The 121,896-nt window shown below is 38.5% G+C and overlaps 7 protein-coding genes and 1 long non-coding RNA gene across 12 annotated transcripts; 4 read left to right on the forward strand and 4 right to left on the reverse strand.

Moving 5' to 3' along the window:
• Window positions 1–28,710: 28,710 nt before the first annotated feature.
• On the reverse strand, window positions 28,711–58,012 carry nf2a (NF2, moesin-ezrin-radixin like (MERLIN) tumor suppressor a). Of its 3 annotated transcripts, XM_085476176.1 has the most exons (17): window positions 57,457–58,012; window positions 57,286–57,380; window positions 56,077–56,202; window positions 55,838–55,960; window positions 52,862–52,945; window positions 44,079–44,147; window positions 43,561–43,643; window positions 42,015–42,090; window positions 41,308–41,442; window positions 40,887–40,961; window positions 40,626–40,739; window positions 40,168–40,290; window positions 39,695–39,912; window positions 38,039–38,144; window positions 36,556–36,674; window positions 33,413–33,572; window positions 29,822–29,940 (listed from the first exon to the last, which is right to left on the reverse strand). In XM_085476176.1, the coding sequence occupies exons 2-17, from the start codon at window positions 57,373–57,375 to the stop codon at window positions 29,890–29,892; spliced, it is 1,752 nt and encodes a 583-aa protein (XP_085332302.1). In that variant the 5' UTR covers window positions 57,376–57,380; window positions 57,457–58,012; the 3' UTR covers window positions 29,822–29,889. The 3 variants fall into 3 exon arrangements, with proteins under 3 accessions (XP_085332303.1, XP_085332302.1, XP_085332301.1); XM_085476175.1 differs by having other exon boundaries at window positions 57,286–58,012; XM_085476177.1 differs by lacking the exon at window positions 33,413–33,572 and having other exon boundaries at window positions 28,711–29,940; window positions 57,286–58,012.
• A 1,102-nt stretch (window positions 58,013–59,114) lies between these two features.
• Window positions 59,115–67,651, forward strand: fbxo21 (F-box protein 21). Of its 2 annotated transcripts, none has more exons than XM_085476178.1 (12): window positions 59,115–59,427; window positions 60,005–60,140; window positions 60,503–60,612; window positions 61,227–61,348; window positions 61,980–62,126; window positions 62,404–62,540; window positions 62,649–62,785; window positions 63,432–63,611; window positions 63,899–64,031; window positions 64,299–64,489; window positions 64,626–64,783; window positions 66,026–67,651. In XM_085476178.1, the coding sequence occupies exons 1-12, from the start codon at window positions 59,204–59,206 to the stop codon at window positions 66,265–66,267; spliced, it is 1,917 nt and encodes a 638-aa protein (XP_085332304.1). In that variant the 5' UTR covers window positions 59,115–59,203; the 3' UTR covers window positions 66,268–67,651. The 2 variants fall into 2 exon arrangements, with proteins under 2 accessions (XP_085332304.1, XP_085332306.1); XM_085476180.1 differs by having other exon boundaries at window positions 60,518–60,612.
• A 76-nt stretch (window positions 67,652–67,727) lies between these two features.
• Window positions 67,728–75,300, forward strand: tesca (tescalcin a). 2 transcript variants are annotated; one of them, XM_085476181.1, is made up of 8 exons: window positions 67,728–67,984; window positions 69,348–69,417; window positions 70,026–70,106; window positions 70,719–70,858; window positions 72,774–72,835; window positions 74,189–74,296; window positions 74,380–74,427; window positions 74,528–75,300. In XM_085476181.1, exons 1-8 carry the CDS (start codon window positions 67,924–67,926, stop codon window positions 74,618–74,620), a joined length of 663 nt encoding a protein of 220 aa, XP_085332307.1. In that variant the 5' UTR covers window positions 67,728–67,923; the 3' UTR covers window positions 74,621–75,300. The 2 variants fall into 2 exon arrangements, with proteins under 2 accessions (XP_085332307.1, XP_085332308.1); XM_085476182.1 differs by lacking the exon at window positions 67,728–67,984 and adding an exon at window positions 68,046–68,207.
• A 65-nt stretch (window positions 75,301–75,365) lies between these two features.
• On the reverse strand, window positions 75,366–98,001 carry fbxw8 (F-box and WD repeat domain containing 8). The gene is made up of 11 exons (XM_085476183.1): window positions 97,051–98,001; window positions 96,859–96,963; window positions 95,812–95,976; window positions 95,071–95,159; window positions 89,715–89,872; window positions 89,248–89,444; window positions 88,628–88,846; window positions 82,044–82,171; window positions 77,392–77,565; window positions 76,819–76,935; window positions 75,366–75,806 (listed from the first exon to the last, which is right to left on the reverse strand). The coding sequence occupies exons 1-11, from the start codon at window positions 97,498–97,500 to the stop codon at window positions 75,641–75,643; spliced, it is 1,968 nt and encodes a 655-aa protein (XP_085332309.1). The 5' UTR covers window positions 97,501–98,001; the 3' UTR covers window positions 75,366–75,640.
• Window positions 98,002–98,006: 5 nt separating this feature from the next.
• On the forward strand, window positions 98,007–99,823 carry LOC146697448 (uncharacterized). Its single transcript, XR_014923402.1, has 2 exons — window positions 98,007–98,435; window positions 98,941–99,823. It is a non-coding gene; the product is annotated as an uncharacterized LOC146697448 (long non-coding RNA).
• Window positions 99,824–99,868: 45 nt separating this feature from the next.
• Window positions 99,869–110,810, reverse strand: rnft2 (ring finger protein, transmembrane 2). Its single transcript, XM_085476184.1, has 10 exons — window positions 110,675–110,810; window positions 110,521–110,598; window positions 109,165–109,676; window positions 109,003–109,079; window positions 108,243–108,343; window positions 107,765–107,918; window positions 103,155–103,304; window positions 101,763–101,828; window positions 101,556–101,657; window positions 99,869–100,832 (listed from the first exon to the last, which is right to left on the reverse strand). Exons 2-10 carry the CDS (start codon window positions 110,565–110,567, stop codon window positions 100,698–100,700), a joined length of 1,344 nt encoding a protein of 447 aa, XP_085332310.1. The 5' UTR covers window positions 110,568–110,598; window positions 110,675–110,810; the 3' UTR covers window positions 99,869–100,697.
• Window positions 110,811–110,828: 18 nt separating this feature from the next.
• On the forward strand, window positions 110,829–118,194 carry spring1 (SREBF pathway regulator in golgi 1). Its single transcript, XM_085476185.1, has 5 exons — window positions 110,829–111,456; window positions 115,112–115,268; window positions 115,366–115,517; window positions 117,099–117,212; window positions 117,668–118,194. Exons 1-5 carry the CDS (start codon window positions 111,361–111,363, stop codon window positions 117,749–117,751), a joined length of 603 nt encoding a protein of 200 aa, XP_085332311.1. The 5' UTR covers window positions 110,829–111,360; the 3' UTR covers window positions 117,752–118,194.
• Window positions 118,195–118,387: 193 nt separating this feature from the next.
• LOC146697451 (uncharacterized) lies at window positions 118,388–121,126 on the reverse strand. Its single transcript, XM_085474207.1, has 3 exons — window positions 120,907–121,126; window positions 120,664–120,818; window positions 118,388–119,921 (listed from the first exon to the last, which is right to left on the reverse strand). Exons 1-3 carry the CDS (start codon window positions 120,938–120,940, stop codon window positions 119,457–119,459), a joined length of 654 nt encoding a protein of 217 aa, XP_085330333.1. The 5' UTR covers window positions 120,941–121,126; the 3' UTR covers window positions 118,388–119,456.
• Window positions 121,127–121,896: the final 770 nt, after the last annotated feature.

Raw genomic sequence — 121,896 nt, forward strand, 5'->3', positions numbered from 1 at the left:
AATATAACATCACAGACTGGTATCATGGGATAAATGAAACCCTTGTGAGGAAGTAAGGAAGACAGAGAGGGATGTATTTGACATAGTAGCTTTAGTCTAGCCATGGGAGTGATTATGTTGACATATGGGAAGATTTAGGTCCACTTCCTGATACCAGAGGAAGCGTCTTTTGGTGTTGAAAATGTGGAAAACAAGTCAAGATTTAATTTCAAGAAAGAATAATTTAAAGGAAAGAAGATGAAATATTGCTAAAGTTTTGACATCCATCTTGGAAGCAGAAGAGGCAAATGCTGTCGTCCTTTCTTCAGAAAGAAAACAATGACTGTGACTTAGTTTCAGAAACAGACATTTCCTTGTATTTGCACTACTAAAGTCTGAAATGTAATGTTGGACATACTGCAGAAGGAGCTTTGTCTATTCATATATTAACAGATAATCAGATAATCAATGCACAAGTCTGGTTAATTTTTAACTGTTGCCTGTGAAGTTTTTAGTTGAAAGCTAAGTAAATGATGTGTTTTTGATTATGCATATGCTGAAATTCTTGGCTTCAAAACGTAATTCTTATATTCTTATACTCTTATTTTAAAACTTATTACTTATTGTCCAAGATGTTGTCCAAGATAAGGACAATACTGGACAATACCTGCCACCCATCCACAATGTGCTGGCCAGTCACAGTTCAGTGAGAGATTGAGGTTACCCAAATGCACCACTGAACAACATAGGAAATCATTCCCTGTACAACTCCTCCATCTAATGCACCATGCACAGTGTAATAGTTACACCCTTTTACACATTCTCTACAGTGAAAATAACAAAATAACAACGTTTTACAGTTTACATTTTAGAGTAAAATGTCAACCATATATATCTCTGTAATATTCTGGATATTTATAATTGAGCTATATATTAGAGCTTTTTCGTATATTTTGTAACTTTGTAAAATGTTGTATTATTAAATGTAGTTCAGTCTATTACTGTTCGTATTGTCTTAGAGCAACTTGAACCACATAATTTCCTTAGGATTCTGATTCTGATTTCTTAGTAGATAAATTTCATTCTAACAATGATCACAGTCATCTATTCATAAATTCCGAGCATCTTGAATCTATTTTTCACAAAGACAAAAGCTTTTGAAAAGCTTGCAGAGTAGAAATTAAACAATACTTTTGGGACAAAAAGTAACCATTAGGAGGCCAAACTACACAAAGAAACATTTATGGTTAATTAATTTAATGTAATACATCTTAAAGCATATTATATTATCCTGTAATATTTTCATGTATAATATGCTATTATATATCATGTACTGATCCTATATTTGCAGAAAAAAAAAAACACAATTTGTGCAAATCACACATTTAATTTCACACAGTGTGTAGCTGATATTACCCTTAGTGTCATAACTGTCGTGCTGTGAGGACTGATAGCTAAAGGTTATTTTAGACAGAGTTGAAGATTGAACAGAAGAATGTCGGTGTTCAGCTGTCAGTTGTTCTCCTTCTGATTTAAATTTGCAAAAGATTACTGGAAATCTCTCCTTTACAACGATTGTGTCTTATACTATTTAAAGCCAACTGGAACAAACCGCTACTATATCGATGACTGAATAGCATAAATCCTTATTAGTAAAACCTGCAATAGCTTTGGCCTTTTAAAGCCATCTTTTTTTTCTTTTTTTTTGCCTGTCCTGTTTGGCTCTTTTGCTATCAGAATTATTGTCTAAAGGCGAAGAAAGATGCCCAATGGATTTACTTTACCAAATGGACCATCCCAGCCTTGCCGTAATGATCTATTTGATTCACCTTTTGTTGTTTATTTTATTTTATTTTCACTTGCTAAATACGGGACCGACTTGACTGGGGAAAAGAAAGGGGAGAAAGAAAGAGGGAAAGAAAAACAGTGGAGAAGAGGGACGGGGATAAAGGGCAAAAAACAAAAACCAACAAAATAGGCAGACAAATATACATATATCGATCACCTGGATCACCTGTTGAGAAAGAAAAAAGAGAAAACAAGCAGAAGAAAACGAGAGCAATACAATAAACAACATCACGATGATCTATGGGAATATAACAGTAAATACTAAATATTAAACATTATTGTGCAGCACGTAAGATCAACAGCACACAGTGTGCTTTGAGGTAGGAGCCAAAAAGGGTGTAGTTTGTGTGTGTGAGCACCCGTGTGTACACCTGTGAGCATGAGTGCGCTTGTATTTAAAAGGTTCCTTCATGATCTGCTAGAGGGTGTGGGGAGCCACAGCCCCGTCCTCCAGGGCATGAAGCAGGTATGGAGTAGATCAAAACTCCAGACATCCAGAGGCCCTCAGAACACAAGAGACCAACAGAGGGGCAGCCGCGCCACTGTCCCAGAAAGAGCTGAGGAGAGTCCCAGATGAGGGGTCACTCAGCAGCCGCGGAGCAGAAGCCAGGGGGGGTTGCAGTGACATGCCAGTGAGCTCCACCGGCAGCCAGCTGCGTCAGAGTGACGGAGCCCCAGGCCGAGAGGCTGAGGGCACCCCACCTCCGAAGTGGCCCGAGCGAGCCCCGGACTCCAGGCCCCGACAAGCAGCCACCAAGGAGTGAGCCGGTGTGTACCTGGACGCCCATCCCCGGACACAAAGAACCACCAATGCACCGATGTCTGAGGGCGTCTGCCACTGGCAGGGGAAGTGGTGGTAGGGGGAGATAGGCCTCCATACCTTGGAGGACCTGAGATGTCCCTAGAGAGGTGGCGTCTGATAGCCAACCTGACATATAGACACAGACATACAGGCACACACAGATACAAACATCTATTCCCACCCTCATGCTCTCATATGCAATTAAATTTTAAAGCCATCTTTAAACCCCGAGAAATTCGGAACTTGAAATTTTGTGCTCTTTATTTTCTATTAATTGTGAGTTTAACTGCTTCTGAAGTCAGTGTAGCAGTGAAGCTGATTTTTATCTGCTTGAAGAGTACAGGGAAAACCAGAAGTCTAAACAAGATAAGAAAAGAGACACTGATGTGCATCTTAGACTGTGAGGATGTTATCACATCTGACAGCTGGACAACTGACCCACCACACCAATCTGTCAGCGGGATATTACACTTTAGGGGAGCAGTCGCAAATTATCTCTGGCATGAGAGTGATACATATTATGTGCTTTCCCAATATTGTCGGATCAAGTTAAAATGTTTTTTCCTGGTGTGTACAGCACCAACCAGCATTCACCAGCTGGATCACAACAACTTCAGCTAGGCAAATGAAAAAGACACCTCTTCCAAACTCATTATAATGGAACAGCTGTTCCAGTGGGGACTTTCCAAAATCAACAGTCACTTCCTGGACAGCTTGTGACAGCCACTGCTCGGTCTTGTAAGAGAGCTGAAGACACTCTGGCACTGCCTTTTCTCATTCTTAACACATCTCAATTTGGCATGCTACTGTGGTATCCTACTCTCATACCAGCATGTGTAGAAAGTTGGCAGTTCTTACTAATGTTTTATGGCAGTGACGACGGGAGGAAAAACAGCAAATTTGAACTGATGAGGTTCTCGTTTTGTGGTGCTGGAAACTAGAGCGCAGTTAGTTTCTTTCTCCCTGGGGCCACCTGTGCTGCAATTAATGCACATGACCACCTATCCAGCAAATGGGACATGTATTCTACTGAGAGTTTGCAGCCTCATGTTTATTCAGGCGCCTTGCTGTTGCATATCATGAATCAAACCATTACTTGACAACTAAATCTCATTAGGGGGATATTTGTTTGTTTGTGTGTATGTGTGTTTGTGTGCATGAGAGAATGACTGACTGAGAAAAAGATAAAAGGACAGAGTAAGGACAGTCTGGCAGACTGGAGAGGGATAAGTAACAGTGGGATGGAGAACGTGGCTTGCTGACAGATGTTCACCATCGCAGTTGTCCAGGTCAGCTAGCACAGCCTAATGGGTGATGTCCAGGTGTTGTGATCGGTTCTCAGTGGACACACATGTGGGAAAGTAGGCGCACAGATGTCCAGCTCCAGTTTGTGTTGATTTACACCCAGATTGAATATAAGAAAAGAGGACAGTGTATTATGACAGAGTCATGCTTGTGTGTGCCAATGAGCTCTAGTTTGGACATACATTTGTTACATACAGTATGTATTTGTCCAGGTTCTGTATACATCTGTAACATGTGTGGCTGGGTAGTGGAAACTATTTAATGATCCAACACTTCAAACAGGTTACTAGAAATCTGCCAATATTCAATAGAGCTTCACAACCAGGGAACCAGGGATGATTTGTGGCAGCAAGATTGTAATGTATGAATGTAGCCATCAGTCCAGCAGAGATTTACCCACACAATGCATTTAATTAAATGAAGTCCTGCTCAGTTTGCTCCAGGTGTGGACAACTTTAATTTCTGAGAGAAATATACGGAAAAACCACACTGCAAAAATAATACACAGAGACATTAGCGTGCACTGCTTAGGTAGATAGTAAACTCAGAAACAATTGACTCTTTTTTTTTTTCTGTATTCATTTTCAATTGCTACCTAATCAGTGCTTGCTGGGTAGTTGCATTAATTCACTAAAACAATGCATTATAAAAGGCGCCACCAAAGGGAATAGAAAATGGAATATTTTTCTGTCCAAACTTTATAACATTTCAATCACAAACTCCTTGCACCTGCAGTATGAATAAACTTGTAGCTTATTATTCAGCGAAGATTAAACTTTTTAATTATTTCTATCCTCGGAAAACAGCAGTCCGTGTATAAGTGGTATGTATCAGTCATATGATTGGAATTTTCTTTCGCCCAAGAACGAACTCATAAATAAAAAAAAAGTGTGTGTGTGTGTGTGTGGGGGGGGGAGTGTATCTTTATATTCATATTTCTTCTTTCTCGTTTACTTTAGTTCCCCTTTTGCATCTAGTCAATTTCTATTCTGAGTCTCAATGTGCATATGTGTGCGTGAGGGTGTGATGTTTAGTTTTAATTCCCTTGTCTTGTCAGTCATATTCTATTCAGCTGTGATCCCCCAGGTGTGTCCACTCTGCCCTAATGCCCTTCTGTGTATATATCGTCCACATGTCCCTCTGTTCTTTGTTATGTCCTCCCTCATTGTGGTTGTAGCTTCTGTCCATCAGTCTTCCTGTCAGTCAGTCAGTGCCCTGTTATAGTTTTGCTTGTGTTTTCATCACCTCTAACTAGCAATAAAGCTGTGATTTTGAGTTTAGTTCCCTCATTCCCCATTTCACATGACAGTATGCTGATCAGATATTTTTTTTATTTTAAAAGGCATACAATGTATACGGCAGTCGTTCACTCATAAAGTAGGAAACAATGTTTTTTGCTTATATTTGTGTTCTAGCTAATTAGGAGGTAGAAGCACTTCTAATAAGAAGGACCTCTTCTAGTTTAACTTATATACAGTACTCAAGCGACCTGTCTAATTACCTCTAATATCATCTCAACAGGTGTCCCTTAATCCCCCCCACTCTGTGGTCTTGTCACTAATTGTTGCTTCCTTTTCAATCTAAACAGCCTAATATGTCATTATGCAAATATGCACTTATGAATGTGTTTGCCCTGCAACGTTGTCAGGAGTTCCTGAATTCCAGCAGTCAAGAAGGAAATGCCAGCAAATTTATCAATGTGCAGAAATAGAATTCAGTTTCAGAGAGAGGAAAGCGGTGCTTTCAGTGCTGTCACACTTCTGCCTTATTTACAGGAAACTAAATCTCTCTCTGGCTGCAGTTTAATGAGGCGATGGAAATATTTTTTTTTCAAATAGTGAAATAATTTTTGTATTTCTGAATGGATATACTGATAGGTCTGTGCTTCATAGTTAATTTCACTTTTTTAGGTTGCATAATTAAGTAAGGCAATCTGTTGTCTGTGATGAAAAGTGTCATAAAATGAGCTAATTACATTTTGCATTGATTTTTTTTATTATTATTATTTGTATATTTTTAGATAAATATACATAACCTCTATTAAAAGTGACTGAGTTACACAGGCAATATTAATTTAAATACCTTGCAAACTTTAATTACTTTTATAATTAATGTTCTAAGGGCCTTGATAGTATAAAATTCTTTACCTGAGAACAAAAATGTTATTTTGTATCTGAGGCAGGTATATGTCAGGACAGCTCTTTGAATTATGCATGTAGCCTCCCACAGTTTATTTAGCAGCTCCACCTCAGCCATCTAGACAGCTTCACTCCCTGAGTTGTTTTTGCTTGTTATTCAAAGCTGTCTCTGATTGTCGGCATAGTTAAAATTGTCATATAGGGCCCTATTTTAAGTTTGCAATTGCTTAGGTATGTGGTGCACCAAATAGTGCTGTTCATACACTAAAGGTGCAACTTCCCCAGAGTGCTTCTCAAAAACACTCAGGGGACATGTATTCAAAAAATGCTGATGTTTCTCAAACTTTAAACTAGCTATGTCACTGTTGTTAGTGAATATATCTTAATATGCAATCTATAAGATAGCTACTGTGAAAATATATTAAGTGCTGATGCTTGTATGGAAATCTTAAGCCTCCAAGCCTCAACATTTCATCTGCTAAGACCCTTAGCTACCTACTGTAATGTCTCCTTGTGACAAGTGTGGAGCAGGGAAATTATTTTACTGCTATTGTTAAATTATCATCATTATTACCATTGCATTAATAATATAATCTGGAGTTTATATTGCGTTTAGAGGTTTAAACAGTGTGTCTTTCAGAAAGGCTAAAAGTAACAGGACAGGAAACAGGCTTGGAGAGTTTTGCAGAAGTGAAAGTTATTTTGAGCAGCAGGCTAAGACGAGGCTTTAACAATGTAACAGATAGCTTTAAGAAGGCCTTAAGATGTTATGCATACAGTTATTATGTTGACCTTGTATTTCAGGTGCAGTTATGACTATTTTATACACAATGCATATCTGTGCTTATTAAAGAGTTGGAGCTCGGTCAATTAATTGGGGGTTGGAAGCTTTGTTCAGCGCGATGTCCGGACAATCTATTGTGCAAGTGACTTGGAGCCATAGAAGGAATTGCAATACATGCTTACAAAACACTTATATCAGGTCATTTCATATTAAGGTTTTAGTAGAAGTTCTTGGTTAAAACATTTATTTAGTAGAAGACATACATATAGTCTCAGTGAGCCTCTGGTCTGGTGAAAGGTCAGAAGTGCAACAGGTGAATTGAGAAAGAGCATGTGAGGTCGTGACACACACACATGAGTTAGATTTATTTAGAGGAGAGATTAGTCATGTCTCGGTAAAAGAGGAACCGTCCTTGTTGTCTCGGCAAGAAAGAGGAACAATTCACTTTAAGACAAGAACGGAAAGTACCAGCCATGAAAATAGAAGATGATCTTCTGGGTTAAAAGTCATTGTGGTGTTGATCTGATCTATGTATAAAATGTATCTGTGACGCATGAAGGGGCGTCAGTAAATCAAACCCTGATGCTATAAAATATCTGTTCATGTTTTGATTAAGTCGAGGACTACTGGCTGTCTGCGTACAGAGTGTCTTCCCACACGTGTGTTCATTAAAATCATTGTTGGACCAAGAGCTTCTGGACCATGGGTGGTTTGTACTCTCCCTCCTCAATTTTGAACCTTAACACAAGTAACTATAAGTAGCTTTAAAAGTAGTTGAACAAACTAATACAATATTGAATATAAGGATTGTTTTTAATAACTGTGTGAAAATCCTTTACAATCAATAACTGGAGTCTAGAAGCTATAGACATCACTAAATGTTGTTTCTTCCATCGCTGCTTATTTTGTGGGTCTTTTTACCTTCAATTGGCTTTTACTAACCAAAAAGCATGCTGAGAAACTCCTGGGTTGCTTTTCAGTTTGCTTTAAAGGGTAATTATCCATGTTCATTGTGTGAATACTTCATTTGGCTGAACAAGAGTTGAGAGTGTAGCCATATACAACTCAGAATACATCCTGTGATTTTTGCCTAGAGTTATATGGGGGGCATGCCATCAAAACAAGCAAATTTAAAAATTAACATAAAATGTACCAAAGTAAAGCAATCTCTCTCCTTTCACCTCAGGCAGCACTGTCAAAAAGTGCCATCTTGTGGCCACAACTGGCTATTGTTGCTAAAGGTTTGGCTTGTTTTGTATTCTTAGGCAACTATAGCTCTCTCCATTTTATATTCACTCATCTCCCATTAATAATAGCTTGAGCTGGGCAGGCTGGAAGGCTACCAGCTTTTTTCTGGTGGTTCGTGCATACGCATAAACTTCTAGTCTTTCACAGTAAACTGACAGGAGACCAGCATGTGAGGCAAGCTGCTGCGTCCTCTGCTTTCACTGATTTGAGATCAGTTACAATCTGCACTTTGTATGGAAGCATAGCTAGCCTTAGCAAGTAAATAAGCTTCATTGATTTATCATCATATCAGATGAGCTAGTTTCCTTATGCTAACCACCTTGGCCAACATGTGTGATGTAGAGAAGACAGTATATAAAAGCTGTTAATAACTCCTCCAGTACATCAGAGGGGGAAAGCTTTGATGATGATAGAGAAGAGACAGCAGCTCTATGTCTAATAAAACAGGCAAGTTAACCAGATGCAGACTCAACCTGTACTTTGACATTAGGATCTATGATAAATTATTTGGTTGACTGAATGTAATAAATTTAACCAGATGTTTTGCTAACATTCCACCTTAATCTGTCATTAATAATGTTTAATATTAATAATTAACATGCTGCTCAAGCCTTTTAATTCAACTAAAGTTTTCTTTGTTATTAATCTATTTGAACATACTTTTTTATTCTTACTTTTTACTCAAGCAATACAGTTTTGTGTGTAGTAAATGGTTTCATAGTGTTTTATTGTTTCCTTTCCTAAAAGAATAGTTTGAACATCTTGCTGTAAAAGTCACCATACACCCCTAATTCAGATCATCAATAAGCCCTAGTGACCCAGTTCCATGTTGCGGTATGCTTTGGATCACAAACTGTTTCTATTCTTCTCTGTGCTTTTCTTTTTCCATCATTAAATACAAAACTTGGCTTTGACTGTCCAAAGAACTTTTTTCAGAATCGTGCAGGCCTGTCAGTGTAATGACTGCCCTCCCTCTTACGGTTCCATCTTTTTGGCGTTCTTTTCCCCACAGTGCATTGCAGTAGTTAAGAAATATGGAAAAATGCCTGTAAATAACTAATATGAAAAATTCCTTCACATTTATGCACATTGTACTGTATTTTTATGGATTTTTTTTTTTACGGTATAATTTGTCATACTTGCATGTTTTAAAACATCGAAGAACCAATAATAACCAAAATACGAAATGCATTTTTTTAAATAATAATTTCATTTATTAAGGGTGAATAAAAACTTTTCAAAGTTACCTGGTCCTATGTGGAAATGTAATCAGTCTTGTTTAATCAGGAATTAACTGTGATTCAGTTTGACTGGCCAAATTACTGCTAGACATGTTGAATTAATAGTACAGAAAGAAATATGGAAAAATGTTTTATTGTCCCAAATCCCATAGAACAGTTTAAAATTTTTAAAAGCACCACAGTTTTTACATATCTCTGTATGAATGATATGCATGAAGTTCTTTTCTACTGCTATAAAAAAAAACATAATTGCGACTGTATGAAAGAAATTACAATAGCTATATGTTAGTTAATTTATGTAGCCCACTTAACAGTGCTTATGCTCATTTTCTTAGATATAGTTGTATACCAGCTTAACATAAGCTGATAACAAGTGATTTAGACTACACAGCAGACACTTCAAATGACAACATTTATATATTAAAGTGGGACACAAAAGCAAATAAGTCTAATTTGCAAAAAAATCTCCCCTGTTAGCAGTTTAGTTTTTCTCTGGATTATTTCTCCTTAATAAAGTGGGTCAGAAATTGTTAAAAAAAAAAAAATCTTTATTTGACTAAACTAAAATTATTTTAGTGAGAAAACACCAAACCCAACTGTGACATTTAGAATACAGACTGAATATACTGTATTTTCTATACTGTTCCAACCTTTGGCTGCTGCAAATATTGGAAAATTGTCTTCGAAAGCAAGTGTTTGAGTTGACGTTACTGAGTGACTCCCAACAGTGCATGCCAGTGAATGTTTCACTGTCGACTGATTAGATAAAACCCTATCTCTGCTGGCCAAACAGCAAAAGTAATGCACTATCAGTAGTAGATAATAGGATATTGATTGATTAAATTGCTGTCAGCACAATTTCTCTCTCTCTCTCTCACTGTCTTGCAAATATAAATACACAATTTGAGAAGCATGTTATCTGCTTCATCTGCTTCAGGGTGCTTTCCCTCCCTGAGTAGCTTAGGAATGTGTAAGTGTTTATGTATGCGTGTATGTGTGTGTAAGTGTCCTTTATGTCTGAGGATTTGGATGGAAAATCCCCATATCTGACAGCAGAGTCCATTAAGATTCTGCACAACACGCCTGTTGAGGTTTCACTCAAGGGTGGAGGGGGTATTCTCTAGCTTACTCGGTCTCTCTCTCATTCTCTCTATTCTCCACCTTGCAGCTCTCTCTTCTCCCTGCTCCCTTATATTAGATACACACACACACACACACACACACACACACACACACACACACACACACACACACACACACAGCTACAGTCTGCTACACCTTCCCTACCCAAATGCCTTCTCTCTCTTTCTCTCTCTCTTTTTTATTCTCTCTCTGCAACACACTTGTTTCCAACCTGTCATTTGAGCTGCAATGGTACTGCAGCACAGTCAACTAAGGAAATGTCTTCACATGCATACCCCTACCCAGCAAAAAGAAGAAAGAGAAAAACCTCTGGCATGGCGGCACTGGCAACAGAGAATAAAAGAGATGGCAGCAACATGGAAAAGTGAGGAATGCATTGGAGAGAATGGACACAGAATGGATGCTGGGAATTTATATTTTACCCTCATGCGTTGTTATTTATAGTCAAAAATACAAATCACGTTCCACTTGCATGCCTCGATTGCCACTTTGGCCTAAAAGCTCTGTCATTTTTAACTCTGACCTTGGCTCACAGAGATCTTTGAATGTACAACTAAAAAGATAACAGCTGGCATCAGGATTACTATGAAGTGACTTGCAATTGAGAAAAAACTTTAACTCTGTGTGTCAGAGTTCAAAGAACTGTGAAGCAACATCATTCATGAAAATTATCTTGAAAAGGAGAAATAGTAGGACATAAATGTATGTGACTTCCAAAAAAAAACTTGTGCACTTGACCTGTTTAGTAACATCAAGGTATTATTTGTAGCTCACTTGTATTACCTATATTTGATATTTTAACTTGCACTCTGCATGCTGTCTTTTATGTGGATTAGGGCCAGGGCACTACAATTGGTGTGCCTGAAAATGTCTTTGTTACTTGATGAGTGATGAGTGCTGTCATCACATAATCACAGAACAACAAAGGCAGCAAAAAAATCAAAAAGACCTCTTTTTATTTGGCTCCTCAGTCACCTTCAGCAACAGATTCTACTCATCTTTGTGTGCAAGATATGCCTAATGAACAAATCTACATTTCACATAGACTTACCTATCACAGAGTTGTGCTGGTACAGCATTACACAAAAATGTATTGATGTTCACTATCTCTTGGTATGTCTCTCTGTGTTAGCCCTGCAATGGATTGGTAAGGCTTTATGCCTCATATGACAGCTGGTATATCCTCCAGCTAAGCTGGACAGGCAGTTGACAGAATTGATGAATGACATCGATTTAACTCAATTGAAGTTGAAAATGCCATTCTGATATGGAACAATTATTTATATCATTGTACTGATTTTAACATATCTCCAGGATGTTCAGTGTGACCTGGATTCTTGCCTCTATGTTCATACCACTAGATGTCATGAAAAAGTTCAGTATAGGTCTGCTTTTTTTTGACAACCTCTCATACACATCTCACACATATTTGTGAGAAAAGCAAATTCATGATCGCAAGATGTTACCTCCCAGGGTTCTGGCGCGTCACCATTCTCAGGGACACATTCCTTTTATATATTTTCATCTGAGGCCTATCCCCTTGTTGCCTGATGTTTTAGGAAGGGAAATATTTATTGCATTAAAAAGGCAGATAAAACACTCCAGGGTGCCCCTAATTGGTAGTGGATAATCGTTTAAGATAATTTTGTCACTGTATGCTCAGCCTTTGTTGGGCCCAGGAGTCCAAGATTTCCACACGGATATAAATAAGGTCTAGCAGTTTGGATTAATAAACAGGAAGCAGCTAATGTAGTGCCAGAGAAAAAATACATTTGGGATTAAAAACTAACTATAAAAATGTAAGAATTCTTCTTCTGTGGACACTTTGCTAACCAGCCTAACCATAAATATAATTGCCTCCAAAATCATTCAAGTACATTTTCTATTTTAATAAGGCCATTAACAAGGCAATATTATAGACAGTGCATTTGACAACATGACTCATAAGATGTGTCACAGTAGAGAAAACAGTGGTTTGAGACTATTGCATGACCGGAAATTATTGCATGCTTTCATTGTGTGCTATGAATTTGTGATCTTGCTGCTTCCAAAAATAAGAAACAGGTCTGTGACCACTCGCAGTCACCTGGTTATCAAAGTCTTGGCTCCATTAGCAGACTGACTCTGTCTTATTGCACCAAGTTTGCAATTACATGCAATCTGTTTGCAACAATACAGTGATTGTCTTTGATAAATCAGTGACAACTGTAAATCTAATGCCATCTAAATACATGTAAAAACCACGTTAAACATGAATTCACATTCATTGGTTACATTCAATTAAAGCCACAACCGCATCGATTTTAAATAGAAATTCCTTCACAAATAGTGACAGAATATAACCAGAATACAACCAGTTCTTAGCCAGCTAAATCAGCTCCCCTGTTGGTAAGAGATGTACCACAGATGAGTTCTATTAATGCAGCCTCTCTGCATTTACAAATTAGATGTCAACCTTTATCTGTCTTAGAGTGACTGCAGTCGGTCTGAGTTGGGCCACAATTGTATGGAGACAGGTTGCATCGTAATAGGTAACCTGTGCAATCACCTTGCGATAGGAAAAGGTCGCCCAACTTTTGTGGTCAAACTGCAGTCGGTCAGTGAATACAAAAAAACAAGGTGGCTGCAGTCATATTTTGTTCGCTAGTGGGACTGAACATTAGGTGCCATTAACCATTAGATATATTTTATTGACTTCACCTGTGTTTTGAATGTTGTGGCTCATTATCTTTTATTGAAAAATTATGCTTTTTTGTTAGAATAAATGTTGAGTGCTAACATTTCCTAGTAAGAACAGCCTGTTTTTACAACATATAAAAGAATGCAGCAATTTAGAACCATTTCCCACTACTGATCCATCTATCAGTGGTGCATTACAGTTTTTTCTGATTGCTTAAGCACATTTTTTGTAACTATTGGCTAATTTTGCAAAACTCTTCACACAAATAAGAAAACCTGTCACCCAATCATCAAAACATTGTAGTTCTCTTGCAAAAGCAAACACAGCTAGATTAACTCTTCACACCTTCGTAAAAATGGTGTTTCCGTATCAAACAGTACACACAAGCCATCATCTACTAAGCACACAATGCGCCAACTGCACACTGATGGTATGAATACAAAACACATCTGGCTTTTGCTTTCTCTGTGCACAAGGTAGGCTATGTCAGTTTGAGCTCATACTTCTGTCATAGATCCATAAGCATAGAGGGATCCAAACTTCAAGTACTGGTGTTTATTCAAACACATCAAAACAAACACAAGTGTTTATTTCCAAGTATAGGATTATTTGCAATCGCCATAATGACTATATGGGTTACTTGGTCTGCAGTGAACATGCTTCCTCTGCCCCCAGCATCTGGTCATCTAGCAATTCTGTAAAGTAACAATTTCAGTATTTTTACATCAATGGTATTGATGTGTTTCTCATTGGCATATGGCAGTGCTACAAATCTTTGTGCGAAGTGACTGTACTAACCGATTCTCATTTCAAGATGTCCTTATGGTGCTTGCTACAGTGTAGCGGCTCGAGTTAGGCTGGACCCGTTGGCCAGCTACCCTCAGGGTCATTCCACGGTTGATTACATGGTCCACTATTGTAGCTCTGATGTCATCAGCAATTCTATTTCTTACTCTTCCTACCCTTCCTCTCCCCCCTCCTCATCTTCCTCTCCCCCCTCCTCGTCTTCCTCTTGCTCCTCCTTGTCCTTGTCGTCCTCTTCATCCTACTTCTTCACCTCCACGTCCTCTTCCTCGGCCTCCTCTACTTCTCACTCTTTCTACTCCCTCCATTGTACTCCACACACACAGCTTACCTGTATTATAGTGCTTAGGCTGATTGCAAAGTGAACTAATTATCTAAAAAAGTTTTCACATGTGAAAGTGTGCCAGACAGTTGGCAAATTAGTGTTAATGATAGCCATACATGTGTATACTTTTGCTAGGAGTGTGTTGGAAATTTGGTAATTGAGTGTTGTGCAGTGAATTGTGCCTACAGTTTTGCAAAGTGTGTTACAAAATTGCAAACTGAGTGCAAAGCAGTTTTTGTGCTTTTAGTTTTGCAAACTCAGTGAGTGGTTTTGCTATAAGTCTGAATAGTTTTAGAGATTGTGCTACAGGAATCACAGTTAGGGTTTAAGCATTCAGAAAAAACTGTAAAGGGGTAATCAGGAGGTAACTCTTTAGACAGATGTCATCCCTTTAAGTCACCTTGAACACAAAACAAATTACAAAAGAACAAGTCACATTTTTAAATCAGGGACAAGGCTGTAAACAAACATGTTGTTCTAACCGGACGCATACAGTACATCACCACACAAACCAAGAAGAGAGCTTCTGCACTCATTCTGGCTCCTGTTAGCAGGCAGTGGAAAGATAAAGATGCCTCAAGGCCATATCTATCTCTCTGATATCTGCACTTCAGGATCTTCTAATGGCATCGCTATGCTTTCCGTGCATAACTTTAAGTGCAAAAATATCCTCAATATGTTTGCTTTTTAAGGATCTGAATGTTTTTGGCAGTCTGCACTTCACTGAGATGAAAGCTTCAAGACACGTTGTGAAACATATTATGCCAGCAGATGGTAACAGAAACAATTCCTGGGACTATTTTGTCAGCATAAAGAGTATACCAAAACTCACATGAATCTCAGAGACTACTTAGCTGTTCTGAAAAACCCTTATCAGCTAATTACGTTTTAAAAATCATAGAAATCAACCATAAATGTCCACATTCACCCAAATATGTTTCACATCACAATGATATTTCACAGCAGTCGTCAAGTGAGTGATAGTGTTGCATGAAAACTACGACAACATAACTTCATTATGATTGTGATGAATTAATTAGCTTTACTCCTCAACATGAGCCAACAGCTGGAGTGTGAAATAGACACAAACACATCTTAATCCTTATTTAACTTAAGCAGCGTTTCCTTTCTTTCTTTCTTTCTTTCTTTCTTTCTTTCTTTCTTTCTTTCTTCCAAGTGCTTTCCACATCTTTCCCCCCAAAACACACACACGGTATCTATTGTTTTTGAAATTAGACACATGGCATTTCACGTGCAATGATTGCTTGGTGTGAGGGGAAGAAAAAAAAGTATAGAAGGACACAAAAGGACACTTTGGGCCTGGAGTGCTTTCTGGAAATGTCTTTGAAGTCAGATATCTTTGTTAGAGAGAAGTGAAAGCTGCAAAAAAAAAAAGGTGGGACTTACAGAACTTATATAAGTCTCCCAGATGGTACTGACTGCATTTGATCGATGACAGTGAGGCTATTCTGGAAAGAAATTTGTGATAGGAGTTTCATCACAAATATTGCTTTGTTGTCACACTAAAAAGAATATTTATTACTAGCTCAAGATTGTGTGTATGTTTTAATATTTTTATATCTGGAAATCTCGTCACAAGGACATCTGCATATGTATTTTCACGAATCCACAAATACATGCAGATGCATACACAGTGTCAACCTGAGGATTTTTGATGCAAAGCCTAACTTAAAACAAAAAAAAGAGAGTGAAAGAAAATAAAAAGAACAGCTTCACACATTTTCTGTTAAAGCAATGTTCACCCAACCATAGAAGCCGGACAGCAGGAGCTCCTTGTAACACCCCTTCGGCTTTGTCTTTTTCACCCCGCATTCTCATTCATCTCACCTTGTTTATTTTTCCACTAGTTCTGAGGGTAATGGAAACAGGCAGGAGAGCCAATTGTAGACGATCCCAATGAAATTACCCCTGGAGAACAAGGCACGCATCAGTTCCCAAGCCGACTAGGTCTCGGTATTGATAGCCCCAAGATGAAACTGCTTCCCAATTAAACTCACTCATGTGTTTAAAAAAACAACAAAACGTGAACTAATACCGTCCCTTTTTTGACAGACCCACACGGGCCACAGGGAGGTAAATCGCAATTTCACCCAGTGCACTTTTTTCTTTCTCTTTTCTTGTCTAGTTTTACTCAGAGGCTTGCGGTGAATAATTGACTTTTGGCATCGGTTAACAAACAGTAAGCCTGACTGCAAGAAGCAAGTTTCACAGGACAGAAACAAAGATGCCCTGAACAAAATTTGTAATGTGTATTAATGATGTAATTAAAGCCGCAATGACTGACGAAAAAATTGCCTCTTTGTAAAAGCCGTTTTCACTGCATTAAATATGCGTAACTCTTCCCCTGCTAAAACGCATTCCAACTTTCTCACACACATTTTTCAACATGTCTCAAAGTGACTAAAAATGAAAACACATATTTCTTTTTGTTGGAATAATTTGATAGTGACACAGCTTCCAAACATAAGTTATTATAATCAGCTGTCATCTCAGACCCAACCCTTGTGAGAAATTACTCAAATTAGTTTAACTTTGTTTATACAGCAGTGATGAATTCACAGAGTTCAACGAAATATGAAATAAATACTGTGTCATCTACAAATATTTGTGTAAGGAATGATTACATTGATTTTTTTTTTCTGAAGACATTGAAGAACTTGTTACTAAAATCTATGACTATAATGTCATAGAGAGGCCATCCAATACATAACAAAAACGCATTTTTAATCAATGTAAAGAAGCCTCTGGTAGTAGAAGTTTGAAATAACCTGTATAATAACAGACTGTCAGTGCAGTTTTCTTTCTTTTAAATTAAATATACTGTAAACATAATTAACCCATTTACCATCTGCAGAAAATGTGTCACTCAGAAATCTGTCCATGTATGTAGTCATGTCAAAAAGAAAATCTTCACAGAACTCTATGTAGTCCTGCTAAAAACTACATACACTCATAAGAATTCATGGGGTAGGCAGCATGTGTGACCATCTCTATTAAAGCAGACATTTTAGCAAAATGTTAACACAGCATTACAATCTTCTGAGGAATAGAGGTCCCAGAAAATCCATCCTAGTGTCTGACCAAGCAATGTTCAGAAAAACTGCAAAACTCTACAAAACTCTACAGGTTGCAGTTAGCATGTTAACTGTTCACATCATGATGGCATATTAAAAAAAGACTGACCGATTGCTTGTCTGGAAGTGATGCCAAGCATCTCTAACAGAATGACTTAGGTTTGCAAAGTGGCATCTGAAACCATAAAACCTCTGGAACAATGTACTTGGACAGATGAGCGAAACGTGCATATGTCTGCCCATAACGCACAGATCCATGCATATCAGAAATCATACCTCATAACAACGGCCCAGCATGGAAGTGAAGGAGTTATGATTTTGGTGTTGTATTGCAGCCAATAATGAGCCAACCATGAACTTCTCTGTAGTCAAAGAGTCAAATATGAAGCCATGTGTCTGACAGCTAAAGCTGAAATTTGGTCATGCAACAGGACAATGATCCCCAGCAATAAACCTACAACAGAATGGCTGAAAGAAAAAAAATCAAGGCAATCAATGGCCAGACCTCAACCTGATTAAAATGCTTTGACAAGAACTTAAGAGAATTATGCATAAAAAAAATTACAATTACAATGAATGTAAAGGAAAAACTACACAATAATGTGGGGGACTGATAAAGTCATACAGAAAACAATTGTTTCATCTTATTGCTGATAAAAGCTACTTAATCATGGAGTGTATTTAGTTCTCCAACAGGATTCCCAGACATTCATGACAAACCAATAGGTAAGCAGAAACCTGAAAAGGTGCCCCTGGCATCAAATGGCTGGACTATGGAGAGCACCTGCTTCAGTGCTCAGTGGGCATGAAATTGAACAGAATAGTAGTGACACAGGGTATCATCATGCATCCGTTTATTTTGCCAGAGTGTTTTTTGCGTGCTTCCATGATTTTGTAACTGTGAGCAATGTTCCCCTGTGACAATGTGCCAGGGCACTGGTGTTTTGTTTTTTGTTTCTGTGAATTTTCCGCTTTTGACCAGCTTGTTGATGAATACAAATAATCCAGGACTTGGCAATGGAAGCTTCAGGAATTTAAAAATACAAAGTTCTGTGAGTTGTATTGTGAGTAATATTGGGTTGTACCGAGTGACCCACTGCCAGGTTCACAACGCTCTAGGAGGTTTAATGCAATTAAAAGTTTCACTGTTTTGAGACATAATTCATTTCCCAACAATAGTCTTTCAACATTCTAATGCAAAAATTAGAGAAAATCTATAGTATAGTTAGAAAATATATGAGCTACTGGGTGATACAATTTCAGCAAATCCTTAACTTCATGCTTCGTTTTACATTTCAAATATCAGTGGCTTATCCAATTTCTGTGGTCTTTTATGTCTATCCAGAATTAATAGCCCAGAGGACCCCTCTATAAATGAGCGACCTTATTAATAAAACAACAGTGCTGCTCCAGTACTCAGGAACTGAGATGGCACTCAAATCTCACTCTTAAGAAACCTTGGAAGACTGTAAATATGAGCCAAGGGGGGTTAACCATTTTCCTAACATGCTTTCATCACCTTTATTAAAGCTGCATTTGGCTTTTTTCCCTTTTTTGGAAGCTGTACTGGAATATTGCCACGCCAATAATAACAGTATTCCACTGAAATTATAACCCATTTTCTAAAACCCTAATCCCTCAAAGAAATTGTCCAAACCTAGCTCAGTAACTAGCCACTGTAGCAAAGCACAGCAGGTTTCTGGGGTTTTCTTTAATGTATTTGGGGAATTTTACACTTTCAGAACTTCTATTTTACCCAAACTGTAAAAAATTTAACCCGTACTCAAAACAGCCTTTTTCTTTATTACACTAAAAGCAAAAATATAGTTTTGAATTGAATATATATAACAACCTTCTTAAATTGCCATATTCATTTTTTTTTTTATTGGTCATGTTCTTTAATTTTATATCATTAATTGCACTCCTTTGTAACAGTTATTTAAATTATTCCACGTTCTGCAATACTTTCATACTGGTAGACCAAGCTGCCAGTACCTTAATGTACATTAATTAGCCAATTTATTAGGTCAGCCTAATGACCTTCTTGTTAACACAGATATCTCATCAGCCAGTAACATGACAGGAACTCAATGCATTTAGCCATGCAGACATGACAAAGATGGCCTGCTGAAGTTCAAACTGACACTGAGCATCAGAATGGGTGGAAAGTGGGATTTAAGTGACTTTGAACATGGCATGGTTGCTGGCGCCAGACAAGCTGATCTGACTATTTCAGGGAATCCTGATCTACTGGGATTTTCGCAAACTACCACCTGTACTGTTTATAGAGAATGATCTAAGAAACAGACAATATACAGTGAGCAGCAGTTCTCTGAATGAAAATGCTTTATTGATGTCAGAAATAAAAGGAGAATAGACTGACTCCTTCAAGCTGACAGTAAGGCAACATTAACTCAAATTACCACTTGTTATAACCAAGATATACAGAAGAACATCTTTGAATGCAGAAATACACATCCTATCAGCTCAGAACAGGAAACTAAGGCTACACTTTGCATAGGTTCACAGAGAAGACTAGGAAAATGTTGTCTGTTCTGTTGAGTCTGTGTTTTTGTTGTAATATTCAGATGGTAGGGTCAGAATTTAGCAGTGTGAGGGATATTTTCTTGGCATACTTTGGACCCAATACTACCAGTTGAGCATTGCTGCTGAGCATGAGGGTCTCTTTATGACCAGATCATCTCAGACCCTTGAGTGTGACAGTGGGCTCTCATTGTGCTCAAGTGGTTTACACAACCAGTAGATCTCAGTTCAATAGAAACCCTTTGGGATATGGTGGAACACGAGATTTGCATCATGGATATGCAGCTGACAGATCTCCAACAACTGTGTGATGCTGTCATATCAATATGGAACAAAATATCTGAGGAATATTTCCAGCACCTTGAAGCGATACCATGAAGAATTACAGACGTTCTGACGGCAGAAAGGTGTCCAACCCAGGACTGGCGAGGTGTATATTCTCTATAACACTTTTGCAGTTGAGACTGCAAAAGTGTTTACCGGTCAATTCTGGCTATGGTTTTATATAGAAACCACACAGACTGAGTAATGAGGTGTCATCTATGCAAATCAGTGATGTCTGTAGAAAGCAAAGAAGTGACAAGCCTGAAAATGTTACACTCTCTGACAAGTAGGTCACGAAACCACAACCTATAACGTGGTGGAGGGGGGGCATGATTCACATCACAGACAAAGGGAAGAGAAAAGCTGAAAAAAGGGACATATTGACAGTAGCTGCTGAGTCAAGTAATGGCTACGAGGGGACAGTCTAATTATAACACTGTAGACAGGCTCATGCTACTTCACAATGCATGTTTTTGTTGTGGCGAAGTGAGTCATATGACAATTTTTAGTGGCATTTTTTCTTTGAGGTCTTTGTCTAATTTGCTGTTTTGGTGGCCGCAGAGAATTGGGCAGCAATGTGGAGAAAAAGAACAGCAGAAAAGAAGAAAACTCACAGGAATATGGAGATGACAAGTCTGAAGGACGAGAAAGATTTCATGCACAAGTATAGATTTTAGACAGAAAGGGAAATGCATAAAGCAGAATTGAAATGTGATGTTTGACTGCCAGCCTAAAAACAAGGGCTCAGTAGGAGCACTTCCAGAGCTGACAGTGTTTTGAGTTATGTTTCTTTTGTTGTTAAGAAACAGAGAAATATGAACATCAAGAGAGAAGAACCCTGTGCCAAGTGTGTGAACGTCTTACACTCAACGAGGGATATTGGGATGTCTGCCACAAGGGTGTTAGAAGGCTAGCAGCTTGGAGAGACAGAGTGAGGCACATGAATGAGCAATGCAACTCGCATAACTCCAGTGCAACACAGCCTTCTGCGCTGCATTCTGCCCCAATCCCTGCTCGTTACATAACACCATATTACATCCAAATTCCCCAGAGTACAAATGAACCAAAATTGGCATACTTGGATTCAATAACACTTTCTTATTTTTCCATTTTGATTTCATACCAAAATAGAAATCAGTCCTGAAAGGATTGGGCTGGCATTTTTATTTATTTATTTTATTTCAAAGACTCCATGGTAAAAGACAAAATGTTAGCTTGTTTCTCCTCTATGCTGCTTGTACCCCAAAAGCCACAAATTCCTTCTGAAACGCATCATTTAAACATGTCAAATAAAAATTTAATAAATACAATATACTTTAGACTTTTATAATACACTCTCTTTGTAAGGCATTGTATATATAAATATAACAGGATTCCCATCCATGTTGTCAACCTATTATTAGATGGCCGACCGAACACAGCAGCCCCGGCTGTAGGTTTAATCAAATTCAGCTTTTTAATGTGTGACTTCTAAAGTAGAACTTGCCCTACATTCTAAGAAACATCCACTACACCATGTCTGAATGCAAGATTTATATTGCTGTCCTTTAAAGACTGGTGGGAAAAATCAAGGTATAGCAACATAACAGCTGGTACAGTCACTTGTGTAGAAACTCAATTCCAGAAATGTTAGGACTAAATGAACTAAATTATTGCAAATCTCATAAATCAATACTTTATTCAAAGCAAGACATAGAAAACAGAAACTGAGAAAATGTGGTATTTTATGAAAAATATGAGCTTATTTGGAATTTGATGGCAGCAACATGTCTAAAGCAAGTTGGGACAGGGCCATGTTTAGCATCAACTCTTCTGTTAAAAAGAGTCCATAAAAATCTGGAAATGAGTTTATGTACTTTTGGGAGAGAATAATTGTCCATTGTTCTTGTCTGGTGTAGGATTGTAGCTATTCAGCAATTAAGGGCCATCTTTATTTTATTTTTTATATCATCATGTGCCAAATATTTTCAGCTAGTGAAAGATTTGGGCTGCAGGCAGGCCAGTTCAGCACCCGGACTCCTTACCCTGACAAGTCAAGTTGCTATAATAGATTCAGTATGATGTTTATCATTTTCTTCTCCTGAAAAATACAAAATGTAAAGGAGCATATGTTGCTCTAAATCTGTACAGTATATATCTTCTAGCACTGATGGAGTCTTTCCAGATGTGCCATCTTTCAATTGCATAGAAACTAACAAACAAACATACCATCAGAAGTGAAGACTTTTGAGGTAAATAGTGATAATAAGCCAGATGTTTGCTCCCCTCTTTGTCTGGAGGTTGTACTGTCTATGTTATCCAAATAATAATTTAAATGTTTAAGATTGACTGAGGAACAGTTTTATACGCTTCAGTCTATTTTAAATGATCGTTGGTCCAGAGAAGGCAGCAGTGTTTTTATATCATGTTCAATCTGGTTTCTTATTTGCATGATTTGGTTTAATGTGCATTCGTAGATGGCAAGGTGAACTGTCTTTCTGGTGTGTTCCTGAGCCCATGCAGTGATTTCAATCATGCCTGTTTTAATGCAGTTCTGCTTGAGGGCCCAAAATTAATGATCCTGTATTGATTTTAGGTCGTATCCCTCGCACACAGAGATTTCTCCAGATTCCTAGTCTTTTGATGGTTTTATGTACTGTGAGTGATGATATATTCAAAATCTTCCCAATTTTGCATTTAGGAAAAATTTTCTGACACTGTTACACAATTAGCTGTTTACTATGAACGCTTTAAACTGAGGTATACATGAACAATTTACAGTCTTTTAAGCATATTTAGGTTGTGTTGGGAAAAAAGGAAATTTGTCAAGTCCTCTATTTAGCTGCTGTGCAACCTTTCAAATGCAGAGCACAACATTAGTTGTCTGTCAGCCAAACAACAAAACACAACAATAGAGCATCCCTCCTGGTCAAATCTAGCACCAACAAAAGAGGCGACAATTGGCGACCGTGAGTCTGCCTAACTGTAAAAGGTGCCTCACTGCAACTTAATCATGACACTTTTTTTGGCACAAAAAGTAGCTGCATTCACACACACACACGTGTGTGTGTGTGCGCATTGACCTTTTCATTTCAAATATCCTAAACTGCACTTTCATTTGTAGAGCGAGTACAATGGATACCTGCAAACAAATGCATCTGAAAATCTACCATTTCAGACTCCTAAGATCCATTTGCTTTTACTCCAAGAATTTAGATTTAGGTGTTTATAATTTTTGAACAATTCTTAACAGATTTTCATTTGTGACTATCTGCTTATATTTTATGTGAATAGCCATGCTTCCAGTAACAAACTAATATTTTTTTACTAGGTTTTAGCTAACTTTATGAAATACCACGAGATTTTTAAAAATTTTTAAAAACAAGGGGGAAAAAAGTTACTAGAAAGAAATTGAATTAAAAATGTTGTTACTGTAGGAAAGCTCCTGAAATAGCTTACGTCTGAGGGTCAGACTGTTACTGATGAGATACAAGGTGAGGTGACACGCTTTGAAAAACCAAGTACACAGTGAAATCAAAAAAAGGCCTTAAGCAGGAAAACAAAAACCTGTTCTCCCAGAGCACAACTAATGCATGCTCTGCAACACCATAGCAACCAGGTAGAAGTGGGTCAGACAAACAGGTCAAGATAGATGAACAAGTGACATGTGGTTTCTCTTTTACAACCTAATTAATACCTCCAATACTTGTCTGGACGCCCACCCCACCTCTTTTGGCTAGTTTGTGGGTTTAAAATCAGACTGACAAACCAAACAAGCCACTAGTGGCTAATCTGAGCAGTAGATGAAAGGCGAAAGAAGAAACAAATTGCGAGATGTACTGAACAGCATCTTGGGGTATGTACACAAATGATTCGTTTTTGGAACTGGTGAAAGAAATAATACAATTTGTGTTCTATTTAGCCTCTAATATTTACAAATTCTTTATTTCTTATAAATAATATGCATCCATAGTTGGTCGGCCCTCCCTGAGTCTGGTTCTGCTGGAGGTTTCTTCCAGTTAAAAGGGAGTTCTTCCTTCCCACTGTCATCACAGGGGCGTCATCTGATTGTTGGGGTTTTCTCTGTATTATTGTAGGGTCTTGGCCTTACAATATAAAATGCCTTGAGACTGGTGTTGTTGTGATTTGGCACTAAAAGAAAAATAAATTGACTTGACTTGTTATAGACTCATTAATAGTCTTGCTGCTTAGATATTCTTTACAGGCAGACACTCTTTTACTTTATGCTCGAGTGCAGAGGGAAGTGTTGAGCATGGACTGATTATGATGTCCACTGACACTCACAGAAGCACTGGAGCGGACATGGAAAGCAGATTTATTTAAAAAAAAAAAAAGATAACTGATAAAGCAAGAAAAGAGAGTGGATACCTCTTAGTTTGATTTATCTATATCATGATGAGAGAGACAAGCAAATATTCATAGTATAGATTAGAATGGGCAGAGACAACTAAAACAGAGTTTATCATTATCTTTCAGTCAGAAGGAAATTTATTCGTAGCTTTTCATCAAGTAGTCTAGAAATGTAAAAACAGGTAGACAGCAGCACTTCATGAGTCTAACAAGTTGATATGTTGAAAAGGGAGAATTTATTTATTTATTTCTTCAGCCTAAAATACCAAACTCATTTCCATTCCTGCTAACTGCAGGAAACATAATGAACCCAATCATGGCGATTTTCCACAGGTATTTCACTGACATCTGCATCCTGGAATGAAAGAAGATACTAATTTGGCTGGAAGGACCGAGAAGAATTTTTTGATTCTATGGGTGTGTGTGAGTAAGTGTGTGTTTGTCAGAGTGTGGGTGCATGGCTGTGAGAAATACACAAACTCCAGCAAGTGATGAAGCAAGGCGAAGCTTCCAAGTCTTTTATATCCTATACAACCCTCGCTGCTACCATACAGAGTGCCCAGGGACTGGAAAAATTTAATCACGCTAAACATATGTGTAAGGCGAGGTGATGCACTATCAACTGAATACATGCATGAGGAAAATCTGAAAAGAATAATGTCAAGAAGATTCATACTCAACATCTAGTAAATAAGACAGGACCAGTCAGGCTGCTGCACATCACCCCCACATGCTGAGGCACAGTGAGGAAGCATTTCATACAGAAAAACTCAATGGAACGTCCTCAATTTGGCAAAAGACGCTGAAAAATAAATGTTTTACTCAAATATGTCAATATATACTGCAGATGTACAGTATATGTGTGGATATTTAAATTATGTTTCAAAGTGTGGTTATTCCGTTCATAAATCACAACTCTAATGCACTGACATGACTTCTAAAACCCACTTAGAAAAAAAGCCTTATTGAGATTCCTGTGTAGGCAAAGTTTACACCCACATCAGACCGAGATTATTTTTTTTTAAAATCTCTACACTATTCACAAAACATTTATTTGTTTTTATTGTAATATTAAGAGTATTTTCTTAACTGTGATGGAGTCACTTACAATTCGTTTATTGACACACCAGAGCCGAAAACCAGTACTATCAGGCATTTTCATATGCTTGGAGCACACAAGCATAACTTGGCACCAAATTCAGTCATCCAAGCTAAATAACAGAAATATGATATTTTTAGACCTACAAAACCCTTCCTTTGGCTTATTACCACACAACCAACTGGAAGGCTTTGATTTGCAGAGCTTGAACATTAAAATATAGTCATGGAATTCCGCATTTTCTAAATAGTTAGAGATGACTCACCAAAACAAAGTTTCTCAGACATATCTGAGACAGGCATGATAACAGTCAATTTCACATCTAACAGCCAAAGGGCCCCTTTTGCATAGGTCTTGCATGGTCTGCTTGTGTGCACTCTCTCAAGGAACTTTAGCTTCCTCCCAAAGACAAGCATGGGTTAGATTAACTGGCAATTCTAAATTAGCCATAAGTATAAATGTGAGCAAGATTGGTTGTTTATGTCTTTGTATTAGCTCTGCGACGGACTGGGCACCAACACCAGGAATGCTTGCTGCCTCTGTCTTAACATCATAACATTTCTCAGTTTAAACACCTTCTGTCCTGTTTTCGGTCACTTCTGTGGTGAGAATATGCAGCTAAAAGTACTCGATTAGGTCTGGATCATCTACACAATTAAAATTGGCAGAAACCGGCTCTGATGCCAACTTATGAAGTTGATAAATGAGTGTTTTTATGGCGAGGACTGGTATGCTTAGACAGTTGTCTAAGCTTACCAAGACAGCTAACATAAAAGCTCAAGTAAAAAAATCGCTCAGGAAGAAATAGATTTGTCACCTGATTTAAATATACTGCTGGATTTGTCCATAACAATATAAAGGGAAAAGACTAAAGGATTTCATAGCTGGCATATATTAGGACAGGTATGGGTGGGAAGAGATTAGCAAATGGGAGTAGATTTGAGGAAGCAGTTGATAAGCCCACAGGATGTAGCAAGCCCCACCATAGCTGGTGCAGATAAAACACACAATGGATGGTTTAGTTTGTGGAGCTCAAAATGTCACTGGAGGACACGGCAGATGAGACGTGAAAGAAAATGTTTCAGGTTGGGATAAGCTGGTCACTGAAAGTTTGCTAAAATGTTGATGGTAGTAATAACCTAACAATTCCTGAAACTGTTAAATATGAGGATTAATAATATATTAATATGAGATTTTTACAAGTATCTTTGGCAATAACATAAACTGGAACTAAAACTGAGGAATCCATAAACACATTTTCTGGACAATGAGCCTCTTGTTGTTCTCTTGCTTGTTTCCATGATAAAGAGCCACTGATCAGCAGGATTATTTCACACATCAATATTCTAGAGGCGTTTTCTGCTTTTGTGCATTTCCTATTTTAGTACGGATCCTATGCACAGTTTTATAAATGAAACCATATTCTCTATTTTTCTGATGCCTATGCATTTGAATTAGGAAGCTACATAACAACAGTACCTATTTGGTTTTTTACCTAAGCTACATGCAACATCATTTAGTAAAATAAAATAAATGAAAGGCATTTTTGATTACTTAATTTGTACATGCTTGAAAAAAGGGTTGAGCTATATGTATTAAACATCTTAAGAGTTCTTGTGAGTTTTCTACTAAATCTTTTGTGTTTGGTACATGAAAATAATCAGTGCATCTACCCGCAAAGTAATTTAACGGTTCAATTCAAAATTTAATTAGGCACTGGCAGTTAACGTTTATTACATGGCTATATCCTTACATTTACATCGTAAATTGTAAAAGTATAATAAAGATATTTTAATGGTTATAGTAGCAGCCAGTAAAACTGCTACTGCATCATACATTTGATCCATGAATTGGTTCCCTAAATGCAGGCTATCCCTGGATTATGTGAGAAGGGTTTTCCCTTTCTATTGTTTGTGCTTGTGCTAAATTCAAGCACTTGGCAGATTCAGTGCAGTGCTCGTCAGCTTCCCCAGCCCTGTGGTAAACTGCAAACCTTTTCCAATATGCTGCAAGTTGTGTATTTGTGTACTCACATCGCTGTGTGCAGGTGTGACATTAACTGTGATCCTCTGAGAATGGATAAATGACAAAAGATGTGATCCTCCCCATCCCCACCCCTTTTCACTCTCCCTCAGAGACATGTTGAGGGGGAGGCAGCAATGAAGAAGAATCTGTGTATCTGTCAGTTTGTCTGATAGCCCTGCACACTCTCCACCCTTGTCCCTCTGCAGGGGCTAAGCTCCTGAAGACACTGCTTAAAGTGTCACAACACTTACAAACCAAAGGTAGCCATACTTCAGTTGCAGACCAGAGGAGGCATGGTTATGGAGAAGCCCCTTGAACTCAGTGAAAGTCATTCTGACTGAGAGACACAAAGCCACAAGCAGAAACATACATTTAAGGGTTAATGCGGTGACACACAACACACAGAGGCATGAAAATGACTGCAGGGGCCATGCATCACATGGCGCTCTCCCACACACCCATAGGCATACAAACACACATACGCAAGCACCTTGTCACTCAAGGAAGCAAAGTATGTGATCTGGCACAGGATGGAGGGCGCTTACATAACACTTGATTTTTTAAAGGTGTAATTGAATGTCTTTTTGGGTTAAGTGAAAATCATCTGGGTGCACCAGCCATATCAAAGCTGACATTCATCAAAGTCTGCCATAATAAGAAAAAGTCGTTTGATGTGAAAAGAAATTCACAACACACACAAAAATCATACCTGATATACTTTTATTTGATATGCAAAACTTACAAATCTCATGTTTTTATGAAAATGTATGGATACGTAAAATAGATACTGTAACTTCACCCACAGTTTCATTAAATACTGCTTATTATCCTTGCTAAATGCAGTCAGAAGGTAGGTGTATATATATATGTATGTATGTATGTATATATATATATATATATATATATCACATTATAATTCTCCAGAATAAATTGCTTTCAGTGGGAAAGAACACATTAATTCAAAAAGACACATTAATTCAAAATAGATGCTAATTTATGTTTTTAAAAAAGTGGTTGTGGTCACAAAAAAGTAAAAACAAAAAAAACAAAAAACAGAAAATACAATAAAAAAGCTGAGATGGATCTCAGATGTGACAAAAGCTCACATCTAAGGTATTACACTTCCTTGATCCAGTTTAAATTCCAAGAACCACCTAGTAAAAATGACCATTTCCTCATTTTCAAGAGTATAACACAGTGCACCCGGTGCATTATGTAAGGACACAATAACTATATGCGCAAGGCAGCTAGAGATATGTAGCGTGACATCTCTATGTATACAATACATATATGTAGGTATTAAGGCCTCATGATTAACACATGGACATGCTTTCTGAGACAAACACTGCTCACACAACACAGCTAAGGCAAATTCCTGGTTATAAAGATACATTTTAGTGTTGAGAAAAAGAAACCACAAACAATAAAATTAAAATGGCTCCCTAAATGACCAGTATTTAATGGTCAAACATTCAATTTCAACGGCGGAATCCATTGGGATTATCAGTAAAGTTGACTATAACAAATGGTCAGTGTTGAAGCAGCGGGAAGTTTAAGATCAGTTGTTGTTTACAACACTAAATATTAAACATTTGCTTCAAAGTGGGATCGATATGTAATCATCACCTCTCTTGCTCAGATCTGTTCACGTTAATTTCTTCTTGAATTGTGAAACAGCTCTGCAATCGGACAATACAGAGCTGGGCAAGATATAATAACCAATTTAAGCACCACAAATAGAACCACATCAGACTCAGAGTCGAAAAGGAACAGTGCAGTTTCACTCCCTTTTTCACTGTCAATGCTTATTCTCTGACAATAACAAATCCCACACACAAGTTCACTTCAAAACATTCCTGGAGCTTGTGCTGTATGAAACACACTCTCACTGTAAACAAGCACTCATTTTAAGAATGAATTTAAGATTTAGTGCAGGAACAGGCATGCATTCTTGTTTGTGCATACGCAAGGCACGAAGATTTGGTGCAGATTAAGGCAGTGGGCATTTTTTTGTTTTGTCTTTTTGTCCACAGTGTTTTTTAGGAGGAAGAAAACCATAAAGCCTTGCAGGGTGATCTGTCTTTTCAACTGACCAGGAGTGCATATAGAAGAGGTTCTTGGCAGTTGTTCATCCTCATCTCTGCAGCTCTGTTGTTTAAAGTTCCTCAAAGAAGGCAACCCTGGACTTGGTGCTCTGTAGTGTAAGCTGTGTAAGAATCAATAACAAAGGTGTGGTGAGGTTTTATATGAGGGGTAAAAATAAACACAAGAGGAGGAGTATTCTGGCAAGCAATCAAAATAAGTAAAAAGACAGAAATCTTTATTGGAGATTCTGATCATGAAAGTCATCGCCTGGCCTTTCCCTTAGCCTTTTTGCCTGATCTAATCCTTCTGTCTATTCCCAATACACACAGTGTGTGCAAGACCCTGACTTTCAACCAAGACACCATAAAAAGAGTGCAGCGTGCAGATGGTCAGCATGCTTATACATACTGACACAATAAGAAATGTGATTTGACAAAAAATTGGTTAGCAGGTAGCTGTAATTCTGAATGTACACACATGCATGTGTAATCCAATTATTTCTCTGATGAAGCACTTTTAATTAGACACTAGAAAAGCCAAACACATAATCTGACTTGTTTCCCTTGACTAATCAAAAGACTAAATGATCACAAGAAGAGGATAATTGGAGATTCTTTGGCGTGTTTACTGCAAATATACCCCGAAGGTTATTCTGATTGTAATGAATCTCTGATGGTGTAAAGGCATGCAATGTTGTTGATACACCCTACATAGATTATAATATCCAGAAACTGAAAGAAAATCTGCCTCTATTAAGGTTTACAACTCAATCAGGGTACAACACAACTTTGCAGGTTTTCCAGCTCTCTGCTACAGACAATCAAACAGATGAGGAGAGAAGTGGGAGATCAATGCCAGTCAGAGAAAAAACTGTTAATTGTCTTTCTCTCCAGGTTTAAATGAGCTGGTGATGGATTAATTCGGGTCACTGGCTGTGCTTTAACCATTCAGGTGAAGCTAACCGTTGACTTATCTAATACTGCATAAGACCGCACCAAGGCAAATTGGCTGGGCAAACTAGTTTCTCTTTTTAACATCTGCAGGGCAAAGGGAATTAAACCGACTGCCAAAGTCAATATTACACGGGGGATGAAGGAGGACAGTTCAGGAAATCCAGTTTTTTCTGGGGAATGTGCTGATTGAGGGACTTAAGCAAATCCAAACAGATAATGTGTGGGAAGGGATGGATTAGCAGTGTTATGTTTACTGATCACCTTCTAGTGTCCCTGCTGACAGAAAGCCTGAGCTATATTTGTGTGTGTTAAAGTCTGACCGCATGCTTATCTGTATCTAACTCTCGAGCATTTTTCTCCACACTGGTCACAAACTCCACTTTAGAAAGAGCAAAAACCCTTTCCTCGATGTTCCAGGTATTAGTGCTATGAAAGACACAGCAGCAAGATATTTCCAGAAAAGAAATGCTTTTGTACAATAGCTAACCTCCTTTGTCTGCCACTTCATACGGTCTGAATGGACTGCCACATATAGCATAAAAAAAGCACTGCCTCTCTTAAACTTCACACAGAATCTCTAAAGCTCTTGTATTGAGACTTATTTACAGAGAATGAGCTCTCTGTAAGCCCTGGTGCTAACAAAACAGAAACTGTGGCCTGGATGAAGTGCAAAGGCACTGTGCCGTGTCAAAGGAACGTTCATTAATCATCCAAAGGGGGAGAGTGAGTCTGGGAGGAGAAAACTTTGCCCGGGGTTGCAGCTGGTCCTGATGCTTTGGGCTCAGTGATCTGTGCTTCGTTCCACATTCCCTCTGCTCTTCTTTTCCCACCGTCTCCTCCTCACCCCAACCACCCCCTGGTCACTAACTTCACAGTGCATTCTTGGAACTTATCCATGACTCAGCCTCCTTCAAACTCCTCTTCCTTTTTAGTGCGCCCCCCGCCTTCCCTAAACTTCTCACCTCTTTTAGCAAAGCCGACTTAGCTTCCTCACTCTTGATTTCTTTTCCCTTCCCCCTGCAATGCCACGAGGCCTGGCCCCTTCCCTCACTAACAAGATAAATGCCAATGCCTCTGGTTCAATTAAAGCAACACTTTTAACTCAGCTCCTTTTCCACTTGCATGTCAGAGGTGCCCCCATCAATCCAAATGACTAATCACCAAGCAAAAATCAATTAGTGCTCCCCCTAACAAGCGTATTTTACACTCAGAGACAAAACGAAGGAGGGTGGGCTCTTTTGTTACACAATGTGCTGTGAACAACCCAAATTTTTATTTGATACTTTTATTTAAATTAGAGAGATACTGGAGTGGTAGGATAAAGGAGAACAAGTCTAATCTGCCAGTTCATCAGAGGACAGCGGAAATATAATCTTTTTATAACAATGCTGCTGACTTTGACCAATCAATTATGAAATATCCCACAGGCCAAGAGCCTGTCACATCTACTGTTTTTATATCATTACTAAACCAGAGACTGGGTGAGATGAAATCGCTAATACTAATGGAGTTGCTATAAGATGAATGCAAACGCACAGATTTTCACAAAGACTGTACCTAAAAGATGGACACAAGTAGGCTACTGTGGCGTCACCTGTTGTTCCAACGTGAAGCCTTGAGCTGACCTCTTTATCTGGTGCATTTTTTGTCTTTGGAACCAGATGTGTCACAGCAACAGGTATATATGATTTGGAAATACATCGCACTGCATGCTCATGGCTGCCTGTCAATCACAAACATAACCCCTGTAGCTTACCCTGCTTTAACCTTCTTTTTGACTCAAATGAGCACCATAATTTACAAAATGGCTCAATAAGACTTGAGTGACTGAGACCATAAATTCATGAATACTTGTTTTTGCACATATAGTCGTTGCCCTGCTACTAGAAACAACAGCTTTATTTTTTTAGACCTGGTTGCTAAGTCCATCTTTTATATACAGTTGTTGTCGCTACAATAGGAGGGGGCCATCCAGGAAGTATTCAGAGTTTATTTAAACTTCATAATACTGTAAATGTGGCTCATGTAAGCTCATTGGATAGCAGTTGAATGGCTTAAATAACTGTAAATGTAGTGATGTGTTTCTCACTTCATTAGATGTTTTAGTGCTCATTTATATTCATTAACCATGAGAAAAATATCCAATGCATTTGCTTCACTTCCAGAACCACTTTATGCTTCAAGATTTGCTGTTTTTAATTAAAATAATGATCACATGTACCTGGCATCAGTAGCAGTTTGCCTCCCCCTAAAACTAAAGTCAGATTAGCTTGAAATAGTAGTAGCTGCTGAGACAGCTTTACTCACACTTTCTTATCTCTTCTCCTCTGCAACTGCACTGCTAGTGCCCATGCACCCACTGACATCTTGAAATTTTACTTTCAAAATTCAGAAAGATGGTTTTTTTTGTCAGATGTGTGGGTGTTTATTTATGTAGTGTAATATCTGATTATTCGTTTTTCCAATATATAACCTCGAGGTAAACAGCAGAGGTAATCAGATTTCTGTTTTGGATCTGAAGGCCTATTGAAAACTATTTCTGTGTGAACACAAATATGGACAGACAAGCCAAGGTTACTGGGAAACATCTTATTTTTTAAGGACTGTGTATGTTTATGTGGCAGCTGAGCTGGGAGTTACCTTTTTAAAGTTACTGTGCTTGCTGGTCCCCTGTTCTGTGTTCTGATTGTGAATGATGTCTAGAGAAGTCTCCCTCTCTTTCAGCTTCAGACTTTCAATTTCCGTCTTCAGCTCATTCAGCTGTTCCTGCAGGTGCTTGCTCTTCTCCATGTACTCAACCCTATGCATGAACAAATTGCCAGTTGAGAAACAGCCATTATTTCCATGGTCATTAAAAATAAACACAGTGACAATAAGGTTAAATTAAGTCCAGAATTACACCATATGATTTCATATCAAATAGGCCAAAGGACACATTAAAAGTTTGGCTTTAAAAGCGGTATAACACTATAATATGACATCGTACAAAAAGACAGAATATGTGGATTCAAGTTTTGATATAAATTCTGTTTAACTAAAGATAAAGACAGAATGTCCTTTTCCATTTGAAAATGTACTGCCAGCAGTCTGTAGGAAGTAGCTAAAGCCTGCCACAGTGACATCTCGCGGTAATTAGCATATCCATGACATCACTGTGTCAGCTGTCCTTCTGTCCTTGCATATAATACCCAAGAAGGCTGTTTTCATCACATAATTTTCAGTTTCTGGTATCAGACAATAGAATGAGCATGAAACAGTGACTGTTGACCAAGTTGATGTTTTGATAAAATCCTTATTTTCCCACTGTGATGTAATCTGACAACATCGCTACGTAGATAAGCTAAAGGCAATAGCTAACCTTTGATTTCAGCTATATTCGCATTTAAAAATTATTATATCTTCAAAGATCTAGTACGTTTGCATGTGCAGCTCATTCTGCTGCCAAGTGATGAGCTGAATGTGCTGCTGGGAGAAAAAAGTGTGTAACTTTTTGGGCATTAAAAAATGGGCGCTTTGAAAAAAATCACTAAAAGAAGCTTAAAAAAGGTTATCTTATCTTATCTTATCTTATCTTATCTTATCTTATCTTATGTGCAAGTTCAATAAGGAAGATCTGTATTCCCACATTTGCCTGCATTCTTGGGAGTCTGTGCTGCTAGTCTATCCTGTCCATGACTTCCTCTTTCCCACACTTTCAAACTGAATTTTGTCATCATCGCTCATTTCTATCACCAATTTTTATTCTTCTTTCTTCCTGTCAGCCAATCAGCTTGTGTTCTGTGTGCTTTAAACCTCACTGCTCCTCTGTCATTCTAACTCTCCGACTCTCTTTCCTGCAACCCACGTCCTTCCCATCTCGGCTTCCACCTGCTTCATCTCTGCCACCATAAACATGTGGACTCCGGGGGGTCCTGTCCTACTTCCTACCATTGCCACACTCTGCTCTGCTATGTAGCTTCATTGAAGTCTAATAGTCAAATAGAAACTCAAACTCTCTTCTTCAATAAATCATGTTCAGTCATTTTAAATGATCTCTTCTTATTGTAATAAAGTTGGCAACAATGTGGAGAAATTTTAATCAAGTGGAGCTGGGTATGCGTGTGAATGCAGAGGGGGAAAATGAGCTGGAAAAATGTAATAAATAATTTTTATCACTTGCTACTTTAGCACACTATAGTAATGGTGAAACTGCTGAAAACACACACATCAGGCACAACAAACCAGACTTACTAGCAGTGTGTACCATTGTTAAAATGCTACTGTCTGTACTTACTAAAGAACTGAGATGTGTGGAAAGGAGAATTTTTGTGCATATGTATTTACATGAGTTTACTTTTCAGAATGCAACATTTGTGGAGCAACTTATTTAAATGAATTATGCATTACATGAATAAGATTTGCAACACATTGTTTCCTAGAAATTGTACATTTCTGTATTTCTGTTCCAATCAATAACACTGGTATTTTAATGAAACAGAGCAGAACTGAACTGAACTTAACATGTAATGTCAGAGGGAGGGAGGAGAACCCCCCGATACAAAAAGTATACATGCATGCGTGTTTACATTCTTCAGTGTTTTAGCTTTTAGACACATTTCTACACAGACATTGGAACACAAAAAAATCTCTGCATGGGTTTTGCAAAGTGGTTCACACACATCCTGACTTCATGTACATTCTCATTTTTTTCTCTTCTTCCTTCATTTTCTTTCTTTCTTTCTTTTTTTTTTTTACTTCTATCAGGGCAATTTAATACCATATTGAAATGTCTATCAAAACGCAGATATTAATGGGACCTGAGTTAGTGTGTAAGATTAAATTACTACGTACCCAGAGACCCACTATTCCTGCAGAAAAAATAAGAGCAGCACATGCATTTCTGCATGAGGCACATTAAAAGTATCTCCATTAATAAATCGATGACCTGTCATTTGACTGTAACAAATTTTTTGTGCTCTACACATCGTACAGGTCAGCTATTACACATAGGTTTCAGGTTTGTACAGTGGACAAGTTCATCATAATGCAGTTCTCTTCTGGATAAATCAGTTGCCTCTCACTGACCTGAATTGCTATTTTAGAGAGAAACACATTCGTAAAAACCTGAATTTACACTGTAATAATTTTTTTAGTACATTACTCTCACCCTGTTGTTCAAATATTTCACTTTTACATGTATACAAGTGTTTGTTTTTTTAATTATTATTTTAGCTACCAGAAATACTTAAATGAAAAACAACAAAAATCAATCAGCTATTTTACAGCATGTGTCTCTCAACTCCGCTGCAGTTTTCTGGTTTTGTGAAAAATTACCAGCTAGCTGCTGCCCTGCAATCCTACTCTTTGAAAAAAAAACAAACAACTAATTACCCAATTAGATGACAACTAAGACCCAGGTAATTTACCCAACCGTACAGTCAGGGTCACACTTGTCAAAATGTACTTTTTCCTGTCTGCAAACAGTGACCTACAAGAACTACTGAAATAAAATGGCCAAATACGGGCAGCAGAACAACTTCAGTTAATGCTGAGGGGTCAAATATTCACCAGAGCCCTGAATTAAAATGTGCATATTTAAAATGATGGTGCTCCTGGACCAATTTAAATCTTTCTCAAGCATATTCTGAGGTTATTCAAAAGCACTTAAAATATGTATTTCTTTTCAACTGATTAATTCCTTCCAATGACAACTGCAAATAGGTGGAGCCACACAACCAGAAAGTGAGAAGGTGCAGTTTTAAGTCAAAATAATAAGTAGGATCAGCACAGAATTGGCTACTTACTTCTCCTTCTCGATCTCCATGGATAGACGTTTCATGTCAGTATCTTTAAAGTCAAAACTGAGGTTTTCTCTACTGAAGCTGACATCTTGAGGCATGCTGTCAGGTGCCAGTCCTGGGGACTAGGATTGGAAAAAAAAAACAATGAGGTAGAGGTTTATGAAGTGACAGTAATCTTAAATTACAAATAGGGGAAAAAAGGCATTACTTTCAGACATAAAAATGATAGAAAGAGAAACAAAAGCGAGCAAGACAGAATAAAAATATGTGGTTTTTGCAGAGTGTATGAGCAACAATGTGTGAAAATATGACACAAGGACACAATAGTAACAGACAAAGTGAAGAAGGGCACATGAGCTGATAAAAATGTGCTTTTAGGGTTTGATTAAATTTTTTGAAATGCATATGTCACAACCTAATACACCAAAATGTAAATTGTGTAATGTGTAAGTGCACTAGTATGTCTTTATATATTTCTTTAGGATCCTCATTCATATTATATCAATCACCAGTATCTGTGTGTGTGTGTGTGTGTGTGTGTGTGTGTGTGTGTGTGTGTGTGTGTGTGTGTGTGTGTGTGCGCGCGCACAGGCTAATGAATGTGGAATGTGTGGGTTTTTAACATGCTGAAAGCCCTTGTGTAGGCTGCCTGATGTGGTGCCTGGTCTTTTGCAAGTATCTCCTGTTCTGTTTGGCTTTGTATGAAAACAATTGCATGTGTCAGTGTGTGAACATGTGTGTTTTAAGGAGTCCAGATAAAACTGGTAACCCTATATGCTCATGTCATATTTAAGACCCACAACACACAATTTTCCAGATGGGGATACATTATCATTCTGTGAAACTACACTGCATGTGCACCTGCACCACCATTTGTTGATGGTTTTCCACAGAAGATATTTTCTCTCTGTGTCACTTGTTATTTTTTATGGATAATCTTTTAGGAAATTATACATAAAGTATATCAAAGAACTATGGAGGAAACATAATCTTTAGAAATATAAATTACAAAAAAGTATATTACATTTAGAGTGATCTTTATAAACACAGAGATGCAATGAATGGTGTATTGGTTATTTTTAAGCAGACATTCCTTTAAATTCTCAATAATGTATGATTATGCTGCTTTTTTTGGTTTTGCATGCATGTAGGAAAAGTGTGTTGGGGTTTGTGACATCATTTTGTGCTTTAGGATGTCATGAAGGGCATATCTTTTATCTTTTCTGATCCTCTGTACACAGATCAAAAGGTAAAATGGTATAACTGATTCGGTAATATGAGAAAATATATGGTCATTTTACTTGATTATTGGCTTACTGATGTATTTCTGAAAACAGATTGTGAATAGTTTCAGCCTCCCTGTTTGATCGTGAACACTCATATCTGACCTTTTCAGATACTATGTACTGCATGAATTACGTTATCTACCTATGCGTTTGAAGAATATGTGAAGATCAAGCCTGTGTGTGTGCCTTGGGTCAGTTACCACATAGACAGCCTTGCTGGTAATCTCCAGCAGCTTGTTTTTTGCTCTGCGCTCAGAATCCCTGGCTTCCAGCAGGTCCTGTTTCAGCTGCTCAGCCTCCTTGGCCCTGAGGTATAAACAGACAGAGAGATTGATACTTTATTCTTTCGTTCACCTCCCAGTCCTTCCAAGGAAACAGAATTATCTAAACCAAATCCAAAAATTATCTTACATAATTGGTACATTGGTACTCAGTGAACCTGGAATGTCACTTTGTTATTACGTAGATGATTGATGTATGACCCCAGAAGACAATCATTCCCGACTCCATTATTTCACCATCGAGTATCCGCACAAAGATATAAAAGTGTTACATGCGAGAGATTACATTTCTTTTGATTGTGTTCCTGAACATTCAGCAGTTGTGGGGGAGCTACGTGCCTCGAGGGTTTGAGTGGACAGAGTCATTTACATGTTGAGTACCACAGGTTTAAATTTTCTCTGTTGCAGAAAAGTGCTCATCCAAAAATTCCAGTTACTGAGAAGTGGTTAATGGTATCCATTTGAAATGATTGCCTAATAAACTGTGAAGTAGAGGCTGTAAAGTGATATTCTTAGTATGTATATTGTTTTTGTATGGAAATGAATTGATCGGCATCTATTAAGTTTTATAAAACCACTCAGTCAAGTCCCACTCTCTTTATATCCATCTGACTGCTACCGAAATAAGAAAAGTCAAGAGCGCACGGTGTACTTGATTGATTTTATCTACTTCGGGAAGTTTAAAAAAGAAAATGTCAAAATTGCTTTGCAAGGAAGAGATAAACCCAGATCAAAAAATACACTTTTAGTATTGTAGAACTTACAAGTACTACGGTGTTATAAAAGAGACTCTTTGACAGGGACTACCACCATCACTTGGTATTGCTACTATCCGTTAACTAGCACAAATATTAGTGCTTCTAGTTCAGATGACGTGCCTCAGACCAAAGTAGTGCAACAGAGTGACTCAAGCTGCAGTGCAGAAAAAAATGCCTTTGAAATTAAAATTTTAAACAAGTTTTAAGTTCTTATTTTTTGATGTGCTCCTGGGCCACTCAGGACTTCATTGTTATTCCAACTAGAAATTTTAAAAAAGGATTTATGACTGTGAATGCAAATTAGTGTAGCCATGATCTTGATCATTTCTTTCCACAAACAGACAGGTATATGAAGACCTAACAAAGCACTCAAAACCGCCCTTTTGGTTGTTTCTGCGACACAACAGGTGCCTCAAGGAACACTGTTTACTGTTTACTATAATGACATATACACCATATGCACGTGCACACACACACACACACACACAACCACACACACACACACACACACACACACACACACACACAACCACAGACAAACAGGCTTGCAAAGTGACAACAATACAATCCTTGCTGTTGCAGCTGGCAATAAGGAAAAACATCTCTTGGGAGGTTAGTGAGATGTGGGAATAAGTTATTTATATCTGAAAATTATGTACTGTGTGCAAATGTCTGATGTGGATACAAAGAGAGAGGATTTGAGTGAAATGCTGCTTATTGAGCCAAAGCCACAAAGCTAAACAAATACACTGTATAGTCTCCACAGCAGGACACACTCTACATTTATCCACCCAGTCCTCCTTCTTCTTCTCCCCACCTCCTTTCGGACTCCTCGGCCATCTTGAGGGCTACCATCTTTGCCTCCAGCATCTTCTGTTCCATGAGTCGCCGCTCTTCCTGGCCACGGATGGCAGTCACTTTGATACGCTGCATCTCTGTCTCAGCCTCGGCGGCTTTCTGGGCCAGCAGCTTGGCCTCCTCCTCTGCGATCTGGGCCTTTTCAGCCAGCAGGTCCGCCGTCTGCTCCGAACGCAGCTGGAGAGAAGAAGGAAGCGCAGGACGAAAGGGCAAACACACACAGAGGACAAGATAAGTTAAAAACAGAGAGAAGATATGTCCAAGAAAAAACTGTAACGGGAGGTACATGCATGTACACTCGGAGGAAATTACCTGTAGATATTGTTGATGTTGAGAGAAAATTATTTTGTTTTAAATCTGGCATATACTGCATGTGTCACAGCCATCAACACAATGGTAAACTCCAGAACGATCGAACCAACTCAATCTTACCAGTGCCTCATTGGCCATGTGAGCTTCATCCTGCAGCTGAATTAGTCTCCTTTTCAATTCGTCCCTGGCTCTCTCCGCCTCCTCCCGCAGCTGTTTCTCCCTTTGCAGACGTTGTCTTTCTACCTGAATTATACATATATATATATTTAGCAGTGTGGTAAAACATAAGATTACATGGTGGGGGACAAATGGAAACGGGTAAGAAGACAGATTAAAAAAAAGATCTGTTAACATAAAGGTGGAAAGGTAACTGAAGTGGAAAAGATGATGCACAAAAAGACAATGTGACAAAGCTTTACTGAAAACACCAAAGCAGCAAAAACTATGTGATGACATGGTGTGACCACGCCATTTTTATTAGAGAGAAATCAGGTTCAAATTTGTGTTTGTATTTGACTAGAAATTTGGAAACAAGTTCAACCCATTCTTCTGTTTCTGTGCTTTTCTATTACCGGTACCTGTTTTCTTGCCCTCTCTTCTCTGGCCTGAGCCTTCATCTGCTGTACTTCAAGCGAGTCCACCCGCCGCCGGCGCATAAACAGGTCGTGGTTCCCAATGCATAGCTGGAGGATCTACATAACAGAAATGGTTTACAAAACTCTAATTTCCCACTAACTACTAGTATTTGTCTTTATGTTTTTCAGCCTACTCAAGTGTTTTGATGAAAAGCAGTACTTACTAATCATGGTCAAAACAACTTGAATCTCAGCTCAACTCACCAGCTTGTTGACTCTTAGCCGTGAAGAGTTGAACTTGAAAACGTTGGCTTTCTTATCCAGAGGTTTGATTGTAAACTAAACATTGAAGAAACAAGAAGATGTATTATCAAACATCAATAATAATTATGTATCGTCAAATGACAAAATAAAAAAAACACACCTGTTCTGTAAGACAGTTTCTTTGGAATCCATAGAAACACAACAGGGAATTGTTTTTTTTCTCCTATTTTAACTGATGTTTTTTATTGTAATGTATTATCAATTATAAACTTAGATAACGTAAGCTTAACATAATTCATTAAAAGATTGAAAACCGACACTGAACAGTGGTAGCTCTCACTCCTATACTCCCATGACTTCAATTACCTTCTCTTTTGTCCAAATAATATATATCAAGACGTTAAACTGCAGATTTCCCCACCTCTTTGTCGCTGTATGAGATATTGCGAATCTCATTCCAAGGAAAGGAGCACTTGGGTGTCAGCTTGTTGTCTGGCTCGTATATGTGCAGCCCCAGGGCATCTACTCCCAGGAGAAGATCTGTTCCCTTTTTATTCTGAAGCATATCAGCAGAATAAACAAAGCTTTTTTATTACCCAGCTGTTCAGGGCCACTGGCAAGCAGCTGTGAAACCACCCTTCCGGCCACCATTTATTTGTACCTGCATTAAACAGTAGTGGCTTTGTGATGCTCCTGCTTGCCAAAACCTTTTGCTAGATTTGTGATAAACAATGCCAATTGCTAGGTGTATATATGCAGTCTGTGTTTGTTAATCTGAAAAGGAATGCTTGAAAACTATTTACTTAAGTCGGGTTTTACTTTTTGTTGATACTTCAAAATGTCTTGGCTTTTAGTGAACACACTGATAAAGGCCATAGCCACCACCAGTGGATTACTTTGTGTTACAGGGTTGTTTTTGTGATGACTCACCTAGAAAATACAGAGCTAAATAGCACTATATTTAACCTAAAATATACCTATTTCTTAAAATATAACTAATAGAATCAAAAGGCAATCAGTTAAGTCAGGCTATTCTTTAATTAATAGCAACATGGTGAAACTGACACACCTCCAAATCCCTTATATCACCTGCTTTTGCGATGATGGAGCGAAGCAGCATTGACTCACCCTGATTAAAAAGTAATTCACGCCATACATGTCCAGGTCCTGAGCTATTTTTAAATACTCCATCTCAGCTTCATCCCTAGTTCAAAGACAGAAAGAGAGAAAACGATTGAGAGGGATCCAGAGGAAAGAGAAGAGAAAGACAGAGGGTGGGAGGAGAGGAGGTGCAGAAGTAGAGCGAAACAGGAGATCAGACCTTGTTTCTTCTGCTTTCGTGTGTGGCATCTGTCGTGTTTGTGTGATCTATAAAAACTCTGCCACGCAGCTCTTGCGAGGGTGAAAACATAACCACAGTGCTGACACAAAACACAACTATAATTCCCTAACAGGCTTAAGAGGTCATGCTTGATGGCAAACGAGACTTATTCCGATGCCTCCAAGACTCTAAATACTGCAGGAGAGAAAACAAATGCACAAAACTCTTCTCCCTTTCTTTCTACAGTGCTGTTAGCAAGTCAGGGTCAACTTAGCAAAAAAAAAAAAAAAAAAAGAACATTAGCATACTTTGATGGCTGAGCAAAAATTAGGACAGACTTAGCCCTAAACTTTTAATAGTGTGCTGCATGATATGGGTGGTTGGGAAATTGATGATTTAAGCTTCATCAAAGTTTTAACAGGAAAGAGAGAATTATGCCAAGTAAACAAATTTTAACTAGGTTGGACACTGAGGATCTGAAAAAATAATATGGGAGAGCTTGATTTATGGAAAAACATGTAGAAGCACATAACATGTCAATTGCTTTGATGTGTTTATGCACTAACTTCACGGCTGTACTGAGTTTTTAAAGAAATAGAAATACATGCCAAATCAACCAAAGCAATTGCTTTAGTGGGAGTTCCGGCTATAGCAAGGGTCTCCAGGACGACATCGTGCTGGGTGAGGACCACCAGCTTCCCTCCCACTGATTGGGTTGAGAGGGTTATTGATCAGTACCAGTGACTCAGTTATTACTTTTCCAAGTGCTGAGGTTTATGGCTTTTAGAAATCACTGTCCAGCATTGAACTCACCACCCACAGAGTTGTAAGACACTCCACATCCCTCACACTTGCTCCCTAATCATTTTCAGCTTAGCTCAGTTTAGCGGTGGAGCAAAGTGCAATGGCACAAAAATAGATTTTCATTCTCCTGTCATTTTAGGTTCACTACAGCAATTAGGGCAATGCAATACCTATATACAGTGCAGTATTTACTATTAAAATAGCTGCATTCATTTTGCTTCCTATGAATGTAGAGGGTGTTTAGCTACACTTAAATGATGTAAATTCATAAGTTAATGGACTTTTTAATATTAATATTAATAATAATTTTAATTTAATGGAATTTTTTAATAGTCCATCTAGTAATGCTGCTGAAATACAAAAAAACCTCAGTTCAGAGACAACTGCTATGAAATCCTTTTTGCATTTCAATGTAAGCCAAGTCCAGTTTTACATAAAACATTTCTTGCAGTATCAAGTTTTAGGCACATCCCGTGTGAACTCAAAACTTAAATAGTGCTGATGACTGTGGAACTTCACAGCAGTCCAGTTCAGTGCGGCAGCTTTTACCTAGTCCTACCCCTGTGCTCCGCATAACATGCTGTGATCCTTTCCTCCCACATTTCTGGAGTCATCTGGTACAAGTTAATCACCTGAAATGGAGAGGAACAGATTTAAATACAGAGGATATAACACATATTAAAATGGCCACGTGACCCGACCTCGGATAACCAGAAGAAGGTGGATGGATGGAAAATGCTAATAATGCAATAATATAACAAATATGTCAATCGAGAGTAAACTATCACACCAGATACTTCAGTTCACTTATCTGTAAATTGGCCTTCATTTTGAGATCAACTACTCACCTGTAAAGCCTTAAATTACTGTAATTGTTGTAATCCTATTGATTTAACAACATCTATTCATAGAAACATACATTGCTACATCAAGTGTCTCCAGGACCACATTTTGCCATGATCGCACACGCACACCGCCTCACGAGGTGAAAACAATATCAGCTATGCTTTTGTGAACGGTTACAATATCAGCCTCTCTGTCACAGCCGGTAAATGGCCATCACTCACCCTCTTTGGCAGCAGTTCCTCCTCAGCCAAGAAGCCAGGCTTGTGAACAGCAGGGTCATAATCTCCGTACTGTAAAATAGAGCAAAAGTGCCCCAATTGTTAAAATCACTATCCACCTTTCATTCAATAACAGCCAAGACAATATCTCTCCTGGGAGCTGATCATAAGTTAGAACTAGAGCACCTTTAAGAAAATGGTTTCCTGGACAATGAATGTCATTCATATGCACTGCACATATCAGAGCCCAGCTATTGGGAGATAGTGTAAATGATGTTATTAGAAATATCTCTTGGACAACTGAGATCACTTATCAGCATAGATCTAGGGTGCAAATTATATTATGCATGTTTAAATAGAGATATAAATGGATTAGGCATCTCCAACTGAGGAGTTGTGGGAATTTGCTCTGGGCTACAGTAAAACAGGTAGAAGGATGTGAATTATACATGCGGCTATAGTCTGAAAAGTGGAGATTTTTTAAAGTAGGCTAATATGAACACTGACTTTCTTTTCTGCACAGCTGTACATTGCTATATGCACTATGCACTTTGTGGTTGATGTAAGATGAGTCTGGTAATGAGGATAACAATTTTTAATCCTATAGTTTATATTTTTGGGAATTACACCAAGCAACAAATAGACTTTACTGTCCCAAAATGTTGATTCTGTTCATCTGGACGTAGCGTTTTCAATGGGAAACATTTTGTCGCTCATCCAAGTGACTTCACGAATCAACTTTCTGAGATTTCCTTACCTGGATGATTGAGCACGCATCGAGACAGTTCTTTATTGTGTGACTACCAGTCACTCAGTTTTTAATATGAAAATATAACTCCATTTAAAAGTTGCCCTTCAACAGTTTTCTGAATCTGTAATCCATCATGCTAACTCACTGATGAGCTGCATCTTTTGTGGTAGACCGTTATAGAAAATTACTTTTAAGGGCATCTTAAAGTGCATAAACTGAAGAGAGAAACCATCAAAGTCACCTATGCAGTTCCTGAACCTTGGTGAACAGTACACTGAAGACGTTCTGGGAAAAAGAAAACAAAAACACCCTCGCGGCTCTGCAGAAATCAAAAATTGAATTTGTCCCGTTTCTTCTAATTTTCCACAATTGATGTATGTTTACATTTCGACTGTTATCATTGTAAATATAAGTCAGAAAGGTGTTTTTTATTTATGACATTGTCTTGGGGTTTTCCACTTGAGACTGACTGTGAAACTCCAAGCCTTTGAAACCCTGTTCAACCAAATATCCAGTGACAAGTGCACACCCGCTCTAGCTTGATTATAATTGTTTGCTGCATGGCTTTGTGTACGTTGACGCTGATGAAGGCAAAGTGTAAAAACATTTCCATCACACAATTAAAGGTTTTAAATTAATCAGTGTGTTCCAGTCCCCTGTTTTCTTCTCTGGAAGTTTTCCGTTTCTTGGGTTGAGTAGTGTCTGATCAACTGAAAGATGACTGAACAACTCTGTTTTTAAGTATTGTGTCTGTATATCTCTTCACATAGATTTCAACCATTACAACTAGTGAACCTTTTTGTTATACCTTGGTGAAAAACAGGTGCTGTACAAAACGAATTAATTTCCTTACTCTGATTCTGGAATCTTATTCTATATAAAGTTAAGGCTGCTAAAAACTGTTTACTGCTATTACTGGTATTGTATTGAAAATGTAACTGAGTCACCTTTAGTTAATAAGTAAAGCAGAAAAATACACACAACAAAGAAACTGGGAAATGAAGAACCAAAACCATGTACTTTGATGTTGCATTCAATAGAAAATACATCCATAAACAATGACATGAGCTTTGAAATGCAATTTTCAACGCAATGATCTTTTGCACTTTAAGTGTCTATCTTCTGACCATGTGTCTGTCTATAACAAAGTAAAATTAACAAATACTTTGTTTGGTTGTGATTAAAGCTTTAATATTGGTATTTTTATATTATTTTTGTGCACAATAGCGTGAAAACAGTATTTAACAGACCTAAATGTAATATGCCTGCAAATCCTGAACATCACTGCAGTGACTAACAGACTGGTGAAGCCAATGGCCATTTAATTAGATCCCTTTATTTCAGTTTCCCATCTTCCCACTTCTGCTCCCGAGGTTCAACACCTGCTTGTTTGTAATTGCTTCATAATTGATGATATATAGACTTATTAAGGTTTTGTGGCTCCACTGGGCTTCAGCTCAGTGACAGACACGGTGATATTTTGCCAGTGACAATGCTCTCAGATACGTTCTGATTACTTACCTTTCAATTATTTCAAAACAACTCCAAACTACCCGTGGTAATCGACTGTCCAAGATAGCTTTTTGTCAATATCTTTAACTGATGACCGCCAACAGCAGCTCCGCAGTCTGCAACGGCCAATTAATGGACATTATATTCAATAAACCCCAAATACAACAGAAGAAGGGAATTTATCACACTATTCCATGTAAAGAAAACCAATAAAAAATGAAAAATACAGATTTTCTCACACCAGCAAAGGAAATGTTCTATGGATTCAACAATTCTCAGACATTTCTGTGCTAAATGGCAATTTTAAGATGCTTGCACAAAGAGATGGAGAAAATCTTAAACATTGCATTTACTTTAATTACCATGTAACAGTAAGTAGGCCTCAGTATTTAGCTCAAATTACTCATTTACCTAAGTCCAGGCAGTCATTATGATCACATCTTTTTGCCACCCAGCAATTATCTTGGCAACAAAATAAGATTACATATCGACCACGCAAGTGCAATATTTCATGACATCAACACGCTTGTGTCAGACCGCTTCAAACTGCTCTCATATTAGTAAATTAGCTTGATGTTTCCTGGTATAACTGTTTACACTCACTGAGTAAAACCCTACCAAACACATGGAGCACAGTCAGGTAGAGAAGAAGAGTGTTACTCAAATTAGAGACAACTTGTTACATTACTACAAGTGCAATAAAAGCTTTACAAAATGGGTTTATCTGGCTGAAACAACAAGGGCTGAATCTCACTCTGTCTGGCAAAAGCAAGAAGCCAACAGGGAAAGGCTTTGTTCATTTAAGTCATCATATTTAAACATGCTTCAGCCTAACCCATGTGCACTACAGTTGGAATAATATAAGTAACAACAATGACAAATAAATAAAAAATACTTTCTGGTTTTATAGCTAAGCTTTTCCAGTTACTTGTTGCTACAGTGAACGACTGCAAAAGGGGATTAACCTGATGTGTTTCACCAGCTTGTTGTCTATATCATTTTTTCCACAGTTCCCTGCCTCAGTGTCACAAATGTTAATGCTAGATGACCTGACTGTGGCAGGATTACCCATTATAACACTTTGGACAGGTAGAATTTTAATACTCTCAAGGCAAAGCTGACAACTTCCAATGAATACTGAATAACCAGAATTAAACTGAAAAAAGCGACATATTTGAAATCATTGTATCTGTCCCATAAAACCCAGACTGGGATACAACTACAAAGTAAGTAGATTATGGCTCAGGATTTTCAAAAAATATATATTAGTACATGTTTTGTGAAAGCCACCTGTAAAACAGAGCTATTCCCACCTGTGTCTTTCATGCCTTTTAGCTTCTCATATCCCTCCCCACTCAGCACGACACGTATTACAAATGGCCGAGTGATTCAGTCTCATTCCCTACATACCCTCTGTGCCAAAATGACTGCCTGCACATTTTTCCAGGGTGGCTTCTTGTTGAAATTCCATGTCAACACTCCCTTCTAGCACTGCACTTGCTTAGGATATAAAAAAGGACACAGTAAAACTTCTGCAGACCTACAAAGGCTGAAAAAGTATGGACACTGCTGGCTTTACTGAAAGTTTTGGAAAGGCATCGCATCAGATACAGAACCAAAACATAGAGGGTATTTACATGAACGCAACCACATAGAAAATGAAATTTTCCAGTAATCTCCCAATAAAAGGTTCAGGTTCAGGTTACTTTATTTGTACCCGTAGGTAGGTCTGGTTTGCAGTTGTAAATCATCGATCCTCACATGCACACTCTCAATACAGACACAACAGACAACAGATAAGCGTAGTACAAAATACTAAAAACTAATAATAGTTTTGAGCATCATGTAATCCACAAAGTAACAAAGCTATAATTTATTCATCTGTGTGATGGCTGCTGAACAAAGCTGTTCTTAAACCTTGTTGTTCAACATTTTGGGACCAGAAACCTTCATCCAGAAGGAAGAAACTGAAACTGACTTTGCAAAGGGTGCAAAGTCACCATGAAAACTCAAACCAGGCAACCGCTGTTAAATATGAATACTTTTAATATCTGTGGAAAGATTTAATACATAAGCTAGGATTGTTCCCTTCACCAGATATCATTTCTTAAAGTCATTTTTGAATAATTGCCCACTGTTTCTGACAACAGCTTTGGATATGTGGTCTCACGTTATCTTTAAGTATGTTCTGATTTGATGCAGAATTCAAAGCTGAATCAATGACTGCAAGCTGCCCAATTCCTGAGGCAGTGACTCAACCCCAAACCATTTTCATCATAAAAGGCTTTTTTCCTGGCATGCCTCCCATGCAGGTCAAATTTCTGCAATCTCTTTCTGGCTGTATACACATGCACTTTCAAACCAGCCAGCAGCTGTGAGAATTACCTGCAGATATTGAGGACATTTTGGTGATCTTACAGACATTAAACAGGTACTTTTGGGCTGAATACATTGGGGCAACCAATTCAAGACAAGTCTTTTAGATGACTTTCATTCCAGACTCACAAGATTCCACAATCATAGAGTTCTTTAGATGCTGGCATGAAAACATACCACACTTCAACAACAAAAAGTTGTCACTGGCATCTAGTTTGAACCCTCTAAGTTAATTTTAATGGATCCAAAAAATGTAGAGGTGTACTTACTTTTTTGTGCAACTTATCTGTTTTCTCTTCCCTAATGAAATTCTGAAAATGACCAAAAAATCTCCAGGGCTATTTTCATCAGTTATTATCTAAAAAATAATTATCATGGTCTTGGTCCATGGTTTATCATCAGATGGTCAAAAAAATCCCCACCAAGGTCATGTCTTCAATTTAAAGACTTCTGATTTTTCCCACAATCGTAGACTTGAATCTTTCACTTAGATGTAAAATATGTGGAATATTTTTCCCTTCCAGCTCATTTTTCCATTACTCAGGCCCCTGTCGTTCCCTGATAAGATGTTTAGAAAATGGATACAATAAAGAACATATAGAACACACAAAGTCCAACGTGTACAACTGTGTACAATTGGAACCAACAGTAGATATCCCCAAAGTTCAAAGAGGAATGTTGTCTTTATCATTAAAAAAAAGTTTAATAGAGACTAATTTATGCTTATTTTCTTATGGAATTTCAAGAATATAGTTTTGTTAGCTGCAAAAAAAAAGCTAAAGGTTTATATATTTATAAGATTTAACATTTACTCTCAGTTAACAAAGCGAGCTTTCCTTTGATATCAAGTTCACCGTTTAATGACGATACTCCGTCAACAAATTATATTATGGATCAACCTCTTGAATGCATATTGCATTTCTCTATTTCTCTACTTTCTGATATTTCAGAACAAGTTTTTTGAAATGTTATATTATTTCTTTTGAAATATCATTCACTGAGTTGAAAACATCAGACACTGACATAAAAGACTGAAAACCCTGACAGGTTAATATGTGCAGCTTAAGAGATGATCAAAGTTTAACTTCTATAAAAAAGAATAATTTCCATGGAGTGTACTGAATTTTTCACAACTGTAAAATCCACACACACACACATAAGCACAGGGCAGCAGGTATAGATCTCAAATCCAGTAACTAATAATTATTTTATACATTTTCACATTTTTCTGATCTGTATGCGAGTGTAAGGTGGAAACTTCTATAAACCATTATATGTATTCTACATCTAAGTGCAAGTCATGACTGTGAAACAATCTGAAGTCTCTTACATAAGACTTCACCTTGGCCTTGATTAAATTGCAGTGGGCATTTTATTGACCATCGGCAAGACCATGATGAATGTTACTGTCAGATTAATCACTGATGAAAATAGTGCTGGTTATTTATGCCTTTGAGTATTTTATTTTTTTATATTCTTTGAATTCACTGTATGAAAATTACTCTGTGCCCATGCACAGGTTTTCACCTGTGCATGGGCACAGAGTTGCAAAAGAATCAAGAGTCTCTGTCTACACACAGAGTTGCAAAAGAATCAAGAGTCTCTGTCTACACACAAATTTCGCCACCCTCTATTTTCTGCTCTATTTGCGCATTCTTTACAACTCATGCATGGTAATGTTAGCTTTTCTAGCTTCCCACTGCGTTCACTGTGAGTTATACAGCACTTTCTACTAACCTTTAAAACTGATTACACAGAAGAATTCTCTGTGACCTGAACAGAGCTATGATCCACATTATAAAGAAATTCTCTTTTAAACATTAAAGCGGTCTTGAATAAGCCTTTACTCGCCTCCTATTTCTGTCTTCAGAGTGGCATAATCATGATTAAAGATGTGGCAGAGCACCAAAGTAGATCCCACTGTGTGATATACTCTACTTCACTGTCTGCACAGTGGTTATGGACAAAAAAAGCTCATGATGAGAGAAGGAGAAGGGAAACGTCTGCCAAAACCCTCTCAGCAGCTGCACTACTAAACAAGTACCTGCCTCTTCTACAATCCCATTTTATTCGAACTGACACTAATCAAAGTGGACTGCTGATTAAATAAAAAACAGATTGTGGACCAGTATGTTATGTTGTTGCTGATACCGGGGAGCACAGGGATTGTGCTGATTTGCTGACTTTTCTTGATCCACACAGTTTCTTTTAACCTAGCCCTGTCAAATTGGCATGGAAAGGCAAGTCTCTGAGGCCTCTTGGGCAAATCTTTGAGGTAGCAAGCAAAAGCTGCACCTCAGTTTCCCGATCATTTTCTTGCGGGTTTAAGAGAGATGGGATCCTTCAACCAAGACGACTAAGATCGCTTGACATTTATTAAGTGTGCTCTTTTGTGTGGAATGATTTCCATAGCCTACAGGTAACATATGTGATCCTTTACCAATAGATCAAAGACATATAAAAACAGAGCACATTTCATACAGGGCAATGCACTTTATAGAGATAATATGCCTACTTTCATGTAAAGTACTGAAAAAATAAACAGTGAAAAGATATTGACTAGCATACACATATCACCAGCTAACAGACATCAAAGTAATTTTAATAATCTTAAGTAAAAACCAACAAAATTAAACCCTAAACCTAACCCTTGGCAAAAGCCACTCTGGAAAGGTCAGTTTGAGCTGGCATGAATAATCCACCAGTGCAATTAGTTGCATTTTCTTCCATTTTGGGAATCTTCAATGATTCACATTGATTACATTCTCATTTCTCAGGCTTTGATTTGTTTAAATCAACATTTACGCAAGTCTAGCAATCTGAATGACTGTTCAGCCAATTCCATAACCGGCTCCTAGACAAATGGCTCTACTACAAGCTTCTTCCATATTAGTTAACAACATTTGTATTTTTATGTATATTATTAGTTAGAACTAGAGTGTACAATAATTATTGAGGATCTAAAACTTATCTGGCCTATAAATTTGCTATTTCCCGAAATATATCCATTTCAGCATTTATAACGACCGATAAATGAACTACTGAATTTGAGTAAGAGACAGAAGAAACACCTTTCAACCATGTCATGACTAAGTGTTACATAGTTTGTCCACCAGAGGTCAGTCTGCAACTTCCTTGTTGGCAAGTTGTTTGGAATGTCATAAACACAACAACTAACCACGTAATCCATCAGTCACCCTATCGATCTCATGCATCATCATAGTCTTGCCTTTGAAGAAGACCTCAATATACCCAACCTCCTTCACTTAGACAGCAGCAATCTGGATCAATTAAGGGTGATTTATGACTTCTCTGTCGGGAAACCATTTGCTGCCAACTGCAGGATTTTTCCACAACAGTATTGCATCCTTCAAGGTGTTAACCCCTATTACTACAAAGTTCCTTGTTCTTGTTACAGCTTGTACACCTTACTTAAAAGAGCAAAATGCTAAAGCCATGAAACTGAACAATGGACTATTCTTTCACACCTGTTTAGTAACGAATGTCATGCTACTGTTTAATGAAAATGGATTGTGCCATTTTATTTAGCTGAGATTTCCTGCTGCCTCCACACCTGCTGGGTGGCTGCAACACCCAGCTGGTGCTTTAGGAGTGTAGCTAATTCTATGTTTTAGAACACTTATTTTAAAAAAAATAAGCTTGTAGCTAGGTTCTTGGTTTGTATACTTCAGCTGAGGTTGTGTAGTACCTCATGAAAAAGGCAGCGCTCTAATATCCTACCACTATCCTAAAGACAGTGATCTCTCAAGGAGACTTTTTTACCAAGTTCCTTCCTGTTCATAAAATTCCACCTCTTAGTTTTGTAAAAACAGCCAAAAAACACTGGAACTATCAAGGGAAAATGAAATATGCTCTTCTGGTCCTTATCAAGAACTGAACAGCAGCAATCTGGATCCACATTGGATGATTTATGGCTTCTCTAGGCGAAGCCAAATATGAGAAGATTATAGAAGTCAAACCCACAGTTCATAAGAGTAAACAGTACATGCAGTACTAAATTCAGGTACTGAACAGAGAAAATGCCATTTCTTCTGAAATCCCATAAAATAAATCCATGCTGTTTACAAGTTCATTTTAGAAAGTTTTTAGTAAGCTGCATCCACAAAGTCCCAAAATGAGTACCTACCTCAGCGTGGACAGCATAGGAGGCCAACAGCACAGACGCCTCAGGGGGACAATGAATCTCTTCGTCAAGGATCTTCTTTTTCACCTGAGGAGTACCGAAATATAACCAGCTTTACTTTTTTCCTCTGAAAGCCATAGAAAGCTCTTGAGATCTTGGTACATACAAAAGAGGGCCTGACCCTGGCTATGTCAGGCTTTTTAATCAGACAGTTTCCATTTTTAACTTCACAAAAAAGTTTCCATTCATTGGTACTAAACCTGGAACCACAGACTCTAACTTTATAAATATGAAGCTGTCATAAATGAAGGTGTGAGCTTGTAAGACATTTTCTGTTTAGAGTAGATTTTTCCATTTGATAAGGTCTCAGAGACCCGACAGCTCAAAGCCTCAGAGAACAGTCTCTATTCATCTCTTCCTGAGAACCATCTTTCTTACCTAATTTTGTGAAGAGAGGCATGGACCTTGCTTAAATAACACTTGAAATGTGTAGAACGAATGAGTATAAATATACCCTGACAGAAATAGCTTTCACAATTGGGTAGCAGTACATCATGTCAACACATGCGACCATCTTTGCTCTCCTTGATCTTCTGAGTCTCTTCCTGCATGATTCAACCTGATTTCACGAGATTCCCACAATCATACTTAGCAATTTCTTGTGACTCATCTGTTTTATTTGAATTATGACAAAATGTCAATTTTATGTGTCTTTGAGCATATTACCATTATAAAGGCAGTGCTTCAAAGCAGATTATGTGTTTGCTTGATCAAAGATGGTTAAAAACAACAGTGCCAAGGGATGTGTTTATTTCCTTACATAAATGCAGTCTTCAAACCAGGTAACTTAACTTTCAACTATCACTGCTACAGTGTTTGGTATTTGATCACTTTCGAGAGAGGTCTGGAAACAGGATGAAGTGTGCCAAATAAATACAGTATTGTAAGACTTAAACATCATAGTCACATAGGGACCTATTAGACAGAGCCAGGAACTATGTACATAAAACAACACCATTTCATATGATCATTAAGATGCCCTAGGAATACCAGCTTAGATACCAGAAGAGCCTAATGACAAGTCCTAAAAAAGCACCAAATGATAACTAAAGGAGAACCACCCGTTTTTATAATATGTGTTATTTCTGCATCTCCAGGATTAACTGTTCTGTCTATGAATTCACTCTTTTCAGTGTCAAGAGTGGTAAACAGTTTGTAGCTTACAGAAAGACCGGTGCATGTTTAGTGTTGACTTAACTGTCAAGGATCACAATATTAATATGACTTTTTTTAATGGGCATGAATCCCCTATAACAAGGTCCCTCCTGATAAGAGTTCTGCTTCTCATTAGGTGTCACTACCTGAATAGCATCACCTATCAAACTAACTGAGTTTCATGCTTGCATAACTGCATACTGAGCACAAAATCTAATGGTAAGGCTAGATGGTGCAAACATACTTCAGCTGTACTTATATAAGACAATTTTATGCTTTTAACCTCATTAATTTGCAAAGCCAGTCATGCTGTCTTCTCTTGTTTTTGAACTAACAAAGGTGTGGAGCCAGAGGTGACAGCCCCTAATCATGGCATGCACTCAGAGGTTGACGCTGGAATCTGGTTTACAAATGAGACAAAGTTGTTGCTAAGATTACAGGCTGAGGTGACAAAGATGTGCATGTGTCTGTTTGTGCGAGTGGTCTAAAGTATGTGATAAGTGTCTATGTGTGTTGTGTGTGTGTTTCTATACGGGTGGGTGACCATTTCTGATAAGGACTAATCCACCTGACATGCCTGTGACACTAAACAGAGAGCACCTCTTGACATTATAGGAATTAATGAGAGCAAAGTAATAGGAAGACAAGCAACGCAATTCACTACACATTTGTATTTATTTCCCCTTGTAGCTCTGCACTTCTTGTGCACTGCTCTTATTTCTTTGCTCTTGTCTTTTTTTAAGCAAGGTCTTCCCTTTGGAATAAATAAATTACTCCAACTACCTTTATACGGATTAAGGACACAGAGAGACACTTTATATGCCTTAAGTAGATAAGTGCTCTACCCAAACACTGGAATGCACTGCAGTTGAAAGTCACGTTAAACTAGCACATTTGGCTAGATATGATGGGAGTGTTAGGGGAGATAAACATTCCATAGAGGATATGTTATTAATTGGGGCAATAACTGAGCCTTTAAAATCTAACTATTAATTGATAAACGTGGCCGGTGGCACTGGACGACAAGCGCACAGTTACAAATCCTATCTTGTGCGAGGGGAATGGTGTGTCAGGCTCTGCGGGAAATCCTAGAAGAGTATTAAAAGGATAGAAAGGATAGTGGTAATATGTTGTGCATTGATTCCAAGTGGCCGCACACAATCAGACCTAGAGAACAGAAAAAGTATATTACAGAGCCTTCTGCTCAAGAACCTAGGGGGAAAAATATAGATTCAGAGGCCCTGTTGCCACTGGATTAGAAGAGTAAGAAAGTCACAGAAAAAGCACATTAGCCAAATGCATGTTGTGCAAATGTGCAATGGATAATCTCCGTGTTGCAAAGTATTTTCAAAGCTTTAGGTGCAGGTTTGTTGGGGGGGGTTGTTTGTTTGTTTTTTTTCAGAAAGTTCCTCCTCTGATGTTGTGTTGTTTTAAAGGCTCAAACATGCCCACACCTGCACTGGAAAATGTAGAGAGAGAAAAAACGCTCTTCCCTATTACCCAAGTAATAATCCAAAATCCACGGTTCTTCCAAGACAAGCATGTTGTGTAGCTAATATCCTGCAGTAATTTTGACTTATAGAGCTGCTGAGATAACATAATGTCAGAGACAAGCAAAAGCTCCATAGCAAACCCAGAGGCCGAAGAAAAATCTCGTAAAATCAAATATTTCAGTGTGCACTACATATGTCCTGACTTACATTGACAATGAGAGAATAAATGTCTAAATGTACAAAATGATGCACATAAACAGCGTATAGTTACTTGTAGAAAGAAGAGATGTTGTGTGATATCTTGCACTAGCTCCTCCTCTGCATTTTCAGGGTAAAACTTGGCCAGGAAGTGAAAGGTGATGGGTTCTTCTTTTGGCACCTCCTGATCTAGAACCTGCAACAACAAATAAACAACTTTTTTTTTTTTTTATTGTCATGACTCCTATATCTATATTAACAGCATTTACATAGCACATAGTTTTTTTTAAACAATTTAAGTGCAGCAGTCACCTTTTTGTCCATTTTAAGCCATGCAACTGTGTCCTTGATGTTATACCGGAGACCAAAGAACCATGTCTCTCTCAGTCCAAGAGTTCGGCACACCAAGTCAAAAAGATCTTTTCCTTTCCACTTGACCTGTAACACAGAAAAAAATAGGAGGGAATTTTGCATTCATAATATCCTGCATCTTTGTTATCTAGTCATACTGGCATTTCTATTACAACACTGGGTTCCAAGCAGAGAATCATACATGTTCTCCTCATCCTGCTGAGAGCTAAGAGGTAGGCATATCAGGGACACATATCCAATTTAGATTGGCTTTCATCTCTAGCCTCTGAGTTAACTTGGGTTGCAAGCTACTGTCAAGTGCTTCCAAGGCTGGCATGAAAAAATGCCCTAAGAACCGCAAAAGAATAGGATAAAAAACTCTCCATGCACAAGGAATGGCAACCTTGACCATGCAATACTTCTATGCAAGGCTGAAAGAACACTGTCTATATGACCAATACTTATTATGTGGTTCTTCTTCAACCCATAATTGATACAATCGTCATCCTAGCACAGAAAATAGAAACCTGTAACTCGGATGACGCTGTTATGTGTAATTACTATCTCTAAAGTTTAGTGGGGTTCCTCCCTTGTAAAAATTAAAAAAGGCATGGTGTCTGCAAGTCATTTTGAAGCCTTTCAATTCTCACATATCCCCAAGTCATTTGATAAACCCAAAACACCACACAAAGGCCAAAATTACATTTTAAAAAGCAGCATAAATCTCTGTTAGCAGATAAACTTCAGCAAACCTTATAATGCACTGACTTTTGCCACCAACTATTTCCCTGATCACATTGGTGCAGAAGACACAGATAAATATATAACAGATAATCATCTGTTATATGTTATATGTTTATATATAATATTATACATAAACTGTAGTTGATATCACCATAATATCAGCTACAGCTGTTCAGTTCATGGGTCACAGTTGACTGCTGCCATCTAGTGTCGAAAAGTGCTAATTGTTTATCTTAAAAAGGAATGGACACCTGTACCCATTCAGTTACTCTATCCATTAGATTCTTATCAAGCAGTTGTAAATACATTACAATGCATAGCAATTAGTAACTAGTCGTTATTAGCAGTACCTGGCGTTGTGGCCACGGTCACTACAAATGTCGAAAAGTCTCGGCTCAAGCGGAATGGATTTAAGATTAGTCTCACCTCGCAGCTGAACTCCAGGTCCGACTCCATTGTGGAGATCCTGACGTTGAAGGTCTTCGCTTGTTTTCTCATCAGCGAGTTAAATCCCATTTTTGCTGCAAAGGCACTTGCCATGGCGAACAGTTCAAAAAAACTAACAATTCAATTGTTCAAAGTCGCTTCTACACTTACCTACAAACTGAGTGCACGGTCAAGCCATTTTGATTAACTTTTTTAACTCTCTGATGGAAACAGAAGACGAGTCATCCGGCATAGTTGAAAGATGAACACAGCTGTGCATGTGACTTTCCAGACTTAGTATTTATCGTTCATCTATCGCTGGATGCTCAAACGAGAGTTACATGAGTTTTTAAGACTCTGACTGGCATGTTATTGCTCTATTGTTGTCCCGCAATTACGTATTTATGTTATTTTTCCCTTTAACTGCCAAAAAGAAAATTATCAATATATTCATCCCAAGCAGATAAATACAGCGTAGGCTTGTTAGGCTTGCTATTAGTTAGCTAACTAAGATTACATATAATATGAACCCTTAAGTGGCGACAACTTTAAATAAATCCGTAAGAAATACGATAATGTTCACATTTATGCGTCTCACCCAAATCATTCCGTCTGGAGACGTCAAAACACTTAACTTGTTACACATGAACTACGCTAAAAAGGAAGCGAAACACCAGCTAACCGCTGCTAACCACTTTTTAGCCATCTCATCCAATGATGCATTCGGGTACCGCCCAAAATGTTGTAATGACAAAGTAGTACATAATAATGGCATTGACATAAAATGCCATTTTATTTTATGGCAGGGCAGAATGCTATTTATGGCTAGGCCATTATAAATGAATACTTGCATGCACTTCGCTTTCTTACTCTAAGACAAGCTCAAGGGGTTCACTTTGTGGTGACTAAATCCACAACTATTCTGGTGATCAATAAAAATGTTGTTGTATTTTTCAGACAAAAATGGCAGACCTAATTGTGTTGTGTCTCAGTTATGAGAAGCAACTGCTTTAGTCTGTGAAATGGGAACATAATCTGAATATATTTGATTTTAAAGTGCTGGGCAGTAAAATTAATTAAGTAATTAACATTTAAATTAAAGGAAAACAATATCAGCTCATCTTGGGCATTTGAGCAGTGGATTCTTGAAGAACAAATACATCTGTTCTAAATACAGGATCTCGTTCCTGGAAATCAACACCAGTAACCCACCAGTACCACGTGCAATAACTATCTACCATAACACTCACAGAATATTATTATTAGTAGTAGTAGTTGTAGTAGTAGTGGAAGAGAGCGTGGAGATGTGAGAAGATGGTACTACAAGATGATAGTAAGACCTGTTATGATGGATGGTTTGGAGACAGTGGACCTACAAATAGCCAGGAGGCAGAGTTAGAGGAGGCAGAGTTGACAATGGGAAGATTTGCAATGGGAATGATCATGGGCTGCCTTAGAAATGACTACACCAAATGGTGTAGTCAATACACTAAGGGTGAGTTTCGAGAGTTTAGAGATGCTTGGTTGGCGGTGGCTTGGACTTTTGCAGAGGAGGGACAATGGATGTTATTATTATAATTATTAATATCTTAAATAATTTCTCAAAGGGTAAAATGCTGTAGAATATATAAGTGAGACCTGTTAATTACATCTGACACTACTTGCCTATTAAACAAGACTTGTACTTTTTTTTTTAAAGTTTCCTTTTATGTTTTTAACTTGCCTGTAGTTTGTTTTGCAAAAAATAAAAATAAAACATAAATAAATAAATAAAATATATGCAGAATTTCCGATGGTCATGAAGGCAGCACCGCTTTTTATTTCCTCTTGAGTGAACGTGGCTCCACCCTCGGCCCGGCCCCCTGCGCCATAAAGGGGCGGCGAAAAGGCAATGAGGTAATCGGGGTAAACAGTAAAGATGGCGACGCCTGTGGATGGAGAGGGACAGCCAAGTCTAAATGGGACTATTCCCGACCCCCAAACAAAAAAACTGACAGACCTGCCGACCGAGTTGCTCGAACACATCCTGTGCTTCCCTGTCCTCAAACATGTCGACATTTGTAACGTCTCCTGTTGCTGCAAGCGGCTACACGACGTTTGTCATGGAAGGGGGAAGGTCTGGGGACACCAGTATAAACTCAGGTGCTGTTTTTTTGTGGTACTCTATGCTGGCTTCTGGTGACTTTTTGTGCTGTCTATAGAAATGAATCTGACTCTTTTGTTATTTATGCGTAGTTTAGAGCTATTAATCTCCAAATGTCTGCTCTGAGGTGGGTTCGTTTACTGCGAACTCACAGGCAGCTGTCAGCCGTTGACATTGTGCTGATGCACCAAATTCATCATCACGCCATGCCGGTGGCTTACCTCCTGCAACAACAATGAGGCTTATAATTGTTTACAGCTTTTGCAAGTAGCGATTTATTCTCCATTACACCAAATGAATTCATTCACAATGAATTTGTATGACCTTGAATGTTAGCCTCTGATCTGCAGAAGAGTGAAGCTCTTGGCAAAAGCTAGTTACTGTAAGCCCTCCTCCTGAGTGCCTTGGCTGACAGCTTTGCTCTTTTTTTTAAGCAGAGCAAAAGACACCTCTTCAGCAAAATGATAAACAGTTCTAGAGACTAACATCTAATGCTTGAGGCACCAGGCAGTTAAATAATTCAGAATTTTTATCTGTTTTCCTGTAATAAAATAATTACACTGCCTTTATTAACAGATGGCCAAGACTGCAGAGGTTTTATCGTCAGAATGAGTCTTGTGACTGGCTCAGAGAATACAAAACACGCCATAGAGTTGGGATACAAATACGAAGGACTGTGGAATCGATCTCAAAGAGATTCTTCACAGAAGTTGTGAGTAATCATTTTTATCAGTGTTGGGGTTTTTTTTCATTATCTGTTTTAGTGTTATGTGTGACTTCAATACCTTGTGATAGACTGGCAACACATGGATCAGTAGCAGTTATACATATTTCACTTAAGATGCAACATTTGATCTTACCAACTTAAATGCATGTTTGTGAGAGATTACGTGGGATGCGTCTGAATTTTTTTTATATTTCTTAACACATGCAAACTGTACAGGTTACAAGTCTAGTATTTAGCATGGAAAACACAGATATAATGGTCTTTGTTTGGTTTTTCATGCGCACATATTTATGCAAGAAAACCTGAGCTTTCAGTGTTCCAAACTAATCTTGAGGTCTGTAACGCAGCCTTGCGTTGGTCAGGTGCTGGGAGACAGCTTTGCAGAAATTGAGTCACTTGGAATGCCTGAGCACTTCTGTGAAGATGAGCTGCTCTTCATACTCAACTCTGACAAGAGGTGAGAGCAGCATTGTGTTTATACTATAATCTCAGTACTTGAAATTCTTGCTCTGTAGCTGCACACCCACTGACCTCTGTATTAGGTACACATGTTCAGTTGCTCATTAACACAAGTGTCTAACAAGCCAATTACAGAAAATCAATGTATTTAGGCTTGTAATGATGACCTAATGCAGTTCATCAACATCACAATGGGGAAGAACAGTAATTTAAGGGATTTTGAATGCAGCATGGTTGTTAGTGCCATACAGGCTGGTGTTAGTTAGCAGTTTCAGAAAATGCTGAACACCCAACATCTCAACACGAAACTGGGATCCATCCTGTCTTGTATCAGCAGGTAAGGCTGGTGGTTGTAGTGTATTAGTGTGGCTGATATTTTCTTGCACACTTTTATCCCTTTGAACATGACTGTGAGTTCACAGCACTCAAACGGCTTTCACAGTCACCAGATTTCAGTCTGATAGAGCACCTTTGGGATGTAGTGGACATTCAGCCAAATTGGGTGTTGATCATGTTAATCCTCTCTAAGACCTCTGTGATTATGATAGCTTTTGTTTTGTTGCATGTGCTCTCCTTTGATCTACCATCTCTCCATTCTCGACTCAAAATTAGGAAAAGCCTGACCCTGAAGTACTATGCAAAGAAAATCCTTTACTTCCTGAGACAGCAAAACATCCTGAAGAGTCTGAAGAATTTCCTGGAGCAGCCCACAGAGCAGCAGTCAGCTCTAGAAGGTGAGGCATCTGTCCCGATAATACAAAGTTATTATACATTTATGTAGACTTATAAATCTCTATTATTACTGTGTTAATAATTTATAGCTACTAATTTTGCTACTAATTATAACATTATACTGTGCTTAACAAATTATTAGTCATAAAAACAACAACAACTACAAAAAAAACACAAATATTTTAGAAATCTGTCAAAAACCTTTTTTAAAACTAAAAATTTCTACTCAAATTTCAGCCGGCAAACTTCTGAGTTCTGAGAAGTCAGACATTGATCCATGACAACATTCAACCATTAAAATGTATTTTTCTGTTCAGGAATGCAAGTAAATGCCTATCATTTGGCATCTTGAGAAAAAATAATGTGAGTTACTATTTTTCTCCCACCTTTTTTTCAAAACAAATAACAGTCACTTCAATCATTTTATTTTGGCATAAAAAGATACAATTTCGATTGACGAGCTTGTGCAAACTGGTGAATTACCCATTACAGAAACCAAAAAAAAACGAGTTTAGGCTACTGTGGTGGTGGTCTAATAAATTTGTTATGCACAATATATTGAAATAACAGTGCATTTAAACTTTCCGCCTTTTCCTTATGTAATTCCTGTGGTTCCTTTTTTTTCCTCCTTAGGTGCTGTACTAGTTGATCAGTATTGTAACCCACTGGCTGATGTTACACTTGACAGCATATCAGCCCAGCTGGATGAAATCACAGAGAAAGTCAAGAAGATGCTGAGGATCAAGAACCCATCTCACCCCAGCCTGCGTATTGCCCAAGGTCAGCTTTTAAGTCTCACAGAACTTGAAAAGAACATTTGCTTTCTTTTCTTTTCCGTTCTTTTCTTGTCTTTTTTCCCCTTTATTATGTTTCTCCAAAGATTTATCATCAGTTGATGCCTAAAGCCTGAAGGCTTGGGCTTTCCATTTCTAGTGCATTCTAAAAAAAGTCAATATGAGCAAATATGTTTGGCAAAGGTGGCACAGCTGCACAAAATCCATAACCTTCACTTTAATGCAAAGTTTGGTTGATGTTTTATTTCTTGTGTGTATTGCAGGTAACTGTTCTGTTGTAGAGGACTTTGAGCTCCAGAGACAGGTCATTTGTGCCCTTAACTCTGTCCTGTATGAGCAGCTTCAATACAAAGGCAATGAGTGTGACTACTACAACCCCCTCAACTCTTATATCCACCAGGTAGGCTTTCCAGAAATCCTTTATCTTCAAGGTGTCAAGCTTTTGAATAATTTTCAAATTATTCTTCTTTGTGGAATATTTTCACTTATCTTCTTGGTAATTGTGCAGGTGCTACTACGTCGTACAGGCATTCCCATAAGCCTCTCCGTTCTCTACATGACATTGGCCCAGAGGCTCGGTGTTCAGCTGGAACCCGTCAACTTTCCCAATCACTTCCTGCTGCGCTGGTGCCAGAAACCGACAGGGTACAGCTTTCATTTAAAAAAAAAAAAATTCAGATCCAGTTACTGACTGAAATTTAAGCTGTCATGCATGAAGTTTATGGAAGGGAAAGCATGGAGGAGAGGAATAAATAATCAAGATCAAAGCATCCATTTTCAGGGTTTATGCACACATAAATCAGTAAATCAACACCCATCAGCATTCATCAGCATCAGCTTTAGGAAGTGGGAGTTTACAGTTTGTGATGTTCATTTATTTTTTTATCTTTCATTTGATTTAAGCTACCACAGACAGTCATTTGCCATTGATTTCCCTTGCTGAGGTTACCTGTAATAGACACAAATGATAAACGGCGATGGCTGCATAGCAGAGGTATGAAATCCAGCTACAGTAGTTAGAACAACCATTCCTAATGGGAGTTTGGAGTATGTTAAATGTATGCCAGTGTGTTTTAACAGACACATAGGAACATGTGTAAACACATTTCTGCACCTTACTCAGAGATAAGGACAAACAATTTTTTTAACTTCCTTTAACATTCTTAAAACTCCTAAGCTAATTATCATTTATGTTTTATAAAATTATACAAAGCTAAAGCTGGTGGCAAAGTGTGTGTTTAATGTGAAATGTGTATTTCTATGACATTAATGGAATTTCTTTTTCCTGCAGGACTGAGGATATCTATGACTTTGTCTACATTGATGCCTTTGGAAAAGGCAAGCAGCTGACAGCAAAGGAGTGCGAGTACCTCATCGGCCACCAGGTTACAGCAGATTACTACAGTGCCATAAGCACCACAGAGGTGCTGCTTAGGATGGTGGGAAACCTGCTTAACATCGGCAAGAGAGGGTAAGGGAAATTGAACACCTGACTCTACAATCGCTACAATCGCTTAGAGATAAATGGAGGGCGGATCAGTGGATGATAAAACAAAGAGGCTAATCAAGAATGTTGCTCTAAATTCCTGCTTATCTTTTTGTTTTATGATCTGACAAAATAATTATGGCATTAAACGGTCTCAAAGCAAAATAAATGATTAAAATGGATTTGATGTCTGTCAGATGAATAAATTAATAGCATCTTCTCTTTACTATTTTATTTCTATTTTTTTTTTCTTTTTTTTCCCCCCTTGTCAGTGAGGGCAATGAAAAATCCTACCAGCTACTCCGAGACTCTCTGGACCTCTACCTCACAATCAACCCAGATAATGTGCAGTATTTGCTGCTGCAGGCACGCCTCTACTTCCACCTGGGAATCTGGCCAGAAAAGGTCAGAATAGCCAACTATGTGTTAAAAATAAGTCTTGATTTTTAGACTACTGAAAGTAGTTTTTGTAGTGTTACTATACTGGAATTGTTTTCCTCATTCTCTACCTAAATTAAGTGTTAAATATTATAAAAAAAACAATTAACATTGTACTGCTCTTGCACAATAGTTTAATATGTAACATAATGTGCAGCTGCATAGGACAGCTATTCTCAGAGGTCATATATCTGACATAAACACATTGTGGATTGACTTTTATCCTTTTCCCAGGTGCTTGACATCCTGCAGCATATTCAGGCACTGGATCCCTCCCAGCACGGAGCGGTGGGTTACTTGGTGCAACATACGCTGGAGCACATCCAGCACAAGAAACACCCTGTGACACCCGAGGTGAAGAGGCGTAGTGCTCCAGAACACCTGGAAGTCCAGTATTCAGTCGGCCTTATTATGAAACACAAGCGGTAGGTCACACCGTAATGTCATTCGCCATGCATCATACATGACAAAACCTAAAATCCTTTCTGATCTTTCTCTCTGATCATACCCTGTATATTTGATCACCTGAGCATTTTGGCTCTTTTCCACCTATTTTATCAGCTCTGGGTATAACTGTGTGATCTATGGATGGGACCCTAAATGTACAATGAGTCCAGAGTGGATCTCCACCATGAGGGTCCATCAGCTGTCCAATGGGGCTAATCAGCCTTTCTACAATGTACTCGTGCAGGATGGGACTTGCCGCTATGCAGCACAAGGTATGAATCATATACAATAGTGTGGTGATGGTAACTATTAACATCCCCTGTGTACAGGTTGTGTGATTGAAAACAAAAATGTGTAAATAATGTATATACTTGGTAAATTCCTTCACCTTCAAGGTGGCATATAGCTGTTTGTTTGGTTTTGTTGGCAGTTGTAATACACATTAATGGACAGAGTCTGATCAGTGCTCTACGTATGGCTTATTTACTGAGTAAAAAACACACAACAGTGGCAGTACAGATTGAAAGTTTGTAGTTTTACTAACTTGGGGTATGTGGGTCTGCTCTGACTTTGAGTGGGAATTCCAGGTTAAAGGGGCATTCCACAAAAACAATCAGACTGGGAACGCTGAATTTCCAACTTTAGACTTGTTTAAGAATGCAGCATTAGCCAGTCTCTCTGTACTGCTCTGGTGCTTATTCCACTTTCCAGAAATGAACAGGACTTTAAGCTGTGATGTGAAAATAAATTTAATTTGAAATTATCTTGATGAACTTAATTTTTCATTACACAATTTTGACATATTATTTTGTAATTGTCCTCTGTGCAGCGCCACAGTGGATTTTAAAATCAATCAATCAGATGTGATTCGTGTCACCCTTTCAGCTTCAATTTATAAGGTTTAACAAGTATTGCATTATTTTAAATACCCATTTTTTTGTACATAGATGCCCATTTTCAGAGGCTCAAAAGTAATTACTCCATTTACTAACATTCAGTTTCATGGCCAGACAAGGTCAGTTCCCCCAATATTGCATAAGAAATTCAGCAGATAAAGGATTTGGGGCTAATTTTAAGTGTTAAACTTGCATTTGTTAGCTGTTCACTGGCACTCTGAAGAGGCCGATAAGGATGTAGAGGCTATCGTTGGGCTAAAAGGACAGATTACACCGTGCCAGAGAACCTCTAGAGCAGGCTGCAAAGTTCTGGGAAAAAATGGATACAATGTTGATGACGTTCTTTGGACAGATGAAACCAAGATGAATTTATACCAGAATGATGGGAAGGGAAAAGCATGGAGAGGGGAAAAGAACAGCTCATGATCCAAAGCATACCACATCAGTTGTCAAACATGTATGGCTGCCAGTAAAAATGTGTCACTAGTATTTATTGAATACTGACAGCTGTGGTTTACAGAGGTAAAATTACAAAAACATAAGTCCTTGTTCAAATACTTATGGACATGTCACATATACTCAGTCCCACCTGAAGTATGTTTTTCCTTTGTTCTCCAGAGAACCTGGAGCCTCACTCAGCCCCCCTGGAGATTGGCCACCCAGAGGTGGGTCGCTACTTCTCCGAGTTTGCTGACACCTACTATGTTGCCAATGAAGAACTGCAGACACGATACCCAGAGGACATGGATGAAACCTTGTGTACAGTCCGGGAGTTCTATCACAGACTGACACCCAGTGCTGGGAACCAAGAAGAAGCTCCTACCACAGACCAAAACAACCAACAAGCCATGTCTATGTAGCAAGCAGCGCTGTCTAGCACTCTGCCAACCCAGGCTAACCGCTTACAGGTCACAATTAACTTAGCTGGTGCTTTGTTGTCAAAACCAGAGGGGTATACTATGAAGGAAATTCAAGAAAGCCAGGCTTTTGTTGCCTTAGCTGGCGTAACAGACCCTAAAAACCCAGTTGGAGATGATCGGTACCATGACGGTAGTTGTCAGCGTTCTCTATTAAGCTTTCTGCTTCAAACTCTGTGTGTGCTCACATAAAAGAGGGGAGTTTCACATGACATGCAACTCTTCTTGCATATAAAATGACCCATATGAGTGCTACCCTTTCCATTCAGAGCCATTATATGATGATGATTATAAAAGGTGATTAAAATCTATAAGGAAATTTGAAAAATATAACAGTAAAATGCAATACTGTTTACTCACCAGATCAAAGTGAAATCAATTTGACTGAATAGGTATAAAAAAAGTATAAAAGTATAAAAGAAATTATACATTTTCAGTATCACCAAATTAATACATTCACCTTCCTGTGACAATGCAAAGAATCTTTATTCAGTTACTTTAGCAATGTGTGAAAACCTGGCGCTTCCAGATGATTTTCAAACTAAAAACCAGAACATAACCAGCTCCTGACCAGGTTACGAGAACACTACAAGTTACCATGGTGATTTAGCCAGTTAAGACGACCACTTTCATGACACAGAATACTTTATGTGGAAGTAGCTTGCTAAGCCATTGAAATTACTTCGTAGTAGACCCCTCTAGCCGTGTGGAACAGAGAGTTTTTGCTTTGATACATCTGTCCTAATACCCGTGTATTTGTTGTAAAATCAAGGTTCAAATTGTCAGACAATGATGTATGATACTCATTTAGCAGGGATGTATTTTTCACAACCCAAATACCTTCAGAGAGCCAAGTTGGAAAATTAATCAAAACCAGAATAATTTAACTTTAGAAACCACTAGATTTAAAGTAAACAATTAAGCGGACAAGTAAATATCAGAATGAGTGTCCACGTGATGCAAATCCCCATTGTCTAAAACCAAGGAATGCTCTTTTACCCACAACTCCACGCATCCAGCACCAGTCTTAAAACCATTTACCCTAAATCCCCAGTACATTGACACCCAGACGACTAACTTTGTAAATTGACTTTTGCTTTTATTTCTCCGTATTTTAATGGTGACACTCACTTATGAAGGTCTAACTTTCACATTTCTAGTATTTTTTTTCCTGTATATTTACAAGTGAAATAAGTAGGATGCCATGGCTCATCAGTCTTTAATGAAAAAAACAAGTGGAACCAATAAGGACACCAACTACTTGAAGCCGAAATGACTGAGTTTTGAGGAGACAAAAAGAATAAAGCGTTCCAGGTTGTAATACTTACTTTCTGACTCATTTCTCTCGCTTAGTGTATTCATTGTTTTCTAGTTCACGACACATCACTAACTACATCTGCGCTAATGAGAAACATGAAGCAGCAGGTGGTTTATCCGCACACTGTGTGGATTTAGGACCTTGAGGACGCCAGACGTTCCCAGGACGCCAGAAGCAAACTACACTTCTAGTGTCTTGCAGAGGGAAGCGGGTTAATATTGCAACACTACAGAAAAGTTCAAACAAAGTATGCGCTCTGACGGAGCGGTGAAGCAGCAAGAATGGGAGCTTCGCAGACGCGCCCCGAGCACAACTACGACGATCTGACTGACAAAAGTGGATGTAAGTAGGAAGATTCTCGTTTGATGCCGTGCACCGTGCTGTTTGAGTTAAGTGCTTCACTTGCATCGTGGAAAGGCTGGTAGCTGTGATACGCGTCGTCGAGGAAACGAAGGGAGACTAGTGATTAACAATTAGTTGATAGCCGTGCCGACCTGTTTTTCTAGTGTGCTGGCTGATATTAAAACCGCTTATCTTAAAGAGGTCTAAATGGTACTTAGCAAAAGTAGGTCAATTTTGGTTTAAGGCGGAAAGAGCAATAACCGCATTTTGTTCCAATGTTTTTCAAACGCCTAGCTATTTTTAAATTAAAAACCTAATCTCAACGGGAAGAAGAGAGGTTGATTGCTTACACGGAGTAGCTGTCAAAGAAATGAGAAGGTCCCATAACTTTGTGTAAATGGGCTCGACATGTGACACATGGTGTGACAGGTGTAATATTTACGTACTTAATATGCAAAAGAGGATCTTTAAAACGATCTAATAGCGATAGTTATGACTAACAGACGCAAGTTTAAAATCAGGTCTACTGTTCAGTGCGATTGTATACATTGTTGGCGCATTGAGGCACTCAACACTTTACCGTCTGTATGTGGAAGAGTGAAATAAACAAGTTAAAACACTAGTAAGTAGAGTTTTGTTTTTTCGTCTTCTTTTTAAAAGGCGAGTCTCCAAGTAGCGGCATGCCAGTCTGATAAACGGGGATTAGATTTGAATCAACTTTATGGCTTTTGTATGTTTGAGACTTTGAACTATTTTATTGCCTTCATTTCTTCAAGGTGCGTCTCTCTCTGGGCTCAGCTGGAGAGCTTTCTGGACTTGAGTTCTGCGCAGTTTGATGAATTGATATGTTTCATTGCACCCACAAGTGTGTGTGCTTTTTGTTGAGCACAATACTACAGATTCTTCTGTTGTTGTTGTTGCCCCCCCTTTTGGCTTTGGCTAATTGGTCCATGAAGTTGAGTGTTTGTTGCACCACCAACAATGACTAACAAACTGGTTTGTAGAAAAGCGTTAATTTACATGCTCTTGGGAAACGGGGGAAAGGTCACAATAAACAGGGGTGTTGTCCACAATGATTAGAAATTCCAAACTAGTTTGATAAGGCACCAGGTAGAACTAGAAAATCATGCTTAAGGCTTCTGGTATGTGTTTGTAGACCTAAAAAAATGAGTGCTGATTTAAGTAACCATGTGAAATTGCATAAAGGTGTTCAGTTTGTTTGCACTGCCATTAGACTGATAGCAAAGCAGCACCCATACAATTTGATTAAAAACAAACAAAGTTAAGTGAATGTATAATTATAAGCATTACTGTAAAAATCTTCACAAATACATTCACATTGTTGATGTGTGCTTCTTTACAGTTTCACAGGAGCAGATCAAAAATCTTTACCAGAGATTCCAGCAGCTGAGTGGAAATCATGAAAAAATAAGGTAACGTGTCTTGTTACATGGGGGTCAGCTCGCAAGTGGTTTTAATGGAAACACCTGGGCTTTCTTTGGCTGATATAGTAGTATGGCAGTTGCAGAGTGGCAGTTCAGACTCACAATGGAGACGTTGCAGTTGCTGCTAAAAGATGAAATACTGTATGGTCAGGCTGAGGAACTGTGAGGATTTCTGGCTTTTCCAGCACAGACAAAAACAAGTAATGTAATGGTAATACAGACACACACCAAAAGAGAGACATTAGGCAAATATAACATGCAGATAATGATGCATTAGTAATACAGAGCAAACACTTACTGTGCAAACACACCACTTCATATATAGACATGCCACATGATCACAGTGGCCGGGTTTTGGTTCCTTATTTTGAAAAAGAAAGGGGGAACAAATGTTTGTTCTGGTAGGTTGGACAGATAGCACTATTCACACTCATTACCACCCTCTAATGTTATTTAAATTTGTCCAAAAAAAAAAAACCCAATCTGACTGTGTAGTAGACTGGAGTATAGTGAACAACAGGTGCCTTGAGTTGACAGGTTGCGATTTGGTACCACATGAATAAAACTGAATTAAACCTTATCCTGTCCCACTGCAGCCGAGATGACCTGGAGCGCATACCGGCCCTGAACAACAACCCAATCAGAAAGCAAATTATTACTGCATTCTTTGATAAAAGGTGAGTACAATCAAATGACACCATATTCTCTCTGTTACCTGTATGGTTAATGTCAAGATGACTGAACTCTTTAATCAGAATCAGTTGTTTACTGTCGACTTCTGTGTGTTTTGGCTGATGAAAACAATAGGCTGAAGAGAACCTAATATGTGGAAGTAACTGTTATTGTTGGGTTCAGTCTTCAGCTAAAAGAACATCCATACACTTTGTGAACACACATTATCCACCTGTTCACATGAAGCAGCAGCTTTGAAAATGAGGGTTTTGTTGCTATTACAAGACAGTTGTTGGCATTTTTAATCACTGTGTCATGCTTTGGAGGGTGGAAAGCAGCAGAACAAACCACAATGAACTGCATAATAAACAAGCTGTCTGTGAATGCATGTGGCTTCTGCTCACAAGCAAACAGCTCTTGTGACAAACTGAATAAGGAAAAAAATGTTTTATTTTCCCACAATATGGAGATATTTTCATCCATTGTATCAAAATGAATAGTTTAGGATTATCATTATTTATAGTTATTCTTTTTTTTAACCAGAAAAGGCAGGAAAATGCAGAAATTGCATTGGTTAAAACAAGCCTATACATTGGTTTGTTTTGATTGTGATACAGGAACCAGCATCAGAATGATGTTGGCTCCCTTGACGAGATTGGCTTTGAGCAGTTCCTCATGGTCATGTCCCACTTCCGCCCTGTGAATTCAACAGCGACAGAAGAAGAGAAGGTGACTGTAAGAAAACAAAAGCTTCGCTGTAAGTATCGAGGTGGTTTTGTTTTTTTGTTTTTTTCCCCCCCACTGCTGTCTTCACTTCTCTTTGTGTGTATCTCAAGTTTAAATTTTTTTAAAAAGTGTGCCGTGCTTCTGGATAAGACTGTGTGGTGATGCTTACACATAAATGACAACTGAATTCTTCACTGCTTGTCCAGTACTATATTGAGAGCCACAAAGGTATTTATGACCAGACTGGGAATGTTGCCCAGGACAGCCACACAATGTCAAATGTCACAAGTATAAAGGTATGATTCGTCCTATTATAGAAGAGTGAGACACATGAGATTCAAATAAATGCTGACGTGAAATCTGTGGGAGAGCCTTGGACCCAAAACATGGTTGAAGTACAGTTTAAAGGGAAAGAAGGCTTTTTAAAACCAGTTGTTGTTTTTTTTGTTTTGTTTTTTGGGGGGGGGGTTTGTTTTTGAATCCTTCTAAGCAGTTGTTGTCAGATTTGAATAATGAGTCTACGCATGTAGTTATGCCCCTGTAACCACTCAAGTGTGTGTGTGTGTGTGTGTGTGTGTGTGTGTGTGTGTGTGTGTATTGAAATAAATATAGTATCTTATCTCTATAGGAATAGATAATAATTAGTCAGAGTGTTCCAGTAGGCACTACAGTCTACATTTGTGATTTCTCTTTATTTTGGACTCACTTTCTTTTTAAGCTACTTGTTGTATAGTGGGACAAATGCATATAACACAATGTTAGATGATAAGGAATATTTAACATTTGCAAGTGACAGCAAATAGCTGAGTAATTTGTGAGCACAAGTGTGTCTGTAAATGAATTGAGTCATTCCTCAACCTGCAAAATTATCTTTAGCAGTACCGGATTCTAGTGCTTGGTTCTTAGTTTTGCACGGGGGCAAGGAAGCATGACACAGTATGATACCAGAAGAGCTCAAAATGACAGATGCATGATAGGATCCAGGTAGTTGGCCTTCTTGTTCGATCCATGGGTCAAAACCTGAAGCTACAATAGCAGATGTGACTCATGGTTCATACAGGCAATTATTAATTTCTTTTAACTGCCCTAATTTGGTGTGGTCCTGGCATATTCTTTCTGTGTTTCATCATACCTGATGAATGAATGTTTACAGTGTATATTGTGTAAGACTTCTTTGAAGTCTTACAAAAATATGCCCATAAAACTTGACCTTAAAGCTAATTTGTCTCCTGGCTAAATGTCTAATTTGATAAAACATGAACAAATGTAATTTGAAAAGTTTTTTTACTATTCTTGGCAGTTTTATTCCTCTTTAAATTCTAAAGAGAAGAAATGGCATACCACAAACATTTTTAATGTTAACACAACCATGACGAGCAGGAAGGGAGGGATGAATAGAAAGGTAATATAAGTTTCAGTCTCTGACAACCTTAAACTATGGAGGCGTGCAAGTGACTAATGTGACCTCTTGTGTACTCTTGGAACTCCTTTTAAGAATAAATGACATTTAGAATAACAAGAAGAAGGAAAAACAGTTTGCTCTCCAACAGTCAGTTACTTGACATAAAAAGAAAGGAATGCTTTCTGTGTTGTCACCTGTTGTTTCTGAATATTTACTTCCCATGTTTTATTTATTTAAACTTTGGGCAACTTTTAAGTTAGCATAGCCTTCCTACTGTCACACTGATACATTTGTAAAACGGAGACAATGCGACATTAAATCTCAGATCAGCAAAATAGTCAAAATGTCTGGTTATTAGCAGAGAGTAGTTTATGGCTGTTACTAGTAAATTTGTTATGGGGCTACAGTAAATAGTTATAGTACTGTTATTCCAGTATCTTCTTAAGCATACGTCTAATTGCTTCTTCCTCAACTTTCTCTGTGAAATCCTGTGACTTGATGAAAATCTGATAAACCATTTTTCCTTTGTTTGTGTGTTTTATAGTCCTGTTCAACATGCACGACACAGACAATGATGGCATTATTACTCTGGATGAGTACAGGACGGTAAGAGAAATTAACCATGCACACACTAGCATACACAATAGCTGCTGATAAGAAGCCTTAAGTAAAAATTCCAACACAGGAACATTTAAACGGAGGACATAACAAACTTAATTATTGTAAATATTAAAGTCACTTTAATTACTTTAATATAGCTCAAATTATTTATAGAGCATTTTAAAAAATGACATTCATCACAGGCGAAAACAATGTTACACAAACCTTTTTATTACAGTGCTGTAATGTTCAAAGTTCACCTGTGGGTTCAAAATAAGACGGGTAAAGAATAATACTCTATTTAATCAACAATTACATTATCTGTCCTGTCAGTTATGTTGACTGATTTTGTGAACAGTCGACTATTGTGTCACTTTGAATTGTGGGACAGCGTTATCTATTTTCCTATTATAAAGGATGAAGTAATCAAGGGAGATTGTAAGTGAAGCACATTTCTTAATGGTTTATTAATTTAACTAGTGCTTACTATGGCTATGATGTAGCTCCTTGCGTGTAAGAAAATCTGAAGGGCTGGCTTTCACCAGAACTTACAAATGCATTTTTCCTCAGCAGTCCTGATATAGTACGCAAGTGCCCTTGAGGAACTTTTTTTTTTAATTATTTGTGTTGACATTTTTTTTTTCTTCAGGGATTAAGATAACCAGACTAGGTCATATACTCTACTGAAACCCAACTGGCCCTTGTTTTAAACACTAGGCAGCATTATAAAACAATGCCACCTGCACATAACGTGTATGTACTTTAAGTATTTTGTATTAAAAGGCTGGACTGTGGAAATGTTGATGACTAAATGTACATCTCAGGTTTAAAAACAGAAATCTCCTTGAAATTATATTTAAGACGACTCATCAGCTAATGTTGCAAAAGATTTAAAATGCCTTGCACTGAAAGACTGACTGAACCAGTCTGTACACACCCACATGGCCCTCAAACAGCATTATCAGCCAAAGCACATAAAGACATATAACATACAGTACTCTTCAGCCATCTTCACCGTTAATTTTCCTGTGAAAATAACATGGTAGGCACCTGCTGTGACACATACGCGATTAACTGCAAACCAACTGCAGAACAAGTTAGAGTTTAATAGCTCAAAAGACTGTTCATACTTGCAAGAATTAACCCAGATGTTAAGTTGGGTTAAAGCAAGATTTACAGATAATGTTTTATCACAAAGACTGTTAATATAAATCCAAGTGGATTTTTGGGCACTTAATCGAAGCAAGCTGATTGGCTGCGAATACCATTCTTAAAATATAACAGCTGAATTTCTTACCTCTCGCTGTATTTGGAAATCATCGTGTGGAGTCGACTTTTAATATTCTGTTCACATCCAAGGTGGTAGAGGAGCTGCTGTCTCAAAGCGGAGCCATTGAGACCGAGGTTGCCAGGTCGATAGCAGATGCTGCCATGCTGGAGGTGGCAAGCACAAATGTGCCCCACATGGTAAGAGAACTCACCAAAGCTGAAATGTTACAAGAAATTTGCACATGTGCAGCGAAGTAACACAGTCACTGGTCTCATTCCAGGCCCCGGATGATTTCTATGAAGGAATCACATTTGAGCATTTTGAACAGGTTTGCACTTACCTTATATATGCAGATATATCTATATATTAGATTTAGATGGATAAATATATTTTCAATGTAAGAAAAACATTTTGTTTTCTGCCCACAGATTTTAAAAGGCATTGAAATGGAGTCCAGGATGTCCATTCGCTTTTTGGACATGAACACCGCAACAATGCGTTGTGGGAAATTAAGCTCTTGATTGGGTTGTTGTAAGGAAATATTTATGTTGCTGCTGTTTTAGCACAGTGTCACCAGTCGTAAAAAGGAATGAAGCCAGCCACTTCTGATATAAATAAATATATAAAGACAAACAAATATATTTTTGAACAGGAAAAAATGCTAAATAAATGTAACACTGCTGTAAGTTCATTTTCATGCCAGTTTTAAAGACTGGATGTCACTTGTGCCTTTCTAGAGTTCTTCAGTTAAGCTTTAAGAATTCAGTTTTTATGTTTTATTATCTGAAAAATGGCTAGTATGAACGAATGCAGTGAGGTTTACATTTAGGCTTTGGTCACAACACACACCAGTCTCTCAGCACTACAACTATTCTACAAGCTCCACTGCAGCCAGCAGGTAATGTGAGGGTTTCTTTATACTAGAGAGAATCTTCACTTTAGCTTAACTCAGTGGCTACTCTGGCATTCATGGGTCAACTGTTATGGCATCCAAAGTGAGACGCTGCAGGCACACACCATTTCCTCTGTAGCTCCAGAATAGCTCTTTTTGCTGTGTTCCTCTGTTTAACCAACCACTACTGATGTACTGTAGAAAAATGCACTATTTTTGATTACTGGTATATGGGAGAGTGTACTTTCTCTAAGGTGAAATCTGACATCCCTCTCAATTAATTCTATTAATAAACAAAATAAATGTGAAGAAAAATGCTTGTGTACATTTTTTTTGTTTTAATAGGAAAAAATATTCAAATGATTTGCATATAGTAAATGAGGTAAAAATGACTTTATTCCTGTGATGTTGGACTACATCAAACCCAGTGTTTCATCGGGCAGCTAGATTCAACAATAACAGAGATACCTATGCAACAGTTATATACAATACACCGACACTACTACATTTTAATAGCCTTGATTTGATCAGGATGATGAAAGAGGACCTGTTAAATAAAACGACAGAGTTTAAAGGTTCAAACTGATAAATGTTACTGTCTTTTCAATTGCAGTCAATTAAGTCCATTTGCAGTCTGGAAAACTGCGTGTCATTGGGACGGATGGGAACCAGACAGCCTGTCGTAAGGCACTGCTAGGCTGATGTTGTAGTTGTAGCCATAAGACTCTATGTAGTCAGACCTGCAGATGGGCAGGATGTGATCCTGTGACAGGGCGTCCTCAGAGAAGTCATAGTGGCAGATGACTCCTCTGTGTCTGAAGTTTAGAAAAACAAAACATTGACATCAGTAACTGTTAGGTTTTGTATTGTTGATTGTCATTTATGCTTAGACTTTGCTTTAGAAGACTGAGACAAAACGGCAGACATGCAGTTTAGCACATTTATCTCCTAAATGCATCATCTCCAGAAAATCATAAATTACTGTTTTTAAATGTGGATATGGGATAACAATCACTTAATGATTGTTTGTGTGTGTTCAGGGCAGACTGTAGCTTTCTGAAGAAATGCTTATCCAAGCAACATGAATGAGTGACTGAAGGAAGCCAAAGACGTTACAAAAACATGTCTAGCATCTCTTTGTGACTAAACATTGTAAAACGGTTTGTCCAGTTGTCATTTTTTCCATACCCATTCAAAAGGCCTGTACGAATTAAATTTGTTAGTTTGTGACTACATTAACAGCGAATCTCCTCACAAAAATAGCCCAACAAACGTGCTTGTCTGAGCGACGCAGCCACACAGCAGTCATTTTTGGGGAGATGCTGGTAACACGCTTTAGCTCAAATGTGAAAAATGCTCATCCTAACAAAGACACAGGGTGTGTGTGTGTGTGTGTGTGTGTGTGTGTGTGTGTCCACTAATAGACCTACCAAGAACAGACAGAAGCATAGGCAGACAGATTTCTCAAATTACAGGTAAGGTGATGAGTAAGGTCTTACTAAAAGAAGGTACTGTTGTTCTGTACAAAAACATGATCTCACCTAAGGATTTTTGCTACCTCTGGTTACAGTGAGACTACCTTCTTGCTAATGAAGGTCCTCAGCAACCTGTTGAAAAACAGGTTGCTGAGGACTCAGAAATGACAGCTGTATCGCTTTTCTCAAAAGGAATCAACCATCAATCCCTCCATTCTTTTCTGCTTGTCCTTATCAGGGTTGCATAGTGGCTGGAGCCTATCCCAGCTTTTGTACAAGAGACTTATAGGAGGTAGAAGAATAGAAGAGATCCAGGCAACAACAAAAAAAAGTGTAGGAGGGAGATCACGACCTGCGATGAGCTGTTAGGTCATCATCTGTGATGCAAGCTCCCCGTGGCGACTTGTCATCAGGGATGTTGGCTGTTACCAGAGTGCTGGTGTTGAAGCGTACATGCCTTACAGGATGCCTGCAGCAAAGATGGATAACACCTTGAATATTAAATATATAAATCGCATTCTTGCCAGCATGTGTTTCGCTGATGGATGTATCCACTACTGTAGCATCTACAAAAGATACCAGTTAAGATGCTGAATGTTTTCTATGCGGTGAAGGCGCCACAAAAATGACAGTTACTGCTTGGAGATGTGAGTGTGATACTAAACTGACTCCACAATATTGTCTTAAGCAATTTAATTTACATGAAATAAAAACATTTATGTGAGAAGATTACGTTAACTGTGGCACAAGAAACTGAAATGAGAACAGAGTAATCATAATCACTGGTTAAATGTGTTCGAATGAGGAACTACATTTACTACAATGTTAAAGTCAAATACCATACTCATAATGTGATACAGCAGAAATAACATGTTTAAAAAACAATTTTAGTGTTTCTGACAGTTTGTACTGAAAACAGTCCTACCTGTTGTGCATCTCCCATAGCTTTGCTCCCATCCTCATCTCCCAGACACACACCAATCCCTCGCCTCCGCCGCTCACAATCTTCCAGTCATCCGCTTGCACAGAGGTGACCCCCAAGTGGTGGGCGTACAGAGATGCGACAGAAGAGCCAGATCTTATGTCGAACACCCTCACCCTGAGACATAGTAAGGAAAAACCAAAACTAATATTAAGTTATTGAGAGAAAAGTGCTTACTTTTGTCATAAAACTACAGTTATTTAAGTCAGACATCCTTCACAGGCCACTTTATTGTTGGTATCCTTGATAAAACTCCCCTGATGATCCAGCGTAAGACCCATAGAAAAATAAGTGAAGTAAGTACAATAGCACTCTAGCTAATTTTGGATTTTTTTTAACAAAAGTGGACATCTAATACCAAGGGAGAGCTACAGTTTATCAAAGAGTGCATTCATTTGCAGACAAAAGGACTCTATTCTCACTTCTTGAAGGAAACGTTTCAGCACAGATGGCCCACTCCAAACTTTAGTCCCAGCTTGATTTGTTCTCGCATCTGGACAACTATTTCATAATTTGATTCAACAAACCAAGATTATAGTAGTTATTTAAACATGACTACCAACTAATAAGTAACTGGAATACAGACAGAAATCCAAAACCAACTAAACAAGGATCTAAACAATATTCAAGAACGAAGCAAAAAAAGAAAACACAAAGGGCGAGCAAAACACCCACATGCACAAATGTGGAATGAAAAGGCTGCTGTTGTGCAGATACTGTAGAAAATAAGAAGGAATTCAAAGTGTATAAATATATTTGACAGCACATATAGGGAGTGTATATTGTGCACTGTAAATAAACAGTTCATATGTCGAACGTGACAGAATGAACACGACAAAGGATACTTTCTCTGATCCATTTTCAAACACGTATCTTTGTCACCTCATGTTTTTAATAAAGTGTAGCAAGTTTTACTTCATTTGTTGTACTTTTGTATTCAACGTAACCGTTTTTCTCTTTTAAAGTTTGACAAGGATTTTCTTTTAATCTTTTCTATGTTTCTCTGATCCTTTCTGTGTTAAAATAAGCTTTTATGATGATATGATAATTATTATTAATTTGCTGGTATATCTGAGGGATGAAAAGCAATAAGAGCAGGCTTTTTACTCTCCAGGTTTTATCAGCAACATGAGCCCAGGGGACCCTCAGCTCCATCTGTTGTCATTGTGGGTTTATTGCAGCTGAAAGCATCCAGGACATGACTCTATCCAGGCCCAACCTTCTTCCAAGACCTCATTACCATAATCAAATTCACTTTGGGGACTCAGACAGATTTCATTTTCCCTTCCAAACTTTTTAAAAGAATCAGCCTTAAATAGCTAAATGGGCACTGAGGACTTGTTGTCTGCAGTTAGTTCTGCCTGTTTAGTGGCATTACGTGATGGAAGCACACGTTTAAACAATGAGGACTGACCATTACTGCCAGACCTTGGGGAACCATAAATCTAAAGCAGAAGGCGGCTCTGTCTTCAGTTAACTGTCACTGGCTAGGCTCTTCTTCATTAATCAAGAGGAGCTCTCCCTAATATGAGATGTGTGGGAGAAGTGCAGTTAACCCCTGAAAAGCTATTTACCTAACGCTGGAAGAAGACATCAATCATTGCGCCCTGAGAGAGACAACCGATTCAGTGGTGTGATTGGATGATTGCACCGGTCTTGTAGTTTTAGCTAAGCTTGATATTCCGTTAAAATGGATGTCTTAAAAACTGGGAATAACTAATTTTGGCTCCTACAGTTGAGTAACAGTGTTCAAATAATTTGTTAAGTTCATTTTGTTTTTTTTCCATTCAAAGTTATGGGTTAAGTATTAAATGATCAACAATAAGATGGAGATTTAAGTGGAATAAACCAAATTCCACCACAATTTTTTTTTTAAATTGATCGATTTTGGAGTAATATAATGTGCACAACTGTGGATGCTCCCCTTAGCGTAGAATAAACTGCTAGTTTGTGTTGCGTGCCAGATAATGCTGTGCCACGTATAGCCTGTGCACCGAAAATGTTGTAGCAAAAATATTCATTTGCATATGCAGTGGGCAACACGATCTCCAACTAAACCCATATTTTCTTGTGCGTTTCTCGAGCAATTTTTTATTCAATTGAAAGCCTGCTATTTTTGGATTGAAATATGCATCTGTGGTTTGTGAAAAAAGCATGCCACAAAGCAAAAATCACTTAGGTTTTCGTATCTGATGTAAAGTGCTGTTGTTGATGTCCATTAGTCTTTGATTATGGAAAACACAGGGACATTCATTTTTTCAGAAAGATTGATGGAAAAAAGGCTAAATAAGTGATTGCATTCTGTTACAGAGGCGAGCCCAGACATGACGTAAGGACATCAAATTTCTTTCTTTTGTTTCGAGACTAAGCATGCTAGCATTTTCTAATTAGCACAAAGTATAGCTGAGAGTGATGTTAATCCTATTAGGATTTATTTATTTATTTATTCTTGTGGGAAACAAATGGCGGTTTGGAATTTAATGCCAAATGAAAAATATTTCATTGAAAACCACAAATATCAACCGCATTATTTCTCTAGAAGAAAAGTTCAAGGACCACAAAAGAAAGTAAATACAGTTTTGGTCAGAAGTTTACAAGCACTCATCATGGGCATGACTGTCGTGGTAATTTGGAGCTTTTAGTGCATTGTGCATCTGTAATCCACATACTGTCTAAAGTATACTTGCTCAAGTAAATGTCCAGTAGCAAGTTGCACCTTGACCAGGTGATTTTGGTAGTGATCAACAAGCTCCTTCATTCATAATTCAGGCTGGATCCTTCACCACTCTAGGTAGAATTGGAAGAAGTTATTTAAATTGGTTGGTTTCCTCGCATAGACTCGACTTTTAAGCACAGTCCAAAAATATCAGTACTGTTGAGGTCAGAGCTTTGGGCGGGTCATTAGCTTAGTGTTATCCTGTTTAGTCCATTCCAAAACCTTCCTAACTTGTATATCTACAGTTCTCCTTCTTAGACCTTCCTTGGACTTTCCCTTTGTACATGGATAATTTTGACCGCGTTTGCAAAAGAGAAAATCCAAAATATTCAAAATTCAGGCTTATACACCCAAGTCTTCTTTTTTAAAAAAGATTATTAAAGATGCATGCTGTACAATCGCTCTACCCTGAAAAATCAACAGTTTAAAGAAATCATTACAAGCATATGTAAATGTCTGGTCACAACAGTGTCTGTGAAATATTTTGGTCCAAACCATTCAATAAAACCTTAACTGTTTCACTGTATGTCAGAGATGTTCCTGGTTAGAATGGACCTCTGTAGGTCAGCATGATAAGCCCATGTATAATCTATCAAACTTCAAACTGGCATAGCTGTTCATGAAGCCGTGCCACAAAACATTTGATTGAAGGATAAGTTTGCCAGTAAAACGGTCTCAAAGCTGAACACAATATGTGCAGTCCTTCTTAACTGTAACAGTACTCATTATTTCTTCAATTTCTAAATATATGTAATATTTCCCTTTGTTACATTGTTCCTGTTTACACAAATATGGCAAGGTTTTTCCCGACAGCCATCATTTGGACTCCTCATGTGCTCCTTGGATCTCGCAAAAAACAAAGGGACAAAACTCATTTGGACAAAAAGAAGGGATGCATTAGGCTCTGGCCTTAAGCCACCCTGTTGAAGGGCCAAGATTTCAGACTGTCCCTCAGTTTCCCAATTTCCATTTGTCCTCGGCTGTGCGCTGCATCAGCTGGGGCCAAAGTGGAAGAGCCAACCTGGTGTGTGTACCTCTCTGGACAAAATCTGATCAGAAAGTCCAAGAGGAAATCACTGAATTATTCATTCAAAGGGTGCTGTTGAATATTACTATGAAAATCACAATTCTGTGACACTTGACAAAAGATCTTTAGTGGAGCATTTCCTGCTTTTGTATGAATGTCAGGAGTCATAACTAGTAAGAAGAGGGGAAAAAAAAATAGAACCTAAACAATACGATGTGGTCTGTCTTTTGCTGTCAGCCAACTACTTAACAGCCAGATGGATTTGGTGCTGAATAGAAACAGCGGGGGCAGCTTTGGACAAAGACACGCCAGGGATTTTTTTCTTTCCTGCCAGCTCATGCACTGTAGCACCACTAACAAGTAGAGAATGGCTCTTTTATGTGTCCTTTTCTCAACTGGAGAGCCAGGTTAGCAATGTGGTAAGTGTGTCTACATGAATGAAGAGAATCAAGATAGCCAAATTTTTCTCTTCTATAGTATCCCAGGTACTGGAGGAGAAAGACAATGAAAAGCGAGATATTTGTCTATTTAAGACAAAGAACAGAACATCACTCTTCTAAAAAACTGTTAATGAATTAATTTTCATCTCAAAAAGCTTTTCAAAGCCTTGTTTTTCAACATAAAAGGTTGTACTCTAAAAAATTCACAAATTTAATCAAGCCACGTCTTTCACACATTTTCAAAACATCTGTTATCCACTTCAAGTAACCTTAGCTTTCCAGCCTTCTTCATCATCAGGTGTCGCTTTGAGAAAACAATTTCACAGGCACACTCCTTTTAGCTTGCATTCTTGGCTCAGGTTTCTGATATTATGCACGATTTTACATCTGTATGTGTGTTTTTGTGTCCTACCTCCTGTCTTTGTTCCCACACACCAGCAGATGAGGAGAGCTGTCTCTCAGGTTGATGCAAGTGAAATCTCCCGGTGAGTTGCCGACAGAAACTGTCGGTTTGCGCGTCTCCAGGCTGTAGATGTGGATCTGAAATTTGAGACAAACATTACTCTTTTCATATATGACAGTTAGTCAACTTCCAAGACTGTCACCACATGCATAAACCGTACAGCAGATTTTAGCTCTCAATATAAGACACTACAGTGGAAGTGTGAAACCAAATCAACCGAAATAACAGCATCCTACTGAAAAACTAGAAATACAACAAAAAGCTCCTAAAACCAGCAAGCATGCCCAGCTGAGTGTCGCCAGGGAATATATAAAAACTGCATAAGGGTGCATTGTCAGTGGGTTGCACTGTTACAGAGACAGTTAAAAAGAATCTATTGTATATAACAACTTTAACTGTTTTTATCGGTGTTAATCATCATCTAGTTATATATGCTAATAAAATTTTGTGTAAAAAGTGTTACAATTCATAGATTATCTGATCTGCGCACACACAGTCAATAAGGCTACAAACATTTTCCTGTTACCCAACAATGGCTTCTTCATTTTGCATCTAATTTAAGTGCAGCAATGAAAGCACAGGTGAATAACTACTATAATAGTTTAAGTGCTGGGATTTTCAAGAGATATTCAAACACACATTACTATGTTTATCTCCATTAAAATATTGTTTTTAAACTTTAATCACAAATCTCCTACAAATCTCCTACAATGTTACAGGAAATTGACCAAAAATCAGAAAGTTCAAATAGCTAAAGCCTGAATCACAATGAATGATGCTTAGATCATTCTGATCCACTTTGCTTTCCTCAAATAAATTATACACACACACACACACACACACACACACACACACACACACACACACAATATGTAACTACACCTCAAAGTAAAACTTGTGATACTGGATAGACGGTAATACTGCACTAACTTACTGTACAATTGACAATTACAGGTAACGGCAAACACCCTTGGCCAATTATGTGAATGCATGAAGATGAACTGAGGGGGGAAAAAAAGACCTGAAGGAAAACTTCAATTACAGCCTTTCCTGCTTTTGGCTTGATGACGGCAATAAACTTTCCTCATACAAGTTACAATGATGTCATCTGGAGCTGGCCTAATTGGTCAATTAGCGGCTGGTGTTTTCTCATCCAAACGAGACAGAACAAACAGGATAACCGCCAGGCAAAATTGTCTTTGAATAATTAAAACGACAAAGAAATTAAAGCGAGAAGGGAGGGAGAGAACGAAAGAGGGCCAAAAGGAAAGGAGGGATAGAAAAGGACAGACAGAGAAAGCGAGAGAGAGAGAGGGGGAGGGGGGTAGAGAGACAGCAGGAAACATAAAAGAAGTTTCAAAAAAGGAGAAAGATGATGTAAGCCTTGAGGAGGTGCCAGCAGTTTTTGTGTGTCCCTTATTTGGGCCAAGCAGAGCTTTAATTGTGCACCACCCCGGGGCAAAACCCAAATCACACCGGACTTTGAAATGACAGCTTGATAGGATTTGGACAGGAGAAAAGAGGGAGTACCATGAATTGAGAAAGGAGGGGGGGGCACAAAGCCTGCTGTTCACAATGAATCACTGCAGATTCTGGAAGATACTTCTATTAAATATCTGCCTACCTCACCCACTAAAATTATCGCTGAGGGAGGCAAAGGAGCTGTTTAGTGATAATATTACAGGCAGTTAAAAGAAAGCAGCAGAGAAAGGATAATCGTATGGCGACAGAGAAGCTGTTAGGTTAATGCATTAGATGAATCTCCAGTGAGGCTTCCAAACAAAAGCAGCTCTAATAGTTGCTTGTATTGGGATGTTTATGTAATTACTCTGTATGCTTTTAAAAAGATGAAAAGCTTAGCAATTACTACTACATCTCAAAGAAAATCTTTTATGCTTTGATAATCTGTACAAAAGCGCAGAAACTGGCTTGGTGTGTCATATCATAGACCAGCAATGGGAAATCATCCTGTGACATGGAAACTCAACCTTCTGTTGGTTTTTGTTCCAACAAAAGAATCCACCGGTTTAAAAAAAACCTACAGACTGCGGGCTTTTTTACTGGACCACACCCTTTTGTTTGGATTCAGCTCTATATTTGCTTTAAATATACGGACAGACAGATGTGAGCGCATCGGATGAAACGCATATTGTTAGGTTTGTTCCAGCCAACACTTTCTAAGACTTGCACTTTACATTTCACTTTGTGAACACTTACAGTGTCGTACAGAGGGTTGGGATTGAGGCTGAATTCTCTATGGACAAACAAAAAATTTACATTTATACGTCAGATGTCGCGCCATGCTGCTCTTTTTAGATTTGCATACTTACAGAATATTTACTTAATCATGCACAGGTGACTGAAAATTGCTATTGGGCTCTTTTAAAAACTTTATTATTATTATTATTATTATTATTTACCTGGGAAGGAACCCATTTCAGGTTTTATTGAGCAATTCATCCCTAATGATCTGATTTCTGTCCTGACAGATTAGTAGTTCTCTATATAAATATAGAAAACCCACATTTGTACATGCTGTACAAACACAGCCCATCTAACCAGCCCTCTGAACTTTGGGCAACAAGCAGATGACAGGTTTTCAGACAGCACTTGAGCTCAGCGGTAGATCCACTGCAGAGGATTGATAGTTTGCCAGTGAAGAAGCCAGCCTGTTCTGAATGCAGTGCCACAAGCAGGGCAGATGCCAGGGTGCCCCTAGTCCAATGGCAAGGGGAAGACTAGTAGTAATGAGGACCTGGAGAGTAGCTTCAACCACACACGCAGAGACACACACACAAACGAGGGAGGGGAGATTTACAAAAAAAAGAAAGAAAGAAAAAAGTGCAAGCTAAAAGCTGTTGCAAGCCAACGTGTGAGAGATAATCTCTGATGTGATCGACACAAAACAAACTTTGATTTTCAAACAAAACTTCAATAAAGTCACACAGCGAGTTCTAGTCAGCTCAACAGAAACGTGGCAGCACGGTTAGTTTTATCTGGGTCAAAATGCTGTAAATTGAAATATTTCACTCTTCTGTCTGGAAAAAAAGGTGTTACATGACTTCCTTGGATGCCACCTCCATGTATCTTAACAGATTTTAATGAACCATATGTTTTCTTACTAAAGGCAATAGCTGCAGCCAAGTTGTGCTTTGTCTTCTTCACGGTATGAAAATTGCTGATAGAAGCGTGACAGGAGTGACAGACAAGTTAATTAAATTTGTAAGATATTTTAATTAGTCATGCCAATCATGAATTGGCATAATTGAGATGGGATACCAAAGACCACATGTATCTGATCTGCGAGTGAAATTAATCAGATCTAAAAGGCAGTGCATACTGGGAGAGGAACCTTTGATTTTCATTTTTAACCAGCTTTAAAATTTTAACCAATTTTAAAGCTGAAGATAAAAAATATGATCTCAGTTGGACTGTCTGAGACTAGCTGTGTTTACGGAATAATGTTAGAGCTGGGTGGGGGGTTTTAGAATCAGAGGCAATCCCAACAATGTACAGTACTCGGGATAACACTTTAGGAGTAGGGCGCCAACTACAGCCTGAACGATCCACTTAGCTGTCTATAATTTTTCCAGTAAATATTTTGTCACACTGTCTATGAACACCAGTAAGTTAGGAAACAAATTTCATATCTGGTGCTATCTGATTTACAGACCCCCACATCCCACAAGAAAAACTGATAGTAATCAATTAAAAATGAAGCAAAAAGAGACAAAAACAGATAATTCTCACTCTGGAAAAGCAAGAAGCAAAGAATGTTTTCAGTTATAAAACCAATTTCCTCTTTTATCAAGCTACAAATATTTTTTCTACAAATCAGCTCAAAATTAAATACAGAAACAGCAAAAACAGCACGTTTGAGACTGCATCCATGGATCCATCCGTATTAGCTTGTGATATTTTCTTGAGAACATTAAGAGGATGCTTCCCAGTTTTTCTTGTTTCAGTTAAAGAGTTTTGTGAAGATATGAAAGGAAATTTCTAACTTTGCCTCAGCTTCGAGGGCAAAAAATACTTCCAAAATTCCAATTAAAAAAAAAGTTAACCACTTTCCAGTTGGATCGAGCTCTACCCCAGGAAAATTTTTTCACCCAACTCTAGCTAGAATCTTTGAAAAATTCTGTTAACAATCAGACAAACAAACAGAAATATATTAATTGAATCAATCAGATAACCTTCTTGGTTGGTGGATTTAATTAAGTGATACAAAAGTGAGACCCTTAAAATAACAAATGCTTACCTAAATGTCAGTCTCTATACTATTTAAGAGGATCATCATATATTAAGGTTTCACTGCTAGTCTCTCTTTGGTCCACTATGTGGTGCTTTAGTGCTGTCGCTGAAAATGTGCTGCAGCGTTCCAGCTGTGATTTCTAACAGGAATGATGTCAGTGTAGTATCTTTGCCAAAAAGCAATAAGTCACCAACAAACTGGTGTGTGCACTCACACACACAGTGGGTATTTGCAGCTCTACAGCTACCACTCCACCACCACATTTAATTGAGACTGCCTTCTTTGAATAAGCAGTTTACTTGAATCTTTATCATCACAGAAATACATGATTTAGATGAAGTGAACCTGACCACATAATAACTGCTGACTAGTTGTCCCCAGATCCCAAAAGATGAGTTTGTCTCATGGCTATTTGTAGTCTCTAAGTAATGGCTTAAGAGTCAATTAGGTACATGGAGTCCTTAGAAACACAGTATTATTAGAAGCAAACAGATACAGATCAAGGAACAACACTCCACAAAAGGTGCTCCTAAAGCTCTAGTAATTAAGAGCAGAGGTCCAGAGAGGATTTGCATTATTTAGGCTAGCTATTTATGCTATAAACTAATCCCCTACAGGCACATGACATTATTTCTAAAGGGACCCAGGGGGTCTAAAGGGACCTCAAGTAATAGTGATCACACCCGCGAGAAAGTTTAGACACAGAGCAGAGCACCTAAAAACCAGAAGCAGTTGTAAATATAGACCAGATTTAAAAAGGGAAAATGAATCTATTCCCCAAAATGTTGTTCTTTTTTTTCCTAAGAGAAGATTGGTATTTCAGCTACAAGCCAGTGATTAAAACTGACACTGGCCTAAAGCCAAAACTTTTGTCCTCACTGCTTTTCACTCAGTAAATTATATTTGTGCAACAAAACATGCATCATTCCATTTAAACAAACCAAATTATTTACCCCGTACAACTTCCCATTTTTTCATTACGCACCTGCTGTGAGCACAGCTGACCTTGTTAACTCTGATGGAAACCTTCCATTTCAATTAGCGAGGTCAAGGTAGCTTTTTATACATTTAAAATCCAGCTGCAGAGTCCAGAGGCCTTCCATCTAGTTGGTCGACGTTCAAGGTTTTGTTTAGGTTTATTTGTGTTTCGCAGTATTTTCAATTCCACCCACCACAAAACCTTGATACAGCTCCATCAATTCCATTAACATACAAACACTAGATTACAATCCCACATACATACATACTGGAGTGCCCTTCATAAAGGCTTAAATAATCATCATAACAGCATGTAAATTAGTGGCCAAAAAAAAAACAAAACTGTGGATAATCACTTTATTCTCTCCCAGAAAAAAAAAATGCATATGTCAAGTGAAGAGTTGCAGATGTACCATTATAACAACGTGCTTTATGTTGACTTTTATAGCTTTTACTGAGAGCTTGTTTTTGTGTGTGTGTGTGTGTGTGTGTGTGTGTGTGTGTGTGTGTGTGTGTGTGTGTGTGTTTTTAATGTCTTGGTGGGGACCAAAATCTCAAATTTACTACACTGGTGGGGACCAACAGCCCACATGTGGACCAAAAATCAAGGTGCTTATGGGGTTGAAGGCATTTTTCACACTCAAAATGTGGTTTTAGTGTCAGGGTTACAATTGGGTTATGGTTAGGTTTAGGGTAAGGCATTCATTTTTGATGGTTAGGGTTAGGATAAGCAGCTAGGAAAAGCATTATGTCAATGAGATGTCCCCACTAACTAGCAACACCTGATATGTGTGCATGTGTGAGCATGCATAAGCTTTACAAAAACAAAAATGTTACATGTGTTTTTATTTTTAAATGTCATAATCATTGTTAATGCTGGTATATCACAAAACCCCTAGTTTTAATAAAATAATTCACTTTCCCAATAAAAAAATCCATTTATTATTGAGTAAATGGATTTTACACCAGACTAGAAAATGGTTCATTTGCCACTATTAGCAGACGAATAATTCCCTGTTCATACTACATCATCATAGTCAAAAACTGGACAATCATGGCCAGCTGTACTGTTTATTGCTGATTTCATCCACGAGCAGACCTGAAGCTTTGCAGTGCTTTATAAACATTAAGGCCTACTCAACTTTGATTTTTCATGTGCCATATACATCACATAGCAAAAAAGTGCCAGGGTTCAGTTTTAGGTTTTCTGAAGAAACTGTGTAATTACACTGATTAAATTAAGGTACTTTTAAAACCTATGTGTTCATTTTCTATGGGAACTGTACACAGAAGCTGAACCCACCTTGTTCCCTCCGTCATGCATGGCCCAGCCTGTGCGCTTCACCCCAAATGCAACATGGGATTCTGAGGCATCCAAGCAGGTAACAGGATGACCATAGACTGAGTGGAGCATCAATGGCTCCTCCTCCCGAGGGTCCAACAGGTACATGGACTCTCCTGCTGCCAGAGCTGCCAACGGACATTGCTGGTCCCTACCTGGGACTAAAGTCATGCTCTCTACCTGTGAGATTAGACAGGATGGAGCACAATTTTTTTTTACATATACATCAGTATAGAAAGTGACTTTATTAAGTATATAACTGCATTTTAGTACATTACTTGCACACTTATGTACAAGTCATTTAATCACTGCACTTTTTAATTCTTTGATCATGTCACCTTGGTCTTTTTTGTCCTTCCCTACCTGCCACATAAATGCCTACTACTATGCCTGTGAACTCAAACTACCAGGATACTAAATAAATAACCAGTACTTTAAGTGATTTCCTCCACAGTCCAAACCCCAACGAAAGCCAATTTCTAACTTGATATTCAGAGAAAAGTTGAAAGCAACAGTCTATTAATTAACATAATTGCACATTGAAATGTGTCATCTGATAAAAATGAAGAACTCTGACTCACAGTCTTGGGTAGCTGAGTCTGGCATACTGTCCTCCAGTAGCCACAGTCTTTTGCGCAGTCAAGCCGAACATCTGATCCAGTGGCAGAGATCAGGACAGGACTGTCAGGGCTTAGGGACAGAACTTGGATCCTCCCTGGAGTCTGGTAGTGGTAGATGGGTTCCCCACCTGTCTCTGTGCTCCACAGGTCTACACAGCCTATCCCAAAAACAGTCCCCAAGTCTTTTACTGTATGCATTTAATGTATGCATTTATCACATAAGGAAAAATGATAAACAAAGGGCATCATGTACAGAAATTACAAGTGCATCTAACCATAGGTTTCTAGGCTTGATAAAGAAAAGTTGATTGAAAAGACTAATGATTGCCTTGCTTTTGATTAGAAGTTATACATAGTGTGTATTTGGTGTGGGCAATGCTTTGCCCAAAAGATACCACTGCATTACACATATACACACAAACACTGACCATCTTCATACGCAGCAGCAGCCAGCGTGCCGTTGACCTGGACGTGACTAACATGTGGTCTCGGCTCAGTGTTAGCAGACAGACTATTGGCCTTCAGGTACGAAGCCGTTGAGTCCCAGTGGAGGGTATCCCACAGCCTCACATCACCAGACGTGTACCTTAAATCCAAACACGCAAAAAGTTCATCAGTCTAAGGAAAGTTTTGTTGACCTTTTTTTTTTTACAGCACGTTGAAAAGTTTCCACCTTCGAGAACACCTGACGTCACCCTCTCACCGCTGAATCATTTCCCCTTTCACACCCTCCTCCTTTGCTCACTCTGACTTGTTATTTTGTTTTCATCCTTTGTTACACGATCTTTCGACAATTATGATGGTGTTGTTTGGGCGACACAATAACAAACATTTCGCCCCATTTTCCAGGACAGCTTGCGCACCACGAGTTTTCAGTTCCTTTTTAAATTTTTTATACATCACAGCTCTAAAACTTCTGTCTTACTACAAATGAAGTAATATTTGATCATTTATTTAAAAGTATACTTTCACTGAGACTGGGATATGCACACATACACAGTGATACACACTGGACCTTGATTTTACTTTGGGTTTAAATATTGATTTTATTTGTTCTGATGACATTTTTATCTCTGATCATCACTGTATTCGCCGCTGTATTCATAAATTCCTCGACAGCGGGACTTTTTTAGATGCTTTTAATGTAAATCCATCCCCTCAAAGCGATGCCGATTTCTTAAGAGATCTATTTAATAAGCAATGTCTTTCCATTTTGGATGAAATTTGTCCAGTTAAAATGAGACAAGCTTCTGTTTTTAGTCCTCACCTTGGCTAAATGACAATATTTCCTGCTTAAATCGTGATTGTCGCAAAGCTGAGAGCTTGTGGAAGAAAACTAATTTAAATGTTCATCTCCTTTACTTCAAGGATCTGTTAGTTTCTTTCAGCAATGCAATTAGAGATGTGTGGGCTGCCTATTTATCTTATCTGGTTGCAAAGGGCAGAGGTAGTCCTAAGGTGTTATTTGACACTATTACTGTATTGACATTATTACTCCTGCTCCACCTGCTGCCCCATTTATTCAAATGAAGACTGTGAAAATTTCCTTCCTTCTAGAAAAAATTAGTAATATAGGAAATTATTTTTCCCCATCAGCTTATGCACTGTCTGATCCTACTCTAGCTTGGTCTGTTATTTTAGAACATTTTCTACCCATTTCACTACCCGAGCTGGTAAAAATAGTTAGCTCAATGAAAGCATCCTCCTGTTCACTTGACTGTTTGCCTGCATCGCTATTCAAAAGTGTCTTCCATTCCACTGGTCCCTGTGTGCTCACCATAATTAACACCTCTCTGACATCTGGTAAAGTCCCTGCTTATTTTAGAAATGCTGGTATACAACCCCTTTTAAAAAAACCTAAGTTAGACCTTTTCTTACCAGCAGTTACAGTTTTAGACAAACATAATATTCTTAACAAATTCCGGTCTGGCTTTCGTAGAACCCATTCTACTGAAACAGCCCTTCTTAGGGTCTCCAGTGATATTTTGTTGCAAAACGATGCAGGAAAATGTTCTGTTTTGCTGATGTTGGATCTCACGTCGGCCTTTGACACCGTTGACCATCACATCCTACTTGAAAGACTAAAATACTGGGTCGGTGTATCTGGATCTGCCTTAGAGTGGTTTTTATCATATCTGTATGAACGTTACTTTTTTGTGGCAGTTTCTAAATACAGGCCATCTTCGACGTCCCTGTACTATGGTGTGCCACAAGGCTCTGTGCTGGGGCCTTTATTGTTCTTAATATAGCTACTTCCCCTCCAGCATGTTTTGAGCCCCTTTGAGGACATCTGTTACCACTGCTACGCAGACAATATCCAGTTATACATTTCTTTTAAGCCCCAAGATGTTTCTAAGCTACAGATTTTGAATGAGTGCTTAGATTCCATTAAAGTTTGGATGGCTGACAACTTCCTCCAACTTATAGAAGGAAAGACTGAAGTCCTTGTATGTTCTCCTGATAGACACGTACCTAAGATAATGAATGCTCTTGGTCCCCTTGCAACATTTGTGAAATCGTCTATCAGGTATCTAGGGGCAATCTTTGACCCAGCTTTCACTTCGGATGTTTACGTCAAATCTCTGTTTCGGTCCTGCTTTTATCACTAAAGAAACATTTCTAAACTAAGCCCTATTGTATCTCGTACTGAACTGAAGATTGTCGTTTATACTTTCATTTCATCAAGACTACTGTAATTTACTGTTTAAGTGTTTAAACAGACTCTTTGGAGCGTCTACAGATTTTTCAAAACACTGCAGCAAGACTTCTGACCAAAACAGCTGCACTGGCTCCCCATTGAATTCAGAGTCCATTTTAACATTCTGGTGCTCTTCATGGACAAGCTCCTGCCTACATCATTGAACTTCTACAGCCCTATGTCCCTAGCAGGTCACTGTAGGTCATGTAAGCAGGGTCTACTTGTCATTCATTATACAATGCTGAGAACTAAGGGAGACAGAGCTTTTGCCACTGTGGCTCCCAGACTGTGGAACTCACACCCACCGAGCTTAAGATCTCTGGACTCAGTAGCTTCTTTTAAAAAAACAAATAAAAACACTTTTTTTAGAATTGCATTTAGTTAACTGTTGTCTGTTTTGTTTTATACTTTGTTGTCGTTGTGTGAAGCACTTTGTGATCTTTTATCTAGAAAGGTGCTATATAAATAAAGTTTTAGCTTACCTTATAATACATAGAGATGCATTATATATTTAAAAAATGAATAATAAGAAGAAGAATATGCATGTACGATTTCAGACACATTAAAACAAAACTAATTCAGACCATGTATGAAGTTTGGCTTGATAATTAATTGGTATGCAATTTACAAATTTACAAATATTAGAGAAATTCTCACATTTAAAAACTTTTAATTTGGTCAATTGGCTGACAAATTACTTTACCAGTTTTTCTTCAAAAGTTTTAATGAAATACATTTTTTATCTATCAACAAACTAATTAATAACCCTAGACCAGATGCTAAAATTAAGCTTAAATTTGATTTCGGTGATTTTTTTCCTCCACTTTTAGTCTTTCAAGGAAAAAAAAACAAAAAAAGTTTTTCTTTCATTTTCTTTCATACATTTGATGCTGTCTGCCTAACTCGGGGCCAAACCAATCTAACTTATCGGGAATCCAATCAATGGGTCACACCAATGTAGACCTCAGGGATTAAATTAACATTAGTTACACAAAAGTGAATTTATTTGCAAGGATGATTAATTGATCATAAAATACCTCATGCAGCTCACTCAAAAATAACATTTCTAGTAGCACAATTTCTTCAACAGATTGGAACATGACCTTCTGTTCATGTCATGTCATTTCACCAGACTCCAAGTTAGTGGAAAAGCCCTAACTATATCCCATCACACCTAAAACTCTCAAACCTTCCTCTTTCCTGTTTTTTTCTTTTTCTTTTTTCGCCTAAGCCAATGAGCTCTCTCTACAGGAGACAGCAAACTGCCAAAGTTCCCACCTCCGCGGATACCATCATGTCTGAACAAGTGTGCAGTCGCAGTGTGTCATGCAGTCACAGCAAGTGTGACACAGGGTGTTCATGCGAGCACCCGTTATTTGCATGCATGACTTTGTTAGCGGGGTTTGGCAGAGAGTAGACAATTGGGACACACACTTTGACTTAATTGGTACGTCAGCACAATGCCAACTATCAACAGGAGGAAGATGATGTTGAATCATATCCAAGGAACTCGTCAAAAACTTTGTACAAGAAGAGTTGTGCACTGATTACTGCAATCTTCACGCAAGCCTCGGGAGATCCGGCCTCTATGTTATTGTGTGACTTTAAGAACTGTTGGGTTAACGAGACAGCATCTTATGTTGCTTTTTAAGTGCCAAATCTCATTTCACTGGTTTTCTAATAAGATTTAGTGGAGACAATTGAATCACTTCTGATTACTCTTAACGGCCATTGATTCCTTTCTAGATAAACAAATTCAAGTAGTTGAATTACCTTAGTTGAATTAACTTTTAATATAATGGGAAAAGTATTGATATTGTTAATTTGTTAATAGCAGTAGTAAGAAAAAGAACAATTTAACAGCATGTTAACATTGTGTAAGGTGCCTTATTTCATAAATGCAATTTTCGTTGTTTTATGTGTCTTACATGTGCTTTTTATCAGTGGGACACAGCAGGACTGAGGGGACTCTAATCACATCACTCTAAAGAGATGCTCCAAATTTCTGAGGCCTTATTGGGTCCCTTTGGCCACTCACAATCAATCACTGTCTCAGCCAACTAGTTCAAAGCAGTTGCAGTTTATTTAAACTGCAATTTATTTAACCCTTCCCTCACCATAGGACCATAAAGACACTCGTTTTGACTGAATCACACCAGTCACTAAATTCCAGAGTACTCAGTACATTATCATGGCTCTTTTAACTTGGCCTTTATTTTCATCTTCATCATCAAAAGAAATGGAAATGGAAAAGGAATTAGAAGATGGCACATAGAACGTCCACTAACAGTTTAGCCCCCTGGCAACTAACCCTATGGGAGGCTTTAAGGCTTTTTTGTAAATGTCAGTGCTGTGAGCTATACGAATGATAATTGTGGACATCACACTCATGTGGGCCAATGACATGTGACTGAATGTGGCAATACATTTGGATACTTAAGGCATCCGTCTGTGCACGTTCTTTAGTCTCAAAATCTTTTGCACCACTTCAACTCCACCCTCTTTCTCTGAAGCTTCTCAAAATTTGGGGTGGTGGTGGTGAATGTCAGCAAAGTGAAAAACTGATCTCAACTGTAAAAATGGAACAATAAACGATATTTGATAAGTACTGACTTACGTGTTAATTTTTGGTAACAATGTTAGAAAATCATTTATTTACACTGTTAACTATCACATGTTCCAAATCTTTGACCAGAAAATTATTACCAGCTTATAGTCTTAAATTCACCGCCTGTCTCATCCCATGAAATTGAAGTCACTTAAGTGTTACTGCAAGTACATTTCTAACTGCTTCACTTGATTCTTCAATTGACTTTAAATGAATTATCCCCCTAATAAGGGAAAACCAAATGTGTTGGATTGTCAGTAACCACTGCAATAAGACATATAGTCATACATGTTTAATTAAACACCCAGTAAAGAATCAGAAAGGTTATGATCAAGATTAATTTACACCAAGACACCTGACAAGAAAAAGAGACAGAAGCACAAGGCAGAAGAATTGAGTATATGAGGAGTCAACATTACAGTTAACATCGTTACTAATCGGCTGTCAGAAGCATCCTATATGCATCCTTGATACTCACCCAGCTAAGACGAAGTTGTCATAGGAGCTGACGTCACAGAGCACCTTCCCCAACTCGAACTGCAGCTGGCTGATGGATCCCACTCGATTCTAGGTGAAAATTATAGGCTGGCTGAAAACTGATATATTTTATTAGATGAGAGACGCGCAGCTGGTCTACTGTCAGTTCTGCACTAATATCAGTCTGAGAAATACAGTAACAATTAGTATTTCCCAATGAAGTGAAGCAGTGATGCTTTACAAAAGAAAGCTTGTAAGGGCCTTGCTGTATAGTGTCCATGTTCTTCTGCCTGTGCGGGTTTTTCTCTGGCTACCTCACACATATTTTGAAGGTAGATGCAAGTGTGAGTGCATGTCTGTCTGTTAGTTTTACCGATACAATTAGGGTAAGTCGATGTCCCAGTTTATGTATGACAGCACAGGATTTTCATCCTCTGTCCCAGTATCACAAATTGACATAATGTCCCACATTTTAATGGGCCCCAGTTTTGAATAGTAAGTGCTTCAGGAGACGCTTTCCCAAAGTCTGCCTTTTTTCTGAGAAAGCAGGAAAGGCAGTTATCTAGGTCAACTTGTCACCAGCTTTTCCAGTTGTGCAAAGTCCAGTGAGGAAATGCAGTGAAAATGAAATCTTTGTGAATCTGTAGGTCATTCAAAGACTGTCTTTTGACTTATTCTTCAATTTTGCACAGCTGCTGGATGGAAGCATCTGATTCGCCACAGTAAAGTAGTTCAAGCTCACCTTCCAGTTGAAGCGCACCGTTTTAGAAGAGTTCCTGCAGTCTCGCAGCATACTCTTCCAGCAGGGCGAGTCAGACATGCTGGCATTCTGATGGTAACCATCCCTCACGCACAACTTGAACCACAGAACAGAGTCCTCTGCAAGGACTCTCCATGCCCTGCTCACCTGAGAGAAGATTAAACCGTGTAACTGTGGATTGAGTCAGCATACATTAAGAGCTTGCATCACTTATTTCTATTTAACAAGCTCGGCTGACTGCCAAATGGACTCGTCACATGCGGGTCTGGCACACAAAATGTAATTTATTAATCTGTACCAAATTAAGTCATGAAAGGCAAATAAAGCTGCCCTAAGCAATTCAGTATGTGTTGCTACAAATGAAGAACTTAACTTTTTAAATCACAACACATCGCTATTGTATAGCTGGGGTGCGGTTTTGGCCATGAAGATTTCTGGTCCCTGTGCAACAAAATAATTTGTTTTAGCCTCAGAGTTGTTTTAATTTGAATCACTCCCAGATTGTAACGCTTGTCAGTGTGCAACTGTTCTTCTAAAGTAGAGGTTCAAAAACCCTTTTTAGAATGTGAAAGATAGATACTTGCAATAACCCCTTGATGTTATCCACTCGCTCACTTAAGCAAGACTTAAGTCACCAAGTAGTTCAATAAAATAATGATTTATTTCTCTGTTGCCCATTTAAACACATTTTAGAGCTCTATTTTCACAAGAAAATAGCGAAGAATACTCACGAGTAACCAGATAAGCATATGTCCATTCCTGTCCCATTAATTGGACAATTTATTTTATTTTGAAGTGACTGCCAAAACAATGTCCTATTTATGTAAACACTTTTTTCATCAAATGAATCCCTTCTGTTGCCTGAAAACTACAGTACCAGGGTTTTCCATCAGTGAATACAAGGCCTTGCAACGTCGTCTTGTGAAAAACCTGATTAACCTCTAAGATTCATTCTGGAGCTGGTGGATGAAAACACTGACCTGCACCCCTGAGGTGACGTTTGTCCAGCCTCTTACTCAGACTGCTTACCTGGGCACATCGGCCTAGTTCTGCACAGTTGAGATATTGGAATATCTTCAAAGCTATCTCATACGGCAACTCAATATCAAAGAAGGGAATGTCATTGACTTCATTCTGCAAAACAGATCATTAAACACACATTATATACCCAGCTGACTGTGGTCAAGTACCATCTGACGGTGTGCATTATCGCTCTCATACCAGATCCTGAATGAGTTGGTCTACCAGCTCTTCTTCTTTCTTGACCTTTCCCTGAGGCTGCTGCTGCAAGGATGAGCTGCAGACATTAGTCATGTTATGATATTGCCTCTTTCTCCTGCTCCTCTCCTCCTCAATTCTGTCCAACAGAGGGCTGGTCCTTCCATCCAGCAAACTACTTGCAATGGACACATACTGAGGCTGATCCTCTGTCTCTGCGGCAGCAGCAAGAGCAGCAGGTTTTCCCCCTACACGAACATGCTCCGTGCAACCACCTTCTTCTGGCTTTGAATAACTACCGGCCTTGTTAAGATTTTTTAAGTCTCTCTGGCCTAACTGATCATCAATATCCCGGGAAGAGGAAGGCGCACAAACCAGTCGTTGCTCCCCCTTTTTACTCGATAACTCTCGTTTCCAACGCTCCCTGAACGCAGCAAGATCGTTCTCTGCCATATTCTTCTGTCATCGCTGAAAATCTAACTTTTTTTTCAACATTACAAAGTAAAATTTTTTAGTTTTACAGACGAGTTAAGAATAGAAACAGAACGACACCGACAAAAAACAAGCACGTCCTCCTGTATAAATAGTCCGAAGAGGGAAAGCGAGCAAATGTGCAAAAGTTCCGCCAAACTTTTAATTCCGCATTTTTATTATAGACGCGTCGATTGCAGGGGGAGATATATTGTATTTGTGGGCAATGTTTTGGCAATTTGTTTTTATACAAAATTTATTATTTCGTATTACATAGTTATGTGTACAGGATGATCACATTTTAGAAAAAGTGCAATTTTTATTAGAACTTTAAAAGAATTTAAGCGTGCTAATGCAGAAAACTCCCCAAGATAAAACCAAACAGGAGCGATCCAAGAGTTAATCATTGCATCGCTCTTTTGGGAAAAGATGATGTAAACCCCACACCATGTGACACTGTAATGAATAATACAGTAGTGAGAGAGGTGGGGGAGAAAGGGGGGACGAAAACACTGTAAAGGTTTGCTGAGAAAAAGAGAAGGAGGGTACTGTATCCTCAAGACTTAAACTGAGTAGACCGTGCGTTTTGCCGCGAAGACGAGATGTGCTGGCTGCCGATAGACCATCCTCTGCTGCTTCCAGGTGACTCAACCTGCAGCTCCCGTCGACCCTCGCCGTGCTCCGTGGCTCAACTGCTCGCGTCGCGCCTACGAAGGATCGGGGATAAGCTGGAGAAAAGCTGGGCGACCGAGCGGGCGGACGTCGGCTACAGCTGCGGGGACAGAGGGACGGTGGTGGTAAGCGGACGGGGTCACCTGAAGGAGGGCTTCCTGTGCGTTGCGCTGCACTTCACCGTGCTCGTGCTGTTCGTCGCGAGGCGACACCTGTAGGGCGCGAGGCTGCCTCACCAGCAACAGGTGAGTAAACAGAGTCACGTCACCTGTTCGAGCGCGAAACCACTAAGCCTATCTCAGATTTGGATGAAAATTCATTTAGGCATATTTGTCAAATTGAAACACACACACACACTAAATAAATACAAAAATGCTTTTTTTGACGCAGGCCAAGAAAACATTTTCTTTACTACTTCCATCAACTTTTCTTGGCCTTTCCCAAATGAAATAATCAAATTTAAGATATAAAAATACATTTAACCTCTCAATATTTGCACAACAACTTTCATCAAGGTACCATAAAAACTGGATAAATAAATTTGGCGATAAAAATGTTTTAAGTATTAGGTAATTATTAAGAGTCGCACTTCTACAGAAAACGAGATGAAATAAATATTAGGATAGAACTGATGCCATTCTCTACATTTCATTTTCAGACGGTGCTAAATAGAAATTATAGCTCTACTGCAGGTTTCACGTTTCTTATAATGCGTCTCAATAAAGTGCGTGTATCTCTATCTCATCATAGACGGTGCCTTTAAGATTATGCATGAGGGAAAGCAACGGGCTCTCATCATTTGCACTTAAAGCAAAGGATGGAGGAGAGTCGGAGGACGCGGTGCAGGAAGAAGTGTGCACAGCGGGTGGAAAAGCGACAAACGAGGAAGCGGGTTAAATTTGTGTTTCAGGAACGGAACTGCGTTTCTGACTATTCTGCATGTGGCATGAAGACTAACTCAGGTCGGATATGGATGCACTATACCGAGCTGAGACGACACCAGCAGCCCTGCAGTCAGTCAGCGGCTATATCTACCCCTACGTGACTCTCCAATTCTGTCATCCCATCTACAAGCCGGTGATGTAATCTTCCCCTGGTAGAGTGGAGGGAAAAGCTTACTAATAGTACGCCTTTAAAATTTTCACCTCCCACAATGCGAGTGCATCAGTGAAAACTGGGGTTAAACTCATTAGACCTTCTGTATCTAGGCTACAATTAGTGCAGCAATCCTTAATAATGCACTGAAATGTTTCCAAGCTTCATAATGCACTGTACCTTTTCTTTTTTTTAAAACATAAGCTATAAGTGTAAGCATGTAAATAATGAGAGTGGTTTTTACAGGTGTTTTCTACAGTGTTTAGATGATGTTTACACATTACTCTGCTTTTTTTTTTAATCTGTTGGGGGGAGTGTTATGTGGCTTGTTATTATAAAGAAAACTCCTAGGAAGCTATGCTGTTATGCTGTCTGTGATTTCTGCAAAAAAGAAAAAAGCTTTTTCCCCCTAGTATATTTAATGTAATGTGGGTAAAATTCCTGAAACGGTCTTTTATAAAGTGTATGGTCTTTATACTTTTAAAACATTTCATATGAATTTTTAGCAGTCCTGATAATAAAAAAACGTTTACTGAGATATGTTCTTTGTGTCATTGCATTTAGACAAGAAATACACCTGATATTTGAGCTTAAGTGCTTTATTTCAAAACCAATGATCTCAGTGCTTCACTGCGCATTTTCCATATAGTCCTAGAGTCTATTAAGCAGCCCGAGGAAAATTATTCTAAATAAAATACACAGTAACAACATAAATGAGGAATAACAATGGAAGACAATTTACAGTGTGGACGATTATCAGATATGTGCCTCTGATGTCAGTGACAATGTATGTACTAGATATCAACACTTTTACAATGCACCGTTTATGGTCAGGCTACTTAAACGGCACACACCACCTTGTTCCTTATTCAGTATCTATATATGCTTATGTTTTACCAACCACAACATCTTCTACCTAAAGAGTACAAACTGATTTTCCATTAAGAATCATTCTGAGACATTTCATTTTCAAATAAAGTCATTTGTAGAACTAAATCAATACATGTGATGAAATTGTAAAGACAACTCAGAGTGTATATTCAGTCACGTTTTACATTATAACCGCACTTAAAACAAACTTTTATATTAAAAAAAGTCAAATAAAAAGTTACCCATAGATTACAACAGTAGCAAACCATTGAAATTGAGCTCAAGTTTATGTTCCTTTACCACATTGATCATTTCTTTAAACATGTGGCCTCAATCACCAGCTTTATAGGAGATGATTGTTTTTAAATATATTCGATTATGGCCTTCTCAAATGCCTATAAATTTAATGTCCCCAATATATCATGTATTACCCCAATTATTCCTTGCCTGATTTATATAAGACATTTACAGAAACATCACTGTTTACCTGGCTTCAGAGTACAATCACATATCTCTGGATGCTCATGCTATATTATTAGAACTTAGTAAATTTGGAAGTGAGCTGAGGTGGTGCCATCCTTCCAGCATCTCAGGGTCTCAATGACAGTAGACCGACACAGTGGACACGTTCTCTCACGATCGAACCACAAACACAGGCATTCCTCGCAGAACACGTGCTGCAAAATAACAAAATCTTCATTTATTTGATGGCAGAAGTGTGACACATACATAGCTAGGATATCTTGCTAAAAATACCAATAAATAAGTAAATTTGTCGCTCAAGCTACTCTTGTGAAAACTGCATCTAAAAAAAATGGACATAGTCACCATGAAATCATCACGGGTTAATGAAGCCTCGTTGTGAAACATTGAGCATACTTGACCCTCCGTATAAGCACTTCCGAAACCAGATGTCACAACTGCAGGGAACATCTGACTGTGAAACCATGTGACATAACCATGGAAACAACAAAAGTAATAATCACATGTTAGGCTTGTCCTGCAGTATTGCTCTTTTGGATAAAGGGGGCTGTAATTTCAAAAATTAACATCAGTCACTGAACCTAGTGACTGAGCCCTTATTAGAGGATCAAGGAATCTAAAAGCTGTTTGTGACCACAGAGCCACCCTCTGCTGGCCATTAGAAAGAATGCAGGTTTGGTTTCAGACCCAGAAACTATGTCCATCTTTTCTAGAAGTCTATAACATAATTGTTATTTACAGATGATAACAGAGCAACAAAAGTAGGTCATATTAACTTTTAACCACACCCAAATAACAGTCAGTATATAGTGACATTCAGTGACAACAATTTTGACTTTAAATGAGCCAAATAATTTGCAAAATTTAGATTTTTTTTTTTTTTTTTACCATTTTGTTACCAGTTAATGAACCCTTACCTGACAGAGAAGTGCAATGGGGTCTCTAAAATCAGCCTGACAAATAGCACAGACATCACCTGCCTCGCTGCACTGCTGACTGCCAGCTCTCACTCCATAACTCTGGATGACATATGCACAAACACACAAAGGAGTGAAATCTTCTGGATAGTCATTTAGATTTTTTATAAATTCTTAAAAAAACAAAAAACAAAACCCACAACTGACCTGGGAGCTGCAGAGCATGACCAAGGCCTTGTGTATTGCAGATATACGTCCGCAGATGTCAAAGGACTGCAAATCCATCAAGATCAAGACAAAGCACAATTATTTAAAAAATAAAAAAAATATGGAATTACAGCATCCGTCAGGATTCCCCATTTCATCCAAAATTAGAAAGGACTTAGTTTACAGACATGCAAACAGATTCACAAGTCCATATTTGGGCACACCGCTGCTTTGAAATGAAAACAAAGAAACAAAAATCTATTTTACATAACTGTTCATTTCAACTTTAAAACAACAAAAATGGATTTCTTTTAGGGGCACACCTCACTAACTTAATTCTTATCTCACTGTCTTTATATGAAATAAAGCCATTACAAATTGATCAAAAGTCCAAATTGTTTCAGTTACACACAAACTAGACCTTTGATAACTTCCTTCACCTACAGCCTTCTGGTGTAAGCTCGTTTCTTTGAAGTTCATTCAACTGTTGCCCAGTCATTCAACACCGTTATGACGACAATGACTCAAAGAAGCATTCATATCAGCATGCTGTTATACTAAAGCAAGCCTTGCTTTGCCTGATTCTGGAAAACACCTGTGTGCTGCAACTTGTACATGGAGTACGCACATCCAGGAGATTACCCACGTAACGCAGTCGAACACCCCCATATTTAAGAACTACAACATCTGAATCACTGTTATATTTAAAGAAAGCAGGTCAATAATTGTAACCACACATTGTAGAATGAATAGTCTCAGAGTGTAAATAATCTTTGCATCATCCATAGACTTGCTCATTCATGTTCCATTAATTTTCACTATTTCTGTTCTCCCACAGAATGTCGTGTCCAACTTTTAGTGAGTCATTGCCCAAGAAAGTCTATTTTCTGAGTTTTGAAGTCTTTTTAAAGGCTGACCTTCCTGTGACCATTGACTAAGTTTTCTGCCTTCTTTCTTCCCCTGTCACGGGTCCATGAGCTGAGGTGCATTCTTACTCTGAAACTAATGTTGCTTAAAAACATCATCATTGTCAAATGTGACAATGCTGGGGTTTTTTTTTTTTTTTTTTCCACCAGTTTTACAGAAATTTGCAGAGGCATTACCTGTCCATACTGGGAACAGCAGACTAAATGGTACTAATGACTTACAATTATTGGGGAGAAAAGAATGGTTGAGGAAAAGTCTGATAATTTTAAATGACCCCTCATCTGGATTCTCTCCCCCTCATACCAATACATGACTGAAAATAATGACTGAATTTTGATGATTTGTTTGCAAAGGAGCACCACTAAAATTCTACCAGAAGTCTAAAAGTAAGTCTTTAGTGGAAACCTTCCATGCAAAACCTAAAAAAAAAAGGACAAAAACAATTTTGCCCTCAGGTGCTGAAACCTTGCAGAGGCTGTAGATGATGATGAGTGTAGCTCCCAGGAAGTAACTGTTTGAGGGGTCTTCTCCCATGATGTACTTGTACCACAACTGGATGGGAACGAGGGCTCGAAACAGCTGGCTCAGCTCCTCGATCAGCAGGTAGAACTTACCCTGCACAAACACACACAATATTAAAAACTACATCAATAGCTGAGACTTCAATTATTCAGTGTCAGTGACTATATGTGGCCATGTAAACTGAATGGCAGCACTTTTGAAAAAGAAACAAAAAAGACACATAACACAAGTTTCAAATATAAGGAAAAAATATATATACCCAGTGGAGACAATATGTATTCTTTGTCTGATCCACTCACTAGCTGTCCAAAAAAGCAAAAAGGACTCAGTAGCTTCAGGGCACTCTTCTATCTAGTCGAGAGCAGTGTGGTATTAAAAGCTTAAAACAGCATGCCTCCAGCCCAAATGTGGCCGCTGTCCAGATCTCAGCAGTTTCACAGCAGTACAAGCAATTTCCTCACACTGCAAGGGAAACTGGCAGCGGCTCTTTCCACCTGCTACCCAGTGCCCACATTAAGCTCAGCCCTATGGGGGCTCGCTAGCTATCTTTAAAGGGCCTCCCTTCCGTAATCACAGAGTAGAAATGTACTTCTGTCCCCACTGCCACAAAGTGTGTTAAGTGAATTGGGGACGGTTAAAAGCGGGGGCGAACAAAACGAAGGCAAACTTGATTCCCCGATTGCCCTGGCTTGCATAATGACTTCCTGGATGATAGCTGACAAAGATTGATGACTGTGGGTAAAGAGGCACAAGCAGCTGGGTAGGCAGGGGAAGTAGACCTCTACTAGCTACTAATTCATCTTCCTTATTGTCCCCTCAGTCTGGCATCCCACAGTGCCCATCACGCCCACGTAAAAACTGTCAAATTTAAAGTTTGGAGATGAGCCAGCCAGTGTGAGTAGCAGATACTGCTTGAGTAGTCCTTAGCTTAGCCATTACTGTACATTTTTATCTACAAGACTGGAATCTACATTACTCAGAAAGGATTGACAAACAAAATGTGTAGTCGGTTCTGTCATAGCTTATTCTTACTTCCTTTGACTGGCACATTGTGGGTCATTCTTTTAGGGCTGTTGCAATATCCAATGTTATTTTGGACCTCAAAACAAAAAAGGATGCACTAATATTATCACAATATGAATAAAATAACAGTAATAATAGCGTCACTCAAATTTAGCTATATATAAAATACGAGTGTATGGAGGTGGTAAGAAAGTTACACAAGAAGAAGAATTGCAGTGACAGTTACACAGAAACTGCAAGCTGGACAAATCGTATCACTAAAATTAGCCACACAGTTATTCAATTCACCCGAAACATGAATTTACTTTGTTCTATACTGCCTTACATGTAATACAATTTGACTTTGTATGACTGTTCAAACTAAAAAACTTTAACAATGAGATTTAGTTAATAGAACTTACTGGACGCTCCTGTTTGAGTCATTTTTTCCACAGCTACCAAAAGTCTAAAAAGGAAATCTTTCTGGCGTAGGCAGAACAAACATTTAAAATAATTTTTGTGCATTCTTTACCTTCTTTAGTTTATTATTTTTATTTTATTTTTATTATTTTATCTTAACAGAGCTGCATTTCTGTGCAAAGGTCTTGCGCAAATGCTCACTTCTTTATATTGTTCTTCCAAGGAACCAGCCTTTCTTGTCATTTTTTTAAAAGAAAAGTAGTCTTCAGCAAAAGTTTCCCAGGTTTTCTGAAGGTCTTTTAAAGGTTTTCTTTGGGCATTGGCAGCTTTGTCGTGCGGTCCAGTCTTTGTACTCGACCATTTTCAGTTGAACACTTTTCTTGTTTTGTTTTTTTAAAAGTGTGTGTCCTTAAAAGAAATGAGGAAAAATGAAGGGCAAAAGAAGAAGTAAATGCCCTAAAAATGATCTACAGTAGATTACAGTAGCTGAAAGTCATGTTCTTAAGAAATAGAGTAAAAAAAAATCCAAAGACTCTGTGTCAGGTCTTTGATATGCATACCTGCGATATGCATTTATTTTATAGTAATTTCTCTACTCTTGGGATTTATTAGGTATATCTTATGTATTTAAAATATATTTAACTCCATATTAGCACGACTGAAATTAGCGACAACTTGATAACACTGAAAATACATGTTTAGTAATTACCCATTAAATAAAATTCAAGCAAAAGCAGTTTTATGAGTCTATGCCTTTAAAACATAACCGTCATGGAACTTCTGATCGCATGCCCGCTATTGCTTGTGCAAACTTGTGCTGACTGCAGTGATTATGTGGAATCATTAGTGTATCCACAGCTGGACACAGTAATGAATCCAAAAGGCAGATTATATGACTTCATGGGGTTCAGAACAGACAGCACTGTCTGGCTTCAATGAGAAAAAAGCTAAGAATTGATGATATAATTGGGGATTACCAAAATATTTTACGTGTCCCATCACAACTGTGAAGCTTCAATCCGTGTGTGTATATTTGTGTGTTTGTGAGCGGAGGATACAGGTAATGGTCCAGCTCCAGGGAGGGATGACCTCACCTCTGCAATCCCCTCGAGGGCAAATGAGCTCAGTTGCTGGCTGGTGTGGTTCTGATAGGCCTCTAGGTTTGTTTATCAGTGGAAAATTTAATCCTAATACTTTATAACTCCCCCCTCCTCTACCTCCCATTTAACGCACAAGCACACAACGGGAATACAAGCTGCACCTGTATGGAAATCAAAGTGTGTGTGTGTGTGTGTGTGTGTGTGTGTGTGTGCGTGCGCATTTGCAGTCATACTTTGTCGCCTCAGGACAGAAAAAAACCACACAAGCAGACACCCGCACTCACAAGGCTCACCTAAGGAGTACCGTTTAAAACCTAATGAATACAAAACAGCTTCACACTGTGACCCTTTAGCACTTTGTTCACTCAGTGGAGTATTTCATCATAGTTTAGCAAATTTTCTTTTTTCACCTCATGAACCGAGCTTAACAACTTTAAGAGTGAGCACCCTGTAACTTGACATGTTGTGAACAAGCATGAATACTGCCTTTTGACAGAAACTTGGCTTAGATGTCTTTCAAGTTTGCTATACAATCTTACAACATATACAACCTGGTATTTCATTAATGAGTTAAAGAGAAAGAAAGGTTTTTGATCAAGTTGTTCTAAATCTTAATAATAATAATTTGCAGTGTGATAATCGAAGAAGAAAAGAATGACATGATCTGGAAAGTAAAGATGCTCAGTTTTGGTAAAGGCCTAATCAAAATTAATCAGTTGTATGGCCAATAATTATAATCTCAATTATTTGATATTTTATGATTTTTCATGAACTTTAACATTTGCATTTGATTCCCTTTTTTTCCAAATACAGGATTTGCTTGGGTTTTAATTAGAAATCGCATGAAAAGCAAACGTGAACGTGGTCAAAGACACAAGTCATCTGGTTGTGAGTTTATGACCCTTCCTGCAAAGTCACCTGGCAGTCGCTCCCTGCCTGCAGCCTCCACTGCAGGAGGCCTGCAGATGAAGGCAACAAGACGACCGGGCTGAATGTGCTTGCAAAGCCAGCGTGGTAGCCATGGGGAGAGAGACTGAGAACATAAAGCCAACAAACAACTGACCACCAAAAGGGGACACTGTGAGAAATCCCCTGAGACCTTGCAACCATTAAATTGCCTTCCACAAGTTTACCTACCGAAATCTTTTATGTCTATTACTGCTTGTTAACGAAATACTCTTTTTCCATCATCTTGGTCTTAAATGAGCTAAATAATGAGTAAAGTTGAACTTTTAGGGAGGAGCAAAAGAGGACTGCTGTCAAGGAAAGGAGTGCGCTTGATTTTAACACAGACAAAATGATTGCTTTACAGTGAAAATCAAGGCAAAGAAGAATTCATTTTTATCTGTTATATCTGTTCACTGCATCACTATCTGATGAAGAAATCTACAACACTCTTACATCACTCTGACCAGACCTGATGACAGAGTAATGAGCACAGAGTTTCAGATTAAAGCCGCTGCCCAGTCACAGTGGAAGGACCTGGTTGAGATGATTTAGCTATCTGACTATTATACCTTCTGGCCACATTCTAAATGAGGTTTTTCAAAAATGTGCAAAATCTGGACATTTCTATTGGACATCGATCTAAGTGGAAGAAAATTAAAGCAGTGGTCCCCAACCCCCGGGCCACAGACCGGTAACGGTCCATGAGTCGTTTGGTACCGGGCCGCGAGAGTTGATGTTACTCTCAATGTCGTTGGCGCATTTCAGGAGGACGCTGCTAATAAAGTTACACAATTACACAGTGAATTTGCATTTATTATTATTTTTACAAAATGCCACAGTTTTTTGTCTTGGTCGTATCATCCTCGACACCTTAAAGGCCGGTACGTGAAAACATTGTCTGACATTAAACCAGTCTGTGGCACAAAAAAGGTTAGGGACCGCTGAATTAATGGATACTTATTTCTTAATTTACACTTTCACTGAAATCAAAATGTTGTCTTGGTCTCTGTATCTTTTTTTAACATGAAAAATGTGCATTTTCTGTAAAAAGCTCTAGAAAATGAATGAATCTGGATTTCTTACCCTGGATTTGAATGCCAGGAGAATCTTAGGCAGAAAGAGGACAAAGCATTTCAGGATGATGGTGACGTACTTGAGTACAAAATCTGTGATGCCCACTGCCCAGATCAGATCAAAGAAATCAAAGCTGTTGAGGATGGGCTTGGCAAATATGAGGCTAGAAGAGAAAAACAAAATGAATCAGCGACTTATTGTCAAGGATGGTGTTGCTTACACTTCATCTAATGACAAACAACAGCAGGAAAAGATGTCAGAACATGTCAGAAACTCTGTGGAAACAAAACAACAAAACAAACAAAAATACTCACAGGACAAGATCAGACAAGAACGGGAACACTGCCTGAAGGAAATGGAAGTAAAAATAAAACGCACAACATAAAAATGAATGGGGAAAAACCTAAATGTATATGTAGAAAAAATAAAATAAAATGGCAGGCAAAGAAACACAGAACTACTAGAAAAATCTTTGCTGGTACACTACCTGTTGTGCAGCTCTTCATGACTAAATGTGTAGTAGATATACACGATGTTCCCTCCAAGGAACATGATGATCCATAGAGCAACAAATACAGAACGTTCCTCCTGGTAACAGAGACACATAGAGGGATTTCAAGCAACATGCACCATACATTTCTTCTAAATGTGCTGTAAGGTGCTAGTATTTCAAATAATGCTGCAAACTAACAGAATGCTTGGTGTGTTATGAGTTTGTTTGAATGTGAAAGAGCATGTATACATAGACATCTCTCACATAAAAAGTCAATTTTAAAAGGTATTTCAGTGATTATACACCAAATTGATTTATGATGTTTAGAATAAGACTTATTCAGCGCGTATATTTTTCTTATGCTCATCAAGACCAACGACGATGATGAATTAATCCACCTACAAAATCTTCTGTCTACCAAAAAATGATTACACTTATTTATTTATTTTTACAATACAGCTCTGTTGTAGTCCAATTGTTATTGAAACGGCACTACGTTACATTTAACACACAATATCGTCAAAAAATGGATCAGTGCATTCTGTTTTAACATCACTAAAAATATTATTTAATAATAATAATTGCTAATTTAATATCATTTAACAGTTTTATTAAGTATAATAAAGAGAAATAAGGAACATAATTACATCTTTCAGTAATAATTGCTGTGCTAAAACGTGCTTGGAAAACGTTAGCGTGAATCTGATCTAAGAATAAAATAGCTATACTTCTTGGATTTTGTTCTACCATTTACCCGTAATGATACTTGGTGCCTTAAAGTGGAATTGGCATAGGCAAACGTGCTGGCCATCCCCACGCATACAGCAATTCCTGCGAGAGAGGTGCAATATCATCAGTGCATGAGAGGTACCGTTAAACAATCTTAGCCACATTAGTCCTCCACAAGCTGAAATACCTAGTTTATGCTGAAAGCAGACTTTAGCCAACAAAATAAGGATGAAGGGGAAGCCTCTCTGTAGCCAGGTGACCACTGCTTTCAACTCAGACAAAGCTGGGGCTGGGGTGGACTGGTCTTCCTGGGCCTCCTCCCTGGAGCTGTGCCTTTCTGAGCCAGCTGCTGTGGTAGCCTGCTGGAGCAGGGACGAGGTCCTATGCTGAAGGGGCTGATGGTGGAAGTGGTGATGGTGATGATGGTGCTGAGGTGGCCGAGGGAGAAAAGGTCCACCCTCTGTGCGATGGGGCCCCCCTTCCTCTCTGGATGATGCTGTCATCTGGATAAAAACTTCAGGGGGAGAGCCCAAGACTAAGCCGGCTGCCTGGAATTGGGCAGAGGAGACAGAGCTGGAGGGGACACCAACAAGGCCGGAGAAGATCTGCTGGGGAGAAGCGGGTGATTCAGGCTTCAGGCAGTCAAACACACCACCCTCATCCAGGCTGCTTTCCGATCCCAGAGTTTGGCTTCGGCTCCTAAATGGAGAAAAATTGCACGTAGTATAGTATGCAGTCTTTGAATAATCATCAGCATCTTAATCTGTGTAGTGTGTTCTTCAATTATCAGAAAACCTCTGGGGACAAAGATGCGTTTTTCTTTTACTCCAAGTCACAGATATTAAATTGAGACTGATGATAAAACTTGATGAGTTTGGCTTTTGGTTGCAGTTTTTCTTAAACAGGGGTTAAATGAATGAAATGAAGAAGCCTAAAGCTCCCTCTTCAGAGCCACGTCCTCTAGCTCTTCTGCTGGGGACACTGAGACATTCCCAAGCCAGCTCAGAGACATAATCTCTTGAGCGTACCCTGGGTCTTCCCCAAGGCCTCCTCACAGTAGGGGATGCCCCAAACACCTCACCCAGGAGGCATTCAGGTGGTCCAGATGTCAGATGCCCAAACAACTTCAACTGATTCATTCATTGCAGAGGAGTAAAAGCTTTATTCTGAGTTCCTCCTGTATGACCGAGGTCTTTAGTATGTCTCTAAAGGCCGGCCTGAGCGCCATTCATTTCCGCTGCCAGTATGTTGCTCACTGAATTATTGAACTAAACGCGATTGGAGCTCCAATTTTTTATTCTGGCAAAATGAAATGATGCTGGTCTATAACTCCTTTTGTTTTGTGCTGAGATTAATTAAGAGTTATAAGGCAACAAATGGAGGAAGGCCAAACTCAAAGTGTTGCAACAATGTTGGAAAGCACATATAACCTACAATTGCAAATATGTGGCCTTGCCAAAACTACCAAGAAAGCATACAGGCGGTGCAGGCAGAAGGGGTGACAAAAGCATCTGTGCATTTGTGCAGCACCTCCTTTCCCCACCTTTCAGAGGGCATGCCATCCGTGTTGCTGCTGTGTCTCCTCTGCATGGCATACCGATCATCACCACATGGTCCAGTCCTGTAAACGCACAAATCCACAGTATCATCACCAGTATGTGATTCACAGAAGTGACCAAAAATATAAACCACTTTACCTGAATTAATGCGGTGTACTGGACTACAGCTCTTGTCATGGTTGTTGTAAATGGTTAGCTAGACAGCTGCTGCTGCTGCCCAGACGATCCGCTCGGGAAACTTCCGGTGTGGCGTCACTAAGACCGCCATCTACCAATCAGCACCTTCTTTCCGACCACACTACATCCGTGCTGGGGATTTGTTTTGCTGATGCTGGATGTCAGATTTTGCTGAAAAAAAATCCCACCGTTTCTTCTTACTAGACATAATTTTGGACATGATCGAATTATTATCTACAGAGGAGACGAAGAAGCGTTATTAAACAGCGTCATAGCTTATTGGTTATCGCTCCTCATTATTTATCTAGCAACACCGAGAGCAGACGGCGCTAGCTAGCAGGCTAACAAAGCTGGCATTTACAGTGAAACACTTAGCTTGCATGTCCAGCGCGTAATTCGGTAGTTTCAAAACATTATATTTAAAGGTTGCTATTGTGAGTTTAAGAGTTAAAACATGGGTTAGCTAGAGTTAGCTATTTTCCGTCTATGTCCTATATTTGCATTTTTACCACCAACTGAGCTAGCTTTACATTATTTACAGTTAGCCTTTTCATATTCCTGAAAATTGAAGACAGCCAGAGAACTGCTATCCGTGGAGGTTTGATGTGTTGGGCTGTCACTTGCATTTCCCCAAAGCAAGCCATGCTATGATGGTGCTACGGCGGCTACTGAGAAAGCGCTGGGTGCTGGGAGTTGTCTTTGGACTCTCCCTCATCTACTTTCTGACCAGCACACTCAAACAGGTACAGAAACTCACACTGAGATAAGTCGATTACAGAAAAAAACATGCAAGAGGAAAAAAAGATCTAGTCACTTTCTTTTTTCTTTGCTTTGTAAAAACAAAAAAACACACTACATGCCAATTCTAAGTAGGAAACCAAACATACACGCATTAGTAGGGAGCTGTATATCCAAGCTTCTACCTTGTCCAAATAACTATTCTTCTGAATAATCACAATTTGTGGCATTATTTTTTGAAAGTGTAGCTGGGTCTAATATTACAGACTTTTACCAGCATCTAAACAATAATTTATGCCCACTTTTTTGACAGATTTCTAAATGAAAATGTTTGTGCTTTCTGTTTTGTGTGTGTATGTGTTCCTCAAGCTTGGGTCCTCTACCAGCAGCCCGAGAATGTGAGGGCTCTGATCTTAGCTGTTCCTATGACTGCACTCTTCTGGACAGGCCTCTGATGGTCAGCCTGCAGTCTGCTGGAGCCACTATTCAATTTTGGGGTTTACAGTTCGTATCACTGGGGCCACTTGACTTTTCCTTCCACGTCTGCTTCAGTTGTTCCTTCAGCTTCTCAGTTTTCTCATGCTTTCTTTTTGAAGTTGTTGTCCCATGGGATAGAGACATTTGCAGTCTCCTGCTTTTTGTCAGCCACCACTTTCTGTGTGGCTGGCCATCAGCTTCTTCTCTATCCTGAAAGTCCCACAGGGTCTTAGCCCTGCAGTTTTCAGCCAGCAGGTAATAGTAGACTTCTAAAACACATGCGCATAGATATTCTCGTACACTATCCCAGCCACTTGATAGGTCCTCTCAATGTATGTTGTCCCTTCTTGCATCTTAGATTCTGCTGCAGTGTGCTGGATAGTTCTAGGAAGCCTTTGCACAGTCTGCAGCTTGGCTTCTGTCAGCTGTGGTAGACCCCTGCCTCTATGGATCTGGTGCTTAGGGCCTATTCTTGTGATGCCATGAGCTGCCTCTGTGCTGTCCTTTAAGTCTCTAGCCACTGGTAGGATTTCTTGATGCCAGCCACTTCCTCCATCTGTTGATGGTACACCCCATGTAGGGGCTTGGTCTTGTATGATAGCTTCTCTTGTTCCTCATCACCAGCTGCCTTCAGCCAGCTGAAGACCTCATAGAGCAGCTTAACTTGGGGGCTCTCTGTCCGATGCATTAACAGAGGCTCCACGTTTCTTCCTGGATTGTGGCTCTGGCACTCATTAATCCTCTTTATTCCTCTCTCTGTTGCTCATAGAGCCTCAGGGTGATGGCCTTTGGGTGGAGAACTCATCAGTGGCATCTGTGGCCCTTTCATTATTATTATTATTATTATTATTATTATTATTATTATCTGATGACTACCATTGAGCTGACCGTTCTGCCTCCTGGCAGCTCCACCTCTTCAGTCCAGATCACCTTTACTTTCTTTCTAACCATTCAGCCACACACTCACTCAGTCTGAATGACACCTTAATGTCTAGAGTCTCGGATTACTGCTGCACCAGTAGCTGGTGCTTTGACCCAGCTACTGGTCAACGTACCCGTTATTTCCAATGCTGTGCTCATGTGTGGACTCATGTGCCTATTCAGTTTGGTTACGGTGATGCTGCGCAGGATCTTTGCTTTTCCTTGAACTGCACTTTTCTGGACAAAGCTGTCGGTTTTCATTCCTGGAATCTGCTTTTTCACTGCCCAGAGTGTTCAGATCATCAAAGTGACCACTGTTCCCCTCTCCTTGTACATCTTCTCTGGCTCTTCTCTCAGCCCTTGGTATTTCTCAAGCTTCTCGTGTTTCTTCATCCTGATGTTGCTATTGCTTGGTATTGCTACTGCTGGGTATTGCTACATCGATCACTATGGCCTTCTTACTCTACTTGTCTTCTACATTGTTGAAACAGTGGCTATAGTTTCTCGAAACATTACTGTTATTGACAGATATTATCTGTCAGAATAATAATATAGTGAATTTAGAATAGGGTTACAGTGGGGCAAAAAAGTATTTAGTCAGCCACCGATTGTGCAAGTTCCCCCACCTAAAATGATGACAGAGGTCAGTAATTTGCACCAGAGGTACACTTCAACTGTGAGAGACAGAATGTGAAAAAAAAATCCATGAATTCACATGGTAGGATTTGTAAAGAATTTATTCGTAAATTAGGGTGGAAAATAAGTATTTGGTCACCTCAAACAAGGAAAATCTCTGGCTCTCACAGACCTGTAACGTCTTCTGTAAGAAGCTTTTCTGTCCCCCACTCGTTACCTGTATGAATGGCACCTGTTTGAACTCATCATCTGTATAAAAGACACCTGTCCACAGCCTCAAACAGTCAGACTCCAAACTCCGCCATGGCCAAGACCAAAGAGCTTTCGAAGGACACCAGGAAAAGTATTGTAGACCTGCACCAGACTGGGAAGAGTGAATCTACAATAGGCAAGCAGCTTGGTGTGAAAAAATCAACTGTGGGAGCAATCATCAGAAAATGGAAGACATACAACACCACTGATAATCTCCCTCGATCTGGGGCTCCACGCAAGATCTCATTCCGTGGGGTCAAAATGATCATGAGAACGGTGAGCAAAGATCCCAGAACCACACGGGGGGACCTGGTGAATGACCTGCAGAGAGCAGGGACCAAAGTAACAAAGGTCACCATCAGTAACACACTACAACGGCAGGGAATCAAATCCCGCAGTGCCAGACGTGTTCCGCTGCTGAAGCCAGTGCACGTCCAGGCCCGTCTGAAGTTTGCCAGAGAGCACATGGATGATACAGCAGAGGATTGGGAGAATGTCATGTGGTCAGATGAAACCAAAGTAGAACTTTTTGGTATAAACTCAACTCGTCGTGTTTGGAGGAAGAAGAATACTGAGTTGCATCCCAAGAACACCATATCTACTGTGAAGCATGGGGGTGGAAACATCATGCTATGGGGCTGTTTTTCTGCCAAGGGGACAGGACGACTGATCCGTGTTAAGGACAGAATGAATGGGGCCATGTATCGTGAGATTTTGAGCCAAAACCTCCTTCCATCAGTGAGAACTTTGAAGATGAAACGAGGCTGGGTCTTCCAAAATGACAATGATCCAAAACACACCGCCCGGGCAACAAAGGAGTGGCTCCGTAAGAAGCATTTGAAAGTCCTGGAGTGGCCTAGCCAGTCTCCAGACCTCAACCCCATAGAAAATCTGTGGCGGGAGTTGAAAGTCTGTGTTGCTCGGCGACAGCCCCAAAACATCACTGCTCTCGAGAAGATCTGCATGGAGGAATGGGCCAAAATACCAGCTACTGTGTGTGCAAACCTGGTAAAGACCTATAGTAAACGTTTGACCTCTGTTATTGCCAACAAAGGTTATGTTACAAAGTATTGAGTTGTATTTTTGTTATTGACCAAATACTTATTTTCCACCCTGATTTACGAATAAATTCTTTACAAATCCTACCATGTGGATTCATGGATTTTTTTTTTCACATTCTGTCTCTCACAGTTGAAGTGTACCTCTGGTGCAAATTACTGACCTCTGTCATCATTTTAGGTGGGGGAACTTGCACAATCGGTGGCTGACTAAATACTTTTTTGCCCCACTGTATATGCGCAACCATATTCTGAAATTTATGTTGCTCTTCATTAGCTTTCCATGACCCGTTTCTTGTATGTGTGCATTTTTCAGGAGGAGCGGACCATACGAGACCGAACACTCTTAGAAGTTAGAGATTCAGATCATCGCATCCCCTGGAAAGTCCGCTTTAACCTGGGGAACAGCAGCCGACAGATCACTCAGTGTAGAAATTCCATCCAGGGCAAGACACTGCTTACAGACGAACTTGGTGAGTAATAAATCTATTACTCACCACCATACAGTGATAACACATCGGATGTAGCCTGTAACCAGTGCTTATCATAATCTGCATTAATGTTTTACAGGATATGTCTGTGAGAGAAAAGACTTGCTCGTTAATGGCTGCTGTAACGTCAATGCTCCCAGCACCAGACAGTACATATGTAAAAGTTGCCTGGCCAATGGATGCTGTAGCATCTATGAGTATTGCGTGTCATGCTGTCTCCAGCCCGATAAGGTAATCTGTCACATCAAGGGCCTTCAGGATCATCGCGTTTAACTTTCATCGGAAAAGGCATATCTGCCCACATGCTGTGCACCTTTGCATGCACACATTTGAAACTAGGGCTGCTCAATTAATCGAATTTTAATCACGATTACGATCTGGGCTTTCAACGATCATTAAAAATGACTGAGCCGATTATTAGCCCCTCCCTCGTTTATCCGCGACACCTTAAAGGCCGGTCCGTGAAAATATTGTCGGGCATAAACCGGTCCGTGGTGCAAAAAAAGGTTGGAGACCGCTGATTAAGAGGACCCGAGGGAAGCTCGGAAAGCTAAGCAGAAGTTATTTGGAGAGGAGAGTGACTGCCGTTGGTTGAAAAGAGAGGTAAAAAAAAAAAAAACTTCAATAATATAAAATAGCACACTATTTTATATTATTTTTTAAAGTCATTGTTAACCCTTTAAAGCCGTCAGAGCAGCACGCTCCGTTTTGTGTAACTATTTTTAAATCCCTGTAGAACCTGGACCATGTAAGCTAGCGCAATAATTTGTTTTGCATATGAAACCAGAGGAGTTGTACTTACATCTCATACCATCAGCTTGTCCTCGGTCACGGTTTCCTTCCACATAAAGCTTTGCAAAAATTGCATAAAAAGCGCTTGCAGGAACAAAAACATAATATTCCAGAAACACGCTTCGCTGATCCGATCAGCTGTTCGTAACACTTCCCACAGTGAAACAGGCGTCAGCGCGAACTATCACATGTCCGCCATTTCCTGGCCGAAACCGGAAGTGACGTCATTTTCGCGGAAATGTAGTTTTTTTTACTTGTAGGCCTTAAAGGCCTATACTGGTCATGTTTGACTTTTCTGAATAGTTTCTGGGATGCTTAGAACTCGAATTGCACAGCTGGAAATAGTTTATTTTGATGCACCTGCTGTTTTCTTTGAAAATTTGCATCATAGGATTGTTTTTTTGTTTTTCCTGCAGTATATAAAAATTGGTGTATCTCCAAAATAAAACTATGAACACACTCAAAATAAGTTTCCTGTTGTTGTAAACTATTTTTTGCAACTTTTTTGTATTTAAAGTTTTGAGGGATAAACCTCTTAAATTTCTCCAAGTAGAAATATATGTAAAAAAACAAACAAAAACGATTTTCAATTTTTTTTTGTAGTTTATTGCACTTTTTTGCAATTAATGTAGTTACTATGGACTTAATGCATACATATTATTAAAATATGGGCTATAACAGTTGTATAGCAACTTGAAATGCTCCCATAAATGGCACTACAACATGTAAAAAAATAATATAAGCTCTGGCGGACTTGGTTCTATAGTAGGTCTTAAAGGGTTAAATAAATATCGTCAAATAATCGTGATCTCAATTTCAGTGAAAATAATCGTGATTATCATTTTTGCCATAATCGAGCAGCCCTATTTGAAACCAAAGATATCATTTAAAATTGCATATTGAGTTTGCATTTTAAGCAAAGCAGTGCATGCAATGGGAACAGATAATAAATCTAAGTGATTATAAATCTATACATGTTTTTGTACATGTTCAATTTCTTTTCTTTCTATTTTTGTTTAGCAACTTCTTCTTGAGCGCTTCCTGAATCGTGCAGCTGAAGGTTTCCAGAATCTTTTCACTGCTGTCGCGGATCATTTTGAGTTGTGTCTGGCCAAGTGTAGGACATCTTCACAAGTATGTTAAGTTCAACAGAAGAAACAAACATGAATTGTTAGATTTTCCAAACCAGTTTTAAAGTGTTGACCCATACAAATCATAATAACAATAACTGTAATCATTTGGAAACAAAGGAATAGTGAAATTAGTAGTCTGGCGGATATGCAGCAACACTTACCCTTATCTCTTGACATTCAAAGTCGATATTTTGCTCATACATTTATCTGTATATTTTTCAGACAGTTGTTGACAAAAGATACGCTTTTATTTGAACTTGATGCATCACTATGACACATAATGATTTTCTCATGAATTTCCTGAGACAGTTGGTTCATTTAGAAATTTGAAAAACTCCCCAAAATAAAAATAAATAAAAAACAGAAACAAAACTGATTCTCGGCTAATCTCATTGTAAATCACTGAATCTGCACAAGCTTTTAGTTTGTCTCATTTCTATTTTTCCCCTTCTCCAGAGCGTTCAACATGAAAACACGTACCGAAACCCTCAAGCAAAGTACTGCTATGGTGAGAGTCCTCCAGAACTTCTGCCTGTATGAGCCTATTTGACTTGCTTCTGGTGTTTAGTAATCGAAGAGCAATGGAATAGCAATTGACAAATAAGGGTGTTTGTTGAAGAGATGGTGCATATGAAATGCTTGGACAATTTTGCAATATTGTGGCAAAGAGATGAAGGAAGACCAACCTCAAAAAGGACAAAACGCTGTATGCTTTTTTTTTTTCTTCTTTTTTTAAATTATTTACACTTCATAAGTGCATAATACGCTTTATCCGTTCATCCGTGATGATCATCAGGTCTATTTAGCAGGCAGCTCATCCATCAACACTTGCTTCAAACAAGTCATAAAGTCATGTCATGAAATCAAACGAACCTTTCTGTTTTGTTCTGAACATTTTAAAATGGCAAAGAATGTGTCCTAACCTCTGTGTATAGTGCATGCAGATGAAATGCTTATTTAATAAAAGGGACTGTGAAACTGAATGAGTTTCTGCTTTTTTCTCTCTGAATGGTGACATGTAGATTTTGTAGTAGTGTGGTTTAAATGGCAGTTTAACTCTAGCAGGTTTTATTTAACTGAAATAACAGTGGTAGATAGCAATGTCATGCATTCAAATTTTATTAAGCTTGTGGGTCTAAAGCACCAGGAAGAAAATCAAACAAGACATCATTTTGAAATAACAGCTGTTTTTTTATTTATTTATTTTTTAAAAATTAATAGTTATGGTGAATAAATATAAGTTCCACAGAAAAGAAAGATAATGCAAGGAATTTCAGTATAAATAACAGTAAAAAAAAAAAATCAAAATTTGATTAAAAGTTCTTGAAAATATAGAAACATTTAATATAACTTGATTGTTTTTTATGTGGAGTCCAAACTAATAGCTCTCTGTAAGTTATTGCTATCTGTTTCTTTCTACCTCAGGCAATGTAGCCCCCACACATGGGATAGTTGGTCAGAGCAAAACAATTAATCAATGTGAAGGCTGAGGAAAACAAACTGTCATAATTAGGAGATGTATTAGAGCCATTTCTCATTTTCCTGGTTGGCAAGTTGATTAATTACTGCCACAAGGGAACATGTTGATTGCTTTGAGCTATCAGGTTTGGAACAAAGACATTTCCGATAACGCTTTTATGGTAGCAACATGACGTTTTGGTAAACGGAGATATTTGCTTTATTAGAATTTGTTGAGATGGTTGTTATCATTCACACCTGTGATATCAAATGTGAAGCGTCAAATAGCAGCCAGCTAGAAAAAGATCCAGCTGTTAGCGCAGCAGTACTGGGGTTTACATTTGTTAAGAGGTGCCGATTGGTGGATTTGGGTGATAGCAGATAAAAGCAGCGATTTTCACCTTTTTTTTGTCTGTCAGGTTTAAGCTTGGATAATTGCTTCCCCAGTTGTGCCTTACTTATGTTGTCGATTAGACATTTGCATGTACTTTCTCATTTAAAATAATAAGAACAGCTCAATTTTCCAAAATATCAAAGTACACCCTTCATAAATTTTATAAAAAAAAAACCCTCTTTGGCTGTTTTAACCATGTCGGTTGTTGTTTGTACTGAAATATCAGATATATTATAGAGAGAGACACTGTAAAGATCCTTAATGCATAACAGCATACTGAATGCATGAAAAAGTAGCATTTAAAAGTCTTGGACGGGGGTGGGGGGGCTAAAGAAAAGCTGCCACAAACTATAACCGCATTTTCACCACAAACTCAGCTAAACTTGTTCATAATCAGAGCAGGTATCCACTCCCCTCCAGGTACTTATGAGGCTGGGTCTTTGTTACTTTACCTTTCCCCATTTTTGTTCCTTTAACATATGAAACAAACATTTGCTCCAGCCATACCAGGTAATCCCCGGCTGCCTTTAGCAGGGTATGACTCCACTGTTTCCTCTCAAATACTTGTTTAGGCATTTTAGGTGGTGATGGCTTTGAGGGACATGTACTTTTAAAGATGATGTTTATACAATTTGCAAGCATTTTAATCCTGGCAATGGTTTCCTCTAGCTTCTTGTGAAGTGAAACGTTTTGAGGATTCAGGTTGTTTTTCTGGTCCTCCAAGATGTCATTTAGACCTTCATGCATGAAGCGCAAGCTGCAATGAACTTTTGTCCAATTAGGAGGTAAGCTCTTCTGGACGTGGAGCTCAGGGAAGCCAGGTAACCAAATACCAAGGTGTTTTCCATTGGCTTCATCCTAAAAGAAAAGACAAGAGTGAGGCGAGGAGATTTTGAAGACGTGTGTTGCTCATCCCATGAATACGCAGCTAATCTCTTAAACTGCCTCTGAAAGGTCATATAAAGCATCTCAGCATGAATCTATACCACAGCAAAAGAAGAAACTTAACACTAGATTTAATCAAACGATGTGTTTTTAAACCCATTATATACACAAAAAATCTGTGTCTCCTGAGATTATTCAGGCAATAGAAATAACAACTTTTTCTGTCCTCACAAAAATATTCCTCCAATCCCCTACAAGGACATGTCTTGTTTATTTTGTAAGAACCAGAAAAAAATACCCAGTTAGTTTAGTTAGTTAGTTTTCTGGCTGATGCGCTTTCATAGATAAAACTTGTTTAATCTACACCTGAGATGTAATTCTGTTAAAAAAAAAAAAAGCAGACATCTTAATAGCAACAAAGTGCAATTTAACTGAAACTGTTTCAAAGAATGACTACAGAATTGCTATGGTACTGGCACTAAAAGTGTCTTAATCTGGAGTAACACACTCTAGAAATGAAGGCTGTGACACAGCACTACTCAGCAGAGCTTTGGGAGCTACACTGTTTTTGCGAAATTTAAGTGATAGAAAAATTCAGACTACCTCCCCACAGCTATTGCGTCATCCAAGCACGCTGGCAGATTGCAAATAGCGTCACAAAACCACTTCTCTGGGTTGCACTGGTGAGAAAATGAATAGTTTTAAAGTTACTTACAAAGCATCTCAAGCTTTCATTGACCAAGCTTTCGGTCAGGGCTGTCAGGTGTTTGGGACTGCACGATGCACCTGCAGCATGTTTCTTTGGTGCAAGTTGTGCATCCAAGCCGTGCATCAGAATCGCCATCCAGATACAAGCCAGTTTCAGAAAACCTGTAAACCAAGTGTACAATCACAACATTTTAAGTTTGGTGTACTTTCTCATACAAACTACTTCACATTGTTGCATGGTATACTGTACCTGCTCTATATTCTCCCATTGTAATTCTCCTCATAGTTTACTGTGACAAGGGCAGTAGGTGTGTGAAATATAATTTTGCCCTATCGCTTACTTAACCATATCCTCTGATGAAGAAAGTCAACCACTGAACCAATCAATTCAGTTTCTTCTGGCAGGTCACCACCTCTTCCACCAAAGGAAATTACTGATGATGATGATAAGTATTCTCTAGACTCTAGAACAGTTAGATTATAGAGTTGAAAACTAAAAAAAAGGAAAAAAAAGAAAAGAAAAACTGATATTAAAAGATAAATGGGTTAGTTTCTCTGCAAAAATTTAAAAAAGGAGACTAAGAAACTAGGTTGTAGATAGCAAGGGTATATTTTAAAAACTGGCTGCTATTTATCTTATATGAGCTACATAACATAAGTGAAATTGTAGTTTGTGTAAGTGTGAAATGCATGATTATTTCTTAGTTTTTAAATGAGCTTTCTTTAGCTTACGTAAGTAGTTTAGCAAGAATTCTGTGATGACATATGTACTCTATGAAATATTCTATAAATGAGTCATGCAGTACTGCGTAGATGCAGCTAACCACAGCCCAACAGTTTTGACTAGTTTCATGTCCTGACTAAAATTTTAACTCAACCCTGTTGGTTGATCTCACAAGCAAATCAGAGGGAGAAGAATTTGAAATGCAGCTCAATTCAAAACGCTGAAGTTGGATTAAAAGTAAAATTTTTGTATTTACAAAACACAAACGACTCTTTCCCAGCGTAAGTTAAAACAAAACAAAACAACAAGCTGATGAATCTGAATTTAATGTAGGTCGTAAGGTTTAGTTAAAGACTTTACAGAGGTGAGGTCATTGCTGCACTTTATATAAACCGCAGACACCTGCCTCTTGTATACAAAGCAGTTGCCATTTTCAAGAGATAAATATATAATAAAAACACTAAATAAGTTAAAAAAGAACTGGCTGGAAAATAAATAAATAAATAGGTTACAGAA

Source organism: Copadichromis virginalis, linkage group LG12 (assembly GCF_057382275.1).
Source record: "Copadichromis virginalis isolate Kocher_CV1m ecotype Utaka linkage group LG12, C_Virginalis_male_GT1.1, whole genome shotgun sequence".
Classification (NCBI taxonomy): domain Eukaryota; kingdom Metazoa; phylum Chordata; class Actinopteri; order Cichliformes; family Cichlidae; genus Copadichromis; species Copadichromis virginalis.

Bases quoted from the DNA above. Each gene is read 5' to 3' on its own strand.
- tesca (XM_085476181.1), top strand. From the start codon at position 67,924: ATGGGAGCTTCGCAGACGCGCCCCGAGCACAACTACGACGATCTGACT. The intron at 67,985-69,347 runs GTAAGTAGGAAG...GCTTCTTTACAG, and splicing joins TCTGACTGACAAAAGTGGAT to TTTCACAGGAGCAGATCAAA. The intron at 69,418-70,025 runs GTAACGTGTCTT...GTCCCACTGCAG, and splicing joins GGAAATCATGAAAAAATAAG to CCGAGATGACCTGGAGCGCA.
- fbxo21 (XM_085476178.1), top strand. From the start codon at position 59,204: ATGGCGACGCCTGTGGATGGAGAGGGACAGCCAAGTCTAAATGGGACT. The intron at 62,786-63,431 runs GTACAGCTTTCA...TTTTTCCTGCAG, and splicing joins TGGTGCCAGAAACCGACAGG to GACTGAGGATATCTATGACT. The intron at 64,032-64,298 runs GTCAGAATAGCC...TCCTTTTCCCAG, and splicing joins TGGGAATCTGGCCAGAAAAG to GTGCTTGACATCCTGCAGCA.
- spring1 (XM_085476185.1), top strand. From the start codon at position 111,361: ATGATGGTGCTACGGCGGCTACTGAGAAAGCGCTGGGTGCTGGGAGTT. The intron at 111,457-115,111 runs GTACAGAAACTC...TGCATTTTTCAG, and splicing joins TGACCAGCACACTCAAACAG to GAGGAGCGGACCATACGAGA. The intron at 115,518-117,098 runs GTAATCTGTCAC...ATTTTTGTTTAG, and splicing joins GCTGTCTCCAGCCCGATAAG to CAACTTCTTCTTGAGCGCTT.
- fbxw8 (XM_085476183.1), bottom strand. From the start codon at position 97,500: ATGGCAGAGAACGATCTTGCTGCGTTCAGGGAGCGTTGGAAACGAGAG. The intron at 95,977-96,858 runs GTAAGCAGTCTG...ATCTTCTCTCAG, and splicing joins AACTAGGCCGATGTGCCCAG to GTGAGCAGGGCATGGAGAGT. The intron at 89,445-89,714 runs GTCAGTGTTTGT...TTTTTGGGATAG, and splicing joins TGCTGCTGCGTATGAAGATG to GCTGTGTAGACCTGTGGAGC.
- LOC146697451 (XM_085474207.1), bottom strand. From the start codon at position 120,940: ATGAGGAGAATTACAATGGGAGAATATAGAGCAG. The intron at 120,819-120,906 runs GTACAGTATACC...CTTGGTTTACAG, and splicing joins AATGGGAGAATATAGAGCAG to GTTTTCTGAAACTGGCTTGT. The intron at 119,922-120,663 runs GTAAGTAACTTT...CTTTTCTTTTAG, and splicing joins ATGAAAGCTTGAGATGCTTT to GATGAAGCCAATGGAAAACA.
- rnft2 (XM_085476184.1), bottom strand. From the start codon at position 110,567: ATGCAGAGGAGACACAGCAGCAACACGGATGGCATGCCCTCTGAAAG. The intron at 108,344-109,002 runs GTAAATGGTAGA...CTCTGTTACCAG, and splicing joins GGCACCAAGTATCATTACGG to GAGGAACGTTCTGTATTTGT. The intron at 107,919-108,242 runs GTAGTGTACCAG...TTTCTCTTCTAG, and splicing joins CATGAAGAGCTGCACAACAG to CCTCATATTTGCCAAGCCCA.
- nf2a (XM_085476177.1), bottom strand. From the start codon at position 57,399: ATGGCAAGTGCCTTTGCAGCAAAAATGGGATTTAACTCGCTGATGAGA. The intron at 56,203-57,285 runs GTGAGACTAATC...TCTGTGTTACAG, and splicing joins ACCTGGAGTTCAGCTGCGAG to GTCAAGTGGAAAGGAAAAGA. The intron at 40,740-40,886 runs GTGAGTTGAGCT...TCTGTTATGTAG, and splicing joins GGCTAAGAGTCAACAAGCTG to ATCCTCCAGCTATGCATTGG.